At 50.8% G+C, this 104,800-nt stretch overlaps 7 protein-coding genes across 12 annotated transcripts; 4 read left to right on the forward strand and 3 right to left on the reverse strand.

The window, feature by feature from the left end:
• Positions 1-34,798: 34,798 nt before the first annotated feature.
• On the forward strand, positions 34,799-52,356 carry MASP1 (MBL associated serine protease 1). Its single transcript, XM_085232970.1, has 11 exons — positions 34,799-35,089; positions 36,688-36,913; positions 41,894-42,071; positions 42,163-42,294; positions 42,729-42,925; positions 43,114-43,261; positions 43,572-43,690; positions 43,903-43,981; positions 47,493-47,630; positions 48,168-48,242; positions 50,500-52,356. The coding sequence occupies exons 1-11, from the start codon at positions 35,085-35,087 to the stop codon at positions 51,393-51,395; spliced, it is 2,193 nt and encodes a 730-aa protein (XP_085089096.1). The 5' UTR covers positions 34,799-35,084; the 3' UTR covers positions 51,396-52,356.
• Positions 52,357-55,554: 3,198 nt separating this feature from the next.
• On the reverse strand, positions 55,555-57,767 carry LOC104912660 (receptor-transporting protein 3-like). The gene is made up of 2 exons (XM_010716763.4): positions 57,516-57,767; positions 55,555-56,856 (listed from the first exon to the last, which is right to left on the reverse strand). The coding sequence occupies exons 1-2, from the start codon at positions 57,659-57,661 to the stop codon at positions 56,133-56,135; spliced, it is 870 nt and encodes a 289-aa protein (XP_010715065.2). The 5' UTR covers positions 57,662-57,767; the 3' UTR covers positions 55,555-56,132.
• Positions 57,768-62,469: 4,702 nt separating this feature from the next.
• PDCD1 (programmed cell death 1) lies at positions 62,470-66,764 on the reverse strand. Its single transcript, XM_010716764.4, has 5 exons — positions 66,566-66,764; positions 65,002-65,331; positions 64,198-64,353; positions 63,879-63,913; positions 62,470-63,211 (listed from the first exon to the last, which is right to left on the reverse strand). The coding sequence occupies exons 1-5, from the start codon at positions 66,741-66,743 to the stop codon at positions 62,993-62,995; spliced, it is 918 nt and encodes a 305-aa protein (XP_010715066.4). The 5' UTR covers positions 66,744-66,764; the 3' UTR covers positions 62,470-62,992.
• Positions 66,765-69,397: 2,633 nt separating this feature from the next.
• On the forward strand, positions 69,398-73,741 carry DYNLT2B (dynein light chain Tctex-type 2B). Its single transcript, XM_085232675.1, has 5 exons — positions 69,398-69,553; positions 69,713-69,846; positions 71,125-71,194; positions 72,530-72,593; positions 73,348-73,741. Exons 1-5 carry the CDS (start codon positions 69,486-69,488, stop codon positions 73,393-73,395), a joined length of 384 nt encoding a protein of 127 aa, XP_085088801.1. The 5' UTR covers positions 69,398-69,485; the 3' UTR covers positions 73,396-73,741.
• Positions 73,742-75,115: 1,374 nt separating this feature from the next.
• PCYT1A (phosphate cytidylyltransferase 1A, choline) lies at positions 75,116-90,529 on the forward strand. Of its 6 annotated transcripts, none has more exons than XM_085232673.1 (9): positions 75,116-75,273; positions 79,550-79,690; positions 81,887-81,986; positions 82,988-83,104; positions 84,752-84,903; positions 85,661-85,739; positions 86,472-86,614; positions 87,270-87,458; positions 88,048-90,529. In XM_085232673.1, exons 2-9 carry the CDS (start codon positions 79,574-79,576, stop codon positions 88,252-88,254), a joined length of 1,104 nt encoding a protein of 367 aa, XP_085088799.1. In that variant the 5' UTR covers positions 75,116-75,273; positions 79,550-79,573; the 3' UTR covers positions 88,255-90,529. The 6 variants fall into 6 exon arrangements, with proteins under 6 accessions (XP_085088799.1, XP_010715070.2, XP_085088798.1 ...); XM_010716768.3 differs by lacking the exon at positions 75,116-75,273 and adding an exon at positions 75,327-75,429; XM_085232672.1 differs by lacking the exon at positions 75,116-75,273 and adding an exon at positions 78,517-78,650.
• Positions 90,530-91,918: 1,389 nt separating this feature from the next.
• SLC51A (solute carrier family 51 member A) lies at positions 91,919-94,115 on the reverse strand. Its single transcript, XM_010716771.4, has 9 exons — positions 93,960-94,115; positions 93,730-93,824; positions 93,394-93,548; positions 93,234-93,307; positions 93,003-93,161; positions 92,811-92,922; positions 92,589-92,735; positions 92,333-92,438; positions 91,919-92,220 (listed from the first exon to the last, which is right to left on the reverse strand). The coding sequence occupies exons 1-9, from the start codon at positions 93,992-93,994 to the stop codon at positions 92,084-92,086; spliced, it is 1,020 nt and encodes a 339-aa protein (XP_010715073.2). The 5' UTR covers positions 93,995-94,115; the 3' UTR covers positions 91,919-92,083.
• A 93-nt stretch (positions 94,116-94,208) lies between these two features.
• On the forward strand, positions 94,209-97,479 carry LOC104912662 (uncharacterized). Its single transcript, XM_019619052.2, has 9 exons — positions 94,209-95,021; positions 95,162-95,283; positions 95,370-95,479; positions 95,669-95,871; positions 96,034-96,223; positions 96,337-96,374; positions 96,472-96,595; positions 96,811-96,877; positions 97,325-97,479. Exons 1-9 carry the CDS (start codon positions 94,957-94,959, stop codon positions 97,363-97,365), a joined length of 960 nt encoding a protein of 319 aa, XP_019474597.2. The 5' UTR covers positions 94,209-94,956; the 3' UTR covers positions 97,366-97,479.
• Positions 97,480-104,800: the final 7,321 nt, after the last annotated feature.

The raw sequence follows: 104,800 nt of genomic DNA on the forward strand, positions 1-104,800 counted from the left end.
GGGGTCCCGCGCCTGTTTATTCAAGCTTAATGCTAAGGCAAATAACCCACCTACATGGCACTTCTTCACACTGCTGGCAAGATGCTCTCTGCTCCGAGTTAAAAGCAGCGGCTCCAGCAGTGCTTCATCCTCAGGAGGGCTGAGGGTGGGGGGGCAGGGCTGGGTGCCACACATCCTGCACCCAGAGACATCACAAGTCTCCAAGAGATGCTGTTCCTGCCCTCTGGCATCTGTGAGATGAGTCTTTTAGTTTTAAAATGGTGAGTCTGGGTCTCTACAAATCATTTTTTGCCCACTGCTGAAGGAAGAAATAAGAGTTTAGAAGGTATTGTGCAATGGTCTCCATGCCCTGAATGGCTTAGGAAGAAGAGATTTGTCTGTTGGCCATGCAGAGACACCCAGGCTGGGAGCATGTCTGCACCCCTCGCTCTGGCCCCAAAGGCAAAGAGGATCCCCTCCCACCATGAAACCCTCCCGAGAAACTGAGGAAGACCAAGTCTTGAAGTCTCTAAGGCCACTTCAGTCTTAATAGGTGGGAATTCAGTGTTCTGTAAGCCACGATGTCTTGCCTTGGTCTCATAGAAAACCCATAGCAGAAAGAAGTGAGTTCTGAAGAGAGCTGAGCTTTGTGTTCTCGGACATGGTGCTCACCTGTGACATAAGGCTTAATTGATGCTGTTCACAGTGCAGCTGTGGGGCTGCAGGGAGAGGGCATTGCCAGCACCCAGCAGAGCTCTGTGACTCTGTAGGGCTCCCTGTCCTCCCCCCAGGCCATCCTCCTTTTACTCGAGGACCATCTTACAACACCATCTGTGTCCCTGCAGCCTGGGACTGGTGGGGATGTGGCTGCCAACATGGAGGAATTATGGAAAACAGCCGCAGTTCTGAGCTGGATTTGGGTCAGTCCCAGGGAGGTTTCACTAAGGGAGCCCCAAACCCCCTGTGCTCATCCTCATTAGCAGAGCCTTTACCAAGCAGCAGGCTCCGTAGGGAGCTAGGCAGGGTGGATTTGGGAAGCGACACGTGCAGAGGATGCCCCGGCTTTGTCTTGGCATCTCAGGCTCCCAGAGGAGAGCAGTGATAGCATCCCAGCAGTTAAGCAGCAGCCAGGCTCGTTTCCTTGCTCTGATGTGCCCTGAGGTAAGGGAGCCTGGGATGCATAGCGTGAGCTGGGGATCTGGAGGTGGGAGCCCCTAGGAAATGAGCCGTGGCCTCCTCTGATTGCCACCTCCAGCTAGAAAATAGGCCTTTCAGTTCTAATTAAAATAAGAAAAAAAAGAAGAAGAGGAAAAGATCCATATGCGTGTGAGCATAGATATAGAAAGCAATTGCAGCCCCCACAGAGCAAAAGAAATAAATAAAAGAGTGGGAGAATGATTCAGTAGCAAAGGCTGGTTGCGTGCTTGCCCATTAGCGAAACTTAGAGAGGAACGAGACTAATGACACCGGGATAATAAAGTCATTAGGGCGAGCAGCCGGAGTGGTGCTTACACCTGTAATGCTGCGGAGCAGCTGAGTAGATGGAGTTCATCCCAGTGACCGTGGCTGCCTCTTCTAAAGTAATTATTGACAGATCTGAGAGCTGTTTGCTCTGCATTTAGTAATCAATTAGAATGCAAGCGCTCTCCAGGCAGGCAGGAGCGAGGGGATGTTTCTGTAGCTAATTATTGAAATGCTTAGGTGACAGGATAACGGATTTCAGGAATTCTGTTGTATTTAAAGCCTGGCTGCGCCCCGCGATGTGGAAACAATCTGAGTCTCATTTTAAAATTTCCATCCCAGCGAGAATTCGCTCAGTGAGAGAGGGGAAGTGTCTGCAGATGCGTCATTAAGAGCACACAATAAAACGTGGCGTTATTGCAGCGCTGTGAGCTGGCTGGGGGGCAGGGAGATGCCAGGAGAGCTGGGAACCTTCTGACCCAATGCAGCAGTAGGGGTGTCCAAAAATCTGGGTGTAGTTGGTGCGAGAAGAGGACCCTGAGCAGTCAGGCACAAGCAATGAGGTGCACACAATCTGAGCTCTGTCCTTCCCCCTCGCTGCGGGTGGTCCCCAGGGCTCTGAGCTGCAGCTTTCTTATAGCACAGTGCTGGGGGCAGCAGGAGGCGTGACATCCTGCTGCTAGCCCTATGGCCATGATAGCAGCTAGGGGACACCAAAGTCATCCCACTTGCTTGGCCATTCCCGTCTCCCTGCCTGCGTGGAGCTGGCATCTGCGGATCCATGCTCCTCATACCTCTGTGTCCCATTATGCATTTCTGAAACCAGTCTGTCTTCCAGCACTCTTCTCACAGCAAAACACCATTGATTTCAAAGCCAGTTTTCCAGTCCTGCTATTCATTTAGCATGAAAAGGCTGGTTTGCACGCTGCCTCCCTCTCTGCTTATCACTCAAGAGATGTTTACACAGTGAGAGGCATCTGTTAAGACAACAGCATCTTTATCCATAGCAATTTGTTGTCCCTAAAAAAAAAGGACTGGGGCAGTTTAATATCTTGTTAACGAGTCTGTCAAACAGACGGTGATGGCCAGGGAAAAAATACAAAATAAAAAATGGAGCTGATATTGAAATCAATGGGAGCTTAACTACTTCATGAAATGGCATTTTTCCCATTGGGTGTCGATTAAGCTGTCAGACTTAATAGGCCTGCCCTAGAAAAAAAAAAATACCTTCAATAAATAAATGGCTTAGATAAATACATTAATAACCAGTATGTACTAAGGGCTCCTCTGTTATTTTTTATCTTTTTTTTCCTCCTCTCTCAAGTTTACATAACTGTCTGAGAGCTAAAAAGCACTTAATTCTCTCCTAGCATATGGCTATTAAGGAGGATTTACTGTAGAAAGTGCTTTCTGACATGTGGCTAATAAAGCCTGGGCATGTCTCGGCTCTTTAATAGGTACTTGAACTGCTGCTGCACTGCCATGCTGCTGCTGCTGCTCTCTGCCAGCCCCTTGTTCATGGAGCAAACTTGGGCTGTGCCAATGCACTTTTTCCTCTCTGCTCCCCATCCCTTCCTCCCAGGGCACGTGGGGTCAGCACCAATGGGTGCAGACAGTGCTCCCAACACCTACTGCCATGATTTTCTGCCAGCTCCAGAGCCTTGCCCATGTTTCCATCATCCACAGTGTCTACACCCATGGGGAGAACATTAAGGAGCTTAAAATAACATAAAATAAAATAAAATAAAATAAAATAAAATAAAATAAAATAAAATAAAAGTCTCTGCCCAGAGTTTTTACCTCCCGACTCAGCCGTGTCCCATTTATCTCCCCTAAGACACAACTGGAGGATTGGACGCCAGCACCAAGCCAAGAGCTCCTGCTCTGGGTTCAAGCAGCAACGGAGAGCCCTAAAATGGCTGGAAATCCCTTTGGGGAGACAACTGAGGCTGGGCATAGGATCTTGCAGGCTCCATGGCTGTGCTAACTGAGTGATTGCCTGGTAGTTATGCTGTGCCCAAAGCGTGCTCAGCCCTCATGCTCAGCAGGTTTTTCAGCAAATACCCCTCTTTCCATCTACATGAAGTCTGTGTTGGCTCTGTTGCCCAAGCCCCAAGCAGCATCCCGCTGAGCCCATCAGTAGCCCCCCTTGAGGAGCACTGCTCCGTCTGGGGCTCATGCTGCAGCAAGGAAGGTGCCCATCCGTGGATGCCATTCCCATCAGAGCAGTACCGAACGTAAGTCACAAAACCCAAAGCTCTGTGGAGCAGGGCATCTGCAGCCCCGCCGCAGGGCACACACCCATGGGGGTCCCACATCACAGGGCTCCAAGACACAGCAGAACCCCCAGGGCTGAGCTGCCGGGTACAAGCGGAGTTATATATTCACAGCCATGGCAGCTACTGGGGATTTACATTTCTGCAAACTCTTTGATTTCACCATGTTTCCTTTCATTCTTCCCCCGGGGAAGGGCCACAAGGGGAGGTTTTATCCTTTGCTTTTCAGCAAAGCTTCCAGCCCTCACATTCCAATTTGGCATGTTTGCTATTTCCCTTTCCCTTCTCCATTTTCCTTCAAACAGAGAAAACAAAGAGCCAACAGCCTCCCCCACCTCGACAACCAGCACACGAGAGCCCTGCACCCTCCCCAAGCATTTTCCCTATGCTCTCCCCTCCACTTTTGCCAGGAAACGGAGCAGCATCACCTGCAGCTGAGCCACTGCACTGCCTGTCCTGTCCGTCCATCTGTCCTGTCCGTCCCTCTGTCCCATCTGTCCAGCAGTCCTCTGCCACTTTTTGGCCACTGATCTGCACAGCTGGCAGTGCCGGCGGTCCTGCTCCTGCAGGCAGCCTGTGGGCCAGATGCTGCGTGGATCTGTGCTGCAGTAATAAGCGTAATTAATAACAATAACATGCCTGCAAACCATGGTGACAGCAGGCACTGATCTTTCATAATACTTTTAAGACAGGAAGAGGAGAATCCTGCCACACAAGCCCTGCTCTATATCAGTTTGGAGCTAATACTTGGAGGAGGCAGAAGATCTCTTAAATGCCGTGCAAATTTATTTTTCATTGAGCCAAGTTCTATCAAAAGCACCAGTCCTCATGTTGCCTCTGGATTGGCTTTGTCCCACACTGTGTCTCTAGCATTAGGCAGCAGACTCCCCTCCTTGCAGGCAGAAAACAAGCAGGAAAATGTTAATGCAATGTGATTACAGCTGTCCCACCAAGGGGAAAGGACATCCTGCCCTGCAGAGTGTGTCTCCTGTGCTGCTGCGGGGAGCCAGAGGTGTTTGCTCAGTGCAGATGTGCTGCAGTGGTGCTCCCCACATCAGCATGTTGTCCACCTCATTCCTGGTTCTGTCTGCTGGTGCACCATTTAATCACATTTTACCCCCACTGCGAGCAAGAAGCTGCTTGCCCCATAGCATTGAATAGTTTTCAGGGATGTTTTTTTGACCCCATGCTCCTGCTGGGCAAAGGAGACTGCTCTATTCCTGTTCTGTCTCACAGCACCCTGCCTCAGTTTCCCTATCTGTGAGATATGGGCTGGATAATTCCTGCGGGACCACGGGAATGAATTGGGATTTTTTCAAAACTGTAGGCAGCCAGTGGTGCTTTGACACTGTGACAAGCCTTTGTGAAACCAGCAGAGCTCAGGGCAGAGGTGCTCCAACACATGCGTCACGGAGACAACAGAGGCTGTTAGAGCAGGGCTGTTGTTTTGTTTGCTGGCCCCACAAGCAGGGGCTGCAGAAGGGTCCTGGTGGGATGTCAGCACTGATGGGCCCCTTCACCCCGAGTTATGGGACTGTCTCCCACAGCAGTCACTGCACCTCAGCAGCTGGGTGGGCTCTGCAGCAGCGGCCACATCTCCTAATTACGCTAATGAGGTGCAAGTCCCCCGGAGAGATCTGGAGATGAGATATGCAACTCGAGGAGGGTTTTAATTGGTCTGGAAACTAGCGGAGTCTCTCAGGGGTCCTGCTCCTGTCTGGGCACAGAGGCAAGGCCGGGTGGCACATCACAGCCAGGAGGGGACATGGGGTGACCTCTACTGGGGCAGGCAGCAGTTTGCAGCCACACCACTGCAACCCTCAGAGGCAGCTATGGAAAATCACAGCTCGCTCCTCGGAGGGGGTGCTGGCCCCACATCCTTCCTCCTTGGCTGTCAGCTACCCATCAGCTGCCCCACATGTCTCTTGTGTGCTGTCTCTATCCCCCATCCTTTGCTTCCCAGTTTACTCCTTTCTCCCACTGAATGCCACCATGGTTGGGGCTAGCGTCTCTGCCAGGAGCTGCCCATAACCACATGCCTCCCTGTGCCCAGGCACAGAAATCTCAAGGTTCCTCTTTCATTCACAGTATGGTGAGACCTGCCACAATAGCCTGTTCCAGGGGAGTTAGATATCATCTGTGGTAACTCATTTGTGTTTGCTTTATCAGGAAGGCGACCTTGGGAGGAGCAGAATAAAATTTGCTGAAGGAAAGATATTCTTTCTTGACAAGCACCATGAGGCACTGCTCTAGGATCTGCTGCTGCTGCATTAACAACCCCAGCACACCAACATTTTGGGTTTGGGGCTCTTGCTCTCCTGTAAGGATGATGCAGGCACAGCACAGAGTACCCGGGGAGCCATCTCCATACGTAAGCTGCACAAACATAGCACCCTGCCCTGTTCTCCTAGAAAGGACCTTGTAGAAGGACTAAGCCCCACACATATCTCCTTGGGTCCTTTTGGCAATCACTGAGCCCGAATCACAGAGCCCCAGGTGCTGCAAGAAGTGACACTAAAAAAAAGAAAAGGAAAAGATAGACTTTATGAGTCTTTTGATTGATGTGAGAGCTTCTTCTCACTTAGTGAGAGCTTCGTTGCAATCTGAGCTGTGTCCCAGTTCAAGGGGAATGGCACAAATCTCTCCTGTTTTGGCCAAAGGACCAGCTCCAATTAGCGCCAAGTATTGGGACAAAGTTGTATGCTTCTTTGTTAGCTATGTCTGAGTGCACGTGCCTGTGAATACTCAATCCACCTGGAGCATCTCTAGAGAGGTAGAAATGTGAGAGTGGATTTGGGGGTAAAATATGGTTCTTGTACATCAGTGCACAGATAACTTCAGGCTCATGAGGATGGATGGGTGGATGGATGGATGGATGGATGGACGGATGGACGGACAGATAAACGTTCTTGCTAAACTGTAAAATCAAATCCCCAGAAACAAGTTATTTGAAAACTCTTAGCACTGTCTGGTCGGAAGACACGGTGGCTGTCTGCTGTTGGGCTCAGGCTTACAGAAATGGAACAGCTTTTACAAATCTCCCTCATCATGCCAAAGGGATAAACAAACAGGACTGCCTGCTCCTCTAACTTGGGGTAAACTTGTCCATCAGGTGATTGGAAATCTGAAAGTAATGGGAGTTTTAGGAAGCAGCCATTATCTACCAGCTTTGCATTTGTATTCTGTGTTAATCCTTTCTTTGTTTCAACCCAGACAAAAACAAGACTTCATTTTGGGGGGGATTTTTGGATTTCTGGTGCATGACTGATATTTTTTAACACTGCAAAAAGTTCTGTAGGGGAGGATGAATATTACTCTTCTTGCTGAGGAAACTATTAATCGAGGCGAGGAATGATTCCCCTTATCTTTATTTCAAGTGCAGAATACTGCATAATGCACCAAGCTTAATGTTGTAATTCCCTTCCACATCTGCAAGACTAACACAATCTTTCTCCAGAAGGGCTGTAGGCAAGCTCAGGAAAGTTTAACATACGTTATGTGCAAGTGTACAAAATTGTTCATATTTCAAGAGTAGGTAGAATTTATCCATTCCCTCCAAGTCTGAGCACTGTACACCAAGTATGACAAGCTGATCACTATAATTAACATTTTCTACAACAGTTTAAAGGAAATAAATTCATTTTGGCTGCTTTGGGTTTTTGTTCTTACTTTCAAAAGTTACTACTTGCTATCTTAAGAAAAGCCTGCAGATGAGGCAGAGACAGAAACTGCTTATTCAGAATGTTCCTTATTATGGAAATGTTTGACTGCCTTTTTGGGATTATTTCAGAGGAATTAGGCACACAAGACTGGAAGGGAAGAAAAGGGTCTTCACATCCCCTGAAATCTCAGCCTTGAGGCAGCCGTGTGATGCAAGAGTCTCCAGAGCATCTTGCCTGCACCCCACGTGTTGGAGCTGGGTCAGAAACACAAACCACGTCTATAGCTTGGCACAGGGAGAGGGAAGAAGAGACAGCAAAGGTGTCCCCAAACACCTGAAATCACTGTAGAATTTCTTGGAGAGATGAGTATCTCAGGAGGTGTAACACTGAGTATTGATGCCCATAGGGTTTCACCCATGTGCTCAATGCTGAGCCCAGTTTTGTTGAAAAGGGTTTGTGCTGCAGTAAGACCTGCCGACTGGGTTGGGAAGCACTGGGAGAAGGGGGATGCACCATGCTCCTCCAGGTAGGAGCTGCCTTGTTAAAAATGCATGACTCACCCAGTGATCTGCCTCAGCCCCCAGCTGCTCGCTCACCTGCTGCTTTCTCTGCCTTCCCACAACGCCTTCCAGCACACAGCGTCTCCCCTTTGCTCTGCCATCAGCTCACTCCCAGGCTGCCAGCCAACAAGACGAGCAGAGGTCTTGCTGCAATCCAGCTTTTGCCATCTGTGCCATGCATGCAGCAGATGGACAGGCTAGATAGAGGTCCTGAGCAAAGGCCCATCTCAGCCCTGGATTTTGATGAGCTGTCTGTCAAACCCATTAGCAGGGCCAGCTCTGTGTACAAACAAATGAGATTGTTGCCTGGCCAACAAACTGATGACAATGGTGTTAGAACCACGGAGCCACTGCTCCCTTAGCAAGGCCAACACTATGTAGAGTCAGACTGCTGCCAGGAGATGGGGCAGAGCACACTCATGGTGGCTCCATCCCGAGGGAAGGAGTGGCCTCAGCCAGGGACAGAGCACTGTGGTCTCCTGGCTTTTTCCTTTGTGTGTCCTTTCTCATTTGTGTGGCAAGAGGATCCCAAGTCTGCATTTTCATTGGAGGCCATCACTTGGACCCAGCCTACAAAAGCAAGATCTGAAAGTTCAGAAGGATCTCAATTAGCAGAAACCACAGCTCCAATGACAAAGGTCCAAGGCATTGATGACAGAGATTGCTTGAATGCCAACTAACCCACTTTTGACCTCTGGGACATACTGCAGAGCCACAACTATGAATGTGTGACCCACAATCCTGGCTGTAGGATGAAAGGATCAGCAAGCAGCTGTCAAGCCCCCCCCCGCATCTCTCTCCTGCAGCCGTGTCCCAGATGAAAGCACCAGTTCTTCTCCTTTTGACTCAACAGAGCCAGTAACAGAGCGGAGAGGCAAACGAGCTTCCGTTCTGCCTCGCACATTAGCAACATGACTGACTGCGTCCTGATTGCAGACACTTTATTCTTGGTGACAGCGTGGTGGATGCACAAAGGATACAGCTGGATTTGCAGAGCCCAAGATGAGCTCTGCAGAACTGATAATTAGAAGAAATCATCTTTTTGACTTGTGAGCTGAGCACGTTTGAACTGAGATCAGTGAGGGGGAATAAATATGAAAACCAATTATGTCATTTGAACCAAGCCACTTTCCTGATTATAATCACCTCCCTGTACGGGCATAAGAAAGGTGAAAAAATGCCCATGTCAAATTATTAAGCGAATTAGGGTGACCAGACTGCGCTTAATGACTCTGTCGCTAGTAGAATGTAAGGAAGTTGTCTGATGGGATTCTGAAGTCAGATGTGCACTGAGAGGGATAATTGGAGCATCGAGATGAAGATTTATGGCACCGTTGTGGCAGAGGACGCGGTGTAGCTTGTACAGCACTGCTGCGCTCCAGCAGGAGCTCTTACTGCTGCAGGGGAGTGGAACAGTGACAGCAGAGCCTCCAGTTGTTCTGGAGGATGGGATTCACTGTGGTGGAATCTGTCGTTATTCAGCTTGGCAGTCCAGCACCACTCCTGGCATCCTGGCTCTGGCTTCTGAGAGGCAGGAAACAGAGGGGGCATTTCATTTGGAAATGAAAGAAGGATGCATCCCCAGCCTACTTGTCACCTGTGGATCCTCTAAGATGCTGAGCATCCTCAAAGAGGTACCCAGCTTCTTCCCTAGAAAGTATTCAGATTTCCTCTCTATCAGGTCAAAATTCACCAAGATTAAGTCAGGACTATAGTGACTCTCTCAACGTGCTCCAGGCAAAAGACCCCACTGTGAGCCAGTAGTCCTTGCACCCAGCTCCGGCAGACACCTCAAGTGGCCCTCTGAGACAAACAGCTGTAGGGCTGCTTGCTGGTTTGGGCTGTGGAGGCACGGATGAAGCCTGTGCTTCAGAGCTTGCTAAGCAGTGCTTATGCACTTAAGCCCGCCAAGCTTCAGCAGCTGTGTTACCTCTTAGTGGAGATGTACTTAAAAATCCTTTTTGATCCTTTGTTAGCTAGCCACCAGAGGTCCCGTGGAATCTGAATTAAATACCATTAGGAGACCTTTAATCTGCAGCGTTTCCAGCAGAACCAGCTGGTTCCTCTCGAGCTCTCATTGACCAGAGTGTCTCCAGCACGCTTATCCCTCCCACTGGAGAGCAGGCAGGAGCCAGGCACGCGGCAGCTCACTTTGGCCAGGTTCCCCCACTGGCAGAGGGGAAAAGCCAGCCTGCGCCAGCCCAGGGGCTGAGCCAATGTTTGTGTGCATGGAGGAAATCAAGGAATTTGGATGGCTTTTCCCAGCAGAGTGCCAGCAGCACCACAGAGCCTACAAACAGCCATCGCTGTCCTCTGTCTGCAAAATGATTCAGAGAGGTATCAGTGCTCGTGTCTCTCAAACTTTTTAATCTCTCTGGCTTAAGCTGCCTGTACGAATTGGAAGGCTGGCTAGATGTTCCCCAGACTTCTTGTAACTTCATCTTACCCTTTTACTAAGATGAGGAGGATTATTTGAATCTTTTGTTCTTTACAAATCCCCTTGTGCAAAGGCAAGGTGGTGCTTTAGATGAAATCTCCATCCTGAGCTGCTCAGAAGAGATGCTCTCCCTTCCCACAAAGGTTATAATGACATTCAATGTTGAAAACTCGTACCAAAGTGTCTGGGTGACCTAAGGAGCTCCAGCCTCCACGCCTGCTGCTTTCCTTCCTTTGAGCCCGATGAGCTGCGTCTCTTCAGCTCTGCAGAAGGAAGCAGAAATCTCTCATTCCTGGTGCTGGATGTATAAAGATATGCAAATTTCCACTTGAAATGGAGGACAGGAAAAGAGTTCCCTCTAAGTGCTTGAAAACATTGGCTGCTCTGACAGCCTCTTCTTGGATGCATCACTTGTTCTTATTTTAACTCGGTTTAACAGCTTGTTAATCAGCAGCACTCAGATAGAGCACGTACCAATCGCAGTCCTGCAGCTCTGCAAGGGGCAATGAGCATCGGGGGTCCCTGGGATGAACACGGAGGGCTCTGGGCAGCAGCCACCAGACCACGAGCATTGTGACATGGGTTGGTGGGCATGGTTGATGGTTGAACTAGATGAACTCAGAGGTTCTTTCCAACCTTAATGATTCTATGATTCTATTAATCAGCAAGTGCCTGGCCCCTGTCACGTGCCCCATGCACAGAGCAGGGCCCAGTGACGCAGTGCACCCACACCTCATGCATCCTCCTCGAGCCTTGCAGGGCCCAGCTTTGGTCCCACAGAGCAGGTGCTGGGGGTGAGTCACTTCCTTGCTCAGTTTTTCCCAGGCATTGCTCAGCAGAGGGAAAAAAATGCCCCTTTTGTTGATGAGACACTCGACTGGGAGCTGTGCCAGTTTTCCTGTGGCCTTGGGGGACTTCCTTGACATTGGTGAATGGCTGAGGTGCCTAAATACCTTTCTGTATCCACATTTCCATGTGCTTGGATGTCTAACCTCTGTCTTTTGCGTAGCCTTCATAGATTGTATATATTTTGGAGCAAGCCTTTTACTGGCACCTCAGAGCCCACTTGGTAGTGCCACCGAAAGCTGTGCTAAGTGCCAGGGTGGTAGCTGAACCAAAGCAGTTCTCATTAGCAGGGATGTCAGAGGAGCTGCCACGCTCTGTGACATGCTCCATAGGCACCCAAGCAGCTCTGTGATCCCCTTGCAGAATACAAGCATGCCAGCAGGGAAGCAATATCCGACAGCACAGCCTTTGGTTCCTGGTGTGATGCAGAGGATGTTGGCAGAATCAGGTGTCGGATCCAGCTCTCTGTTTCTGTATTTCTCCATGTTTTCATATTGCAGAGCCTTCCTCCCTAGGTATCTTGCCAGCAAGTTGCGGTGACTTTGGCTTAGTCTTTGGGAAGTGGGGAGTGGAAAGTGGAGCATCCCGTAAGCAATTAGCAGGAGGAACACGTGCATTGCAGATGGTTAATCTGCCTGCTTTCATGTGAACAAAAGAGAAGTCCCTTGAATGAAAGGAATCGGGTAACTTTAATGCAAGCTACAGTAAATGCAAATTAATTCCACAAATAAAGAAGCTTTCCTTCTTGGAGCCAAGAAAACATTTCTCAGTCTGTATTTTAGATATACAATAATCTCTTTTATACCTCAGAAAGCTGTCCCTGCCGTGAGCAGTCTGATATCTCCCTTGCAGACAGCAATCAGCTCATCACCAGTGCTCAGGGATGAATATTAATGTCGGGTTGTTCTTCTTGTGTTCAGGCACATCCAGTCACGGGGCTGGAGCTAGCTCCCCTGGCCCCGAGCTCTGGGGCACCCAAAGTGCTCAGCATGGACCCACTGCCCTCCTCAGCACTAGGGTGGATGGGATTTGGAAGCTGCAAAAATGCTGCATCCATTCAGCTTGCTCATCTGGAGATGGGCAGGACTGCGTGTCCCTACGAGGACATCCCCAGCTGCTCCGAGACAGCCCGAGGCAAAGCTTTCAGCTGGTGGGAGCACTGTGGCACTGAGGGACATGGTTTATTGGGCATGGCGGTGATCAGTGCTTGGACTGAATGATCCGAGAGGTGCTTTCCAACCTTAAAGATTCCGTGATACTATGATTCTAGAGCTGAGACAAACTGAAAGCTGGGGCAGAGCAGCACTTCCAGCAAAGCCTCTGATGCTCCCAGTGCTGGCTCTTTCCACCTGGAGCTCAAGGAAGAGTCGTGAAATCCAAAGCAGTGTTAGGCTTCTCAGCCTTTTCCAGCATAACAGATTTGGAAGTCAGTGAAGCTGATGGCATTTGCAAGGATTTGGTTGCAGATGAAACAAAGAAAACCCATCCCCGGAGAGAGAGCTTGTAATGAGAAGCAAAGGCAGTGTGTGAGATGGAGAGGAGGGAGCACAGTGGGGGTAGAGGAAAGGACACAAAGCAAAATATGACTTGAATTTCTTTCTCCTTTTAGGCTCTTTATGAGCACCCTGCCAGATCCCTGGCTGCTGCTGCAGTGTCAGGGTGCAAATAAGGGACAGAGTGCATTGGGACACCTGCAGAAGTCCCATCTCTCACTGCAGCTCTAAGAGCAGCAGGAATGGGGACACAACAAAGGGCAGTCAGGTCCAGCCCCCAGTCATGGAGCTTTTGTCATGATGCTGCCAAAGTTTCACCTTCAGCTTCCAAAAGAGAGGAGAATCCTTTGGATCTGATGCACGTTGCAGTTTCATGAGTAACCAAGTGAAATAGAGTCAGGGGCCAGGGAACAGTGAGAAGGAGAAAATCCTCACTTTCCTTACCTGGGCACAGAAACATCTCGTGTTCCCAGGACTGAGCAAGGGAACTTGCACCTATCCAAACCCATCTGCAGCTTGAGGTTCTCTCCATGCCATTAGGGACAGGACAGCTGTTTGGCAGCAGCACACATGGAAACCTCCGTTAGGGGCATGGGAAGCTGCAGCAGTGCCAGCGAGACAGGCCCTGGAGTATTAGGGCTAATAGCCATCACGACCAAATTAATTCAAATTGCATTCAGCTTACCATTAAAGCGTTGTTGGTGGCAGTGCTTCCCCATCCGCTCACATTTTCGTGAAGTAATTAAAGTCATTAGAATGTAAACCAGCTTTTTTGGCTTGGAAAGGAAAAGAAAACAGGAAGGGAAAAGGGAAGCTGAAGAACAGCTTATCTAATATTCCCATTGTTTCCATATATACTAATGAGTTCCATTCTTCAGCCATCTCCACACTGAAACAGAGGTTTTGTGCACAAAGGAAAAAATATAACTATGAATCTCTATGAAAATGGAGTGAAACAGGAGATTTGGGGTGACCTGAGGAGCTGTTGCTCCTCCCCTCTTCCCACCCTCCTCATCCTCCTCATCCCTCTGAATTACCTTCGGGGCACTGCAGGTTTCTGGGGTCACATGTGTGCCTCTGCCCACACCACCCACATCATGCTGCGCTGAAACCTGGAGGGCAGAGCTGGACTACATTGCTGATTTCCATGCAGAAAGCCCTGAGGTGGACAACGAGGACAGGAATCAGCCCCACAGATATCTGGGAGAAGCCCAGGGTGCTGTCCCTCCAGCTCATCACCCTGAAGCCCATAAGACATTTATTTTCGAAACAGTGCACATCAGAGGAGTTCAGGGCATCTGGGAGGCTTGTTGTGTCTGCAAACAGAGCAGTATGTTCCTCTCTGCAGAGACCTTGGAGGAGACCAAGGGGCAAGTAATATTGGATGTGGCAGCTGTCCGGGGGCTCTCAGAGCTCAGTCTGTGTTTTATTGGACCATCTCTCACCCTGCCTGACTTCTCCCAATGTCAGAGTTGGAAGCAGGTTGGAGGAGCAGGAGCAGGCTGAGAGCTTGGCTTTCCCAGGGGATCAGTCAACCTAAGGGTGAGGTCTTGAAAGCTAGGCTGGATTAGCAGGCTTGTGAGTACCCCCGGCTTATGCTCAGCAGGTTGCAGCACTGGGACAGGGGGCAAGCAACAGCAGGCAGGATGTGCCAGAAATGGTGGAGTCACTGCTCCTGGTGGTTTTCAAGAAGAGGATAGATGTGGCACTGAGGGACGTGGTTGAGTGTGCGTGGTGGTGATGGGTATGTGGTTGGACCTAATGATCTCGGTGTTCTCTTTCAGTCTTATTGATTATATGATTCTATCCCTGAGCTGTATTTGCAGGCAGATGGATGACAAGATGGAGCAATACTGTACCTCTGCTTTCCCAGCTGTCCCAGTATGGCTCAGTCCAAGCCCCAGGGAGGCAGGGTGGATGTCAAGCCTAGAACATCCTTTACCCAGCCCCGGGATTACAAATTGGGGTCCCCCCCCCAGCAGCTGCTCCTGCATGCATGCATTGCAGATGGGATAAAAAGCCCTGGGAGGCAGAGCAGGGAGAAGGAGCATTTATTGGGCAGATCTCTGTTGAGGGGCTGTGCTCACGGCTGCCCGAATCCCCCCGCACCATCTCCCTGCGGCACAGACAAAGTGCTCCTTTGAGAGCACAATGCAGCAATCACCCCGGGCATTCAACCCACCTGGGCCTCTCATCCAAGCAACGCTTTCAATCAGACAACATGAAAAATAAGAGAGATTCACTTTTCCATTGGCATCAGCAAAAAAAGAAGAAGAAGAAGCCAATTGAGCCCAAGGGGCTAAATAGCGTCTTTCACTCCATTTTCTATGGGCTCCTGAAACCATGGGGGAAAATTGAAATCTGCCTCTTTCTGTCTCCTTTTCTTTCTTTCTTTCTTCTTCTTTTTTTTTCTTCTTCTTCTTTTTTTTTTTTTTTCTTCTTTTTTTTTTTTTTTTTTTAATAATTCCCGGTACGCAGGGCCTTGTACCAGCACTGCCATTGTGGGGGATGAATCTCGAGTCAGGTGGCAGGAGGTTTGTGTCCTATCTGTGTGTGCTTGCTGCAATTTGGGATAACACGCTGCTGGCTTGTCAGGTGCTGATGGGGAGCAGGCAGGAGGGGTGGGGGGCTGAATGCATTTTTGATTGCTATAATTGCCACAGATTGGCTGCTTGAGAGGAGCTAATTAACAAGGAGGCTATGGGCGGATTATACTTGCAGAACAAAATCCCATGCAGATCCTTTCCCTTTGTGCCACAAGCATGAGATCATTGGTAGGTGATTATGGCTGTGAATGTAAGGCTAATTTACTTTGCACGTCTGACGAAAATCCTGCACATAATAAGCCAAGGAGGCAGCTCAAAGTGGCCCAGTTCAGAGGGGAAGGACTGCTAAAGCCCTGAGCCCAGAGCTAAGTTCCTGAAGCCCCTCATTTCCCATGTAAGTGTAGCTGCCTGACAGCTCTTCCCACTGCCTTGGTTTCCCTCCCTACCCAGTAGAGAAGGCAGGCTTGTAGCTCTGGATGTCGGCAGAGCACTGGGCACCCTTTCAGGATGGATGCTATAAAGGAAAGAATGGAAATATCATCATGCCATCAGACTGCACAGCAAAAATAGCACCCAGAAAGCTGCGCACGTGGAAAAAATAGCAACATCGTGAGCACTCTTGCTCTCAGAAGAAATGAATGTAAGCACCAGCCCCAGCTGTTCCTGCATCCTCGAGATTAGGGAGAAATGACAGGCTGGGGTAGCTCCACCACCCTCTCCTGCTGCTCTGACGTTTTCTCATGAACATATCTCCTACATCGTCCCAGGTTTCCTCCACCCATCCATCCATCCACCCATCCACCCGTCCATCTGTCCATTCATCCACCCATCCACCCACTCACCCATCCATCTATCCACTCATCCATTCATCCATTCATCCATCCATTCACCTATCCACCCACCCATCCACACCCCCTCCAGCCCTTAGGATTTAGGAACAGGGTAGACTATGCTGTCTTGATGTGGAGAGCTGGCAGAGGGCTTGGCCAGGGTCCATTGCTGCTGTCTGGGTTGGTGTCACTTTGCTGGCAGTCGGGCAGCTTGATTAAATACCATTGCAGTATTCCTCCTGAATAAATCATATCATTCCACTCAGAAACAGAACCGATATTGCAGGTTTGGTCAGACCTTTTGTAGTACTGGTTAATTTTCAGTCAAAATATTTTCTACAATTTCAGTGGAATTCTTTCTTTGTGTGTGTGTTCTTTTATTTTCATTAAAGTCAGCATTTTCAGAGGAAAAGAAATAAAACCATTTTCCAAGGTGTTTTTTTGTGGGTTTTTTTTTTTTTTTCCTTCTTTCCTTTTCTGTAACTAAAGTCAGCATTTTGGGCTCCAAATCATGTACAGGGAGATGATCTGAGGAAGGAAAAGATCCGTTTTACCACTGTGATTTTTTGATTAAGGCCACTGTTTCAATAATAGTGGCTCCCTGTTGATACCAAAATGAAAACATCACTGGAGTATCTCCTAATAAGAATATGCTGTTCCGTAATATTTCCTCAGCTTTATTCCATTTTCTGTTTATTTATGTGTTCTGTTTGATGGTTCTTAGAAAACAAAACTCCAAAGCTGCTTTTGTCATAGGAACAAGAACTGCTCACTTAAATTAAAAATTTAAATGAATCAGGCCCAGAAGAAGGGATCTGGGTCTTCAGATTTGGAAACAGGATTCATTTCAGCAGCAAGAAAGGAAATAAGTAAATAAATAAATAATGAAAAATAAAAAATAAGAAAAGGCCAGGGCTTAAACCCTCAATGAAATGACCAGAGTTGATGGGGCTTTTTAGTGCCCATCACTCTTGCCCCAAAATTCGCTTGTGATACACCCTCAGGAGCCTAGACCTAGCAGAAAGCCAGCTCTTTCAAGGCTCTTTACCATGGGAATCATTGGTGACATCTTGGTCCAGGTCCTGGTTTTGATGCTTGCCGTGGCCTGAGGACACCCCAGCACTGGGAAATCAGCCTCCACTGGAAGCCCAGGCTGACATGAAAGAGGTACGAGGCTCACAGCCTGGGATGTGGCCAAGAGGCAGGCAAGTCTCTTCTGCTGGATTGTACTTAGAATGCTTGGGCATCCTTACAGGTGATCCCAATTGAAATTCAATGGCAGCTTGACATTTGAAACAACGTCCCTAGCATGCTGAAGATTCTCTTTTCAAACAAACCCTCTATTCATTTTTTCCCTACTTAACAAGATGCTTTCCATCCCTCCAGGTCAAAGTCTGGAGATTTGCCTTTGGAAAGATGGAAAGGGGACACTACAGAAGGTGAGGATCAAGTCCAAAGATGTGAAGTCACTTCCAAAAGGCAGTGCAAGCTCAGTGGGAGAATCATAGAATCATGAAGGTTGAAAAAGGCCACTAAGATCATCTAATCCTACCATCAACCCATTATCCCACTAAAGGGAGGGAGGTGGTGAGAAGGGAGGATGCTGTCAGGGGTTGGGTTTCTTAAATCATTCCCATTAACACGTTAGCATGATTTACCCTCATTTCTAAGTAAAATATGTATCTCCAGTGCTGTGGAGAGACAGGTTGTCACAGAGGTGACACGCAGGACGGAGATAGAGGCCGTGTGCGTGGCTGACGCGGCCCCATTAACACGATGGCATTTGGGCTGGCACCTTATCTGGGGCTGAATTTTGAATTCCAAGTCATTTCATTGCTGCTTCATTACAGGGCCGGATCCTGCCTGGGGGCAGCTGTGGAGGCACAGCGTTGTCTCCCAAGAGCACAGGGTGAGGAGTGGCTGATAAGGGAGGGAGGGGAGCAGGAGAAAAGCATGATGACAGATGCAGCCCAGACAAAGGAGCGCTATCCGGCTGCAGGTGGGAAGCTGGCGGGTGCTCAGCCCAGATAACAGCACTGCATGCATGCAGCACTCACCAGCTTGCTGCCATGCTGCAGGTGCTGCTGGTCCCTGCACATCCTAGTGTACCCCTTCCCAGTCCCTTTCTGGGATCCTGCTTCCACAAAGGGCTATGACCCTCTCATCTTTAAAATACAGAAGAATCCTGTTAAACACTGGGAAGAGTTTATTGGCCAACGGGCAGAACGCATGGGTTTCTTTATGACTGCAATGATCATTAATGAAACTTTATGGTCCCTGTTGAAGCCGTGGAGCAGAATAAGTGACCTCTTGCTGATCGTTCTCTCACTGGCTTCCAGCACTCAGAAATTACGATGCTCCATATAAGGAAAACGGTGGCTATGAAACAGACTGAAGTAAAGCACCTCGTGCCCCTGCTCTCATTGGACTGTGATGGAAAACAGACCTAGAAGAGACATTGCAATGGGAGGAAGCTCATTTAAATATTCCCTCCGAACAGGAAGAGATTTAAGAATTAAATTGAATGAGGAGATTTTCTGTTCAGTGAGATTATCCTTCCGTCATTGTCCATTACAGACACTCCAAAGATTTGGAGGAAAAAAGTTGGACAACATACCAGGAAAATGCAATGTTAGAAATGGCAAAACCTGCCCCTCCACCATGAGCTCCAAAACACCACATTCAAACTAATTTCTGCATTCACATCACTACAAGTGGGAATGTTTATAAGGAGTGGCAGCTCCTTGGCAAGGCCACGTGATTTGATTCTATCTTTCTGAATTTCAACTCTGCCAAAACAAAGGCAGAGCAAACCGTTCTTGGTCTCAAACACCAGCTTGACCCACAAGCACTGCAGTGAGGTCAGACTGCAAGGTTTGGGTTTGGAGCATTTGGATCCCAGGTCTCAGCTATAGAGTAACACCATGTTAAGAACAAACATGTATCATTTCATCTCTCTTTGGTTGTGATTTGTACTTAGGGTCAGGCTCTTTTGGAGGAGCTGTAACTCATATTCAGAACAGGGTTTTGTTGCAAAGCGGGACCAAGCAGTTGTTTTCCTTGTTCCAGGTGATGAGAGCAGGCAATTAGTGAGATCAGCAGCACTCTTTGTTAATTAGCATTTCTCCATGTGCTGCTTGTTATCTACAAGCATCCTGCTCCTTTTATTGGCCTTCTCACCTACAGTACTTGCTTTGGAACAGCACCTTGAAGCAGAGTTGGGAAGTGCTGTGGGTAAACCCACTGTTCACTCATCATCTGATGCTGTGCATTGTTGCCCCCCTCTGAGCTACCAGGAGAGCCTCTTAATGGTGTACCAGGTAAGAAGAACTCAGCTTTATTGCTCTTGTCCTTGGGTGTGTGCAAGTAGGCTCTAGTCAATGTTTGTAAATAGTTTCTTAGAGGAAAAAGCTACCTGTGAGTTCCTCATCTTGTTGCCTTCCAGGTAGTGGAGGAGGACAGAGATGAGAAAAAAGGAGGGCTCTTGGAGGATGTGAGAACACTTCCTTTCTTTCTTTCTTTTTCTGGGAGAATATTGTAGTAAAGACCCCATGGTGTCCATACAGCTGGAGTTCAGAGGTTTTGGTCTATTGGTTTTCAAGGAGAAAAGGAGGACTTGCTGCATTCATTCAAGAGGTGTCAATGCCCACTCCTGCAGCCCTGCTGGGGCAGCAGTGTGGTGACTGATGCCTCTGTTTGTCCCCATGCTTATGGCACAGCAAGAGAGAGGATTTCATCCCTGCTGTCACCTCGGCACCATCTACCCCTGCCAGAGGCTTGGAAATTAAAATAATAAACAAAGCAACTAGAGCTGTGTGTGGAGGCTAATGTACCATAATGCTCCAAAACCCAGGCAGCCACCACCCCATGCTGAGCAGAAAGGACGTTTGAAAAATGCATCTTCCTCTGACAGCGATTATTTCAATATTACCTTTCTTTTATTTTTCTTTCCACTTCAAATAATGCATTCAGTTTCCCCCAGCTCATCATCTCCTTACAGAGAAGAGCAGAGGGCAGGGGGGAAAGGCAGAACGATTCTACTTCTTTATGTAGTCAGTGGGATTTGAAGCCTGGACACCTCTCTGGGCCTGATCCTTGCAGTATGGATGGGGTGGCTGTGCTGGGGCTGGGGACACAACAGCCTCTGAGCACTGGTGTTTTGTCATGGATCGGCTCCCCAGCAGAGCTGTCCCACCTCCTTTTTATGAAAACAAACCTGAAAGTGCACAGCCAGAACCACTGGCTTTGTTGAAAGAGCAAAATCCACTTCAAGATGCCACTTCCAATTTGTGAATGAGCATGGTTATAAAATGAAGCCTTGTGCACAATGGCTCCGTTGTGGGGAGAAAGTTTTCCTGCAAGAGGGCCAGGTCTCCTAGACCTGCAGGATGTGGTTAGAGACTCTTTTTAATGAAATCACTTCTTAAAAAGCAGGAAGCCCTCTGAGAAGTCTTCATCTTGAGCAACTAAGAGATGAGGTCCAGATTGTATGTCTGGCTCAGAGGAAAGAAAAGGGGATGGAAACGGCGTGAATCTCATTTGGAGGGTGGAAAGTAAAGAAGGGAAGAGGATGGGCAGGAACCCACTTCCACCAGACAGCAGTTGACCTGTCCATCTGAATAGCTGGGTGGATTCCCACCTGATGGCTCCAAACCCATAAACCAACTCAGTGGACCTTGATATCCCCTGGCCAGCTCCCTCCTGTGAGCACACTGCATGCTGGAATCTCCGCAGGGAAACAAGAACACAGGACTCCATTGTGCCTGTGGAACCAGACAAATCATCAGCCACAACATCGGGGAAATAAAATCAAATGGATGGTAATGCACCAAAAGGATGAGCAGTCCTCGTTCTTCACCTCTTTCCTTTGGACAGCATGCAGTGAAGGCACTGGGGAGGAAGGTTGTTGGGAAGTTATCTGTGGCAACATGAATGTTGTAATTCCAGAGGCATAAACGCATCTGCACAGATGGGGAAAATTACCATGATGGTGCTTGGGTGGTATGACAAGTAACTTTTCTTTGGCACCCCGAAAAAACAACTCAATTGTGGGAGGAATGTGTCAGTTGCAATTTTGTGACTTAATGAAATAAATCAACCAGATAGATATAAGAAATGAAGATGAGCCCACACAGCCTCGTGGGAACACAAAGGCCACATGAAGGCAGCTGCTGGCAAGCCGGGAGCTCATCTGGAGAACTCTGAGGCCACCACTAGGGCGATGACAACAAATTCCCCAAGTGAGGAAGCTGCTTTGAACTTTCTCCAGCCTCTGCAGATGAGATTTCAGGAACACATGGCTGCTGGGTTCCAAAAGGGCCCCTTCACGCTCAGCTCAGCAGCTGTCCTGGCAGGGATCCTGCTTCTCCCAGCCTGCTGGGGGTCTGCCTGGAGACATCACAAAGGGCTGACAGCAGATGCATGTTTTCACTCCACTAAGACTAGGGGATGTTGCTGGCACTCTCATGAGCCCAAACAGGCAGAGCAGTAAAGATGGAATATCCTGAGTTGGAAGGGACCCATAAGAACCAATGAGTCCAACTCAGTGGAGCAGTGCTTGGCAAGCCCCACTCTGCTCCTCGTAAGTCAGGTGAGAAACGAGCAGTGAGAAAACCAGGAGCATTTTCTCATGGCAGGAGCCCACAGAGGCTCATTCTTTGGCTGTGGATATGTATTATTGCTTGTCCAAAATAACCACCAAAGACCCACAGTACAAGGTTCTCCAGAGCTTTGCAGTGAGAAATTGATTTCCATAGTCTCCCTCATTAATTTTCATGGCACCCACAGTGTGTTTTTAGAACAAGCAGAATTATTAATGTTCAAAGTTACTTGAGCACTGTTGGGAACACAAGGCCCCCAAAGGGGGGCTGGCAGAAGGGGAAAGATGACAATATGAGGATCATCCAGTCCTACCATGCCCACTAACCGTGCATCTCAGTGCCCCAGCTACCCTTTTCTTGAGCACCTCCAGGGATGGTGACTCCACACCTCTCTGGGCAGCCTATGCTAGTGCACCACCACTCTTTCTGAGAAGAATTTTTTTCCTAATATCCATCCTGCTCGTCCCCCAGCACAGCTTGAGGCTTCTATCTCTGGTCCTATCAACCCAGGTGCAGCCCCACGTAACCGAAGTTGTTGGCTGTGTAAGGGGTGCTGCTCTGCATTGCATTGCCTGCAGTCTGTCCCGTTGGAACAGGAGGAAATAAGCCCCATTTGTTAACATGCCAATCGTGCTTTATACCGGCTGATTAAAAAATAATTACCCACAGCCATTATTGAGCACTCTTGCAAATGAGCTGTGGGAAGCTGTGACCGCGCACTTAGCACACAGTGTGTTTTGCTTGTTTCAATATTATTTTAATTAAGTATCTGGGTAAAAGGCCTTTTTAGTGTAACTTTCTTTTCGTGAGCAGGACTGAGTGGGTGGCTTCGGCTTGTGGTCGATACGGCGACTGGATCCTGCTCTTATCCAAATCCAAGCAAATGAGAGACCCAAAAGGGGAGGAGGGCTAAGCTGCACCCAGGGACACAACTGGCCTTACTTTAGAGGGCTTGCCCATTCATGTGTGTCTTCACTCTCCCAGGTAGCTTTTAATCTGCAGTTCTGGCTTCAATTATCTCATGTTTGCAAGAGAATTAACTCAGCAAACACATTTCTGATCTTCAGCTGATGGAGAACCACCGTCGCTCTGGATAAATTGAATTACCGCACAGATTAAAGCAGCACGCAGCAGCCCCAGAGGTTCCTCTTCTGCTCTCCAATCTCCTCCTTATTGCTCAAATTCCCCTCCCTGCTTATTTTTAGGGGAATAGAGTTGCCCTGCAAGGATGTGTCCTGGAGGAATGAGATGTGGGATGGGGGCAGGAAGGATGGAGTTGTAAAGGGGTAGCATAACACTGATGCTCCAGAAAGCTGAGACCCTGAACTTTGGGCTTTGAATAGACAGAAGTAGACAAAAGTCAGAGGGATTTTTCCTTGTTTCAAAACTGAACATATGTTCTCAACAGAAGAAAAAAACCTTTTTGAAACAGATGACTCTGATAACCTGGAAATAGTCCTTTTTCCCCTTATCCTGAAGCACTGCATCCTATTTACCACTGTGTTATGCAGGCTGAAGCCACCACAGAGCTGTGGGTGCAGTGCAGTTTGGTCTAACAGCCTTCATTCTATTTAATTCTTCATCCTTCATTTAATTTTTTCCCCAATTTTGGATGATGTTGGGGTCTGCCCGTTTCCTGTAGCTGCTCCCCAAGAATGTGCTTGCATCTCTGTGGTGTGTGAGCTTCTCTCTCTCCAACCAAGAGAATGTGCTTGTGACAGTGTCGTGCTTGTGACAGTGTCACCTGTGTATTGCAGCCTCCCCGGATGGGCACAGGGTAGAGCTGGGGCTGATGGGATGGATGTCTCTCCAAAACGACAGCTTGTACTCAGAGTTTGCTTTTTTCTCCCTGACAGTTGAAAAGGTTTTGTTTTGTTTTTTTTTAAAAAAAAGCAAAACAACAAACAGGGATGGATCTAAAACACAAAGAAATTATTTGTGGTCATTATTTATTAAGTATTCCTCACCAATGCGTACATAAATATTTCTCTCTCCAGTGAGTAAGAGGCTTTCTGATGCTGGATGGAAGAAAGGAAAAGATTATTGAAAATGTGAGGGTCAGAGAATCATCTGCCTGTGACGGATGCACCATGAAGATAAAGAGAGATGTCTTTGTCAACAAATCAGTCTACCAAAGAGCAAATGCGATAGAAGCGGTGATTTCCAAGTACTGGAAGCAGTGGTTGGGTTTTGATAACAATGAAAGAAGGATTCTGAAGGATTCCTCACCTGGGTTGTTGGTGCTGGGGCTGTGATTTTCAGGCAGTTGCACTGACTGAGTGCGCTGCTTGTCCTGCACAGTGCAGCAGGGAAAAGCTGAGGCTTATGGCAGCTTTTGTAGGATGGGGCACTTGGTGCTGGGATGTCAAGGATGGGTGCAGATCAATTGAGGCTGCATTTGCCCTAAGAGCCAAATCTAGAGCCTCGAGCAGGTGCAAACCAAACAGCAGGGAGCAGGCAGGAAGGTTTGGTGCTGACCCAGGTCCCAGCTCCTGTGTGGGTTTTGCAGCCATTGCCCACCACATAAGATCTGGGAGGCCACATCTCCCTGCATGGTGAGTCCTGGGGGCTCTGCCTGTGTCCCCCACCCCTTGCTGCAGGGCTGCATTGCCATCAGCTATCCCTTCGTGTCTCAGTTTCCCTGTCGCGCAGCGGAGACACATGCTCCCTCCTTGAGCACCTGGAATGGGTGATGCCTGCCCCATCCACTTGCAGAAGAACGGCAAAGAGACTTCACGGCTCTTCCTCCCTGCTCCTCTTAGAGCCTAAACCGCAGGTAGGAGAGCACGAGCGAGCAGAGAGAAGCTCAGGAGCTGGAGCAGGGCAGCCTCTAGTGGCTGCAAGCCAGGAAACGTCGGCCCCAGAAATGCATAGAGCAAAGAGGAAGCCACATGTGGGGCTGCTCCCTGCCAACGTGGTGATTCGCTCTGGGCAAAAGCCAGGGGTGGCTGCTGCCCTCCCTACAGCACCCAGCAGGGACAGGAATGCCAGCAGCTCGTGCGCTTCTTGGCAGGAGAAGAGTGCCGAGTCAGGGAGATGTATGGGATCCCCTTGGCCCGACGTGGATGTCCAACTGAGCAGTCAGCACTGGAACATGAGCTCCTGTCCAAGAGCAGCTAGAGAGCGAGGATGCCTTGTAGGGAAAGCTCTGCTTCTCTCTGTTGAATGGCACCGTCTTGCTTTTGACTGGTTCCAACTTTTGTCCAGGCAAAATACAAGCTGAAAATGTCCCCCCCCCAAGCCTTGGGGGATTAATTCTTAAAGCTCAAATTCCTTCTTTTTTTTTTTCTATTCTTTTCAGAAATTTCAAAGGTAACAGATTGCAGTAGCCCTCCTCAGAAAACACATCACAAGCAAGATAAGGCAGGACAACAGCCAGGATCAAGCCAGCAGGGCTGTAGGGAAGGAGATAAGAGGAGGAGAGGGGCAAGCTGCAGGCCTGTGTCCTCTGCCCTCCTGGTGATGTTTGTCACTGAGCCAGACCCCAGACCTGGAGCAGTCTGTGCTGTGCTGGTTCTCCTCACTTGCTTCTTGGTTGCTGAACTTCTGCAGGCAGCCTCAGGCCATGCTGAAAAGCTGTTTGCCATGATTATGAAGCATAAAATGTCCTTTTCTTTGCTGAAAGCTTAGAGTTGCAAGAATCCATCTGAATCCAGAAAAGCAGAGCTTTAGAACAAATGCCCATTCTTGCAAACATCACAATAAAATTATGCAAGCCAGCGATACTTGAAATAACACCCAATTTATCTTCCTCTTTCCCTGTATGATTATGGCTTTCATTTCTCTGGGGTAGGAAACCTTGAAAACAAATGAGTCAGTTGATTTTTGCTTCATGGAGACGTTCATTTCCTGGCTCCTTGGCTTGTTCGGCTGTCGGACTGAATGTTTTCTGACAAGAGAAAAACTTTGGACGCGTGGGCTGTGAGAACTGATGAGTTCCCACAAACCCCTGCCACCCTCCAGCATCCCAGTGCCTGCAGTATTTGGGCCGTGTGCCTTCCTGCAGCCCCCCACCTTCCCGTACCACAACCTTTCCATCTCCACCGCCTTGCTTTCCAAGATGATCTCACATGACTGAGCTTTTCCCTTCCCCAGACCTTTGGGCATTTCCCTCCATCTGTTTGTGGTACTGAGGGATGTGGTTAGTGGGCAGTATTGGTGAGAGGTGGACAGTTGGACTAGATGATCTTAGAGGTCTTTTCCAACATGAGTGATTCTACGATTCCCCAAGATCTGAGCTGCATCAGCCTTGTCAGGGGTTAACCAGGACTTGGTGAACATCCCCAAAACTGCATCATGTTCCCTCTGAGCATCTCAGTCTCCCTCCTACACCCTTCCCTTGGTTTCAGCACTTTGTTTCTCTGTGCAGTGCTCTCTATCCTCGCGAGGCGATACGGCCAATTTAACAGCATAATGGATGTATGTACATAAAAGTTCTGATTCAAACACTTTCATTAGATTTAGTCACTGACTACCAATACAAAATGATGGTGGCACCAATTCCTCCTCAGCCTGAGTGACTAATTGTGACACAGAGGCAATTAGGCTTGGTTAAATGATCCGTGTCCCTTCAAAATAATGGTCTGTCAAAATGCATTCGCCCAAAATAATCCAGGATTGACTTAACGATCAAAATATCTATTTCTTCAAAATTAATATTAAGGGGAAAAAAAACATAACTCCTTGTTTCTCTGCCGTGCAGCCGCAAACTGAAAGGGCTTTGCAGGGGAGGATGGGTGCCTCGAAGAGATCAGAGCCAGCACTGAGATGGGTGCTGTTGGAGGGCAGCTGGGCAAAGCTGGATGGCACTCTAGCCTTTTGCAAGCCTCCTTCCAAAATTTCCAGGACAGGAATAGAGAAAGGTAGAATGGGGTAGGGTCATGCCACCAGCAGGGATACCCAGGAGATAGGAGCTGAGCTTCTCCAAGGCTCATCCAGCAGATCCCAGAGCATCCTGTGCTTCCCCAGCCAGTATCCCGACTCAGAGTTAATGAGCGCCAACCCTCAAAGTCCTTACCTAGTTATCTGCCTCCACTGGGAGATTCTGCTAATGAAGCGTGGTGCATTAACTGGAATAGTATAGACGTCCCTCATGAGCAAACCCTAGGAATGCACTCCCTGTCCTCGTTGCCCCATCACACCCCAAGGCAGGGTAGAGCAGGGCACCCACCTCCCTGCACCCCAGCCGTAACGCCCCAACAGCTCTGCTCACTTCTATCGCACCCCCACATATTCATAGAATCAGTAAGGTTGGAAAAGACCTCTGAGACCATCTAGTCCAACCACCCACCCTGTCGCTGTCTCTGTACCCCAGTGCTGGCAGTGAGAAGGTGCCATAGTGCCACCAAAGCACAGCTCTGCACTGACATCCCACTTGTTCGCTCTCCTGCTATGGACGGCAGAGCCCATGGTTCGACAGGTGCTGCCCTGAGTGGATTCTTGCACGCTTAATGCTTGGGGGTTCTCCTGAGCCTTTGAGTCTTCCTCCTCCCACTTTCACAGAACTTTGGGGCTCTTGCAGGGTAGCCTGGGCTGAAATAGGTCAATCAGCTTGAAGCTTACAGGAGCTAGGGTGAGAAACAAGGGATCCCACAAAGGAAACAGAAAGTTTCACTGCTACTTCCCTAAATACTGGTCTAACTTACATGATTTCCTCCTCTATGCACTGCTTAATGTGCACAGGGGAGAGGGTCTAGGGGGAGATGAGCCTCGTGTTTGTATGCTCGATGATGTCCATGGTAGAAGAGAGTGGAGCTGATGATGCCATAGGTCTGTAGCCCAGAGGCCTCGGTGCGCAGTCAGTAATGACAGAAATAGCAGCTTACTACTGGGGGAAATTTTTCTCCAAACTGTCATATCATCCATGACTGTCTGGGCTGATCTGCAACAGCAGGCTATAAAACACCTCCAAGGAGACGTGGGATATAAAAGCACAATCCTCCACTGGAAAGCTAAAAATCATTGATCCTTTAGAGATAGCAGTTTGTTCGCGTTAGCTGTAATAGTGTGTGATAATCTCCTTCCCTGCAGCATCCCCTCTGCGTTGCAAGGAGATAAATGACTTGTATCACCCATTTTCCAGAGGAGAAAACCAGCCTTATACTACAGCTCCAGCTAAACCTCTCCAATGGTTTTATTTCTTGGACTAAATGGATTGATGTGGCCATTCAAATTCAAGGTGTTTTTTTTGCAAGATATACTTAAGTTCAAGGATTCCTGCTTCAATGGACAGTGGCTTCACCCTCGATCCTTGGAGCTCGCTCCACATCTGGGGCTCCTGGAGGCTCCCATCTCTCAGCAAGATGAACCAGAAGGCTGGAGGCAGGCAGGAAGGTGTTAAGTCTCCTGTGCTGCACCAATTCTCCCCCTCCTGCAGTGGGGACTTCATCCTTTATTTATGGGATGGCCTCCTCTACATAGAAGACATTTAAATTTTTCAGCAAGGTCCATGTCCCATCACCCAGGGCAGTTTAAATATTCACTCATTTCATCACGCACAGACATCGGCACAGGCAGCAGGAGGAGGATGGTAATTATAGCAGAAAAGGATGAAAAGGAGAAAAAAAAATCAGTTCTGCAATGATTATTATTCCCTATGTAAAATAGAATGATGTATATTTTACAAGATGAGAATTATCCGCCTGTTGCGCCACTCAGCCCTACCCGCACACGGAACAGAAACAGTAAAAGGGCTTTTCATTAAGGTGTTGTCCCAGCCAAGGCACATTGCTGCTGGAAACAGCCACCGAATGGCAGGAAGCCCCATGTAGCACTCAGCTGCTTTGGAGCACCATGTGCCCAATAATGACTGATTGCTCATGGTGAGTGTGCTCAAGGGCTGAAGATTGCTGGCACAGAAGTTTCCAGACAGAGCTGTGAAATGGATTGCTCCTTTGTGGGGTCATGGAGTCCGGCTTCTAAGGGCTCTGACTTTCAAATAACTCCAGAACTGAGCTATGAGACATTGAGAGAGTCATTGGCATCCATGGGAAGAGATGATTTGGGAGGAGGGAGAGGTAGTGCTGAGTGCAGAAGAGCTGGTCATTGCCTTGCTAGCCAAGGATCCTGGACCATTTTGCTGGGTTTGATTGAATGGCTTATTGCTGTTGCAGGAGAAGGGGAAAACTTGTTGAGCTAGCCAATACTGGAAGGAAGAGCATGTCTGATCAAAAGGAACAGTGAGCAATGCATGTGGTCCCATCCCTCCTCATTGCTGGGAACCAAGTCATGGAGAGACAGTGCCTTGTTCATGGTCACCCAGGGATGATGCTGCTCCCATTTCACAGACCTCACCTGGGAAACCCCACTGGTTTTCTTTCTTTTCCTGGCCACCCACCTCCATCCACTGGTCAGATGTTATCTGCCCACCCCTCCAAGTCAATGGCTGCACTGGAATCTGCAGGGAGTCACTGAGCTCCATGGACAACGGTTCCCTAGCAGCACAGCAGAGAGGTGGCATGGAAGTCCCCAGTCTTAGAACACCACAGCACTGGAAGAGGAGGAGATGCCCCTGGGACACTCACCTGTTTTCTTCTGCTTGTGGGAAGCTCTCTAATTGCACCAGACTGTTTGCCTGAAAAGGGTGTAATTAAAAGTGAATGGCTCCAGGTCCTTTCTCATCATGCATATTAAAGAAAGGTAAACACTACATCAATATTCATTTAAACAGAAACAGAAAACGAAAGGCAGGACTCAATCCTGGCTGTCACTTCCAAATTTTGTAACTGTAATTTTGCAGCGAGTGAAAATAATAATTATTATTATAATGACCTTGGAATAGCGCAGCTGGGACATGCTGGAATCAACAGCCACCATCAACAACCACCCCTTGGCATCCTTCCACAGCATCTTGTCCCCAGAATCAGTGCTTCACGGAGAGGCGTAGGACACTCTAGGGCTATGCCCACGTCCCACCTGCCTACAGCTCACCTTTGCCTACCAAACTGATGCACAGGTATTGGAATAGTCACTCCACAGACATCCAGATCTAACCAGATGTTAATTACAGCTTTGCTCCAGTGCTGCTGTGGGTGACCCAACCCTACCGAGTGGGCCAACCCCACACCCTCACACTCCTGTTGCATATTTGGCTCACTTGGAAATGAATCCAACTCACATTTTCTGTTCTTCTCCATCTCCGGTTCCATCTTTGCCTCCTCTTCTCTTCTTTGCAGTGGTAAAACATGGAGCAGGACCAACAAGAGCAGCTGCTGCAAGCAGTGGAGCTGCACGATCCTCCAGTCTCTGGCTGAAGCTGCTGGAGTCTCACCAGAGCCCTGTTTGTGTGGGTTTGGCATCTTTATCACTGTTTATAGCAGGGAAGCACACGGCATCTTCACCCACGTACACTGTCTATAGATAACAGCTCATCCACAGCACGTGGCACAAACCAGCCTTGCCCCAGGGAGCCCAGGCTGGGAGCTGAGCAAAGGCTCAGCCCCCGCTAGCATTATGCAGATACCATTAAAGATATAATGGACATCGTTGCCTTGCAAGATAACCCCATTTGCCCAGACCAACTTACATCCTCCTGCTGGAGGAGCCAGCTGTCCCCACCCACGTCACAGCTGTGGGCTCTGCTAAGGACCACACTTCGCCCAGCTTGCATCCCTTGGCTTTCCAAGCAGCTGCCATGACAGAAATTGTGGAGGAGGGAAAAAGAGAGCATACAGACCAAGAATGAAGAAAGGATCACTATCAACTCCTGTGTTCAGATACCCCTCCAAGAGCTGCCTCTAGAAAGGATAATGCAGATGTTGCTCTTCGCAAATATAGCTCAGGGCACTGTTTCTCTCTGCCCAGTGCTGCCCTCACAACAGACAGTCATCTCGTTCCCAAAAGCATGACTTACACTCAGCTGAGCCTGAGTCCTGGAGGGGCTGGTTGGGGCGTGAGAGAAAGCTGAAACGTGACTTGAATGGCATTGTATACACGGCTGTGAGTAAAAGCACAAACCACAATAGACTCTGAAGATAACGAATGGCCCATGACTGGGTCTCATAAATGCAGGCGGGTTGTTAAAATCCTGTCTCCAGTATGTGATCCATCAGCTGCGCTCCCCTCCAGCCCACAGCACGCATTGCGCACTGCCTGCTGCACTCAGACTCTCTGCACACCTCCAACGACAGGCGGCTGGTGGTTAACAGGTTGTTAATGAGAACAGAGCTGGTGTTTGTCAATAACACTCCATCACCAGACCATGGAGCCCTTATGAAGTATGAGTGCCCCGGGCTGCTCTGCGGCAATGCAGGCAAACAGCTCACCCTCCTTGGCCAATCAATTTGGGGACACCAGCATCTGTGGCCAAAGGACTTCTCTCAGACACCTTCTTCTTGCAGACTCCCCATGTCTCAGTTTAAATAAGATTTTTGCATGCCTGTGACCAGCATGGCATTTTCTAGTCTTTTCTTGGTGCATGGGATAAATGCATAAAAAGAAGCATGGAGATGTGGCACTGAGGAACACGGGTTAGTGAGCACAGTGGTAATGGGTTATTGGTTGGACTTGATGGTCTTAGAGGTCTTTTCCAACCTGAATGATTTTATGAGCTTCCCCTGAGGGGACTTGGAAGGGTCTGCTGGCTCCATGAGAAAGTAGATATCCATCTTCTCTAGTAGCAGAAGCCTGATAGGAGAAAGAGGCTGAGTTTAGGGCAGAGAGTTCTATGGCCAGAACAGGGCCTGCAGCTCCAAATGCTGTGAGTGCTGAGTAAGTGGGCAGCGGTTGGTGCTGTCAGAACCATCCTTAGCAATGACTCATGCCATGGTTTCACATCAACCAGCTTCAGGTAAGCCAAGCCTTTGAAAACCAAAAGAAAAAAAAAAAAAAAAAAAGAAAGAGGGAAATAATGCTTTGAGTTTTTCTGCATCATTCTTTTTCTTCTTTCTTCCTTTTTTTTTCCTTCTTCTTTTTCCCTTGGAAAGCAAGGTCCTGCAAACTAACTGTTGATTGAGCTCAGCTGGCTCGCATTATCTGTGCTCAGGAGCGAGGCACAGCATGCAGTCCCCTCCACTGCCGCAGGTTTGCTATCAACCCCTGCCACCTGTGTAATCACTTCAGTCACGCCAGGCTCTGCCCCCGCTGCAATTTCACAGCTGCTCGGTCAGGGAGAAATCTGGGCGATTTGGGCTTGTCTGAGAGCATTACAATAGCATGCCAACGTTTAAAGGGACACCGGAGTGCATGGAGAAGGGTGGGCATGGTGGATAATCATAGGGCTCCTGTAGGGCTGGAGCTCCTGATGGATCCTCATAGGGTTCAGTGATCCCCACATTGGAGCTCTTGAATGAGCTTAGACAAGGAAAGAGTGCTGAACTTGGACACCTGGGGATGGCAAATTTCTTGACGTGAGCAACCCAGGACTAAGAAAGGCTGAGGGGATCAGGCTGTGAGGAAGGACTGTAGACTTCAAGACTGCCCCAGCTTTCTTTTCTCTGCAGGTAAAAAAAGTCTCACTGGCTTTTTCTCTCAAAGATGTGCCAGGGATGCTCTGTTCTCATGCCTGTCCTTCAGCAGTGGTACAGGCACAGCCAAGCTCATAACCTGTCACACTCCAGCACCTCAAACCTCACGCTCTCCAAAGCATTTAGGGGCTTCCTTTCCAGCAAAATGCAAAGAATCAAAGTACCCATCAGAGTCAGGTTAAGCACCAGTACAGGCACAGCTCTGGGAGCTGTCAGGACCTGCTGAGGAAAAAGGAAGAAAGCTCAATATTTCCATCCACAGCGTTATGGATCTGATTTTCTCTCGCAGCCGAGTGAAGCATTGATTTATAGCAAGCAGCCACTGGGCTGTGCTGATAGCACAGAATATATTTTAGGTCCCCTCTACAGACGCCGCATGGGTGCAGCAATCGGCAAGGAGCCGTGGCACGACCCTCCCGCAGGACGTGGCAGCAGGAGGGTCGCAGCTCCGCCGTCCCCAAGAGCCCCTCAGGAGTTGGGTGTCGCGCAGCTCTCTGTCCCCAAAGCGGTCCATGTGCCACCTAGCGGCACGTGGGCTGCCTCCCCTCGCTCCTTCCTCCGCGTTCTCCGCTCCTTTCCCCATCCCCGTGCATCCTCCTCCTGTCTCCATCTCGCTGTCTCTCCTTTTTCCCCGTTGTCACATGTTCTTTTTTTTTTCGATGTCCGCACATCCTTCTTCCCCTCCCCCTCACTTCTGGGCTGAGGACACCTCCACCTCATGTGGACTGTCTCATGCGGACAGCATAGCGTGGAGCAGGACATAAGGACAGGGGACAGCAAAGACCCAAGGAGCAGCCTCATCCCACGCTCACGAAGCAGGGAGATTGTTCTGCAGGACGCCTGTGGGTTCCCATTGTCACCGCCTTGCTTTGCCTGCCCCAGAGGTGCCCCCAGGGGAGGGGTCTCTGCCTCCATAGCGCTGGGGCTGCAGAGAGACCCCCGCATCAGGGGGATGCGTGCCCCCAAGGATGCTTTTGGTGGGACTCCGCCAGCAGGGAGAGCCACGAGGGGGCTCCAGGAGTCCGTCTGAACCGGCGGAGAGATGCAGGGAGCTCACGTCTCCTGTGGGATGGAGGAGAGATGCTGCGAGTAGAACGGGCAGTGCTCGTGGGAGGGATGTTCGCAGCACCCGGGCCATCAGCTGGGAGGGCTGCTCACGGGGTCACTGCAGGCTTAAAGCTGCTCCTGAGTTACAGGAGCTGTTCCAAAAAGCTATAGAAGCTGTCACGGAGGAAAAATGAGTGTGCAGAAGGCCCACTCTGCAGAACTGGCAAGGAAAAAATAGATTGTGATGTGTTCAGACAAGAGCACACTTCCCTGCAAAAAATAAAGCCCTACACTTGACACATTGCAGAGATATTAATTAGTTTGATCAGCTTGCCTGGGTGTGTTAACTTGAGCGAGAGCTGGTGTTTGTACAGCAATGAGCTGTTAGAACTTCCCAAATAGAGACACAAATAATGGCAGGCTGAGCTCTCTGCTTTGCTCAGAGCTCTCTACTACTTTTTGAGTGCTTTTCTGTTCATACCTTTCTATTTTACTCAACTGAGTCTCCTAAGCACCCAGTGCAGAAGCAGTGACCCACGAGAGCGAGAGAAGCATTTTCTGCACCGAAAGTCAAGGAACTGTCAGCCCCAGGAGCACAAAGGCAAGAAACGGAAAATCTCTCTATTTCCCCCTTGGACCTCTTCCCTCCCATTGCTGGAGGGGCTACAGGGCTGGGGGACTGGGATTTCCATTGCATTTGTAACGGCAGAGACTGGAGGGCTGGGAGGTGGCAGAGTGGTGCCCCCAGATCTCCTTCAGTCTCCTGTTTGTGTGTGCCTTGTAATGCACTGTGTATATGCCCGTGCTGGCCAGGGGATGTCTGTGGGGTTTACATTAACCAGCTCAAGCTGAAGCTGGTCAACAGCTTCAACCACTCTTCAAGTTTGGCTCTTTATGTCCTGAAGCGTGTCATTCCTGGACAAGGGGTTGGGGCTCCTGGTGCAGAAAATGAAAAAGAAAATCCTATTTCTTTGTGGCAGTGTGCGGGTCTTTGCCTTGCAGCGCAGAGCCGGGCTCCGAGCCTGCAGCTCTGGAGTGCAAAGTTATTGCCCTGAGCAGAGTCCGCATCCGACGCTGCTCTTTAGCCCGGGGACAAAGTGCTGACCCCAGCAATCCCCGAGCTTTGCGGGAACTGCAAATCCGAGCTCTGAGCTCCCAGCTTTGACTCCGACTGCTGCAAACAGAAAGTTTCCTGGAAGCCGGACTGCGCTCCCAAACAGAGAAGCTGAAATCGGGACCTGAGCGCTGATCCTGGCTACAGCTCCATCCCCACAGCCCTTCAGCACCGCACAGGTTTTTTTTATTTTTCACACGTTCTTGCCTTCTGTTTTTGCTGGAAGCTCCATTGCTATTGAGAGGCAAATTTTTGCCATCTGGCAAGGCAGCCTGGAGAGGAACAAGAGAGAGAGTAAAAAAAACAACACAATGTGCATGAGCACACACACATACACACACAAAACTCTGGAGACTGGGGAAGGCAAAAACTTGAGGAGAGGAGAGGAGAGGAGAGGAGAGGAGAGGAGAGGAGAGGAGAGGAGAGGAGAGGAGAGGAGAGGAGAGGAGAGGAGAGGAGAGGAGAGGAGAGGAGAGGAGAGGAGAGGAGAGGAGAGGAGAGGAGAGGAGAGGAGAGGAGAGGAGAGGAGAGGAGAGGAGAGGACGGCTTCAATGCAGGCAGGTCCGTGTATGCGTGCAGGGATGTGGGGAACGGTTGCAGGCAGGGGAAGGCGTGACCTGCATGGAAAATGCCAGACAACCCCAGACACACACACATAGACGCGCACACGCTCACAAACCTCCGGACAACGATAAGGCGGACAGCGGAGCGGGGAAGCAGCCGTCCCCGCCGCCCAGCCCGCAGCGGGGCTCTCCTCTCCCAGCGGCAGGATGAGGTGAGTGCCGCCGAGAGCAGCGCTGCCCTCCGCGGAGCGCCGAACCGCTTCCCCGGGCGGACGGGACACGGGGCCGCATCGCCGCGGTCGGGCGGGGGCTGCGGGGCGCGGGGCTCACCCCGAGTGGGGTACGGCTCTGGAACGGGGACGGAGCCTGGGCTCGGCTGAGCTGAGCCCCGCCGAAGGGAAGCTCGCGTTCAGGTCGAGGGGGTGATGCCCGTTTGCGCCCACCGAGCAGGAGAGAAACAGATTTTCCCTTTGTGCATTTTTGTGGTTTCGGACGAGCTGTCAGAGAAAGGCATGTTCAGCCTCACTCCGCTCGAAAGAAAAATCAAAGCGGATTTCTCAGAGCCCCTTGACTTTGCTTTGTACCCAGCAGCCTGAGAAAGTGATGGTACTACACGGATGAGCCCCATAAAACCACTGCCCTGGTTTTGAAAGAACATAGGTTAAAAATAAGCCATTTATAGAGCTTCAATTTCCTCATCGGCATACCTAAATCAAGCCCTGATTTTGAAACCGTGCATGTATGCACGTGTGAGTAGTTCCAGAAAATGTAGTACACACCTACAAGCATTTGCCAGGCCTTACTACCTATTTTAGAAAGCGGAAAATTTCTCAAATGGCTCTGATTTCCTGCACTTTTCCTTTGCGTGCTTCACTGAATGTGAAGTGGTGATGGCCTCCATCCGTCTGGGTCCCAAGCAATAGCATGGGCTTTGGAGTTTGCACACCCAGCATGGGAAGGGATCTGCTGACTCCTTCCACAGAGAAATGCTCTGCCTGTGTTCACATTCTTGTTTGAATCTCAAGGCCTGTATACAGCTGGACTGCAGCAGGTTGACCTGTCCTCTTCATTCTCTGTGCCCTCCTTAGGCACTGGCAAAGTTGGTAACTGGGACAAATTCTTCTGGATCAGACTTTTTTAAGATCTGAGCTTGATAACAAAATATCTCTATGGAAAGAGAAGAGAAGAGAAGAGAAGAGAAGAGAAGAGAAGAGAAGAGAAGAGAAGAGAAGAGAAGAGAAGAGAAGAGAAGAGAAGAGAAGAGAAGAGAAGAGAAGAGAAGAGAAGAGAAGAGAAGAGAAGAGAAGAGAAGAGAAGAGAAGAGGAAAATACTGAGGAACAGCATACTGTGTTATGCTGCTGTGGCCTAAACTTGCTCAGCTGCAAAGAAGTGTGTTGTTTGTTGAGAGTCAGTGATCCTAATTTGGCAGGGTGAGGCTAAGCGGTAATAATAAGTACTCAGTAGTTATTGCCATGATGCTTTCATTAAACTGATTCAAAAAGCATCATTATTTTATTAAGCACCCTAATGTTTGTTCTTTTACTCAATGAAGATTTCCCCAACCGCGTGCCGTTAGTTCAAAGATGTGGAGCTGGTGGCTGCAGCTGCCAGAGGGGAAAAGCGTGGAGCTCCTGATGGTACCTACAGCTGCAGGCATCTCACACACCACCTCCGTCACACACTTTGCAAAGAGGCTTTCCTGTTCCATTCCTGCGGAGCCTTACACAGCCCATTTAGAAAACCAGACTGAGCCCTCGATGAGTTTTGGCACGACCAAGGTTTCATTGGGTTTCTTTGTGTGCTCTCCAGGTATCCCCTGGCCTGGTCCATGTGTGCCTGGCTGCTCGGAGTGGTGGGTGCAGTTGAGCTGACTGAAATGTTTGGAGAGATCCGCTCTCCAAACTTCCCTGATTCCTATCCCAGCGACTCAGAAGTGACGTGGAACATCTCCGTGCCTGAGGGATTTAAAATCAAGCTGTACTTCATGCATTTTGACTTGGAGTCATCCTACCTCTGTGAATATGATTACGTGAAGGTGAGCTGTGGTGTTGGTGGATGCGTGGAGGAGCAGACAGGCAATGCTTATGGCCAGCTGGGAATGGGCAGTGCTTGGAAAGGTGGGAACAAGGTGTTTTTCCCCATGTGTTAGGCAGAGGAATTGAGCAGGATAATTGACAACATGCACTGCGGTAACCAGTGGGTGGGACACCAGAGTCAGAACTCAGCCACAAAGGACCAGATTTCTAAAACTATTCAGGGACACAGTTCTCATTGAACCTGGGGGGATTCTGACACTTATGTGCTGATGAAATGGCAAAGCCCCCAGCCTGTGCTCCTTTGATGTCAAGTATGTGCCCAAATTGGGCACCCTTGACTATGCCACGTCTGTGGGTGCTTCTTACAGGCAACCTGGACCTCAGTCACAGCTTGCAGGCTCTTAGAACACCCAAGAGAATCAAAAATAAAGATTAGAGCTGAACTTAAAGCTGCAGGTGAGGGTCTGTAGCGCATCCCTCCTACAAGCAGTGGATACCTCTCCTTGAGCCTGTCTCAACCAGGCTCTGCACATCCAAAACAAAGGTGGGTTCTCAGTGTCTTTGAGTTTGGCCAGGTGTGGTGCTTTCTGGCAGATGCTTCCTGCATTTTAGGGCTGAACATCCCTTAACCGTTGCCCAGCACACACCTCACTCTGCTCCTCTGCACAGAGGCAGGTGGAGGTTGCACTGGGCCTGGAAGCACTCAGTGCTAGGTGCCAGCTACTTGAAATTATTATTTTATCCTTGCCTTAAGACAAAGCAAACATTTGCATTTTTTTTTTCCTCTTGGATGTGTTTGCTGCTTTAATTTCCCCTTTGTGCTGGCACTCATTCTGCTACTAACAGCTCTCATTGAGGTTTGATTAGTTCTTTCTGCTTCTCCTGGATCTTCTCCAAGCGCAAGGGCTAGGGACATATATAGAGATATATTGCTCTAAAAACCCAGTAAGCTCAAGGAGCAGATTTCTTGGAAACTTTCCCCATTCTAAGCTTTACTCCTCCTCCCACCTTTCACCCCCTGCTCATTTTTCCTTTTTCAAAAGGCTCCCTGTTATTTGGCCATGGTGCCAACTTGGCATCGCAGCTTTCCCTGCCGCTGGATTTCCATAAGAAGGCGGCATTTTTCACGGGGATTTAGATCTCAGCTGTATAAATTTGCTCTGGGCTGTAGCTCAGCTCAGCTCAGAGAATTACAGATGAAAAGTGCTGAAAGCACTCAGAAACGTCCATCTGGATGGATTACAGGTGATCCGTAAGCTGCTCCGCTGCAGAGAGGTGTGATTTTTACGCTGCTAAAGCAGCAGCGTAGAAAACAAAAGGAGAGCAGCAAACAACTCCAAGGCCCTTTTCCTCCTTGGGGCTGCACGTCCTGTCTCTGCATCAGTGCGAGATGCAAAAACAGCACCAGCCCTCCCTTTGTCAGAGGCCAGCATTGTGTGCCTATTGAATACAATTACAGACCCAACACAAATAGATGCGTCTCTGAAATACTTCACCAGCCCCAGCAAAGAGGCTCACAGAACCACAGAATCATTAAGATTGGAAAAGACCTCTAAGATCACCAAGTCCAACCCCAACCCGTCCGCACCGTGCCCACAACCACATCCCTCAGTGCCATGTCTCCACAGTTCCTGAACACCTCTGGACACGGTGACCCCACCACCTCCCTGGGCAGCGTGTGCCAGTGTATAACTTCAGTGTGCTGTGCATCAGGATCTCTGTCATCTTCCCCACCATAAGACAGAAGTCAAACACAGGGACTGAGCTGTCCCAGCACAAAGCAGGGACGCAGTCCGTGTACCATGCAGTGATCATTGTCCCCACCACCTCCTCCACTGCCATGCGTCCCGGTTCTCAGCAGTGCAGAAAGCCATTCTGGGGTGCGCCAAGCTGCAGGCATGCACAGATCCCTGCCTCCAGGGTGGTCTTCAGAAGGGAACAGTTTCCAGAGCCCTGAAACAATGGCTAATTAAAACAATAGCTGTTGATTTATATATATACACACATACATGTGCATGTGGGTATGTATATATATATATATATACATGAAAAGAACGTGGCTGCTAGAGAAATGCTCGCAAGGCAGTGGGCTTATTTGTGCAAGCAGGGATGGCAAAGGGTGGCAGGTCAGTAAGGAGATGAGTGAGTAGAAGCAGTCACTCTGCTCCCTGCACACTGCTCCTGCACGCACCCGAGCACTTCTGCACGCCCCATCCTGGGCACCGCAGCACAGCATCAGTTCTGCACAAAACCTGGGTGTTGCCTCCTTCCATGGGCTCTGGCTGCAAGGCGGCTCTGCAGGGGCCCATCCGTGCCCTTCCCTGCCTCCGAGCACCTCCTCACTGTGTCATGTTCCCAGTGTCTTCAGCCCAGCACTGCAATTCCTCGGCCTAATGAGCCATGGATATATATTACCAGCAGAACGCTTTGCCCTCATTGCTCCAATTAGCACATTCCTGGAGGGCCGGGGGCTGGCGGCCGTGTTTCCGTGTTGCCGGCTCCGTGCTCTTTTCCAGTGGCAGACACTGAACCACATTCCCCGCGGTGCTGGGAATGCTTTGTTCACCCACCCACTGCAGGAGGCAGCTCTGGGCCATCATTGCTCTTCTTTGGCTAGCGCCTGGTGCCCCGATCTGTACTGCATGGGGCGCAGCCAGGGTTACTGTGTGTTGGGTCAGTGTCCCACTGCCAGCTCCATCCGGAGCCCACGGGGACAGAGCTACAGACAGGGTGGGGACTCCTCCATCCGTGGGGACAGGCACCATATCAAGGGGAGCAGAGACAGCAAAGCCAGCAGGAGGCAGTGCCACAGGGAAGTTTAAGTGTCACCGTATTTTATTTTTCAAAGCAGGCTTCTTTCAGCATAGTTTTATAGGGAATTTCTCCTCGGCAATTGATATTTCCCTTGGGGACACATCTTCTCTAGTGAAAACGTCGACATCGTGACCCGAGAGGGAGAAACTCCAAACAAACAACCGGGATTTAATTACCAGGCTGCTCGCGGGATGTAAATGATCTACGAAAAAGTATACAGTCCTCAGCAGAAGCAGCAACTATTAACCAGGGGGGATGACCTCTCTGTTTAGTTTACCGCCGGAGGGCCGCCCCTGCTGGCTGTGTCTCGGGGCATGGGACCCGTCACTGATAAGGGGATGCAGATACCTCCAGCGAGGCCCCGCACTGGGAGAGTCCGCGGATGGGGACATGGACATAGGGGACATTTCCCCACATGTCCCCACGGAGGTGAGGAGGAGCCGGCTGGAAGCGGCTGCCCCTGGCAGCTCTCCTCCAGGAAAAGCAGCTCTGCAATAAGACACTGCAGCAGGCTTTGGGGACAGGACCACTTTTTGCAGCATCCGCAGAGCGGGGTTTGCTTGCTATTGGAGACAGCGCTCCCATTTTTCTGTCCACAGTGATGTTTCATTTCAAAACACCCTTTATTTGGGATTCTAAAGCACCACAGTATATTTCAAAGCGATTGAAACCAGATGGACCCCAAATTACTTGTTTTCCTTTTTTTTTTTTTTTAAACTGTTTCATACACACACACACACATACAAAACATTCAATTGGGTTTTTGTCCCAATGCGGACACATGCTTTTTCTCCAAATTCTCAAAATTTATCATCGGAAAGTCTCTCTCTTTTCTGGCCAGCTCTGGCTCACATGAGAGGATGGAAAATATCTGGAGGCAATGTCAAGGCACGCTGAGCTGCCATTTCCATGTTGTCTTTCCCTGGTATGAGCGTGTTTCCTCCCTGGGAAATTTCCCTTTTTGCCCCATACGGGTCATCCTAAGGGTCTGGGACAGCTGCAGGTGAATCCTACCCCTCCAGGGCCACATGACAGGGGGTGACATCACAGTGTGCCCATGGGTCCCCAGGCTGCATGCTTCATCACAACTCAACATCATATGCTTGGCACAAGCACAGTGGCTGGCATGGAGCGGAGGGGCTTGCATTCCTCTGCAGAAGGGTTATTCATACTGAGGTCTCATGGGGCATTGGGAACAGGGACAGGGAGCAGGTGTGGGTCTGTGGGAGGAGGAGATGGAGTCGGGGAAATGGTTAGGAAAAAGGAAAGGTTGGGGTTTCTAGGGTATATAGAAGGGTTTTCCACAAAGATTACCATGCTACAAGGCATGGGTATGACTGTAAAGGGATGCAAAGAGTGAGCACGTTGTGATGATGACACGCACGCTGGCCCCTTGGTCCTCTCCTGCAGCCACCTGGACTGCAGCACACGCACCCCAGGTGGTGGGGACATCCCTGAACAGGAGGCTGGGGTCTGCTTAGGGGTCCCAGCACCTCCCAGCCCTCACACACAACCATAAAGGTTAGTTCTTGGGAAGGGGAAGAAGGATTTTCACACTCTCCTTTCCCTGGTGCCTGCCAGCACCCTCATCCTCTGCATCCACGTTGCTGCATCTGCTTCAGAGGGTGGAACAAGTGGGAGACCTCCACTTCTTTCTCAGAAACCCTTTGTATGGGGCTGCTGAATCACAGCCTGAACCTCTGATTAATCACCTGAGGCAAGCAATGACTCAGCCACGGGAGCACAGGTGAAGGCAATTCACCTGTGCTGCAGGAAGGGGTGGAGCCTGGCTGCACCTCTCCTAGACCCATTTAAGAGCTGACTGCCAGTGGGGAAGGATCTCTCTGGAGATCTGCTTCACTGGAGTCCATCTTGTGAGGTCCAGGATAGGGTGAGTGACTTTCTTTCCTTACTCCAATATAACAATTACATCAGCCAAGCTCCTGGATATACCATACCATCTGTATATCCATTGATTATACACCCTTTAATTGCTTTACTGCAATCGTTGCTGAGAGCCAGAGTGAGTGCAGCCTGACCTCACACAATGCAGACTCTACAGTCTTGAAGATACTCACAGAGAATGGGGAGAGGTGGCCAGCACTGGGGGCACGTCATTCCCCATGCCTCTTGTGAGCCACGCTAACCCAGCCCTTCTGCCTCAGATTGAAGCAGAGGACCAGGAGCTGGCAACCTTCTGTGGCAGGGAGACAACAGACACCGAGCAGGCTCCCGGGCAGCAAGTCATCCTGTCCCCAGGGCCCTATATGGGGCTCACCTTCAGGTCCGACTTCTCCAACGAGGAGCGCTTCACTGGATTTGACGCACATTACACGGCCGTGGGTAAGGGATGTTTAAACTTCAGAATGTGGTTGGTATGTGGGGGCTGCAGGGTGACCTCCTTTCTTTGCTGTCTCCCCACACCCCAACCCAGATGTGGATGAGTGCCTGGAGAAAAGTGACGAGGAGTTGGCGTGTGACCACTACTGCCACAACTACATCGGCGGGTACTACTGCTCCTGTCGCTTCGGCTACATCCTGCACTCCGACAACAGGACCTGCAAAGGTACTGCCCACCACAGCGTGGGCACAGGGACCAGGGGAGGTTCAGGTTGGATATTAGGAAAAATCTCTTAGAAATAGTAGTGATGCACTGGCACAGGCTGCCCGGGGGAGTGGTGGAGTCACCATCCCTGGAGGTATTTGAGAACTGTGGAGATGTGGCACTGAGGGACATGGCATGGTGGGGATGGGTTGGGGTTGGACTAGATGGCCTTAGTGGTATTTTCTGTGGTATGATTTTACTATTCTGTGACCCATATTGAAGACCACAATCCCTGCTCCATGCTGGTAATGGGCTGAGCAGGCAGGGAGCCAGATGCAAGCAGTGTTGGGTGCAATGACAGGCAGCTGAAGGGTTGGGTGCTCATTGTCTATCCTTAGCATGGCCAGGGCTGGGGTAGCTGATGGTTTGCTGACAGAGCTGTGGCTGTGTTGCAGTGGAATGCAGTGACAACCTGTACACCCAGAGGAGCGGAGTGGTCACCAGCGCTGACTTCCCCAGTCCCTACCCCAAGAGCTCAGACTGCCTGTACCGCATTGAGCTAGAGGATGGCTTCTTCATCACCCTCAGCTTTGAGGATAGCTTTGATGTGGAAGATCACCCAGAGGTGACCTGTCCCTATGACTACATCAAGGTGAGCTGGGCTCTGCACCCTCCTCCTGCCATACCCTGGGTCAGTGATTAGTACAAATATTGTCCCTGTCTAAATGGGACTGATGAAGCCAGTAAGAATCTCATGTTCAGTGGAACCCATTGGAGATGGGATCAAAATCTGATGGGATGAAAGCCCCTCGTGCCACCCACCCTTCTTTCTTTTGGCAGATCAAAGCTGGCCAGAGGGAGTTTGGCCCTTTCTGTGGAGAGAAGTCCCCAGGACGCATTGAAACCCAAACCAACAGTGTGCAGATACTCTTCCATAGTGACAACTCAGGGGAGAACAGGGGCTGGAAGTTGTCGTATACAGCAATTGGTAACTCCTGCTGCTTTCCTCTGTTTGCTGGGCTTGGGTAATGGGCACCTTGCATGAAACCATGAGTTTGTGGCCAATTATCCTCTTCCTGGAAAGGCAAATCACAAGAGAGAAATGAAATAACAAGGAACCCTTCCTTCAAAGATTACTTTTTTTCCCCACTCAGATGGTCCCTGAAAGCGAGACCACATTGCAAAGCAGGGCAGGATGGTCAGATACATCCAAGGGTGCTGGATGGTGTGGCTAGGACTCTCCATTTGCTCCTCTTACTCAGCTAATTCCTTCTGTTTCCTTTGCTCTTCATTCAAAGGAAACCCCTGTCCACTGGTGCAACCTCCAATCAATGGGAAAATCGAGCCTTCCCAAGCCAAGTACACCTTCAAAGACCAGGTGGTCATCAGCTGCAACACTGGCTACAAAGTGCTGAAGGTATGGGGGGGTGTGTAGAGCTGGGTGGGGAAGGAGCCTGGCCTCTAGCCATTTTTAGCTAGAAAAGCCCTCTTCCAGAAGGGTCTGGATATATCTTGACTAAATCACCAAGAATTTGGCTTTTTATAGAGAGGCATTTCCTTGTCTCATACATTATGTTATTTCATGGGTTTTTTGTTTTTTGGTTTTTTTTTCTGTTGTCTTCTGCACAGGATAACCTGGAAAGTGACTCCTTCCAGATCGAGTGTCTGAAGGATGGGACATGGAGCAACAAGATCCCCATCTGCAAAAGTAAGGAGACCCCCCCACACACACATACCCCATCCACGTGCTTTTCCTGTTGAAACTTCATGCTGAATGGAGCTGCCCTGCCAGAGCAGAGCTCTTCACTCAGTTCCAGCCAGAGAGGCTACGTAACTGCAAAGCTCTTTTGGCTAACACAATGGGGCTTGGTCCAAATGCCACAAGCAGGAGGTTTGTTCTTTCCCTTAGATTACTCATAAGTTGATTTGTGACCAGCTTCACTGTTTCCCTGTCAAGGAAAGAGCAAGCCTGGCTCTTGGGAGTGAATGAGCAGAGCACTGAGATGGTTCTGCTGCAGTTTGCTGGATGGCAAATTTGGGGCTGAATCCTGTGAGGAGGGCTGGGTGAGATGGGATAGCTACTTGCCCAGCAAACACCTGCAAGCTCCTTCAACACTTGTTTAACTGCAAAATTTGGACACGGATCACATCAGACTTGCTTTGGATGCCTCTTCATGAATGGTTGCTGCCAGAGGGAGGAATGGAGGGAGGTGGTGGATCCCTGTATGAGATGGGATTGATCAAACTGAGACAGTCTGAGATAATCTGGGTCCTGGACCAAATTTAGTTCCAAATGGGGACTTCAAAGACCCTGGGCATTAGGGCATGAAAGGATAGGTGACAATTTGCATCTTCTCTTCTTCCATCTAACCCAGCTCTTCTCTCAGCTCAGGGCAAGGAGCTGTGCTGCTCATGCACCTGATAACATCTCTTTCCTTTCCCCAACACACTGATGCCCCTCAGCCCCCTGTGAGGCACTTCATCTGCTGCAGGGCTGACCCATAGGGGAGAAAAGTAAAACACACCCAGGGAAGGTCCCAACACCTTCCAGAACTCTCAAGGAATGTGGGATCCAAGTCCTCTACTTCTACACAGATCCCTTTTTATTTGAATTATATTGTGGTTCCTACTTTAGGAGTACATTTCTGGAGTTTTTAATGGAAAATAGGAGGCTGTCAGACCTGCTGAATAGATTCATATCTGAAAGAGCTTCTTACAGAGCATGGTGTCAGTGATGTCTCTGCCACCAGGATGCTCACCACCAGTTTCCCATTGATTTTATCCAGTTTGGACAGAGATAAAATAAAAAAAACTGGCATTGTCTAGGAAAAAAAAAAAATGCAGGAAAAAAAAAGAAAAAGTAGATACTTCAACAAGAAAAGCATTAATTTTGGAGAAAATTGAAATGATTACCTGCATCGTTAGGCTGGAACTGGTCCCTTCCTGTGTGAGATAAATCACTGTGCTAAATCTCTGCAGTTATCCTGGAAAGCTAAGAAGCCCCTAAATGGACAATCCAGACTTCAGACTGCTGTGCCTCCCACCTCCCCCGAATGTCTGGGAGAAGCACAAAATCATTTAGAAAGCAATGCAGAAAATAGCAACCTTTCCAGCCAAGGTGGATCGCATCCAGCTCCACAGCCCTGCCCTGCTCTGTGACAGCTTCTCCCAGCCGCTGCCCCCAGGAGCCAAGTGGCTCCCCATTAGATCCTCATTAGGGTCCTCACTGGGGTCTCCATTGGGTTCACCGTTGGGATCCCCGCTGGGGGCATTTCTAGTGGATTTCTTTATGGATTTCTGGTGTTTTGGGGGCTGTGTTTCCTGCATGCCTCTGTCTGCTCAGCTACTAATGAAGCTTTCTCTCTCTGCTCTCCTCCTTCCCCTCTGCTTTCGGTGCAGTTGCAGACAGAGCCGACAACCAGACAGACAGAAGAGCCGGCTCAGAGCAAGTGGCCGTGTGAGGCTGGTGCTGGCCATGCCACCAGGACGGGCAGCCTGCCTCTGCACCTGCTCTGCTCCGTGCTGCCAGCTCCATCTCCGTGGCTTGTCTAACCAGCATGGCACTCCTAACCCCTCTGTACGCTACACTTCCTTAACTTCATCTCCAGAAGGAAAATTTGGAGACAAGTCCCCTATTGACCACCCCTTGGGAAGGTCCCTGAGCAGCCCCAGGCTCCCAGCTCATCCTCCAGTCCCTCGGATGCCACAGCCCTGCTTTGCTCCCCTCCATGCTGGTGGTTGTGTGAGGAGCGTTGGCCCAGCACATGGTTGGTTTGTTTGGATTTAACCTCCCACTTCCCTTCTTCCCAGGCCAAGTGTCACAAATAAGAAACACTCCTTCCTTTCCTCTCTCCGAGCATCCTTTCAGCTCTCCCTCAGGCAAGAGACGATGGGTTGGCACCAGCAGCCCTGAGAAGCTGCTTGCGGGCACTGAGCCCTGGCACTGGTGTAGGGGATGCTCCTGCTGTCTGGCCCCATCCATGTCCCCAAGAGCACCCAGGGCTTTCGGAGGTATTGGAGGTGCTGGGAGGGGGACTCAAGGATGGGAGATGGGGAGTGCATTCAATGAAACCTCTCCTAAGGTGAAAATCTGGGAATCCTCAAGATATGAACTCCCTCCACTCTCCCTTTGGGTAGGATGCAGGATACTGTTGGGCAGCACTGCTGTGCAAGAGCCCATCCTCCAGGCATCAGAACTGCCCAGACAGGGCATGCAGGGAGGGAAGAGATTTTTGTGGGTCGGGGGGCACAGACCTGCAGCTACAGATAGCTCCAGAGCAGACATGCCAACCAGACGCGTCCTCCAACACCTATTTACTCCTTGCTGCAAGCCTCAGCATTCCCCTGCACCTTACAAAGGCCCAACAGGTGCTGGCGCCACAGCACAAAGCTGTGCTCCTGGGCACAGAGAGAAGCAGTGGGGGTGGAGGGCACCCTGCCAAACACTGAACCACAGCACTGTGCCATGAACCAGGCAATTCTCACCCAAGCAGGTGACTCATCTTGAGCATCAGTGTGTGTCCCCATGAGCCTGGATCACACCAGGAGGAGCCAGGCCTGGTAGCACACAACCACACAAAGCTCACGTGCCCCTGACCCACTGGATCTGCTTCCTACAAAATCACCCATCCCCTGCTCAGCTTCTCAGCTTAACAGTGCTCCACAGACCTCCACATCCCAGGCAGGATGAGACCTGGTGAGTGGCAGGGGGGAACAGGCTGGGCAAGGCATGATGAGGCTGGGCTTTCCTTATGTCTGCTGACCCAGCCAAGCTGTGCTCCCCATGTCCTCCATCTGTCACTGCAGAAGAGCCAGGACCCAAGGATGCTCAGCTGGAGCCATCAGTGCCCATCAGCACTGCTTGCTGAGCAGGAGGGACAGGGATGTGCTACCAACAAAGCCTTGTGCTCAGAGGAGATTCTTGGTGAACTGCCTGCTTCTTCCTATCTATTCATAAGGGATGCGGAGATAAACTCTTAGAGCATCCCCCAGCAGCTTTCACCTGCCTGTGCATGTTCCTTCCCCTCTGAAGGCACTCAGAACATCCCAGGAGGGATGAGAGCCAAGCCAGGAAGCCACCTGAGCTGTGCCCCTCACATCGCCCTAGAGAAAGGGGTAGGGGGAAATGTGGAACCCCTCTCTACCCTATAGAATCACGACCCATGCTAAAGCCCATGAATGGATGCAGGGCTGAACCCTGATTCTGTGTTGGCTTTCAGTTGCTGACTGCCAGGCGCCACCAGAGCTGGAGCACGGCTTTGTCACCTTCCTCTCCAGGAACAACCTCACCACGTACCGCGCAGCCATCCAGTACCACTGCCAGCACCCCTACTACCACATGGCCCCCAACAGCACCGGTGAGCTGGGGGAGTGGAATGGGTGGGCACAGGGTAAAGAAGAACAGTGAGATGATGGCAGAATGAGTTGGCAGCTTATCCCCTTGGTCCATAAACAGAGACATCACGAGGTGCTTTGCACAGCATCACAGTTCTGTGCACCCTTCGGACCCAGCCCTGGGCAGCAGTAGGGTTGCACGTACATCTCAGCCCTCTTTCCTTCTCCTCCTCCCTCAGCATGGAAAGTCAAAGGAGTTCCACACATTCCTGCCTCCCTGCTCATAGCCCCATGCATCTGGTCCCTGTATCCGGCACACATTAATGTAATGGGCACCAGCAGAGCTAACGGGGCAGCAGCTCCCAGACAAAGCACAGCCCTATAGACTCAGGGCAGTGACACAGAGGTGGTGGTATGGGGACAGGGCTGCCAGTGAGGAAAGGAACACAAAAGGCTTGAAAGAGAAATGGGTTCAGAGGATCTTGACGGCAGGGCTGCATCTCACTGCAGAAAGCCCTCCTTGCTGGAGCACAGCCCAGCTAAGACCTGTTCTCTTCCAGCCACATACACGTGTGATGCATCGGGGGTTTGGAGGAGCGAGGAGCTGGGCACTGCACTGCCATCCTGCCGACCAGGTAACAGGGGACGGGGGTTCCATGGTGAGGGGTGCAGGGATGTGTGGGAGAGGGCTCCCTTCAGCCCCTGGTCATGGGCAGGCACCCAGCTCCCTGGTGGCAAATGTCATGGGCTGTTCATATCTGACCATTGCAACTTATGGCAAGGAGGGTGATAGTGTCAGGGGTCAAGGAAGCAGCACCCTCAGCAACTTGGGGTGCATTTAGCCCCCAGCATCACCAGAGGCAGCTCCAGCCAAGGACAGACCATCACCTGCCCGGTGCCACTGGCCCCCATAAGCAGTGTGTTCCCATGCAGGAGCAATTAGCACATCTCTTGTAGAAAAACCCAGCCGCTTCGCAGAGCCCAAAGCCAGGAGCCTTTGAGCAGTGACAGAAATGTTTGCAGCCAGCAAGTTTCCAGGCCAGGCGCCCGCTCGGGATTAAACAAAAGTCCCTGGGACAAGGGCTGGCCGCAGCTGGCTGCAGGCGGGGCTGGCAGCTGCCCTGGGTGCGGGCTGTGGTCAGATGCACAGGGATGGCACTGCAGTGCAGGGCAGGACGTGGTGGTGGGGCTCAGCCCCATGGCAGGTCTCGTAGAGTGTCCGTTCTCCAGAGAGTAGAGCTGTAGCTGCTCTTGTTTCAGTGGCTGCTGTCTGCATCCCTCCTTGATGTTTCAGCCTGAAATGATTTGTGCTGGGAGCATACGGGGACAGCTTTTAGGGACGTAGCTGCTTTTGTGGGCCATTTCCAGACCTCTTGATTAGTGACAGAAGTCAGAGAGGCTTCAGGAAAATGGAAAATCCCAGAGAGACAGTGACGCTCTCCTGAGATGGGGAAGTGCAGGCAGCAGCTGGCCAGCTGCTCCTCAGATCTTCCCTCATGTCTCACGCTACCTCCCCATCAATAGAAGCTCCTCGTCCAGGCCGCAGCATGCCTGCCTCTGCCATTAGTGGGAGCATTTGCAGCCTGGTCAGCGTTTTTGATATGTAATTTAATAGAATAAATATTTGGCTGGATGCGCTTCCTCTAAAATCATCTCTCCAGGATGGCTGTCAGCTTGGGTGCAGCAGAACAGCTGGGCTGGGTGGGGAGGCAGGAGCACGTTTTCCATTCCCTGCAGCACTGGGAGAGTGAGGCACAGGCAGACACTCCCCATCCTCCCTCCAGTTGCAGTTTTCCTAGTGGCAGCCATAGCAAATCCACAGTAGCAGCTCCTGGTGATCCTGCCCCAGCTCTTGGCCCTGAGCCCATCACCCTGAGGTCTGACCCTCTTTCTGTGAGGCTCGGCATCCTCCTCTCCCACAGAGGAGCATGGGGCAGAGTCGTGGCTGGAATATCGTCCAGATCTTCTTACCACCTATCAGCAAAACTGTACAACAACTCTTTGAGTTACAGCCCTGTTTCTCTGCAACCTACACCTGGCAAAAATTATAGCATCCACCAGGTCTTTGACACAGCAGAAGGATTCTGCCACTTCCCCTTCCATAAGGAATCTGGTAGCACTGTGGTCTGCATTTGGAGCATGAATCACACACGCGTAAATCAAGTCTAAGACCTGATCCTACTGAGAGTGCTTGAAGTCCCATCCTGGTTCATGTGTTTTGATGGATCCATGCCTAACTTCAGTGCCAGAAGTTCTGGTACAGTTTTGGGATAGGTAACTGGGTGAAGGCCTCACGTCCCATGGTGTGCTATAGACAGTTCTGATGGTCTGTGTTCATTTTCAGCAAACAGGCCATGCTTTCCACCAGGTTAACCTGTTATTTGCAAGTTAAGTCCTCCAGCTCCTATGCTCCAGCACATACCACCCCTTGGCACAAACCTACATTTTTCATCATGGGCTATGTGTGCTTCAGTCCTGCCCCAAAACGCACCAAGAGCTTGAGCCTTCCTGAGCTCAGTGGAGATGCTCTAGGACACTGATGCACCAGGACTGATAGATAGAAGTGTGCCTAGTCAGTCCATGGCCTCGTGGCCATGAACACTTTGTGTTCTTATGCCTACAGCAAGGTTAGGAAAGGAGATGGAAGTTGGGAGGCCACTTTTTTAAAGCAAACTTGTTGGGATGAATTGGGCCTTGACTGCCCGTTGCTGAACATAGGATGGACTCCTGCAGAGCCTCATTCCTGAGAGCTCCCCACTACAGAAAGAAAAGTCACAAGAAAGCATTTGGTTATGAGAATGACCATCCATGTGGCATAATCTACAGGGAAATCCCTAGTTTTTTTCCCCAGATAAGTGTTTGGAGTAACAGTCGTGTCCATTCTGTCCCCAGTGTGTGGTCGGCCAGCTCGTGCTCTGCCCGGGATCATCAAGCGCATCATCGGAGGGCGAAATGCAGAGCCTGGCTTCTTTCCCTGGCAGGCCCTGATAGTGGTGGAGGACATGTCCCGAGTGCCCAACGACAAGTGGTTTGGCAGCGGGGCCCTGCTCTCAGACTCCTGGGTGCTGACAGCCGCTCACGTGCTCCGCTCCCAGAGGCGGGACAAGACTGTCATTCCTGTTTCCAAGGAGCACGTCACTGTCTACCTGGCCCTTCACGATGTGAGGAACAAGTTGGAGGCTGTCAACCGGACAGTGGAGAGAATCATCCTCCACGAGGATTTTGACATCCAGAACTACAATCATGACATTGCTCTGGTCAAGCTGAAGGAAAAGGTGACTATGGGGAACTACGTCATGCCCATCTGCCTGCCCCAGTTTGAGCATGAGCTAGAAGGACCTCACCCCAACACACTGGGGCTGGTGGCCGGCTGGGGAATCTCCAATCCCAACATCACTGTGGATGAGATCATCAGCTCAGGCATGAGGACACTGTCTGACATCCTGCAATATGTCAAGCTCCCAGTGGTGCTGCATGCGGAGTGCAAGACCAGCTACGAGTCCCGCTCGGGGAACTACAGCGTGACCGAGAACATGTTCTGTGCTGGCTACTATGAAGGTGGGAAGGACACTTGTTTGGGAGACAGCGGAGGAGCCTTTGTCATTCAGGACCCAGGAACCCGGAGATGGGTGGCCCAAGGGCTGGTCTCATGGGGTGGTCCAGAGGAGTGCGGCAGCAAACAAGTGTATGGTGTGTACACCAAAGTCTCCAACTACGTGGACTGGGTGGAGAAGAACACAGGCTCCTCAGAGAGGTGGACATTTCTGGACCCTGATCTGGAGAGATGAGTGACTAAGCACTGCCTGCTGACACAGCTTTCTTTTTTTGTTGTCCTTTAATATGCTCAGATTCCGATCTGTTGCAAGCAGCAGCCATGATGCTCAGCCGCACTGCAGGACTTTGTCAGCCAACCACATCATTCCTTTCACTTAGTCCCAAATCCCTTTGCTTTCACCCTTAGGAAATGCTTGCTAAGGAGCTGGAGCTGGGGGAAGGGAGTAAAGGGTGAGATCTCACCGAGCATTGCTAGCTCATGTTGCCAGGCTTGGTGTTTAACCTCTTCTATGTGGATCTGGGTAGCCTTGTGTGGCAAAGCATTCATTCTTGAGAAACCCAAGTCCCTTTTAGTTGTACTGAAGACCATTCTTCTGGCTGATTTACAGGTTACTGAAGGTTTCCATGGTTTGTTCATGGCTCTTCTGGCCTATTGCAAGTGTCCAAGTCATCCCAGACTCACCCCAATCCATCCAATACTCCATGAAGTTTCACATCTCCCCTACCATGACACACACAGACAATAATCCCCACCAAGGAACAAATTCAGGTGAGCTTAGCTTCCTTCAGCAGAGACATCACCTCCTTCACTTGCCAGCAAAGCCCTCTTATAGCTGGAAGCAACATGCAGCAATTGCCCGCTGTCCCCTCTGAGTGCTTTTATCCTCCTTTGGACTTCTCCTCCTCCTCCTTTGGTTTTGCATGCAAGGAATGAGTCAACACTGAACCAGCCACCCTGCCATTTTGTTATAGTCCAAAAAGCCATTCGTAGAGCATGTAGAGGAGCAGAAGGCCTAAGGAAGATCTAACTTGCAGACATGCTAAGAACTGTACTCTTGGCTATGTCATATAACTGTAAGGTATTTTTATATATGTATTTCTTTTTGATACTACATTCTGCAGAATATCTGATTACATGTAAGGATGGTTCTGTGTAATCTTCATCCTGAGAATAAAATTAAATGTTAATATTTACTGACTTCATGCCCTGAGGCTTTTATTCCAGGCAGGAAATGGTCAAGGAGTGAAGGCAAAGGATGTGGTCACAAATCTGCCCAATGCACTTCTGCTCCTTCTCCATGGCATCTGCTCTGTGTCCATGTCAGACCTTATCAACGACCTCACAGCTCCACACAGTCCAACTCTGCACTGCACACAATCTTCCCATGGCCAAGACAGAATACAGAAAATGAAGGAGATGAGATCCAGTGGTGGTCATTGCTGGAGAATCAACCCTAATGAATGGACTACGTATTCCCAACAAGCAACGCAAGCAAGTCCTGTCTGCATTTTAGGGAAAGCTAAGCTACGCAGCTCTGGGTCTCTCATTGTGTAGTGTCATCCTGCCCACCCATGTATAGCGCTGCTACAAATTACCAGCTTGCTTAAATGGATGAATCTCCAGAGCCTTCAGTCAGGTACAAAAGGCAGTCATGCAGTCACTGGGAACACACAGGTTGCAGGCACTTGGAAATGGTCTCCAGTGACTGCCAAGTGCAGAGAAGCCCATTGATGCCAAGAATGGTGTAACTCCACTGAACCTTCTGGCTTTCAATAAAAACTCTCTTCAGAAGTGCTGGGAAAAACATATTTATCCCTGAAACCAAATAATTAAACTGAAGAGCATGCAGGACATCTTTTTGTTCCTAAGCATCATGGGTGAAGTGCAAACAAAAGCCCCCAGTCTTGCATTTGTTGGGCTGGGGTCCAGCAGTGCATCCACCGCCCATCCCTGCTGGCTGCAGCAGTGGCTGATTTGGGCTCATGGTCTCTGTTTATACTGTCAGTTTATCATAAGCCTGTCGAAGATCAGAGATAACAAACAGAGACCAGAAAAATGCTGTGGTCCCACCAGCACTGTGGGTCTGGAGGTGCTTCACCCACACAAGGTAGAAGCCCAGAGGGTTCTCCCCCATGTTCTCAGCCACAGCCCCTGCAGCTTTGTGGGCTGAGACAGACCTGAACATGCCAGGAATGTAAACTGCAGGAAACAGAAACAGGTGAGATCCCACCCTTCAATTATTTATAGCCATAGCACATCGTTAAAGATGGGGCTGATGGCAGGAGGAGAGCGCAGCAACCTGGAGGCTGAGAACTCAGTCTGAGTTCAAGTGACATGCAGAAAAAATAACAGGTAGGTAAGAAAGCAAAGGCAAAAGCAAAAGGAAAGTATGTTCCCTTGGGCATCACACCACCAGCAGTAGGACCTGTGCGTAGATGGCTCCCAGGCAAGTTGCAAAACGCCATTGCCCACAAGAGATCCATCACAAATAAATACCATCCTCCTCCTGCCCGCAGCTCCACAGTCCCCATCCAGCCTGCCCACGTCCCCTGCTCAGTACCCTGTGTGCTGCCAAGTGCCAGCTTCTTGTCCATGGCATGGGAACGGGCAGCGGATGGGAACAACAGAAGCAACGGCTGGTTTTGCATTCACTGGCACCTCTCAACCTGCCAGAGAGGTAAGAAGCTCTCTCCCGGGAGACAGGCACAGAGGCAGCAATTTATCAGTCTGATTGTGGTGAAAGGCCAGCAAAACGTCTCCACATGAGGTTTGCTTGTCTCTAGCCAAATGTAAACACCAGCCATCAGCTGAGAGTCAGCTGCAGCAGAACCCAGCTCCAGACAGACCAGTGAGGCACATGGCAGGACAGCAGAAACATGGGACCCCCAGCATCCCACTGGGAGAGACAGCATTCTTCATCCCCCAGCTATCCTCCTTGGGATGAGCTCACTGTCTATGTGTCACTGAGGGGCTGAGCTGGGGGGCAGCGTGCTAAGAAACAAATGGGAGGTGGGCACAGCTGTACATCAGAGGGAGGTATCCTGGAAGGAGCCCAGAAATGAGGCTGTAGCTGAGAAACGTGGGTGTCGCTGAGTGATGAGGAGAGGATGAAGCAGCTGCACGATGGAGAGGACAGAGATACCCCAGGCATGCACCCACAGCATGAAGAGACAGCAGGCAAGCAGACAGCAGCAGGGAGGGGATGGGGTAGAAAAGCTGATTATGCATGAGAGGCCATGGTTGGGAGAGCCTGTGTGTGTGTGTGCGTGTCTGTGTGTGCACAGAAGGCATTGGAAGGGTGGCTCTGCCCTTGAAAATGAGCAGAAAGACCCAAGCAAGAAAACAAGGGCCCCTGCAGGGATGTGGGCTCCACCAGAGCTGGCTTCACAGGAGGAAGCGAGGGAGTTCCCCCTGCAGCTGGGTGGTGGGGCATGCTGCAGACAGCCAGACATGATGACTGGAGCTGGGAAAACCTCAGCATGGAAAGAAGAGAGCCACGGGCAATGGCAGTGAGAAACTTGGCAGTGTCCCTGCCTTCATGACATAATGCCACGGGGGAGAGGGCAGGCTGCTCCCCACACAGGACAGCCGCAGGGGGGGAAGGGACTCCTTCCAGGCTGCAGGACCAGCCTCCTCCTGCAGCACAGCTCAGCCTCCCAGCTGGAGGAGAAACCTCCTCCAGAAAGAAGGGGCCATTCAGAGACGAGATTCTTGGGTCCCACTATTTCCCTGCCCAAAATGCTCAGTACTTCATAGATACTCCCTCCAGTGGGATAGATTTTGCCGCCTCTCCTTGCTGGGAAGTCCGTGCTGGTGGCACCTAGCCCTGTTGCCACAGCATCACTGTCCCTCATCAGCTCTGGCGATCAGGAGAGATTTGAATCAGAGCACTTTGCATCACTCGTGCTGCTCCTGTGCTTCAAGACTTGGAAAAATCACAGCGAGAGAGCAGCTCATTCACAGATTGACACCATGACCATGTAGGGTATGGTCTGGAAGCACCAGACTGCAGGAAACCCGATGGGGAGAGGGGATCCCGCATTTGGGAATGGCTGCCCCGTCCCAGTGCTCGCGGTCACCGGCCCCAATGCTTCCCAGTGTGGTGACGGAGATGTCGCAGCTCCATCTGCTGGCGCCGGGGCTGCGGGAGGTGGAAGAGAAGGAAAGGGCTGGGAAGGAGGAGAGAGACTGGGATGATGAGCAGAACAGAGCGCTTAGGGGCCAAAGCCCACGGTGTTCCTGCACCACATAGGGTTTTCTTGTTATTTTTACATATATTTTTATTATATATATTTAACCAATATCCTACCGGTTGTATGTATGAAAAGACAGGGGAGTCTCACAGCAGTGAAGAAAGCAATGGCACAACCCTCCCCTTTGCTCAGACCTGGGATGATCTCCAGGTCTCTAGTGGATGACACATGGGACACCACCTCTGGCATGGGTCGGATGGATGCTAATGGCTCCCTGTGTGTTTGCTTCAAACCCCCAGCTCCAGATACCCTCAGCTGCTTTGCGTACCCCCATTCACAAAGGCCAAGCCAGGAAAGAGGGGATGTGTCCCCCACAAGACAGATAAAGGAAGATAAAGCAACTGGTCAGCAGACAAAGGAACACCTCACTGCCAACCATTCTGGTCATATATATTCAGAAAAGGCTTTAGAGAAGTTAAAAAGCACAGATGCATCTTGGGCTGAGGATAAAGAGCTGCTTTATTCCTGCAGGTACACTCCATCCTTTGTATGAGGAGCTGGGGGCCATCCTCGTGCAGAACATGTCCATAAAAAACCATCAGGCCTGCTGGGCTCTCCTGGGCTGGAGACCAGGTGCCTAGGCATGATGGTGGTGGCTGTCACCTGTTTGCTGAGAATGCCTCGCCATGCCAGAGCACCCATCCAGTCAATTTTCCACCCTCTCCATTACCACCATCCTCAGCCAGCACCCCGGTATTCACAAATGCCAGCTCCCACTACTTCAAGAGGAAATAAAGCAGGGCAAAGATGAGCACTGCCAAAACACAGAGAATAGATAAGCCCACGCAGCAGCAGCGTTTCCAGGGAAAGCCACCACCTGTGACTTGCTCCGGGGAACTCGTGATCAAGGCAGCATTGTCCATATCTTCCATGGGCTTCCAGGCCTTGTGCATGCGCACCTTGGTCTTCCGAGCCTTGTCCACATCTATCTTGGTCTTCTGAGCCTTGTCCGCATCCATCTCGTTCTTCCAGGCCTCGTCCACATCTATCTTGATCTTCCAGGCCCAGTCCACTTCCTTCTTGGTCTTTTGAGCCTTGTCCACATCCATCTTTGTCTTCTGGGCTTTGCTCACACCCGCCTTGTTCTTCCCAGCACTGGGCTCCATGGCTGCCCTCGACCTGCTGCAGACACCGAGCCTGCAGCCCTCGCAGTGGGTCCTGTCATGTGGCCCCGATGCATGGCACCCGTCCACCACCACTTCCAGGAGGTCGGCTGACTGCATGGGCACGTTGTAGAAGTCCTCGAGGATCTTCAGCACCAGGTTGTGCAGGAGACGCTCTATGTTCTCCAGGCTGAATATGGGCTCCTCCAGCTGGGGCTCGTGGCACTGCCTGCAGGCTTGACGGAAGATTCGCATCAGCACCATCCCATAGCACATGTGGAAGAGGATGTGCACTTTGGCTGAGGACCACTTGTACAGGCACTGGGAGCACTGAAACCTGCCAGGACATGGAAGACACCAGCTCATCCCAGCCTTCTGCGGTAACCCAGGGCAGTCAGCAGGGAGCTGGGCAGCTAGAGCTGACGGTTCAGCTTTATACGCATAGGCTGTCCTCCCCTTTCAGCATGATGCCAGCCTGGGTAGCTGTACACTCATGAGCTAAGAGCAGGCTAAAGTAGTATAAAATGTAGGACCAGCTTGCTGCCCTTGCCCAGTCTGTCCTGACCCCACTGCCTGGAATAGGGGCCCGGGGAGAGGGAAGAACCAAGCTCCAGCTCCATGTGAGTCTTCAGCCCTTGACCCATGCACAGCTCAGCAGAAAGCCAGCGTCAAATTGAAAAAGTCAAAAAAGAAGCAAAACAGAAGGAAGGTGTGGGTGGAGGCTGCAGGGCAGGTGAGGAGAAGCTGCAGGTTACTCCCCTTCTGACTCATCTTTCACAACACTTATGGGAGTTAGCAGCCCCTCCACACTCAGCTCCCCTCTCTGCATCCCCCTCCTCTCTCCCTGCAGGTGCTATGGGCAAAGGGATGCTGGCACACTCTGCAGCCCTTCCACCAAGGCCAATGTCGCTTTACTGCAGCCCAGGGTGGCAGGAGGCAGCACAAGGAGGACAGTGATGGTGGCCCCTTGAGTAGGACCGAACCAGCAGACCCTACCTCCCAGACACATGGTTCTGCAAAAACTCCGTCCAGCCAGGCTTGAGGCTATGCACCTGCAGGCTATTATCCTCCTGAAATGTCCATGGATCCATTAATTTCAGGCTTGCAGCCTTCTCTGCAAAAATCCTCTGCCACGTCGTCATGGTCCAGTATAGAGTTGGGAAGTGGCAGTGACCAAGGTCAAACTTCTGGCTGCTTTCTTTCTTCCAAACCTTTCCTCCCTCCTTCCCTCATGGGTGCAAAGTCACATCTTTGTGCTCAGGGAGAGGAACCTTTGCCCCCACTTGTGCAGCACCACCCCAATCGATTTCTGTGCTAACAGGCACAACTGGCACCATGCTACATCCCGGCCAGGCAAAAAGTCTCCCAAAACAAAGGCAAAACAGCTGTCCCTGAGCACCACACATTTTGCATGTAATACCTGGGCACGGGACAAAATCTTATCCCTGCTGAAGTCATCACTCCTGCTTTGTTCATGGGCAAAGACCATGCAAATGTAAACCTGTTTGCTGACCAGGACCACGAATATTACAACAGTGAGAGAATCAGCAGAGATTTTACCCTGCATAGGTATAATGGAACGAAAGCTCACTGAAAATGCAGGGCTCAGCAGCTGACAAAACCCCAGGTAGCTTTATCTCTCTCGATAGCTGCCACCAAACATGGGCTGTTTTTAACAACTTTCAGCCAACTCAAGCAGAAAAAGCCTGACATGAAACCGCAGAGTGGAAAGTTGGGGATGATGGCACCGCACATAAAACAGAAAGTGGGGAGATGAGCTCTGTGCTGAGGGCACTGCGGGAGGTGAAAGCAGCGGGACCAGCAGCAGCCCCTGCCTCCCCATCTGAGGGCATCCCACCTGGGCAGGGTGGGCAGCGAAAAAGATAGGTGCTTGAAAGGTGTCTGGTCTTGAGAGGAGTTAGGGGATGATCTGACTCCTGATGAAGCCAGCTGGGAGTGCCATGGGAGTGAAAACATTTCACTCAGCCTGAAGGTTTTGGAGGACGCTATTCTGTGCACAGTGAAGGCATAAAATTCCTTTGGAGGTGGCTGCAAAGAGGCCAGCCCTGCTGTCCCCTGCTTTATGTTCATTTGTTGTCGTTTCATATTATATTAGGAGGCTTAGACTCCTCAGCTTCCCAAACCTGAGATAGGACACACATCACCCCAGCCATCAGACTGCCCAGGAGCCCTACTGGGGAGGATGCAGGAATTCCCCAGCACTGCTACGATGCAGTTTGACACAAAGTCATCAGCAACAGGGTGACAGGGATGGAGCCACCACTCCGCAACACCTGTCCAGCCCTTCATGCTTTAGACACTGAGATTTACCCCATGGGATGGATATGGGGAGGAGGGGAGGGTGGAAAGATGTTTCTCTTTTGTTGCAAGAGCCTTTTGAGCAGGAGGAGCCCCCTGTGCAGGAAGTCCTCTCTGTGGGAATTTACGTTCACCCAAACAAACCCATCACTCCACCTGGGGGATGTGGGTTTGAGCCTCAGCTCTTACCCTCAATTCTTCTGCCATGTCAAGGAGGGAGGCTCCGGTGGGTTCCTTCTGCCCCTCAGGCTCAGGGCTGTTGGACGAGCACCTCCAAAATACCACTGTCATGGAAAGCATCCTCCACTACGTCACGGCAATTCAACTCAGATCATGACTCGGTGCACACCGAGCCCGTGCTCTCAGCAAAGGAGCCCAGCGCTGCTCCCTGTCACAGCCCTGCACTCACCAATGCTGCAGGGACTTTCCTAAAACCACCCACAGAGCTGAAACTGCTTTGACGTCCTGCTCCACTCGGCGCACACCTCCTGACGCCGTCCCAGCGCTTGCTGCTTACCAGCACCCTCCTGGGAACAAAAGCTCCTGCAGGACCCCCAGCCTGGTCCCAGGGATCAGCCCTGTCCCAGTTCCACCATGGCAAACACCCCTCATCCCAATTCTGGCGTAATTCCCCTGCTGGATGCATCAAGGATACAAAGGCACAGACCCGGAGGTGATTTCCCTGCCACTTTCACACTGCCTGGATTTATTTTTGCCTTTGTCTCCCACTCCCAGGTGAGACGATGTGTGAGGAGAAGGATGCCTTGCCTCCTCTGCATCCAGCTCACATCATGCTAGCATCCCCACCTCCTGCCCAAGTTCCAGCCCTGGTCTGGGGGGATCAATAACTCTTCTTGGGTTTTTTTTCTTGGGTAGCCGTCCACCCACAGTGGGAGAATTTCCTATTTCCCTAATTTGCTTATGAGAATGTCGTATAGTGCTGCACGCAGATAGTATCACTCCCGGTTTCCCTGCACCGCCCAGCCAGTCACCCTAATGAAAAGAAAATTAGATTGGTCTGACACAATTTGTTCCTGCTAGCTCTGTGCTCTCAGCCCCACTGTTGCCCTCTCAGTGTTTATCGCTTGGTGGCCATACTAATTTGTTCCAGCAGTGTTCTGGGTACCAAGGCTGACTCATCTAGAGCTTCCTGTATCCTTTTTTCCCTTTTCTTGAAGAGAACAATGAATTGGGCATCCATATCCTCCCAGGACCCAGCACCACTCCACATGTCTCCATCCTCTCCTCCTATTTTACCGCTGTTGTCACTGAACGCTTGTCACCTTGTTCTCTATGGACAAGCACTGGCTGTAGCATCCCTTCCAGGCTGAGCTGTTTTCATAGTTGAGCCTTTAGGGAAAGCAAGTCCACCTCTCCCAGGATCATTTGAGGCAAGGAAAATCAGGTCCCACAGAAATGGGGATAGGCAGAGGGGATATTGCCCCTTTACCCCCCATGTTTTGAATGGAGATGGATGCTGAGCAGGAGGAGAGATATAAAGGAGGAACTGTCTGTGAAAACACCAGTGAGTACCACCTCAAATGAGTTTTGGTGCTCTGGTGGCCTCATGGAGGTCCCTCTGGAGTAAGGAGGGAGCTCAGACCCTCCAAGGAGACCCTTTCCAGTGTAATGGCAGCAGGATTGCTGTCGGGGTGTCCCAACCACCCCAGTCACCTACCCAGCCCCTCCAGCAGCATCCCACCAAAGACAGGAAGAGAAAGAAGGAGAAACCATGGAGCCAACTGAAAACAAAACTAGAGAAAGCAAATTGAGAGCAGCAGGAGGAAATACAGATGTGCTGTGAGCCTCCAGCAGGCTCAGTCACAGATAGGGCATGGATCTCAGAGGAATGGGATGGGATGGAAGAGATGTGATGGGCCTGAACCCATCACGACATACCAGGGCAGTGCAAGCAGAGGAGGGGAGAGAATTGGGAAACCTGCCCAGCACCATCTCACTTCAGCCAATCCCTTCCAGAACCAACAGCCTCTTTCCCACCCAGACAAGGCCACAGAGATGCTCCCTTGTCATTGTGTCTGACAGGTCAGTCATGAAAAGCCTCTTCCAGCCTGACTCCTCCAAAACAGAAAACACTGCTCTGAAAAATCCCCACTCTCAACACTTATAAGTGACCAGGATATGGCTTGCATATAAGTGACTTTAATGGCACATAGCCTTACTATCCCTTCTTCTCTCTCTACAATGTTTCATTTTGCAGAAACAATGCTTTGCTGTTTCATGGCGTAGCTCCCCTTGAAGATGCTCCTGCATCAGCAAGAGAGGATTTCCTCTCTATCTTTCCACCTACTTCTCTCAAAATTCTAACTTTGGGGCCAGGGCTTCTTTAAGGGATGATTGCTCCCATGTTCCCAATCCCCTTTAATCATGGCTAGTGTACTTAAGGAGAGGCTGCAGGCGATCCTGCATGGCATGCACCCTGCTGCGTGGCTGGAGCTGGTTTATGGGATGGTATGATACCCATTTTGGGGGCACTGTGTGCTCTAGGGATGCTCAGCTGGGGGTCTAAAACCTGTATCATGCCTTAAATTCTTTTAACAATGAGCAGCAGCTACAGAAGGCCAGTCCTGTTGGGCTAGCAGCACTCTACCCTGCTAACGAGGATGGGAGATGATGCCTGGAGCATAGCTTCACAGCACCACTGACGCACCCGCTGCCCCAGAAGGCAGGAGGAAAAAATGAAGCAGTCTCGCTCTCCTGCTAGCACTGTATCTTACAGGAAAGGCAGAACCAAAACTGCTGACTGAACTCCTGCTTCTTGCTTGCTATAGCTGACTCCTTTCCCAACCATCGTGCTGCCGGAGTCGTGGCACGATGCTGCTCCTGCAACAAGCCCACGGGAGCTGAGCTGCATGTCAACATGAGTAAGTGTGGTGTGAGCTGCACACTGCCCTGTGGAGCCAAGGGGAGAGTAAGTATGGCTACCAGCTCCACTGTCCTGCCCTAAGGAGGGATGGAAGCCTTCCTGGATGGGTGTTCACCTGATGTGATCTGCTCTGGATGCTTCTGATGGACGTCACAGCTCCAACAAGGCATTGATCATAGTGCCTGCACCCTCCCCCCATGCATGAGCAGCCCCTCTCAAGGCTATGTGAGTTATTTGGGGCAACAAAAACAGAAAGTTGCTGACGGTGCCACCGAGGTGTGAGATGCAAATGATGACTTTGCTTCCGCAGGGTTTCGTGGTCTCCCACCAGGACTCTGCTGCCTCCAAGCTCGCTCTTTTTTAGAGTTTCTCCAGCCTTTAGCAATCATTGCTGCTTTCAGTTTCTATATGCTGTCTATCAGACTGCACATCCCTGGCATTTGCTTTCAAGAGGAGAAACGTAAGTTTAGAGCCAGGCAGCTTCACAGCCAGCACCTCGGAGCCACTTGTCCCTAACTGAGCAGACAGCACGCCCTGCTGAGACCAGCAAAGAGGTGCTGCTTTGTAGCTGGGTCTGGGGAGAAGTATGTTCTCTGAATTATTAAGAGCAGCTCTGTGGAAGAACAGCTCACTTATCACGCAGCAAGGCCCTGGAACCACAACAGACACCCACACCTACCGGCTGCCAGGAGCCGTTATTTGCCTGCCCACGCACGTGCCATCAGAAGTCAACAAACAGCCCTGGTGTCAAACCCTTTATTCATCCCCATGGCCGGATCTGGTTTCTCCCAGGCACAGCATCCCCATCCCAGGGTTTCCCAGGATGCCCGGCAGTGTCCTTCATCCCCGCAGAGGAGGAGAAAAGTGCCTGATGAAGAAAGGAAAGCAACTTTCTGCTTCCCAACAGTCCATTAAATAGCAGTGCATGCAGGAGGCCCTGTGCTGGGACAAGACCTCAGTGTGTGGACATTCTCCAGCACCACCTCTATCCTCACCCTGGGGCTCTCTCCCAAAGCCGTGCTTTGCCAGCAGCATTGGAGGTAGCACAGCCGATGCAGAAACCCCAAGTGAAGGTAAAAACTGAGCACAGCCCCATCGGCATCAGCGAAGAGCAGATGCCCAAAGCACAGCACCAGCATCCAGCAGGGACATGTTCTTGTTCCTTGATGCTCGTTCCATGTCACCAGCACAGCCAGCACTGTCCAACATGAGTTCCAGCACTGAAGCTCATATTCGCTCCATCACTCCAGTCCTTGCACATAGATGGCCCTCAGCAGGCCTGTGAGGGCAGCTGCCACGTCCTCTCATCCTTGTGCCTCTTTCCTCGCTCTGGTGTGACGGGTTTCTCCTCGGGGAAGACAATAGTGGCATACTCAGTCTGCTCAGCTGGGCAGGTCTCAGGGGGCACCTGGCTGCGTGGGTCCCTCTGGAACTCCAGCACACCGTAGTCCACAGTGGACACAGACACCACAGGTGGCTTTGCCTCCTCCTGCAGAGTAAGGACACCCCATCAAGGCAATTCATCCACCATCCAGCGGCACCATTCATCCTCAGCATGAGACCCCATGTACAGCAATTGACAAAACCAGTGTTTCAGGAGAGTGAGAGCAATGCAAAGGACAGCATTTGCATGGGAAAATCAGACTGTGAGCCTTGGAGTCACCCACAGACATTTCAAGGACCCATTTCCCATCTCTCCATCGTATACCAGTGGCTCAGGATGAGCTTGGGACTGCTCATCCCAGAGAGGGGAGAGCCAAGGGGACCAGTTTGCTGTCGTTAGCTACCTAAAAGTGCTGGAGAGAAAGCACTCTTCTATGCAGTGCCCAGCAAAAGGAAAGAAGGGAATAGGGCAGCAAGAGAAATTCTAGCTGAATATATGGGAGCACTGAGGGAATCTTGTATTTTCTACAACAACACAATCCACCAACAAATAGAACCCCGCTTGGAGCAAAGGTTGGACTAGAGAGGTCCTGTCCTGCCACAGGCAGCTCTTAGATTTTGTGATGGGGCTATGCTGCAGGTGCAGAGCAGTGGTGGTTGAAGTGCAGGAGAAATTGAGCAGCACCAGGGGAGATAGGGGAAGCGAGAGGCCCGCAAAGCTCTGATAAAGGCAGGGAGGCAACAAGGCAGGGAGCTGGAGGTGGAGAACTCACCACCAGAGTGTTTCCACTCGATGATTTCCGCACATCTGCAAAGTAACACAGTCGGTTAGAAGATGCTTGTGCACCAAGGCAGTGTGAGTATCTGATGCTGACCCTGAGGGCTCGATATCACCCTTACATCCTTAGAAACTGCTACCAAGAGGGCCCAAGCACCCTTCTCCCTCGTCATCCCCAGGGAAAAAACACTTGAGCTTGGGTACAGCAAACCATCCCATGCACCTCAGCCATCCAGCTGTCCCTGGGTCCCAGCCATGTTTGCAGAAGAAGCATCATGCCCTGGTGCACCCCTAGCCCCCTTAGCACAACCCACCTGCCCTCCGGTTGTTGATGATGATGTAGCCAAAGAGCAGCAGCACAATCACACCAGCCAGCAGCAAGGTGCCCAGCAGCACGGCCTTGACGTGGTCTGGCGGGCTACTTTCCTCCTCATTGGGCTCCTCAGTTGTGTTTGGTTTCTCAGAGGCTTCTGCAAGAAGCGTGCAAAAAGTCAGCAGGTCAGGAGCACTGGGCCTCTGGGTGGCAATGGGAGAGTGAAGGACATTCTCAGAAAAGGCTCAGTCCCAGGCTAGCTGCCACAGCCCTGCCACCTCCTCAGGGGTCCTCAATTTGGGCTGATTGGATATTAGGAAAAAGATGGAATATTCAGGTTGGATATTACGAAAAATTTCTTCTCCTAAAGTGTGGTGAGGCACTGGCACAGGCTGCCCAAAGAGGTGGTGGAGTCACCATCCCTGGAGGTGTTCAAGAACCATGGAAACATGGCACTGAGGGACACGGTTTAGTAGGCATGTTGGGGATGGGTTGGTGTTTGGACAGGATGATCTTAGTAGACTTTTTCCAACCTTTATGATTCTATTAGTTGTGAAAGAAGACTAATTTTTGCAGCGTCTTTTTTTTTATTAAAAGGGAAGGCCATTAGCACACCCATGGGTCAGGGAGTAGGGCAGAGGGAGGGCATTCCTCCAAAACCAACACATGCAAAGCCCCCTGCTCATCCTGTCCTTTGCACAGGTTTGCCCAAAGAAAAGCCAGGCAGTCCTCATCCCTTCCCCAGACAACCCAATGTCCCCCCTTGGGGCGGCGCCACAGGGAGACACCAACACCCCAGGCTGACCTGTCACTACCAGCTGGGAATGGTTGCTCTCCACCACTTTGTCAGAGCGGGAGAAGGTGATCAGTCCACAGTAGTAGAAGCCTGAGTCATTCTGATGGAGATTCAGGATCTCCATCTTGAATACAGGAGTGTCGTTGAAGAGCCGATACTTCTCCATCTTTTTCTGGGGGATGTTTCGGATGATCCCAGCAATTTTTTGGGGACTGCTGTTGTTGGTCTTCTGGTACCAGTTGAGGTTGAACTCCAAGCTGGAGTTCTCCATGGAGATGTTGCAGATGAAAGTGGCCGAGCTGCCCACAGGACGAGTTAACACGGCTGGGAAGAGGGTCACTGTTTGGGAGAGAAGGCACAAGGAGACGGCACAGTTACAGCAAGAACCTGGGCAGCGGCAGGCTTTAGGAATAGCCATGCCTCTGTGCCAGTTGTGCTTCTGCCTGCCCTCCCAGCAGCTCCACATGCTTCTCAGCTGCTTTACCGTTAGCTCCTGAAGGCCCATAAAGGGCTTTACAAAAATCTGCTCACAAGCCCAGCCCTGAAACCTGCACCACTCTCAGTGGAGGAAACTACTCTTGGCTACCTACAGTAAACCTACAGGAGCACCTGCACTATGGAAAACAGCCTTTGAGTGCCTTGCTTTGGCTGCTGGAGCCACTGGAGCAGGCAACATCCCAGCACAGAGAAACCAACTCAGCAGGAAGCAGCAGTTGCTGCATTATTTTTGGATGAGAGCAATAAACAGAAAAGAGAAGCATTTGTCAGATAGGTTGTTTGACCAAGCAGATGGCCCAAACCACCAGAGCTTGGAAAAGTCCCTGCTGAGAAGAAATTCATCTTCCTTTTCAGAAGAAACCACCTGTACTGCTAGCTGCTGGGTGTGGATCAGAAAGAAAGACCTCATGGTTCCTCCGGCATTAGCCAAAGGCCATAGAAGCAGTCCCTCCAAATCAGAAAAGTTCCTCAATTAGGTGGATCCAAACAGAAGGACATAGGGAGGGAACTTTCCTGGCTCCCATTTGCTGTGACAGTGCCACTAAGTTTTAATGTTAGCAGCGTTCTGAGTTTCTCGCATTTAACAGGAAATATTCAGCACATTCAGGGCTCTGCTTCCTACTGAGTGCTGCTGTTGGCAATGAATGAACTGCTCAGAGGACAGCCTAAGCAGAAACTGGCTTTACATATGACCCTGCATCTCCCAGGCACCAGCATAATGCCTGTGGAGGGACAGTGACGGGCTTCCATCGGTACAGAACACAGCCAAAGCCACCAAAGGGGGATCCTCCCCGCCCTGTCCAGAGTCACCCAGTCGCCCTCCATTCCCCTTCTCTCCCAAAATGTCACCCTGAGCAAAGCCACAGGCTTAGAGAGGGTTGAGCCCATGCCGGAGGAGAAGCCCAAGGGGTGAAAATCAGAGCAGAAAATGCCAGCACCCAACAAACCCAGAAACTCAGCACCAAGCCCAACTCACAGCACAGCTCAAGCATTGCGACCTCGGGATCCGGCCCTTTTCTGCATTCTTTAACCCCATTCCCCAAGCGCACCCCAGACCATTGGGTTTTCCACCTACCCTGGTGGCAGCCAGCCAGCGGAGGGCCGCAGCACAGCAGCAGGACACAGAGGACAACCAGGGCTCCCTCCATGCTGTCCCACATCATCCTCGAGGTGCCAAGAGCCATGGCGGGGTGGCGAGTCCCCTGCTGTGCCGTGTGCCTGTGCCCTGTGCCGCTCGGTGCTTCCTTCCCCATAGCGGTGGTTGGGTGGAAATGAAACGTGACTGCCTCAGCCCCAGAGGGAAACCCGGGCTGCCTCCCGCCCCCAGCTTCCTCCCCATGGGTAGGGAACAGCTGAGCCATGGCCTGGCCCTCCCCCTCCCTGTCTGCTTCCCCAAGGAGGGATGGGCACATGTCCTTGGCCCCAAGGTTGGCCCGTAAGTGGAAGGGGAGTCTAAGGCTTCTTCTGGGTGCTGGTGGGGTGTAGGGGGGCACGTGGCACTGAGAAGCCAGGAGTTGCCGTCAACTGGCTGCTCCCAGTGGGAAGGGATGGGGAGAGGAGAAAGAGAAGGAGAGAAGGAGAAAAGAGCAAGAAGAAAAAGAGATGAAAAAAATGGGGAAGAGAGAAGGAGGAGAAAAGAAGTAAAGGAGATGTAGAAAAGAATGGTGAGGATGAGGAGGAGAAAGAGAAAAGAGAAAGAAAAAAAAAGAAATACAAGGAAAAGAAGAAAAGGAGATGGGGAAAAAGACAATGAGGAGAAAAGGAGAAGAGATGGAGAAAAAGATGAGGAGAAAAGAAAAAGAGGGGGGGAAAGAAGGAGAAAGAAAAGGAAGAGGCTTTCCCCCCAGGTCAGTATCTAATGAAGTGACTAACAGCAGAGAGCAGGGGCAGGTGCCTAGGGTTGGGGTACTGCTATTGGGGTGACATTTGCTGCAGATTTCTTTAACTTCTCTGTCAGCAATGCTTCCCGCTCGCCTGTGACTAATATTCATGTAGCAAATAACTGGTGATGAAACCGCACCATTTGTTTGCTCTTCCTGCATCTCCTGCACACCGCAGTTGCAATTTTGGAAAGTGTCAGGGGAAAATTAATAATTGGGGCAAATGATGTTATTCTTATAATGCTTTAATGATTTTCCAGGCTTTCAGGAGTGAGTACGAGGTCGGGACTTACCCACACCTCACTTTCAGCCCTGGCAGTGGGTGGGGGGTGGCCAGGGAGGGAGTAAAGGGTTGATCCTGGGGCTGGTAGCTGCAACCAGCCACATCACTGGACCCTTCAGAGACCCCAAAAGCTTCTTGAAGTCTTTGCAGTCTGGGTACAGGTGGTGGAAGATGTGACAGTTGACGCTGCAGCTTGCTGAAGGAAGGATTAGCAGGAAAAACTGCCTCATGCCCCTGTGCTCTGATCAAAATCATCATGTGGTTGCTCACACTTTCCAACACACGCTCAAAGTGAAGTGTTACAGGATTGCTACTCAGGGGAACAGAGGGATAAATGCAGGGAGTAAAGCCACCTGGAACAAGGCAGAGAGGATCATTGGAAGGAATGGTCAGTGAGAATCGTGCCCCAGAGCGATGCTGTAACATGTGGTATCACGTTGTGGGAACCTGTAGGGTGAAGCGAGGATGGGACAAAGGCAGGGCAGACAGATATGGACAGCCAGATGCCAGGGAAAGAAAACAGCATCCAGGCCAAAAAAAGATCCTTCGATCCTTTAAAAAGTAAATTGTCTATCTCTAAACCAGGATGGAGCATTGGGAAGTTCCCCTTCTCCTATATCCTTCCCCCTGCCAAGACAAGCAGCACCCCAAGCAGCTCAGAGGGCCTTGGGTTGCTCCCAACACAGTTTGGGACCACCTGGGAGAGGATTCAGGAGCACTGAAATTGTGCAAGGGGAAGAAGAAAGCAACGAGCAGACAGGGATGCGACCCTGACCTGAACGCCGCAAAGTGAGGGGAAAAGCAAAGCTTCCCAAATGAATGGGGAACGCAAACAACCACGAAAAGATACGCGAAGAGAAATCTGCAGGCTTGTCGCGATCCCCCCACACGCTTTTTTAATGTGGCTCTGAAGCAGGCAGCAGGCGGCAGCGGCCGGGCAGGGGCAGGAAATGGTTAACTTTGTTTGCAAATAAACAGAGCGGGGTTCGCTGCCTCGCAGATACTTCTCGGAAATTAGGACGGGCCCGCGCAGGAGATTTGCATGCGCTGCGCGTGGCCCCGCGGCGAAGCGCGGAGCTCCAACCCACACGGGCTGAGAGGAGAGGGGCACCGAGGGGCCCGGGGCCTGCAGGGCGGAGAGCAGCGGCGCTGAAGGCGCATGCCAAGAATGGGGGGCTCAAATGGATCATCGCAGTGAAGGATGCTGCCGAAGCCAAACCACAGCGCTTGGGGCAAGAGTTATAGGGAGAAGGGATGTGTTCCCGGCTGGGGGGGGACGCTCATTTTGGAGAACGGGGGTGGCTTCCTGCCCCGCGCTCCACCCCGCCGCGCTGGCGCGCAGTTTCCATTCCAGCCCAGGTGCTTTGTGAGCGGTTCATCCGCCGCTAGGCAAAGGAAACTTGATCGGAGAGATTAATGCACTGAGATGAAGGGCAGAGGAAGCAGGATGTCAGCTTCTCAGAAGGCGCTGCTGTGCGCACCGTTCTGCCCTGGGACGCGGCCTGGCTTAGGCAGCACGGGGGCAGCGATAGGAACATCGATCTGCAAAAACAACAGCTCAGCGGGGCGTGGGTCCCTAAAGCCTACGTGCGGGTCAGGACGCGGATGCGCTCCCTGGGTGCGAGCGGGCAGGGCTGCAGCGTGCAGAGCGCCAGCATCTCGCACCATCAGCGGAGCGGCGGCGCCCCCCGCCCGCTGCAACCGCGACCACGTGCGGCACGCGGAGCGAAAACGGGGCGGGCCGTGGTGACGTCACAGGCTGCGTCACGCGGCGCGCCGTGCCGAGGCGGAAGTAGCGGCGGTTGCCGGGTAACCGGTGGCGGGGCCGCGTCATGGGCGAGCTGGGCTCGGAGAGCGGCAATGGGAGCGCGTACAGCCTGCGGCCCGGCCTCCAGCGGCGGTGAGGCGGGCAGGAGGGCCCTGGGGGCTGGGCGGGGGGCCGCGGGTGGGCTCGCTGGCCCCAGGGTAAGGGAGAACGGGAGAGCTGGACGGGACGGCTCGGCTCGGCTCTGTGCGTGTGTAACCTTCCTGCGCCTGTTGTTGTGGGTCTCCTTGGCAGATTTAAGGCGTCCGCGGTGAAGGAATGCATCCGTGCCGTGCTGAAGGAGAAGCTTGCCGACGTGCAGTACGTCCCTGAGGAAATCCCACAGCTCACGATGTCTTTATCGGAGATAATCAAAGATAGGCTGAAAGGTGAGGAGGTCTGCTGGGAAAGCTGGTTCTTTTCTGACTGTGCTGTTCCCTTTGGAAGAGCAGGGAGGTGAGGGCACTGCCCAGCGGTAGTGCTGAAGGGGAAGAGGTTTGGGCTCAGTCAGCCCAGGCAGGGTGTGAGCGTGGCCTCACAGCACTAAGAGGAGGAGGAGGAGGTAGTTTGCAGGATCCCTTTCAGTGCTTTTGAACATGAGAACCAACTTCGGGCTCCAGCAGGTGTTTCTTGTAAGTGTTCCAGCACTGAGCGCTTTAGATGGCACGGCATCACTTTTTTTTTTTTAATCCCTCTCTGTCCTGGGGACGAGGCTGGTGCTCCATCTGCTGGGCTGATTCTCCATAACGGTCTCAGCAGAAGCTTGAGGTTTGTGCTTCTCCCAGAGTTGTGTGTCTGCTTTAACAGCAGCAGCCGTGGTCCCAGCATGCGTTGATGTCAAGCTAATATAGACGGGGCTAGGCTTGAGCAATCTGGAAGCATGCCCGTGGTAGCCTGAAGCAAAACTCGCCCGGTGTGGCCAGTGTATCAGCTGACATCTCTGATAAGCATTGACGTGGTGGATGTTAACAGGCTCAGCATGCAATATTCAATCGTTCAGCAGAAATAGTGTGCCAGAGTCTTCCCAGGATACTGCTGTATTGAAGACAAAGGCATTAAGGTAAACATTTTATTTAAAATGTGTTTTTCTAGTTTGAATTCTGGAACATCATTGTGGCCTCATTTGATCTGGCCCTCAAAGGTATTTCTTTACTGTTGTGAAAGGATTTCTTTGCATATTTTTGCAGAGACACCGCATAGATCTGCCTGTGCTTTTAGGTGGCCTTTTATCCCAACTTGGAAGTAAAGGAAGCCCCTATGTGGCAGAAAATCTCTAAAATAACATGGCATGAGTACAGCTTTAAAATAAGCCAGTTTTCTTAAACTGGATTTTGTCCAGTTGTCCACCCATGGCCTTACTTACATTCTCTCCAGGTGTTCAGTTCTTGAAAGCTGTAGAACTAAAATGCCACAGATGTGTACTTGGACAGACACCAGATGTTCCACTCAACCTGCAAGGGCAATAAGACTGTGGTACTCTGTACTGAGGAAAGTGAAGCTATGAGGCAATCTGTCCATTTTATCAATTACATGTGTTTTTTTTTTTTTAAGTTGTACAGGACAGAGCTTTATAATTAGAAATCTTTCTCTCTCTGTCCTATTTAGAGTTCATTTTAAATAAGTATGGCCCTTGAATTGCTCTCCTTTTTTTTTCTTTCCTTTTTCAGAGGAGGGATTTGAGAGGTACAAAATGGTGGTGCAGGTTGTGATTGGAGAGCAGAGAGGAGAAGGAGTGAAGTAAGTTTGGGATTTTTTAATTGTATTTCTGTGATTTTCAGTTGTTTTTGTTTTATGGGTTCTGTTTTTCCCTTCTCCTTTGGAGGCTGCTTCCAATTTTTCTACGTGCAAAGATACTTGTGCAGGTGCTAATAGGTGAAGTATTTTCTCCTAAGCAGCAAGCGATGGCTTGGGCTGTGGCTGATTAAATTGCTACAAGTCAGTTGACTGGTGATAATTGGCTGCATGATGGCTCTTAGCAAGTGAAATGTCAAAGAGCATTTGTGAGGTGTGTTGCATAAAGGCATTTCACACTGTATTCACAATAAACTGAAGCATACATCCAGACTATTTTAAGGGCCCTGCTGATGCACAAGATCCACGGTAATTCACTTGTGTCTAAAGCCAAACAAGTATTTTTCAGAAGTTTAAATCTCTATAGTCCCCAGTGTAATACTGTCATAGGAATCTAGGCTAGACTGCAGGTGCAGAGCACCTGAAAAATCTAGCTCCAGGTGCCTGCAATCAGATGAACAAATTCCTCATTCCTGCTGTATTGGGGTGTAGCTTTCTGTCGCTGCTGGGTAAGAAGACAAAAGGAAACAGCACACGTTGTTTCTGTGCCTTATGTGCAGGGCTTCTCTTTATTCTTGTGCCTAGTGCTCCAGCAGAAAATAAGTGAAGCAAACAGCAGTCCCATTGGCTGAGACTGGCTGGAGCAGGTAGGAGCTGGGTGTTTGAAGGAAGGAAAAGACTATCAGTGACATTAGACAAGGCAGCAGTGAGGTCTCATCTGGAATATCCCATGACAATCTGGTCATTTGCCTTCAAGGTAAGACAGGTGCTATTTAAAAAAAAAAAAAAAGCCACTAGGATTTTCAGGGACCAGAGAGCGTAGATATGAAAGGGCTAGAAGTGCTTAGCTCATATTTTAGTAGTGTGAAGGCTGCCAAGAAATGTGAGAGCTCCCTATAAATAAATTGGTTGTATGCAACACAAAAGTGCCAGAGGTGAAGGACAAGAGCAAGCAAGCTAATTTAGCCACAGGTTCACAGACCTGAAGTCAAAAGGTTCTTAAGCACCAAAGCAATGAAGCTGCAAGTGCTGTTGCACAGTGGAGCAGGATTGATAGGCGATGAGTTTGAGGCTGCAGCATAAGCAACATACTGAGGCAGTTACAGCATATAACAGGAATCTAGCAATGGCAATCTAGGCTCAGGATTCAGGAGAATGCTTCCAGTTTCCCTTATCTTTTAAGGAAGCTCAATTTGGCTTTTCAATTAAAGTGCCTATGATCATTTAGATCCTTACACCTGACATTGTAGGTAATGGCTTTCCTTTTTCTCCTTTGTCTAGCATGGCTGCACGATGTTTCTGGGATGCTGACACTGACAGCTATGCTCATGATGTTTTCATGAATGTAAGCACTGACTTTTATAATAGGAAGCATAAAGCTGTTGTTTCATATAGCACAGATAAAAGCAGCCACCAGTTCTTTGGTTGTTTTTTTTGGGTTTTTTTTTTTTTTTGGAAGGAACCAAAACTACTGAAACAAAATGTGAAATCTGTGAAGCAGGTGTAATATCCAAAATGATACTACTTGAGTAGATCATACAGTGGTCTATAAAAGCCACTTAAATTACACCATCTGACAAGTGGGGTAAGAAAGCACATGAGATATTTTCTTATTTGCTTTGCTGAACTGCTCTCCAGAAGTAAGGCTGCAGTCCAGGACTGAGGAGAAGTCAAGACTTTACTTTAAAACGTCCTATACTGTCCTGCTACAGAGTGTTTCCCATGTTAAATTTGCTATGGAATGCTTCAAACTCTGCTGTAAGACTCTAGACAGCACTCAAGGACATGGGGTTGTGAGGCTTTCAGGGAGAATGTCCTCATTATAAGCTTCACAATATAGGGAGGAGCATGGATTGCTCTTTGGTGAGGACTTTCTCTTTTAGTAATTGTAATGAATTGAGGTGCTTCTGGTATTCAGACACACTACAACTGAGGTGAATAATATAACTTTTTTTTTTTTTTCTTTTTAAGTACTTAAAGTGCTAGGTTATGAGCATTTTTAGTGCTCTGGTCTAAGTGTTCCCTCAGGTCAGCCTTTACAATTGGGCTAACAAAGAATTTGCCTTTGCTAATATGGAGCCTTTCTCTGTTTTCTTCAGGACAGCCTCTTTTGTGTGGTAGCTGCATTTGGCTGCTTCTACTATTGAAGATAACTGCACAAAAGGACAGAGGTGGGGGAGAATACTTGAGGGTATTTTTTGTTACCATAACATACACAAACACAGCGTGTTCTTCCTTTAATACTTGTAGAGCAATACAGCTCTACAAAGCACATCCCTCCTCCCTTGTTGATGTCAGTATGGCTTTGAGTGTGTCATTATGTCCTTTATGTAAACTGCTGTTTGTTTTTATGTAGCGTGCTGGTTTTGTCCTAAAAAGAGTATTGCCAGGAGCTGTTGTTTTTAAGGCAGACACATCTTCTGTTTTAAGAGGGTTCCACTGAGGAGAATGAAGTATTTCCAAGAAATGTAACATAATAAATCTGTATATTTACTTTTTCTCTCCTGTGTGTTTACCTTGGCCTTTTCCACTGCTTGTCCTCTCTGCTCTACAAAATGTGCTAGCCTTGATTGCTCATCTCTGCTGCTCAGATAAGCATTTTCTGAGCATTCTCTGTAAGTTAATCCATAAAGCTGACCTCTTATTCTGCCTATGTGGATTTGTTCTTGGGACTTCTCTAAGAATTGGGTTGATGATTCCAGCTACGTGTCACATTAAATGATATTAATTGATAGGGAGACGAGGTATTTAGGACACTGGGTCAGGTCAGCAGCCTGCACACCTCACAAAGTGTCAAAACTCCTCCAGCTGTAACTCCTGATTGGCTCAGTGCAATCAGGCAGCTGTGTCACACGGGATACTCATTGCTGGTTGCCCTGTTCAGTAGATATTGCAATGTTTTTTCAACCTTTGCCTTTCTGGAACTGTTTCAGGATATGAAGATCGATCTTTGGAGACTAAACTTGTTTGGTCTCCAGCTTTGACAGGGGTAGGAGGGAAGGCTGCTGGAAATCAGAAAGAGTCCCCAGAAGTCAGAGGACCAGGCTGGTCCCTGGGAGAGTGGGTACTGCCAGAATGTATCTTAAGTGCCCTTCAGAAGGCAGGACGAGTTGCACAGTGCTGGTTCTCTGTCTGGGCTGACTGAGGAAAAGCAGAGCTGAAGAATTTCAGCTGTATGTGGGGCTTTTTCAGGGCTGAAGTTGAGTGAGATGAGTCCTGAATTCCACCCTCAGCTATTGCTGGAGGAGATCACGCTGTCAATGCAGCTCATAGCAATCAAATCAGAAATTATGATGCATCTTCTAGAATCACTCTTCTGTCTGCAATCCTGGCTCTGTTTCTCCAATAGGCTTGTTTGAAAGCAGTTTCGATTACCCTCTGATGGGGGAACAGGAGGTGGTCAGCAGTTGTGGTTGTCACCACTGCTCAGTGTGAGCGTGTGAAGCTGGGAGCGTGCAGTGAAACAATCTACTAGAAAAATCTACCAGGAGATCAGATATACCCTCTGCCTCTCGACTTGTCAAGTTACAAACCCTGGTGATTGCTGTGTTTGGAAGTTTTTAACAGCTGCTTGACAAAGTGTTACACAAAGGTATAGATCTGTGCTGATTCAGCTCCAGTGACCCCTCCTTGAAGAAGGGCTGAGCAACGCAGCAGTGTTTGGCCGAAGAGCCGTGCCCAGGGCCCGGCCAGGTGCGTTTCCTCCGCTGTCCGGGTAGCTCCGCATCTCTGGCGTTGCACGACTCCTTCCTCCGTTCATTCGCAGCACTCAGAAGCTCTGCGGCAGCAGCTCGGGCCGCGTTCCGCCCAGCGGGATGCAAACCCCACAGCAATCCCTCCCGTCAGCGCAGAGCTGAGGACGTTCCAGGCCGGAACGGAGATCGCGGGCGCGGTTTCCCGGGCCGCCCCGGTCCCTTCCTGCGCTCTGCTCCGTCCCTCGCGCGGCTCCGCCCGGCGCCCCGTTGGCGTTGGCGGGAGCGGGGCGGGGCGGCGGCGGGAGCTGCGGCGGCTGCGGGCCGGGCCAGGTGCGTGCGGCCGGGCTGGGGGGGGCGGGGGGGGGCGAGCCTGGGCGGTACGGGCAGGGCTTGGGGTCGGGGGATGTCCCTTGGGCGGGGGCTGGGAAGGAGCCGGCTGCGGTCGTTCTGAAGCGCTGTAGAAGAGCCGCGTAGCTTCACTCGTAGGTGAGGATCCGCTTTGGGTGACGCGTGAGCGCACCTGCGGGCTGTGCTGCCAAAGCCGGGGTCAGAAGCGAAGTGGGGCGGAACGGCCTCGTGCCCCCGGCTGCTCTGCACCACCCGTGTTCTGTGCCAGCCGCCCGGCCCTGGGCTTACGGCGTACCTACAGGGCTGTGAGCTCGTCCGGAGGTCCTGGCGGCATCCTTCTGCTGACTGCAGGGCTGGGCCCTGCCGGGGAAGGAGGTGTGACAACCTGCGGAGCAGAACTCCGAGTCTGGGTGCTGTTGTATCAGTCTGTGGTCCTGCTGGGATGACTGTCAGTGTATTGCAAGATAGCTGTGTTGGCTTAACCAGAGGAGCTGCCTGTGTTTTTAAGTGCCAGGCCCCTAAGCTTTATACAGACTGAGTGGTTCCACCTGCAGGCAGAGCAGCCGAGCTGGGGACAATGACACGTGTCCCTGGTTTTGTGCCCTCGGTGTGGGGAGTTGGGCAGGGCTGCCGTGGAGGTTGGGCAAGGCTGTTAAACACAGGCTGGGGAGAGATCCTGATCTCTCCCAGTAATTATGTATGGGTTAACCCTCATCTTGTAAACAGGCTTTCATCAGTTTCTGGGGGTGTCCACGATGAGTCTGGTGGTGTTATCCTCTTCTTTTCTGCTTACAGCAGATCTCTGCAGAGATGCATGGCGGTGAGATGGATCGTAAACCAGAGGTTCTGTATTGTGGAACAGAACACAGAGTCTGTTCTCTTTGTGACTGAGGGACACAGGGTAGTTCAGGCACTTTGCAGCCTGGCAGGAGTTATCTGAAATGACAGGACTTCTTCCTTTTCCCCAAGGCTCTCACTTAGTGCCAGGGCAATTCTTCCCAGCAGACAGCTGGCAGAGTGCAAAGTTTGCTAGTATTTGTCTGCGGATGAGTCAGCAGAAGAGAAATAGCTCACTTCTGCAAAGTGGAGTGATCTTGTAGGCAGAGCAGCACATGACAGCTGCATCTGACCCTGAGTTCAGAGGGACGATAGGGGAGCGCCAAGGCGGGCAGTGGCAGTGCAGCTGGGGACGTGGCAGCACAGGGGGGCTCACAGTCCCAGCATCAGCCTTGTGCCAGCTTGGACCCGATGCTGAGCTGTTGCAGTCACTTCTCATTTTGTACAGATTTTATTTTGCTTTGTCCTGTAGCACTGGTTGTGTTACGAAGTGGTGCAGAGGTTGTGATTTGCCCTATGGGTCTGCCCTAACAGGGAGCTACTTAACTTTGCTCCTAATGGCAGTTTCTCCCATTGAGCACAGCTGAGGCTTGCAGGATGGTGATCTCTCAGGCCTATAGGACTATGTTGATGTTTTATAACAGGGCTTTTTCTTTAGGCTATGCCAGTTCTTTTACCTTGCAATTTTCCAAAAGGAACCTTCGGAGCTATCTCTTTCCCTTCCCCATCTGCTGCAAATGTAATTAATTTTAGAACAGTCTGTATTGTACATATTTGGAGAAGCAAAGATGTGTGCTCATGTGTTCAGCTCAGCTACAGATGCTGGGTCGCATTGTTAGAAAGTCGTTGTTTAGGGGCTATTTTAGTCATTTGGATCAAAAAAAAAAAGCTCTAAGATAAGCAGCTTTATCATGTTGAGGTATAGTTTGTTTTTCAAAACAGTTTGTTCCCAGCTTTTAATGAAGGTGCCTTTGGTGCTGGGAGGAGCTCCTGGAAACACGCTAGCCACAGGGTAGAGGTTTTAGAGCTCTGAAGAGTGGTAAAATTACTGCTTAATTTCTTCAGTAGTTTAAGTAATTAACAGAACTGCGTCACTCAGGAAGTGCCCAGCCAAGCTCCAGACACTACAGAGGCTCCATCACAAAGTCTTGGTGTAGGACTGGCACAGAGAGCACTTGTGCACCATCCGCAAGGCTTCAGCTGCAGTGTGTCAGGTAGTCACGTTTAAGATTTTTTTACTGTGTACACCATGAGAAGTGGAAAAGTGAATGGAATTAGAGGAGAGAGTGGTGAGGTGCTGGTATTATTGCCAGAGAGCTGTGGGTGCCCCAGCTCTGCAGGTGTCCATGGCCAGATTGGATGGGGTCTGAGCTGGTGGGGGGGCAGCCAGCCCACGGCTGGGGATGGATAGGCTTTAAGATCCCTTCCAACATAAGCCATATGAATGTTTATGTGAACTGGGCAATTTCTGGTAGGACTGTGATGATAAAGTAAATATCCGATGCAGAGTATGCTTGCAAGATGGCAACTTGCAAAACCCAAGGAATACTTACGTCACACCTTGTGTTTTCCTAGAGGTACAGTGGAAGCTGCTTTATGGCACAAATCTTGCCCCAGTTAAGTGTTTGCTTAAGTGTTTGAAGACTTAGAGCTTAGGGCTGCAAACTGTTTGAGCCTGAGTTTGCATTTGCTCATTTCCATGTATTTACCTGTTGTTAGGAAATAAGGTTAATTACTAGAATAGGGGAAATGCAGTAAACTCAACTGACAGACATTGAGTGAGCACTGGATGGTTCATGCAGCTGTGAAATGGCCACACACCCTTCCTCTGTTCCCTTTGGAAGATGATACAGCTTTTCCAGCTGCTCTGTACAGGCGCTTTTGTCTTCTCCCCAGTATTTTTTGGCTCCTCGCTCACCTAAAGATTCTCTTTTCCTAATTTAGTGCATTATGTTAGGTCTAGTAGCAGTTTGGGGCACATAGCCCCAAACCAGTTCAGCTGCATTTGACTCTAACGCTGTTCACAAGGTATCATCTTGGTGATGCTCGGTGGGAAAAGCTGTGTTCCTGCATGCTATTAAATAGCATTTAATTCCTTTGGGACATTCCTTAACTCCGAGTCATCTGTACTTGAGTAAGTTCAGTCACTCAATCTGTTTCTTAACAGCTCTCTTTCACCAGGCCCAGCTTGCTGGCTGCTGGAGGGCAGAGTTTCCACCCAGTGGCCAGCACTGAGGACAGCCTCAGCTCATCCCAAGCAGGAGCACTTGGAGAGACCCAAGCACCAGCACAGAGAGTACTCAGGGGGTCTCTGCCTGTTCTCTTACCTCTCGTGCCCCACCTGGCATGTTCCAGGTGGGTGGGGAGGAGCTTTGAATTCCACACAGCCCTAATGATTAGGATGTAAAGGCATGCACATAGGCATCATTCCTGGGTGGAGGATTCATGCTGCTCTCAGGGAAAGCAGGTACAAAGTGCTGTGTGTTGCAGTGGGAGCTGCACCCTTGGAGCGAGCAAAAGAGGTAATACTTAGTTGCTGCACTTTACTAATAAACTTTGCAAATGCAGCAGCTGTGTCTAACTCCTGAAAAGGAGCAGCTGAAAAGGAAATGTTTGCTGTCATGCTTTGCTTCAGCTGTTCTTCTTAATGCTCCAGGGCCCTTTTGGGAAGGCTGCAGTGTACAATGACCCCAGTGCAAAAGCCAGGATAGTTAACTTGCAGATAGCTGTTACGTTTTCCGTCCCAAACAGGCTGTCTTTCTCTCCATTCATCATATCTGCTGCTGGTTGCATCCTGGTACACAGAGTGCTAGGAGCAAGTGTGCCTTAATGTGACAGGCAGCTGCTTTGCCACCAGCTGAGTCACCGCTGCAGGAGGACACGAGGTGAGGTGAGCTGGTGGGAGGGGAGCTGCAAGTCGGTCTTAGATGGACACAGAGCAGACAGCAAGTTATGTTTGAGGTATGGCCAAAGGTTGCACCCCTTCTCTCCTCTCCTCTTTCTTTGCATCCAGTTTCATCAAAATGAGAGCTGGGGGAGGACTGAGTGTGCCTTGGACATGCCTGAATCGTTAGGTTGCCTTTCAGAGGCTAAAATAGCACAATTGGCCTGTACTAATGATTTATAACTTGCACTGCAACTCTTGTGTGAGTTTCTCTCGAGGCAGCTGACTGCTGTGTGCTTCTCTCTGCAGAAAAGCTCCGAGTTGCATTAAGTGATTCAGTATTCCCACCAGGCACTGTTTGTCAAGCCTTGGCAGCTGGTGCCAAATAGAACTGGCTAAGCCCCTTGTTAGGTGGCTGTGTCTTTGCACTGACCTTCTGTACGCTCTGCCTACTGTTGACTGATTTTTTTTTTTGCTTTGGAAGAGCTGAAAAATATCTTTTTTTTTTTTTTTTTTTATAATCTGCCTCTGTTGCAGCTTCTACTGGACGTGCTTGGCAAGATGGAGCCACCGACCTCCTCCAGGCTGAATTCCCGAAAGAGAAGAAAAGATGGATCTGGCCCCAACGGGGCGACAGAGCTGGATGGCATCCCTGCAAAAATGTCCCGGCGCTCATTCGTAAGTAAGCAGAGATGGGAGCTGTAAGTGCTGGGGAGGTTGGGCGCTGGAGTCAGAACAACAGGAAGATAAATGTGATGGGGTTTCTGTGGACTCAGAAAACAAGGGGGAGGAAAGAAGCAAATGACAGGAGGTATCCTTGCAAAGCCAGTTTGAAATCTTTCTTTGCTCGTACTAATGACATACAACATGGGCTTAAATTAGATCTGAAGCAAGCGTCGCTAAGCTGCTTTTGCGGTCTGTCCAGCTTGTTTGTACTCACTTAATCTGTTCCCAAGCAGACACACAGATAGGTATCCACATGCTACAAGTGGAAGCATTCACTCGGTGTAGGTGGTTTTTCTCACAGACCCAGGAGGGAGAAATACTCCAGAAAAGCAGAGAAACAGCACCTGTGTCTAGCAGTAAGCAGTCTGTGTCAAGTAAGGGACCTGTGGGTGGGCTTAGAGTTTGATACCTGCAGAGGCAGCCTACCTTAAACTGGAAAGAAAACTTTTCTTTATTTTCCTAGTGCAACAAGAGTCTCTTCCATAGGGGTCTGTCCCAGCTAATGTCAGTATGAAGAGCTGACTTAATATTGTCCTTGTGATATTGTGATGATGAGCTTTGTACAGCTCTTCTCTACTCCTCTGCCAGAGCTCTCCTTTGTATTGTGTGCTCTGGTTGTTCTTTCTCTGTCTCAGTGAGAAGCAGCTTCCATCCTGCCGCATCATTCTGGGGTCATAGTCCTTGGTGAAATACAGTGATGTCGTACAGCTCTCCTCTTTGATAATGATGTTTTGCTATTCAGTGAGCACTTCAGTCCTGCCCCAGAACATCTGACAGATGATAAGTGTTGGGAATGGAGGCTTGAGCTATGGCATGACTCTCACCAAAATGCATCCTGTTCCTCTTAAAGACCCCACATCTTTTGGTGGGGAAAGAGAAGTGTATGGATTATTCCATGGGATCGTTTGCACTTCAATTTGGTGTCCTGTGTTAGAAATAAAATATCTGTCTATGAATCATGCAAAACAAGTAATGTCTAGACTGCTGCATTGTGCACATCAAGTTGTGTCCTGACCCTTGTAGGTGCTGTGGAGGAAGGGTAAGGTTGGCAGGAGCTTCTCAGGGTGTTTCTCTGTGATCCTCTGATAATTTTGGTAGGTTTTTTTTGTCCTCTTATTCCTAGGTTCATATTGCACTACTGATGACCAAAGTGCAGCGTCTGGTTTTATTCACAAGCCCCAGATACAATGGCAGTGAGGAAAGGAGAGGCACGGGTCTTACCTATCAGTAAGGATCCACCAGAGGAGGCGGTGTGTGAAATGTGGAGACCTCAGTAAATGCTGATGTTAATGGAGATTTCAGCAGCATCAGTTTGCTTGAATGTAATGGTCAGCAGTTGCTTTCCCATGTACTTCACTTGGAGCACTGTAACAACTGTAAGCATTAACAATCACAGCAGTGGTCTCTCTGGTTGCAGTGGTGCTGGGCACTGTGGCAGGATGTCACAATGGGATAGGAAGCCAGAGAGGAAATTGCTGATTAGCTTTTTGCCGCTTGAAGTATCATTGTACTGACCTGCAAGCTTGTTTCCTAGTCTTCTGGCTCAGGAAGGAGAAACCCATTCCTGCCTCACATCTTCATGCTAGAAGGAAGTTGAGTTATTTGTTCCATTATAGGAAAATCAGATGTCTGAGCATCGTTTCTGGCAACAAAACTTCAGCTAAGGTCAAGCTAATGGATTAGAGAGGTTTTCCTGCAGCATTAAGATATATTCTGCCGCAGATCGAGGTCAGTCTCTTGTTACTTATGGCTCAGAAATGAGCAATGGTACACAGATTCCTTAGGAATTTGTTCTGCTCTTGGTATTGCTCTTCTGCTTATTCATATACTCAAATTGAGGAGCTGTTACCATTTGTATATCACAGCACAGGCTCTCAAACACACAAACACAGCAAAGTGCTTGTCTGGATGAGCAGAGCTGTGAGGGTGAGGTTTGTTGAAGTTCCCTTTTCCCCTGCCCCCAAATTGAGGCTAATCACCTCTCAGGGCTGTTTGGAGATTTAGCACTAATTAGGCTTTCAGTGCATGTGCTCAAGTGGTGCGGAGACACAGCGAGTCACTCAGTGACGAGGACACTGCAGTGGCACTGCTCTGCTACGCTGTGCGTTCGCCTTTGCGTTCTCACCGCTGACCTTCTCTGCTGTGTAGGGACTGAGGGAGCCAGCTCCGTTTTCAGATGAAGTGGAAATCGATTACAGCAAACCGTACATCAGAGTGACATATGAAGAAGCGATGAGAGGGACCCCTTGTAAGTAAGAACCAGGCGTTAAGGGGGATGTATAAATGTTGAATGTGGGATGGGGGATGTGATTGCAGCCGAACGCTTTGTTAGTGCTTTGTTGATTAGGTAATTGATCCTGTGTGTAATTGGGCCTGCCAGTCCAACCAAAATTGGAGCCTCTGTGTGAGGAGCTGTACCTTCACTGATAAGGCTGTTTGAAATGAATATTGATATTTTAGATGTTCCTTGTGTCTCTGACAGCTAAAGCTTACTGTCAGACCTGAACGTTTTTTGGTACGACTTGGCCTGAGGCTACTTAAAGTTAGGCACTTTAAAAGTCATCTCTTCTGAAATGGACATACAAAACCAACGTATGCCTTTGTCCAGCAACGTACCTTTGTGCTGACCTCAGAGAAGAGGTGCAGTTTATTCTGGGAGAGGTGGCCTAGTGGTCTTTTTTTCTTCCTTATTAACCTATGGATTAAGTTGATAGTGCCAGCAGCTCAGCAGGGTTGTATCTGCTTTCCTTTGGGTAGTCCAAATGTATTTTCAGATACAGCCGTGCACTTTGTGGGATGGGGGGGAGATGATAATGCTGGTGGGGAATCAGAACAATCTGGTCCCTTAACAAGATGTTGTAGCTGTGGCAGTGGGCTGCAGGGAGAAGGATGTAGAGAAGGTCTTCAGATGCTGTCCTGACTGGCAAGGGAAATAAGGTGCCTGGAAAACATTTTGGCCCTTTGGTAGCTCCTTGCTGTGCAAGAAGTTAATGTTACATTTAGATTTCCATAGGAGGCAGATGTTCAGGGTTTGCTTTCCCTTGATCTCCCTCCATCTTGTTTCAGTGAGTATGTGGTAGGTTTTTAGTCTGTCTTTGCATGTGGATGTATTTCAGCTCTGTGGGGTTTTTTTTGGCCAGTTTTCTGCAACTGTCTGTGAGTTTCAGAAGGTCACACAGGCATGAGCGGCAGCTGCTTCTCCAGGAAGGCACCCTCATCAATGTCTGTCTGTCTGTTTCTTTGGCACAGTGGATCGCCCTGTCAGAGTTTATGCTGATGGAATATTTGACTTGTTTCACTCTGGACATGCCCGGGCCTTGATGCAAGCGAAGAACCTCTTCCCAAACACATACCTCATTGTGGGAGGTAAGGAGTGATCTTGTTGACTTTGTAGGAACGCTGTTAACCTCTGTTGTTGTGCGTACAGACAGCACAATGGGGTTTTTGTCTTTATGGCCTTAGTGCCTGTCATTGCAGCCAGTTGTCTTAAATCCGTCCCTGTTGTTGAAGTCTTACTGCACTATGCTGACAGCCAGATATGCCTACAGAAAGGAATCCTGTACCAAAAGGAAAAGGTTTCTCATCAGCCTATTCTAATCTGGCTCCTTTAGTTTGTGATGGACTCCTGACTGCCTGAGGAGATGTAGCCAGGTGTATCAGCCTTTAAGAACAGGACAGGAAGGAAGAAACTCTTTCTTCTGGCTGCTGCCATTGCAGTGCCTCTGTACCTTCACCCACCTTTCTGACGTGTGCTACTACAGACACGTCAGACTGTGCACGTTGTCTGTCAGGATGTGACCTCTGGTCAGACTGCATAATGATGTTAAGGTAGCAGGAGCTGGGAGACTTGTAACTAGTTTTCTCAACTGTCATCAACTTCTTGAAGCAAAATGAAATTCTGATCTTATGATAGACCATCCATAATGTCTTCATGTGATTTGTTTCCCTGTCGCAGATTCATTTGCTGCTGAGAGCTTTTTGCAGTGGTATTTCTGAATGTTTTATGTGTCCACAAGTGGTGTCTGGGAAGGGAAAGGAGAGGCGAGCTGTTACAGTTAATGAAACTTTCAAAATGCTCTGAGCTTAGAAATCTTGCAGGCAGAAGGACAATCTGAATCCATAAATGTAGTACATCATACAGGAAAATAACTTCAGGGAACACTATTAACATGTTAGTGCAGCAAGGCTTGTAATCATGCTCTCTGCCTCTGGGTGACTGGTAAAGGGGGAGGACAACAAACTGCTCCCCTCGCACCAGGAACTGACAGAGACAAGAGACTCAAGCCTGAGTGAATGTTAGCTCCAAGCTGGGAGCAGTCTCACCCACTTTTATCATCTGTTTGTCTGGAATATAAATACATCCCATACCCTGAGACTGGTAATGCCTTGTTTACTTTTGAGTCTGATAATCTCATAAAGCTACTTCCTTTTCAATGCCTTACGTGCAGATGATGAAGAGTTGTTCATTTACTTTTCCATAGAACTTAATTAAATGAACTTAATTTTCTGTGAACTCTCTTTTATTCATTTCCCATGTGCCTGTTTGTAGTATGCTGTTCATGAAATCAGAAGCATAGGGATTTTTTTTGTTGTTGTTGTTTTTCCATGGGCTCCAGTTTCCAGACCTGGGCCATCGATAGGTTAATAAGGAGGTTTCTGCCAGGTAGTGCCATCTCATATAGGAGAGTTGTCTTCTGATTTGGCTGGTCTTGTTGGTTAGTGTTGGAGCCTCTAGACCTTGAGAGTTTGGGGTGTAGGTCCCCAGCCTGTGCAGAAACCCCCAAAGAAATGGCCAGTTCCCTCTGTTCAGCCTGCCCAATATTGCCCAAGGGTTTAGTGTTCTGTCACCACTGCCTATTCCTAGTCCATGGCTAGAAGAGTTAGATTTGAATTGCCACCCTCTAACGTCATCTGGTATTGCCTGACTTAGCAGAGGTGTATGTGGGACCCTTTTGCTGTGAAGTACTGGGGTAAGTAGCTCAGCCTCACTTTTCTCTGTGCCTCTTTCTTCAGTCTGCAGTGATGAACTAACCCATAACTTCAAGGGCTTCACGGTGATGAATGAAAACGAGCGGTATGACGCCGTGCAGCACTGCCGCTATGTAGATGAAGTGGTGAGAAATGCACCGTGGACACTCACCCCTGAATTCCTGGCAGAGCATAGGGTAATATATGGCATCTAACCTGCTTTGAATTTTCATCAGGTGCTATTTACAGCAAGAATTCGTCCGTGGAGGTGACCTCTGCCTGAGCAACCCGTTTGTCCTGAAGATCCTTAAATATAGAATGAGTTGGGTTATGGGAGCTATGTGGGGCATCTTGTGTGGGAGCATGTGCTGAGCTGGCAGATAGTGACACAGTAAAGGAGTCTGAGAGGCAGAAGGGTTTCATGTTCCAGGACAAGTTGATGCTGGTGAAACAGGCAACAGGGAGAGCATAACATAGGATGGGAATGATTTCTGCAGGTTGTCTGGTCCTCATGCTCTCAGCAGGACCACGTTAGATCTACATCAGCTTCCCTGCAGCAGGAAACCAGGAAAGCTGTATTGTCTATCAGTGGTTAAGATAAAGTGAAAGGAATCTCTGACATCTGTTGAACTGCTTTGGGAAGTGAGGAGGAGTCTGGGGAGTATGCTCAGTTTCCCTTGTGGAAATTAAAAAGCTATTTATGGATCTTAAAGCAGCTGTGTCTTTAGTCACAGCCCTTCCTCTTTGTTATATGCTAATGGTTTTGGTAGGCAATTGCTAGTGATAATATGGCACTACTCTGCCTTGGATTTTTGAGAGAAAACTGTCTTGCTGTTCTCTGTCGTGCCCCTGAGTGGAGGTATTGAGCAAAAAGTTACCATCCTTCAACAGAAAGCAGAAGCTTCCATGCTCAAAGTAAAATGCTGACTCTTATATTGCTTTTTTCATTTTCAGATCGACTTTGTTGCACACGATGACATCCCCTATTCTTCTGCTGGCAGTGATGATGTTTATAAGCATATCAAAGAAGCAGGTGAGTCTGAGTCGGGATTTTTTGTAGTGGGGTTCCTGTAGGAGATCTGTTGGAGTTTCTCCTTACCTGGCAGGGTTACACTGGGGATGTGACTGTGGCCTCTGGGAACAGAGTCTGTCTAGGAGGCTCTGAGGGCAGAAAGAAAAATGTTGGTTTTGGGTATTAGTTCACGAGGCCAAGACTGTTTCACATCCCAGATTAATTCTTATGTACAGTCTTGTTATTGTGATTAACAGTCTCCTTTTGGAAAAAGAAAATGACTTGGCTTACAGATTCTTACCACTGGAGAACCTTACAAAGTTCACAGAGTGGACCTCTAGCTGAGTTCTGTAAAACTCAGTGGGGGTGCAGCTGACTTTAAGCTATCAAACTGAGCCATCAGAGCTTACAATTCTACCTATGAATTTGCAGTACTCCTTATTCTGTCCTTATCACCAGACACTTCCAAAAGCAGTTGATTGTACTCAGTAGTTTTCAAATCTGCTGAGGTGAAGAACTGGAGCTTTTAAATTAAAAGATGTATTTGTATTTCAGTAAGAAATAATTTTTTACATGCTGGAGTCTTAGTTCTTCCTCATGGTCTAGAAAGGAGTGTGGTATTGTACAAGGGCGAAGACGTGGTGGTGTGAGGCCAGGTAGAATGTGTGCTCGTGGCAGAGGAGGAGGTTTACTAATAGAGGTGGCAGTGTGTGTGTTGCCGTAGTTGTCCTGAGTCCTGTTTTCCACTTCCAGGCATGTTTGCACCAACACAGAGGACTGAGGGGATCTCAACATCAGATATCATCACCCGGATCGTGCGGGACTACGATGTTTATGCCAGGCGGAACCTGCAGCGGGGCTACACAGCCAAAGAGCTCAACGTCAGCTTCATAAACGTGAGTAGAAGTGTGTTTCACCATAATTTCTTGTTCAGAAAAGTTGTGGATGCCCCCTGGAGCTGCAGGGGTAACAGTGCTTCGTTAGGAAGGAAGGACACGCTCTGTTCCTGTACTGAGTGGCTCATAGCACAGAGGCAAAATACACCACAGGAGGCTTTTCTGATGTTGGAAATAAAGTAGTAAACATTTTTCTTATCGCTCTGACACTATGCTTTTTTGAATGCAATTAAGTCAAAACAAGAGAGGTAATGGCTGCTTGGCCTTAGTTTGGCATGTAATTCTGCCTTTGTTTAAGAACACCCAGTAAAAAGTATTGGCATGTCATGATACACAAGAAGACCTCCAGCAGGTCACTCAAATCTAATCAGTATATTTTATAAATATTTGCTTCTTCCTTGCACTGTGCTTAAATAATCCTTATCTCTGGGTTTAGTCACGCTTTGTGGACTGTGCCAGTGACTGCCACAAACCATCTCGCAGCCCCACTGCGTGTCTGCCATTTAGTCTAGGAAAGAAGCATCACTGAAGCGAAGAAGTGTCAAAACTCATGGAGATGCTGAGTCTTAAGCGGCAGTTCAGTGTAACAGCAGAACAGAGGTGGTCACCACTCAGATCTGGTGAGCTGTATTCTGACCCACTGCTTACTCAACAGGAGAAGAAATATCACCTGCAGGAGCGTGTGGATAAGGTGAAAAAGAGGGTGAAGGACGTAGAGGAGAAGTCAAAAGAATTTGTCCAGAAAGTGGAGGAGAAGAGTATTGATCTCATTCAGAAGTGGGAGGAGAAGTCTCGAGAGTTCATTGGCAATTTCCTGGAGATGTTTGGCCCAGAAGGCGCATTGGTAAGGAGCTGCTCTGTGAAAAGGAGGAAGGAGCTTTGGGAGTGCTGGGCAGTCAGTATGGGGCCGCTGGAGCCCACCCTCTGCAGAACAAAACCTCTGGTTTGTTGCAGTGCTGGCTGTGTTGCCACTCTCCAGACAAGCTGTCCTAGGCTTTGGCAGCATTGTGTCCTGAGATCCCTCACCACTGCCAGCTGAATAAAGCCAGTTATGACTGTAGCCATGTGAAAAATCTCTATTTCCCAAAAGCTGGCTTGTGAACCTTGGCTTGCATCCTGCAGGCCAGAGAGCATCCAAGAGATCGACAGTCACTTTGTCACTGGGATGAGATGGGTCTGAAGTGATGGGTTTTTGCCAGGCTCTGCTGTGGCGCTGGCTGAATGTCACTCACGCTTCATTCTGGAGATGCTTGGAAACGGTGAAACTGGATGCAGTATCCTTAGGCTAGAACTAAGCTTGGGTTCCTTCTGTTCTTATATTGCATGAAGCACTGAAGAGACTCAGCAGCACCATATGCTGCACAAGCTGTTAGTACTATCCATTTCCGTCTCTGTTTGAGCCATGCTAACTACCTTTCTGCTTCCATCACCAGAAACACATGCTGAAGGAGGGCAAGGGCCGGATGCTGCAGGCCATCAGCCCGAAGCAGAGTCCCAGCAGTAGCCCCACGCATGACCGCTCCCCATCTCCCTCCTTCCGCTGGCCCTTTTCAACCAAGACTCCTCCTTCCTCGCCAGCCAACCGCTCCAGGAATGAGTCTGCAGTTACCTATGACATCAGTGAAGATGAAGAGGATTAAACTGCCAGCCAGGATTTGCTGCGAACTGCTAATCGCTGAATCCTAAGTCCAGACCCACTGGGGGGGGAGCTCTAAATGAACAAGAGAGCCATAGGAACAGGGCTGATGGTGAGCGTAGGACCTTGAAGGCACCCACTGCTCTTAGCAAGGACTGCTGCCTGGAAGCACATTCAAACCTCCTTTCCCTTCTCCCCAAATTCCCTTTTTATTGTTTACGTTCTGGTGTTTTCCAGGGGAAAGATGGTTTTTATATTTTAAGAAGCTAGTCTTTTAAAACACAAAGAATAGCACCGAAGCGTGGCTCTTCTTTTTGGTTTCTTTTCCCCTCTTAAATTCTCCAGGTGAGATGGAGAGTGGTAAGACCAATCTGTCCCTCTTTTCCTCCAGTTCTTCAGTCTTATACCTCCCACCCCCAGGCATTATCTATGCCACTGCCAAATGAAAAACCCCTCAGTTCCTCAACCAGCAGCACCTCAACAGCACACAGGAAGCAGCATTGCATAGAGACTGCTAGGAAATAGGGACCTCTCTGCTGCACTGGAGCTGATAGAAACCCATCTGGCAGACTCTGTAGTGCTCTCACACCTCTTAGTTGAGCTTGCCAGCATGTCATAGCAAAGATGTGCTGGGATGGGGCAGCTGGCTCAGAGTGCATGAGCTACGCCCTGGAAGAAGTTGTAGCTCCACAGCTGCACACCCTGTAAGCGTGCAGTATTTGCAGCTCCAAAACTGCACAAAGGTCTGCAGAGGAAAGGCCTTTCCAGCCAGTCTTAAGGGACTGCTAAATCTTTTGATTTAAACATTGAGCCTTCAGTTGCTGTTGGAGAGAAGAGAGTGAGTCTTTGCAAGGGCACTTGCTGTCTGTGCATTTCCTATGGTGTGAGAGAGCCCAGGTAGGAAATGAATGTGTGTACTCCTTTGGGAAGCTCCTTGTCTCATCTCTGCTGTGTCATGAGTTTTACTGTCTGTCCAAACAGCCCTTCAACGCTGTGCTCTGTGCGTGTTTGTGTTTCAATTGCTGGCTCTAGGGACTGGAGCAGTCCTTAACACTGGTGCTGTGAAGTTGCTGCTGTAAGGACCCACCATGATCTTGTACAGCCAACTCGCTGTCCACGTGGGTGTGTGCAGCTGGACAGATGAAGAGCACATTTTACCCCAGCAGAGGGCCATAGTCCTATGTGACAGTTCCCCGCCTTGCACAAATTTGTGCCCATTTAGTCTGCTTCTGGAGGCAGGCCGGAGAGCCTCAGCGCTGCAGCTTTTTCAGATTTTAAACGTGTAATCTGCTCATTTGAAATCGTGGCCCTAGTCCTGCCTGCTGTTGTTTGTGTAGTGAGCATTGAGCTGCATGGCCTCCAGCTCTACGTGCTGTGTGCCCATGCACTGAGCCCCTCCTGCACTCTGTCCTGGCAGCCAGTGCTGGGGGGAGTGGGCTGCTGCCTCCCACTTGCTTATCCATTCAGGTTTGCCTGTGACATCCAAAGTCTCTGGGTGAAGCCGTTGGGCTCCTGCAGTGCTGGAAGCAATACTGCAGGGAGCTCTTCCAAGGACATGGGATTTAGGGAGCAGCAGTTGCAAGGAGATGAATCCAAATGCTGCCACAAGCTCTGGGCTGAGCAGTGCTGCCAGGGATGCTCCAGGGAAGGAGCGAGCTGCTGCTCATCAGCTTTTACCTTGCTGATCTCATGTCACTGCCCAGAGGGCTGGATGGAAACTTGTAGGAAAGAAATGTCTTTGCTCTGTACTTATGTTGAGGCTAGAGCCTGTGTGAGAGTATTTGGGGGATTCCTGATCTGCCACTCGGTCCTCCAGCAGGGATGTGCACAGCTCTGGGAGCATGGCTGGCTGCTGTAGATTTTGAGCTATACAGAGCGAGTAACAGTACAAGCCAGCTTTTACTCACCTGGTTTATGAGTGATAAAGCACTTCATTTATATCACCTGTGTTCTTTCCTCCCCACCTTTCCCCAGTTTGCCCTTCCCTCACTCTGGATGTTACCTTGCTTTCCCCAGCCAGGCCATGCTGTGTCAGAACCTCACTACTGTTCTAAACACGAGTTATGCAGCAGTGTTCTGTACTTTGGGATAACAGTGGTGTTTTGGATGGTGGCTTGTCTCGTGGAGACCCTGCATATTCCTTGGTGTCTGCACAACCTGGGGTGCTTGGTAAGACAGACATGATTTTACACATAGCTTGGAATAACAGAACTGTTTCTCATAACCAATAAACCCTGCTTCCTCCTTGCACTTAAATTAAAATAGCCACTTGAATTCTACACTAGTATTCTTTTATTTATTGGCTTTTTAGTTTTGTTTCCTCTTGAATTGCTGGCTCCACCCCCAGTGCTGTCTTTTAAATATGGCAGAGCTTGGTCTTTGGGCAAAAGACATGAGCAGAGTTCTCCAGGAACATCTTGTCTCTCAGATATGTGGTGCTGCTGCTTTGGGGCTGTCCTGCATATACCCCTCAGCCATCCCACCCTCTTCAAAAGAAGCATCTGGAAGAGAACTGAGCATGAATTAAGGAGGCAGACTGGCAAAATAGAACTTCACTCGCATGCATTGAAGAACGTGCAGTCCTATGTGGAATTTAATGCTGCTAAAGCCAGAGGCATCGACTTCTGTGAGACAGTCCTGCCTGAGAGGGACTGTACTGGGATCATTGGGATCCAGCTCTCGTAACCTGAGGTGGGTGCTGGAGCTGCAAATAGGCTGGCACAAGAGAGAACAGAGACCTTGCATCTTCCCCTTGTGCCCTCCAAGATGAGCTCGCAAGGGCTCCCAGCCGTAAGAGTTGGGTTTCCTGCCTGTTGCAGGTAAGGAGCTGTTCAACAAGGTGACCCAGTCCCATACTCTGCTCCTTGACCGTGTGCTGCGTGTGCCAAAACTCCTGAGCTTTCTGGGCCTTACCACCTGTGTTGGTGCCTACAAGGCTGTGTTGGTGGTGGTCGTGGTCTGTTGCTAGGAGTGTGTCGAGTTGTACAATCTTAGCACTGATCACTGAAGTATCTGCTGGCTGAGCAGTTTCACTTTGAGCTCAGCTGCCCGCAAAAAGTTTGAGTCACTTCCCACTGCCCCTGGTGGGGCAGAGCTCTTCACTGAAATGAATGAGCTGAATAAGTACAAACTGGGAGCTCTGCCTTTCCTGCTCCTCCCTTCGCGTATGTTGTGCTGAGCAGAGGCTGTGTGATGGGGGGTGAGAAGTTTTGGTGGTGCCCAGCAGCAAGCTCTGCTCTTAGCACCCATGTTCTGCCTATCTCTAACCATCATTGGTCGTGCTCTCCCTTCCAGCCCTACCTGCCTCAGGCTGGCTCTTCCCACTCAGTGTCCACTGTACTGGTTTGTCTGTATGGCCCTATGTGCACAACTCTGTGTCTTACTTGTGCTGGAGTTGTTGGTTTTTTGTTTTTTTGGTTTTGGTTGTTGTGTTTTTTTTTTTTTTTTTTTTTTGCATTTACGATTAGCCAAATAAATGCAAAATCATTTTACTCACTGTGTGCCACGTCCCTTCTGCTGTTCTAGCACAGATGTGTTCTCCTCATCTGCCATTTTAGCCATGGTTTGAGGGAGAAGAGGCTTTGGGGATCTTCTACCTCACCACCTGAAATCGTGTCCTGCCCATCGAGGACAGGAGGAGATCCAATCCCAGCCACCACCACAACACGTGTACAAAGTGATCTTTATTGAGTGCCAGCCAGGAACCCCCCCAGGCTGGAGGGCTGCTTCCAGATCCCAAAATGTCCTTTCCCCCTCTGCTGCCTTTGCTCCTTCAAGAGTTGTGCTGGGCTGGCAGCACACTGGATTTGCTCTGCCCTTGCACCCTCCTCTGCTCACACCTTGGTATTGCTGCTGCTGGCTGTGATGCTGACAGGCTGGTAGCCCGGCTTGTCATCCTGCTTGCGGTAATACATCCGTGCCACCACCACCAGGATGAAGGTCTGCGGGATTAACAGCTGCATATTCATCTCTGAAAGCAGGAAACAGAGATTATTTGATGGTGCTTTCACCAACCATGTCCGCTCCCTGCTGTGTGCTGGAGATGCTTAGCCAGGAGCCAGTGCCCCGAGCTCCCAACTCACGCTGTGACCTGGCCTTGGAGGAGAAGGGCGGCGAGCAGGCGATGTTACCGTTGTTGGCCAGGATGCTGAAGATGGCAGGCTGCAGTGCTGTCAGCACAAGGAGAACCTGAAACCAACAGCACCACCCATCACAGGGACCCACAAGCAGCCACTGCTCTCAGCAACCAGGCCTGACTCTTGCCTTTGTCCCACTGCCTTGCTCTGGCCAAGAAGAGCTCTCCTTGTGCTTCAGGTGCTCAGAAAGCTGCTGGCTTACCTGGAAGCAGGTGAACTTGGCCTGCATGTTCTGCTCCTTTAGATGCAGTCGTGCCTGTCGGAAGAGGATACCCAGTGCCCACAGCCCAAAGAGGGTGGAGGCTCCGATGACAGTGTTGATCCAGAGTGCTACGCTCTCCGCCGAGATCTGTGGGGAGAAACAGCAGCTGGCAGGGCTGCCCTGTCACACATGCCCCTGCCTGTCCTCCACCGTGGCACTCACATCAGCAGGGTTGTAGTTCCCATCAGTGTACAGAACCAGTCCCAAGAAGACAGCAGCTGTTTTCAGGAGGACATACTGGAAGGTCCCCAGCATCAGCAGCCGAAGCTTTCTCCTAGTGCAGGGAGAAGTTGGTTGCATCTCCCTGCCTGGGACTCGTTTCACCCCAGCAGCCCTTCCCTACTCCTTCCTCACCTGCTCATGGTGATGCGGGGCAGGCAGGGGCAGCAGCAGCAGCAGGGCCCGGTGCTCACCACCATGGGCACGTCCTTCAGCGTGCTGAGCACGGCCTCCTTCCCCCCAAAGCCCTCCACCATAACCATCATCATGACATAGAAACAGGTGGCAAAGTACCTGGGAAGGAGGAAGAGGAGGAAGGTGGCAGAAGCAGCCAGACCCTGCTGTCCCAGCTCAGGCCATACTCACAGCGTGGTGGCCATCTCCACCACCATCATGGAGCGTGGGATCCACAGCCCGAAGCAGCTGAACACGATCACGACCTGGAGGAGACACGTGCTGTGCACAGTGCTGTCCCCCATCCCCATGGAGGTTCGGACTCCCGGTGCCGCCCCCGGGCTCAGCTCACCGTGGGGGCTGAGCTGCTCCAGCAGAGGGTCTTCATCTTGATGGGGCAGCTGGTCTTGCGGTAGATATAGAGGGCTTCTTCCACGTAGATGACAACTGATACCAGCGTCAGGATGGTGGCCAGGCCCGTGATGGAGAGTTGGACCATGTCCAGTTCTGCCAGAGAGGGGAAAGAACTTGATTCTGTTGAGTCCTGTCCCGTTCCCCCCCGCCTGGGGTGGGAGGAATGAGACCCAAGCAGCGGCCTCCTGCCTTCTCCATCCACCCCTCATCCCCAACCTGCTCCCACAGGAGACAAGAGAGGAGTCCCCCCATGCTGCCCGCTCCCCACACTTACGCTGCAGCAGCTGCTGGGAGGTGGGTGGCAGGGAGAAGCATGCGGCCGGCACGCTGAAGTTCCGCATCAGCATCTCCACCAGCGGCCGAGGGAACCTGCAGAGAAGGGGAGTGCTGCTGAGAGCAAGCAGGGACGTGGAGACGCCCAGCCCCTCGTATCACCTCTTCCTCTACATAACCCAAACTCCCGCCGCAAAGTGACCCAGCAGCATGGGGGTCCCGGCCACGCACCTGGGGTCATCTGCCAGCTCCATGGTGGGGTCCATTCTGTCCAGCTCTGTCCCAGCAGCTGCGGGGCTGCTCGGCACTGCCTTGGTTTCCTTGTGCTGTCCCCATGCGGGGTCAGAGTCCCGAGGGCAGGGACCGCAGGGAGGCTTTCGTGTCTTATTCAAGTTTAACCAGCTCTGGGCGCTCATTGGTGAGGCCTGGTGCTGGCCCAGCCCCGCAAAGTGCCTTGGCCACACGGTTATCGACCTGGGAGGAGTATCTGTGACATGTGCCATCGTGCTGCGTGTCCCCAGAGCTTGGTATGCAGGGCTCTGCCTGCCCACTCTCTGGGCACCCCACAGATGGGTTTGGGTGGGCACCCCATGGTGCCTGGGTGCCCTGGTCCCTGTGTGTCCTCCATGTTGGGGTACAGAAGGAGTGGGCAAGATTTGGTATCACACTGCCTGCCACCCTGGTGCTACTCTGCCCGCTAGGCTGTGGGAAGCCTGGCAGATGGCTGAGTGTCTGTCTGTCCTTCCTGGCACTCATGTGGCTCTGCAGGCATGTGGCAGCAGGTGAGAAGTTTGCAAGGACTCAGCTCCCAGCAGTTAACTGAGCACCACGATGCTAGAGGGCAAGGCTGGTATTGCTCAGCACCAGCCCCAGAGACAAAGCTCTGGCCAGGAGAGGGGGCACTCTGAGCTGGGAATCGGGGTTCAGTGTGTCCCTGCCCTGAATGGACTGTAGCATCCTCCTGGGAGGTGGGCATGCTCACACTCCTGGTGCCCTCCCAGCACCCAAGGAAAACAAGCTCTGGTATGCAGTGGGCTCCTGCAAAGTTCAGAGTGGCACTCACACCCCAAAAGACTCCCGAGCACTTGGAACAGGAAGCTGCAGTTGCCATGGGGTGTAACAGGGATACAGTAGTTGCCATAGGAGCGGAACACAGATTGTTGTGCCACAGCTGCCAGGGAAGGGGATCCAGTCCAGCCTGTGAGGCCCTGCACCTGCCCTGCTTGCCATGGAGCTCTTTGATTCCTTTCCTTTCAGCATCCTCCTGGTCCTGCACCTGCTGGTCTCATATCCGTAAGCCACTCCACTCTAGCACCCATGGGATGGCAGAGCCACCCTTTCACATCAGCATCTCAGGGATGCTGGAGTCGAGCATCAGCTCTGTGCTCACCCTGCTCCCTGACTGCAGCTCTGTGCCCCGCTCCATCCCACAGGTACAGCTGGCTGGCCCTGCACAGCTTGCCACTGGGCCCCTTCTTCACCACCATCCTCCTCATCCAGGCTGCCACCAGCCTGCTGGCATTCAGCTTCTCCAGCCTGGAGTTCCTCCGGACAGGTGGGACACACGGATACAGGGAGACGGGGCAGCAGGGAAGGGCCTCAGGTCTGGAAGGAGTGGGGTCCCTGTTGTGTCACCTGCAGGAAGGACCCAGAGGGATGTGCTGGAGCGGAGCAGCATAGTGAGGCGGCAGCGCTGCCACCATTCTTGCTGGCATCAAATCCTCTGCCTTTGCTGTGATAGCTGCAAGAAGGTAAGGAACAAAGTGCTGCACACCTCAGTACATTGCAGCCGCACTGACCGTATCCCACAACCCTCTCCCTATACCCTACACCCTTTATATGCATACCCAAGCGTGCAGTGCTGTACAGAGGGGGCAGTGAGACCCTGGTGCCCCTGGTCCCAGTGGGGTGCCCCCGCTGCCAGCACCCCTCTGTCACAGCCCTTCTGCCAGCGTTGCCAGGCACCGAGGCAGTACATCAGGTCCCAGCATTGCCCACGGCATCGTCCCACCATCTCCTATTACCGCTGTATCCACCTCCTGTTGACGGTCGCCACATCCCAATCCATGGCAGTGCAGCTGTCCTGCATCCTCCTCCCACTGCTCTGCCCCCTGCAGCCCATCACCCTGCAGAAGATCGACGTGTATCCTTGGTGCCAGGAGGCAGAGTCCTGCCCTGACATGCACACGTGTCGTGCACCCTGCGGTGCCGTGTGGGCTGTGCGTGCTGGAGCCCGTTCCCTTTGCTGTGCATATCCCCGGTGCACGATGTGCTCGTGGCTGTTTGTCCCTGACTCACTCTGTAGAATCACGGTCACTCTCTTCACCATCCTCTACCTGAACCCCATCGTGCTCTGGGCCCTCTGGGGCACCCGAGTGCAGCGCACACCGAGGCAGCGGGTACGGCTACAGGGCACCAGAGCAGTAGATGGCACCATGACGCATCGATGCTCCACACAGCTCAATCCCACTGTGCAGGCACTTGAGCGCAAGGAGGTACCCACACCACCCATATCACCCCTCTCCATCCCCTCTCAGTGACACCGCCTGCACTGAGTCCCCAGCTATCCCCATCCCGAGGGTCACACCGTGCCACTCTGCACCCCCAGGCTTACACCTGCCTATGCTGTGCCCTCTGGAAATCGAGGTGAGTGTGGTGCCCAGTGTGATGCCCCAAGCTGCCAGGCATTGTGGGAATTGTCCCTGTCCCGCTGTGCTTGGCTGCTTCTGATCAACACCAGCAGTGCTGAGACCATCGCTACCAACTCCTCCTTGAGCTCACCGCCATCCAAGAACTGCTCGGTGCTGGCAGTGTGGACATCACCGCAGCTGGATGCAGCAATGTCCCAGGAGCAGGAGAGCCAGCAGGTAGGGCAGTTATGTCCCGCAGCCAGCACCAGCTGTGCCAGCAGGACACAGCGTGCCTGCAATGCCATGTTGACATCTGGCCCAGCCATGGAGATGGTTGTAGAGAGCTCAATGCAATGGGATGAATGGGATGGGGCACCTGGGGGCTTCTCCTCTTGTTTCTGCCCCCATCCCTGCACGACGGCTCCAGGGTCACTCACTCCTTCTCCCTACAGCCACCCCTCACTTCACAGGCTGATGCCACAGGTGAAGGCCAGGAGGATGAGCAGGAGCTGAAGGCAGGTGAGCATCCATCCCTTGGTGCAGGCAGGATCCCCCTGCCTGCCTAAAAACCCTTCTGCACAGAAGGAAAAGGGAGCTCCCAGACACAGCTATTCACCCACTGGTCCCCAGTATCTGAAAGGTCAGGAAATCTCAGTCCCATGGGTGCAGTGGCTCTGAAGGGCCACCAGCAGCGCTGGCAGGGTTGTCTGGTGGGTCAGCATTTTTCCTTAAACAAAACCATTTGGCCCTTGAAAACCTGCCCAAACAAGCTCACCAGAGCCCTCTTGCCATGCCAATGTTGCCCACGCAGCTGTTGGGTCAGCGTTCCCCAATACTTGGAAAAGCTCTGGAAATGGAAATATTTGCCTGGGGTGGTTTTCCACCCACCTCTGGCTCCCTGGGTTGCGGTTGGAGCAAGCCCTGGCTCCCAGGACCTTCCTCTCCATACTTTTCTCTCCCTCCCAGAGCCCAGTGCCATGCCAGGTAACCAGGACACCAAGGAGTGAAATCATCACCGACACCGAGGGCAGCTGGCACACAAGGGAAGGCAGCTAATTCACCCCAGTGTTCATGCTGTGGTCCATTTGGACAAACAGGCAATAAACACTTCCCTCCATGCACTTTTCTGTCTGGGATTGTGAGCTGCACTGTGCTGCTGAGTCCATGTGGCCGGGGATGGTGACACCTGCACAGCACCACTGCCCCCACCCCATGGCTTTGGGTTCAGGGCAGTGTCCCCACTCAGCCCCGCCACTGTCCCAGCAGCACCCCACGAAGCACTGGAAGCACGAGGGTGGACAAAGCTCAAGATAAACAAAGTACAGCGACTGCAGCACTGAGAAAGCGACAGGAAAAGCTTTCCCAGGGTGCCGGGAGGAAACCACCAGGAGAGGAAGGCTGGAGCAGGACAGGGGCTGGATCCTGCAGCACAGAAACGCTGCACCGTCTGCCTTGCAGTGCAACACCTGAACACCTGCAAAGGTGGCTTTGTAGTGGTGAGTGCGTGCTGCAGTGGGGTTGAAGGATGCAAGAGGTCCTGAGCCCTAAAGCATCACCGTGCAACGGTCACAGCATCAATGTGCAATAGTCAGGGTGCTCCCATCCCCGGCCTCAGTGCAGAGGGGTGGGGGCCCCCCGGCCTGAGCCACTCCACTGATAGTGCCCTTGGAGCCCTGCCCATGGGTGGCCACAGATAAGGGTGGCGTGCAGCTCCCTGATTGCCCCTGGAAGGCAGCAGGCAGGGCGAGAGGAGACATCCCCAGGAGATAGGCCTGGAGGGAGCAAGAGGTGGGGACCCATGGCAGAGCTGCACACCCCCACTTCACGTCTCTGCTTTGCAGTGGGGAGCAGTCCCTGTGCACACAAAATCCAAAGCCCTGCAAACCCACAGGGCTCGTGTGCCTCAATTTCCCCACTTGTAAAATGAGGAGCGATCCCTGTGTCAGGAGGGCAGAGGCAGCTCATTTGCTTCAATGCCTGGGGACAGCCTGTGCCACGCGCTAGTTGTAGGACAGGGCTGGAGTTTCAGATGCATTTCACATGGGCCACGCTCCTCCAGCTCACCACACGAGGCTCTGCTGCAGTCTCAGAGCTCCAATGGAATGAATGAGTGAACCCTTCACCAGCTCAGTGGTGTCTTCCCAAAGCTGCTTCCAGTGTCAGACTGGATGTTCGGCAGCAGGAAAGCTACATATATCCATATAGGTGTGTGTACATGTGAGTTTATATAATATACAGGTTCTTATACAACGTGTACGTGCTGCAGAGAGCCAGTATGGGTGTGCCCCAAGGCAGTGTGTCCCGTGGGCTGGTTATTACTCCCACTGGGGCCTCAATCGTGCTTCCCAAAGCAGTGCCCCAGGGGCCAGAACCACGACCTGGCCATATTGGCTTTGCCCAGAGGTGTCCCGCTGCCCCCAGCACACACACAGCTGCTATTTCACCATCTCCAGCTGGGAGATGCGGAGGATGGTGGAAGGCAGGGCAGCCCGCTGTGGCTGGAAGAAGCAGAGCAGGGGCTGGATGGAGCTGTTTTGCAGCTGGACAGAGGCCATCAGAGCAGCTTTGATGGCTCTAGCCACCCCTTCCCTTTTGAACCCAGCCCTGCAGATGGGGCACCCGATAACCTCTCTGCCTCCACCATCAGCCGAGCAGCTCTGGGCTCCTTTCTGTCTGCTTTTCCTCCCAGAACACCAGCATCCAGCAGGGCTGTGCTCTGCGTGGCATGGGCTTTGTCACCTTCAAAGGGGCCCGGTGTGGGGGTCCAAAGAAAGCACTGCAGCCAACAAACACACTGAGGCTTTGCTTCCTCCTCGCTCCTAGCAGAGCCAGCGGGTTCCTGCGGGCAGCCCTGAAGAAAGGCGCCTTGTTGGAAAACAGAGGGACTTTTTTTTCTCGTGGCACCTAAAATATCACGTGTCACTGCTGATGTTTGCATTTTGAGAAGGACGAGGTAGAAGCGTGGGCTCCGGGGCATTTTTTTTGGTCGAGAGTTTATTTTCTTACCCGTCTGTCTCCTATTAGGAGCTCGCAGGTGGAAACGCTGAGGCTTATAGGAAGGCATAACTCATCCCCGCAAATATTCTCTCCAAGAGCCAGCACACACACAAAGTGTTTGGGAAAGGGCAGAGCTGCTTCTGCCCATCCCACCCCCATCGAGGAGTCAGCAGTGGGGAGCACACACCTGGCCCTGATGTTGTCACTGCATGTGTACAACGTGGGCATCGTGACTCTGCATGAACATCAGCTCACGCTCGTTTGGCATCACAGCATAATTAATAAAGCAGCTGCTCTGAGCAGCTGGGATGTGCGCAGGCAAAGCAGGGCACTGTCTCAAGGCAGGGGTGATCACACCCAGTAAAATCCACAAGTGCTGGCTGGAAGGGAGAAAGAGGCCGGAGGGGGGAAAGAGGCGGGGAGGTCCCTGAACCCACACAACAGCCCTAAGGCCAGTCCTGAGACTGAGCAGGGCATGCTGAACTCTTCTCTATGGCCGTGACATCTATGACTAAACCTCAGGAGATCAAAACAAATCCGGACAGCTCTGGTGGGAATGAATGGGCCTTTTTCCATTGCCTTCGGAAGTTTTTTTTTTTTCTGTTGAGACAAAAACACAAACATTTTTTTTTTTTCCATGCCAAGTCAGCTTCCCCACCAAGCAGCACCCTGGCCCTGCTGCATGCACATCCCCACGGAAGCCCACAGGACAGGGACGTGCCTGGTGCCGGTGCCAGGGTGCAGGGCTGTTGCAGGGCAGAGCAGCACACACCAGAAGGTCAGCACACACCAGAAGGTCAGCACACACCAGAAGGTCAGCAAACCCAGTTTCCCAGCATTGTGCCTCTTCTCCAGCCCGAGGTTTACCATCGAGGTGCTTTGTGCACCCAGGGAAAGTGATGCCGCTGCAGGACCCCTGCTTGGTAGCACCAGGTTGTTGTGAATGAAGTCACAGGTGTACCTGCAACAAACCTGCACTAAGCGCCATTGCTCGGCCACGCTCTGGCACGCCGCAGCAGGTAGGCTGCCAGTCAGGGCGGGTTTTGCAGCTCTCAGTAACAGGCAATTAGCAAGAAGGCAGAGTGTTCCCCTTCTCCCTGCTAATCCCTCCCCAGTTAAAACCCCTTCTTTTCTTTGCTTCCAGATATTGCTCAGAGAAATTAATCTGCCTTGCAGCGAGACTTTCCAGCGGGCTCACAGCACAAAGCAACACCTCTGATTTCGAAGGGTTGCCCGCACCTGCTCGGTTAATTACCCTGACAATGGCTTCAGCAGCAGGAAAGCCACCGGGGCCAAAAAGCTGCACAGAGCTACAGGGAAAGCACCAGCCTGGCCCAGCTGCACACGGGCTGCAGCAGCTCTTGGTGCAGAGCCATCACTCTGCTCCTGGGAACGACTTTCCCCTGCAGAGCATGACAGGGTGCTGCCTTCTCCTTTGTTGTTTTTATTTCCCCAATTTGGGCTCCTCTTCTGCCAAGAAATTCATTTCAAAACCCCAAAGCACAGATACAGGTGGTCAATTCTAATCAAAAAGCCAACACGTTCCCTTATCTGGGAGGGTGGTTCCCACCGAGCAGCTTTGGCTGCTGCTTATCGCTATGCAGCACTGTGTGCACCACAGAGCAAATCAGGGGGAAACTCCCAGCCTTTCCAGCCTCTTCCCAGGCCCTTTTAGGGTAAGCAGAGGGACTTTTGCCCCTTCCTATACAGGGACACGGGGGCAGGTGGGAGCTGGTTGCTGCGGGTGACCCATCCCCATGTCCCAAACTCCAACACCATATGGGATGCTTCATGGAAGCACTACAGATCATAGGTGGCATCCCTCGTTTGGTGGGACTCAAACCACAAAGTCTGCAGAGGAAAGCTCCAAAAGTTCCCAGATTCAGAAAACAGCTGATTCAGGGGAAATGCTTGTGAAAAGAAAGCACTTTGGAAAGGTGTCTAAGATGCCTGCCCAGAGAATCAGGAAAGAGAGAGGCAGTGTTTTGCACTTGAAATATAGATGAGAGAGGAACAGAACAAAAAGGGGCCGAGGGAACTCGTGAGGATCCCGTGATGTGGGGCTGAGGACCCTCTGGACTGTATCCCAGCCCCATGCCTGCCTTTTCCTTGTTGCCTTTTCCCTTTCCGCTTCCCACCTCCAGCCCCCAGAGCAGCAGGAGCCAGGCCCAGGGGTGCGATCAAACACGCAGAACTCAAGAGCAGAGCTGCTTTGATGCATCCCCCTGCTTCTGTGCCTATTGTGCTTACATCCTGAGCTTGTTTGTGTGCCGGTCTCCAGCCCCACAGCCTCCTGCTGCTGCCTGGCTCAGGCACTCCCAGGCAGTAGATAAGTGCAGCCAGGCTCACTGTCAGGGCCAGGTGCAGTCCCACAGATAGTGGGACTGTAAGCACACTGACCCCACAGCACAGAGGGCTCTGGATTGCCAACGGCTCCTGCCCCATCTCTTGCCAGCCCTGCTGCCCACTGAGTGCTGTCCGTTGGTGAAAGCAGTATCGGCCTCGTGCACGCTGAAGATTTGTTCTAGTGCTGCTGCTATCCCCTTGGGAAGGACCAGCATCTTGCCAAAAGGCATAACTGCTGCCTGGGAGCAGCATGGCAAACAGTTTGGTTGGAGCACAGGGACAGCTGTTTGTCCTGGCTGTCCTGAGTCAGGTGGGCAAGGTGTGCTGCCACCAAGTCACCACAGCTTCTCAGATCCCAAAGCAGGAAACATCTCCCAGGCCTTGGTCTTTGCCCCATCTCCATGTGTACCCTGAGCACAGACAACAGCCCCCATCCTTCCTGCAGGCAGTGTCACTCCCACTGTGCAAGGAGCACAGAGGGATCCCCAGGGCTTGGAGAGTTAATGTCCCAGCAAAAAACAATGTTTGCAAGCAAGGAAGTGGGCTTGCTTTAAACCTGCTGGGACATGGTACAAGCTGGAGCCTCTCCCCTGACCCTCTGTGCTGGCCTCCAACCAGAAGTGCAGCTGTAGCAAGAACCTCCATCTCTACTTCCCTCCTGGTGCAGCTGCTGGAGGGTGTGGGGTCTTGTGGGAAGACAGAGGTCCCTGAAATAGGGTCCGCATGTTTGTGTGAGTCCCAGAGCACAGCGTCCTTGGCCAGAGCCTCCCCTCATCTCTGCAGCTCCTCAGGCCAGCTGAGGACAAGGAGCCGGGCAGGACCCAGGCGCTTCCCAGAGAAGGACACAGGGACAAGAGTTATCTCAAAGGGAAGACGCAGTGTTACCTGCTGTGCCTCCACTCCCTCCAGGGCTTTTTCCTGGCTCGTGTTTTCCTTTGCTGTTTATCTTGGCTTTTGTTTTCCCTCTGTTTTTAACTGATCACCAAAACTTACAAAGTGCTGCTGGTCACACAAGTGTCAGCCACTCCATAAAACAGAAGTGAAACTGTATTTTTGCTCTGTTTGGTCTCATGTTCCAACATGAAGGACACAGTCACATCATGGGGTTGACGAATAAAGGAACAGAGGGTCACTTGAGCCCAAGTCAGGAGACGCACGAGCCCCTCAGGAGCTCAGAGAACACAGAAACAAACATCTGTTCAGAGGGCAGTGAGGCGCTGGCACTGCAGCCCAGAGAGCTGTGGGTGCCCCATTCCTGGAGGTGCCCAAGGCCAGGTTTGCTGGGCCCTGGGCAAACTAAGCTGGTGGGAGACAGAGTGTTGGGACTGGGTGGGCTTTAAGGTCCTTTCCAGCCTAACCATGCTGTGATTCTATGATTCTGTGATCTAAAAACACCAGGGCCAAGTTGCCATGAGGAGAAATGCCTCAATAGAAACTGGCACCAGGACTTCCAGCCTGCAGCAAACGCAATGTAAAAAGGGTTGAACTGCTTTCAGGCACCACGCTGCATCTGAAGAACACAACATTTTGGGGTACTGCACCACCAATGCTAGCTGTGGTACAAAAATACCTTTTTCTGAAGAGTTAGTTTAATTTCTTTTCCTAACAGGTGTGGAAATGGGGAACTGCTGAGCACACACCCTAAGATACTGTGAGAACAGAAAACACCTGTGGTGAACATGTGTTGTGGAGAGCTGGGGCTGGCACAGCACAGTGCATGGCAACAGCTCTGAAACAGAGACAGCAGCTGATGGAGAGACAGAAATCTGTGACTGCTTTTTAGCATCGCTCCTCTGAGATCTCCCAAAGCTGTTGGTGTATGTACAGTGTACTGAGTGCTGAATGCAGCAGCACTGCCAGGGAATGGACTGGAAAGGCCTGGTGTAGGTTTTACAAACAGGGAACTGAGACGTAGTGTGGTTTTAGTGGGTTGCACATAGGCCTGCCTGGAACAAAGCAGAAGGAAAGCACCTTCTTCTCAGCAGGCCTTTGTGCAATCACAGCACCAAAGCATCACTAGGGTTGGAAATGACCACTAAGATCATTTAGTGCAACTGTTGACCCATTCCCATGGTAGCACATCCTGAAGAGCCACATCTCCACTGTTCTTGAACATCTCCAGGGACGATGACCCCAACACCTCCCTGGGCAGCTGTGCCAGTGCACCACTACTCTTTATGAGAATAAACATTTGCTAATATCCAACCTGAACCTCTCCTGGCACAAGTTAAGACCATCACCTCTTGTTCTAAATGCCGAGAGGATCCATCCATCCCCTTTCTGCACCCTCCCGCACTGCTGGCTGCCCAGGGCACCAAGGAGGGCAATGCCCACCCATGTCCAGCGGTGGCACAGCTGCAGCACCCAGCTCTGCCCAACCCCAAAGCCAGAGCTGTCCAAGCTGGGGCCACAGCTGCTCAGAGCTGCTCCCTGGCACATCCTACCAGTGCTCCCAGCTGCTGATATACAGGAGGCCTCTCTCCCAACAGCCGCATCAAGTTTCTGACCTGGCTAATCCCCCCCTTTATCAGCATAGGAATGTATTTCTTTTCACGAAACATAATCCTCTTTGCAATCATGTGTTCTGCCAAAGGACTAACTTTCTGCTCCCATCTTTCTTTTGTAGGAGCGGATTTGAGGCAATAATCCATCCCTGCCAGCTTTAACGAGCAAGGGAAAAACGAGCAGAGCTCTGCAGAGCGTGTGCACAGCAAAACCTTGAAGCGGAATGCAGATCTGGCACAGCTCTGAGTGATGGGCAGGAGCTGGGAGCAGTGACCTTCACTCACACCGGAGCATGGAGAAGGCAGAGGAGGCTGTGGGGCCTCCCATGACCATGGGCAGTGCTCAGAGGGTCTGTGATGGAGGGATCCTCAGTGCCCTGCAGGGACACCATGATCCCACCGAGAACAGCAGCCCCTCGGGACACTGCAGGGCACTGCGGCCTCCTGTTGCTCCCCATCAGCAGCTTAAGCTTTCCCCAGTACGTGATTTCCTGAACGCTCTGTTTGCACTGCCTTTGTTTGCTGCAGATCTTCACTGCCCACAGTTATTGCCTTCACCACCCTCTGAGCCCCAGCACTGCCAGCTGGGACAGGC

This window comes from Meleagris gallopavo, chromosome 11 (assembly GCF_905368555.1).
Source record: "Meleagris gallopavo chromosome 11, MGAL_WU_HG_1.1, whole genome shotgun sequence".
NCBI lineage: Eukaryota > Metazoa > Chordata > Aves > Galliformes > Phasianidae > Meleagris > Meleagris gallopavo.

Coding starts and splice junctions, on each gene's coding strand:
- PDCD1 (XM_010716764.4), bottom strand. CDS start 66,743: ATGGGGAAGGAAGCACCGAGCGGCACAGGGCACAGGCACACGGCACAG. Junction 65,332..66,565: donor GCTGGCTGGCTGCCACCAGG/GTAGGTGGAAAA, acceptor TCTCCCAAACAG/TGACCCTCTTCCCAGCCGTG. Junction 64,354..65,001: donor TTCCCAGCTGGTAGTGACAG/GTCAGCCTGGGG, acceptor CGCTTCTTGCAG/AAGCCTCTGAGAAACCAAAC.
- MASP1 (XM_085232970.1), top strand. Junction 43,982..47,492: donor CAAGATCCCCATCTGCAAAA/GTAAGGAGACCC, acceptor GTTGGCTTTCAG/TTGCTGACTGCCAGGCGCCA. Junction 47,631..48,167: donor CATGGCCCCCAACAGCACCG/GTGAGCTGGGGG, acceptor GTTCTCTTCCAG/CCACATACACGTGTGATGCA.
- LOC104912662 (XM_019619052.2), top strand. CDS start 94,957: ATGGAGCTCTTTGATTCCTTTCCTTTCAGCATCCTCCTGGTCCTGCAC. Junction 95,284..95,369: donor CCTGGAGTTCCTCCGGACAG/GTGGGACACACG, acceptor TGTCACCTGCAG/GAAGGACCCAGAGGGATGTG. Junction 96,596..96,810: donor AGGAGCAGGAGAGCCAGCAG/GTAGGGCAGTTA, acceptor TTCTCCCTACAG/CCACCCCTCACTTCACAGGC.
- DYNLT2B (XM_085232675.1), top strand. CDS start 69,486: ATGGGCGAGCTGGGCTCGGAGAGCGGCAATGGGAGCGCGTACAGCCTG. Junction 69,554..69,712: donor CGGCCCGGCCTCCAGCGGCG/GTGAGGCGGGCA, acceptor TCTCCTTGGCAG/ATTTAAGGCGTCCGCGGTGA. Junction 71,195..72,529: donor CAGAGAGGAGAAGGAGTGAA/GTAAGTTTGGGA, acceptor TCCTTTGTCTAG/CATGGCTGCACGATGTTTCT.
- PCYT1A (XM_085232672.1), top strand. CDS start 78,540: ATGCACATAGGCATCATTCCTGGGTGGAGGATTCATGCTGCTCTCAGG. Junction 83,105..84,751: donor CACATACCTCATTGTGGGAG/GTAAGGAGTGAT, acceptor CTCTTTCTTCAG/TCTGCAGTGATGAACTAACC. Junction 87,459..88,047: donor TTGGCCCAGAAGGCGCATTG/GTAAGGAGCTGC, acceptor TTCCATCACCAG/AAACACATGCTGAAGGAGGG.
- SLC51A (XM_010716771.4), bottom strand. CDS start 93,994: ATGGACCCCACCATGGAGCTGGCAGATGACCCCAG. Junction 93,308..93,393: donor GGAGCAGCTCAGCCCCCACG/GTGAGCTGAGCC, acceptor TGTCTCCTCCAG/GTCGTGATCGTGTTCAGCTG. Junction 92,221..92,332: donor CTCCAAGGCCAGGTCACAGC/GTGAGTTGGGAG, acceptor TCCTGCTTTCAG/AGATGAATATGCAGCTGTTA.
- LOC104912660 (XM_010716763.4), bottom strand. CDS start 57,661: ATGACGACGTGGCAGAGGATTTTTGCAGAGAAGGCTGCAAGCCTGAAA. Junction 56,857..57,515: donor CAGAACCATGTGTCTGGGAG/GTAGGGTCTGCT, acceptor ATGTCCTGGCAG/GTTTCAGTGCTCCCAGTGCC.